This window comes from Puntigrus tetrazona, chromosome 20 (genome assembly GCF_018831695.1).
Source record: "Puntigrus tetrazona isolate hp1 chromosome 20, ASM1883169v1, whole genome shotgun sequence".
Lineage (NCBI taxonomy): Eukaryota > Metazoa > Chordata > Actinopteri > Cypriniformes > Cyprinidae > Puntigrus > Puntigrus tetrazona.
In genome coordinates this window covers 4848584-4992762 of record NC_056718.1, presented here as the reverse complement: position 1 = coordinate 4992762, position 144179 = coordinate 4848584, and the positions used below count along the sequence as shown (strand labels likewise).

General features: G+C 39.0%; 4 protein-coding genes and 1 long non-coding RNA gene across 6 annotated transcripts in view; 4 read left to right on the top strand and 1 right to left on the bottom strand.

Annotated features, from left to right (window-relative positions):
• LOC122324828 (connector enhancer of kinase suppressor of ras 3-like) overlaps positions 1-19715 on the top strand; it is a 37512-nt gene extending 17797 nt beyond the window's left edge. Inside the window, exons 6-24 of the mRNA XM_043219514.1 lie at positions 716-835; positions 925-984; positions 1143-1211; positions 1941-2087; positions 3468-3589; positions 4462-4646; positions 5819-5905; positions 6974-7263; positions 9631-9747; positions 9955-10029; positions 11522-11558; positions 11813-11982; positions 13274-13347; positions 14415-14486; positions 15575-15636; positions 15726-15820; positions 17333-17465; positions 17582-17763; positions 18878-19715. Of these exons, the coding sequence (XP_043075449.1) occupies positions 716-835; positions 925-984; positions 1143-1211; positions 1941-2087; positions 3468-3589; positions 4462-4646; positions 5819-5905; positions 6974-7263; positions 9631-9747; positions 9955-10029; positions 11522-11558; positions 11813-11982; positions 13274-13347; positions 14415-14486; positions 15575-15636; positions 15726-15820; positions 17333-17465; positions 17582-17763; positions 18878-19096 (2316 nt within the window). The 3' untranslated portion in view covers positions 19097-19715. The remainder of the gene's footprint in view (positions 1-715; positions 836-924; positions 985-1142; positions 1212-1940; positions 2088-3467; positions 3590-4461; positions 4647-5818; positions 5906-6973; positions 7264-9630; positions 9748-9954; positions 10030-11521; positions 11559-11812; positions 11983-13273; positions 13348-14414; positions 14487-15574; positions 15637-15725; positions 15821-17332; positions 17466-17581; positions 17764-18877) is intronic.
• A 6266-nt stretch (positions 19716-25981) lies between these two features.
• On the top strand, positions 25982-63901 carry LOC122324969 (rho guanine nucleotide exchange factor TIAM2). Of its 2 annotated transcripts, none has more exons than XM_043219769.1 (26): positions 25982-26117; positions 43615-43816; positions 43967-45091; positions 45706-46141; positions 46255-46427; positions 46518-46742; positions 47110-47295; positions 47448-47597; positions 49926-49985; positions 51521-51691; positions 51933-52037; positions 52241-52319; positions 52711-52800; positions 52898-53128; positions 54123-54208; positions 57860-58048; positions 58138-58206; positions 58297-58422; positions 58985-59093; positions 59192-59371; positions 59498-59616; positions 59706-59814; positions 59921-59976; positions 60158-60248; positions 60533-60620; positions 61588-63901. In XM_043219769.1, exons 3-26 carry the CDS (start codon positions 43973-43975, stop codon positions 62123-62125), a joined length of 4785 nt encoding a protein of 1594 aa, XP_043075704.1. In that variant the 5' UTR covers positions 25982-26117; positions 43615-43816; positions 43967-43972; the 3' UTR covers positions 62126-63901. The 2 variants fall into 2 exon arrangements, with proteins under 2 accessions (XP_043075704.1, XP_043075705.1); XM_043219770.1 differs by having other exon boundaries at positions 51524-51691; positions 61588-63900.
• LOC122324971 lies at positions 57905-80965 on the bottom strand. Its single transcript, XR_006247244.1, has 4 exons — positions 79800-80965; positions 78779-78824; positions 78118-78188; positions 57905-58018 (listed from the first exon to the last, which is right to left on the bottom strand). It is a non-coding gene; the product is annotated as an uncharacterized LOC122324971 (long non-coding RNA).
• Positions 64603-74956, top strand: LOC122324970 (claudin-20). The gene is made up of 3 exons (XM_043219772.1): positions 64603-65146; positions 70736-70785; positions 71292-74956. Exon 3 carries the CDS (start codon positions 71410-71412, stop codon positions 72268-72270), a length of 861 nt encoding a protein of 286 aa, XP_043075707.1. The 5' UTR covers positions 64603-65146; positions 70736-70785; positions 71292-71409; the 3' UTR covers positions 72271-74956.
• A 30170-nt stretch (positions 80966-111135) lies between the features above and the next one.
• bcl11bb (BAF chromatin remodeling complex subunit BCL11B b) lies at positions 111136-143384 on the top strand. The gene is made up of 3 exons (XM_043220022.1): positions 111136-111779; positions 119393-119734; positions 138808-143384. The coding sequence occupies exons 1-3, from the start codon at positions 111716-111718 to the stop codon at positions 140766-140768; spliced, it is 2367 nt and encodes a 788-aa protein (XP_043075957.1). The 5' UTR covers positions 111136-111715; the 3' UTR covers positions 140769-143384.
• Positions 143385-144179: the final 795 nt, after the last annotated feature.

The window sequence follows — 144179 nt, the reverse complement described above, 5'->3', positions numbered from 1 at the left end:
GAAAAAACAAATTCTTGAGAATATCTTTTTCTGCAGAAGAAAGAAGGTCGTATAAGTTTGGAAGAACATAATATAGAGTTTTCCTTTTTTTTTGGTAAACTGTTCCTTGAAGCTTTAACAGAGCGCACATCTTTCCGGAAGCCACTAGAATCTCTAAGTGTGTGCATTAGTTCTCTAGTGCATAATAAACGAATGCAGTTTGACATTTGCGTCTCAAATGGCATTCTAACATGTAGTAAACTTGCTCGATAGCCCACCTGGTAACACACTGCATTTGTTATTAATTATGATAAAAGAGCTAAAATCAGTAAAATCACTCTAAAGTGGCATCATGGTCGTGTTAGTAAATGCAATTTTATATATATATATATATATATATATATATATATATATATATATATATATATATATATATATATATATAATAGTGTAATATCACGAGATACTGTAATAGTGATACATGAAAGTGTCATATTTGGATATAGTTTAAACATTTTTTTACACCACTAATTGGTTGTGACATTGTTTTCCATATTTTGAATTAGAATTATATATGTCTATATACGTATAAATAAAGTTCTCATTTAAAAGTGTTACATAGAAATGTTTTTACAATGCTCCTGGGTTGTCCAGCCACTTATGCAGTCCTGGATAAGTTATCATGGCCAACTGAATCATAAATACCACAACATTATTCTTTCTGTTGATTTCACAGTCCCGTGTTTTGACCGGCATTTGTGATTCCACCATGAGGATGACCTCTGACCCCTTGAAGAGCCAAATGACCTGTCTGGAGGAAATCACCATCACTAATATCAAAGCGGGCGAGGGACTGGTGAGCGTCAGCAACTTATGCACGAAACCCGTTGGCATTGTTTCGCCCGTTGCTTAACAACTACGTATTGTTTGCTTATTTTTTTAAAGGGAATGTATATCAAATCCACTTACGATGGGCTGCACGTCATCACCGGAACCACAGAAAATGTGAGTACACAGAACAACAGATCGCTTTGCCTTGTTTTTCTTTTCACGCTGTTAATGCATCAATGTCCAGCATCATTCAAGCCACAGTCTGTGACTAATGGAGTTCACAAGCATCGCTTCAGCTGATTCATGACGTCCGTCTGTGTTTCCCCCTTCAGTCCCCAGCAGACAGAACTCAGAGGATTCATGCGGGCGATGAGGTGATACAAGTCAACAGACAAACAGTGGTGAGCCCATCCATCTGTCACATGATAGTGAGGAGGATTATGGGTAATTGTTCTGCTATAAAAGAGCGAAAGCAGGCAAGACGGTGACCTTTTGTGTTGGACTGAGTAAACCTGATCCATGGGAGAGAGCGGGAGATATGTCAGCACTGAAAGGCCTTTTGGATAAGCATATTGTTATGAACACCTTTATCATTGTTTTGGATCAGCGCTGTTTTTCATTCAGCTCATATTTACAGAGAAAGCATTGGGTTGGTGCCGACCCATTTGTGTTTGTACAACATAAAGCTATTCAGGCTGCGTTTGCTCAGCTACAGTAGGATCAACTTTCCCCCATTTATGATCGTTTATGTCCAGCTTTCGATTCTATGAAAGTCCATCTTTGTGAAAAAGAAGTGCGCATAATTATATTGATCGGGCACTTGTAGTATTTTTATAAATAAGTGCTTGCACATAAAATAAAGCTTAGGGTACTTTTGTTTAAGATTATTGAGATTACTGGCATGTAATGTGTTGAGTCATAAAATCATATTCATAAGAAATACAGTTTTAATTGTGAAAATACAGTTATTTATTAAAGAAAATAAGGTATGAGCGATCACGAGAAATGACCAGAACTATAATGATTGAGAAATTAAGTAACTACAAGCAGCACAGAAACAATGACATGAAACAGAAAGACACGAAGGCAACAGATAACACATAATCAGGTGCTCAATGCTTTATTCTCAGGTGGGCTGGCACTTGAAGAATCTGGTGGACAAGCTCAGAGAAGATCCTCAGATTGTGACACTGATGTTGAAGAAAAGACCAACCGGAACCTGTGGCTTCACACCAGCACCGCTGAAGAACATGCGCTGGAGGCCCCCTGTCGTCCAGGTACTGCCCGCGTTCTCCTGTAGTTCATCCTCTCAGGAAGCTCCTGTCTGATAAAAAGTGGCACTAAAGACTGGGATAGTGATGCTTAAAATTCAGCTTTCCATCACAGAAATAAATTATATTTTATATACATTAAAATAGAAAATGTATTGTAATAATATTTCACAATATCGCTGCTTTTAATATATTTTGAATGAACGAATGTTAAGCTAAATGCTAAGGTTAGTAAGCATAATAAGAGGAAAACAAACAATCTGATGAACCACAGTCTTTTGTTTGTGGTTAGTGGTATGCAGATGACAGGTTGAATTTCTGTGTTTCACATTTGGACAAACTCCATGAACTTTCATTGTTTCTGCATGAGTGGATGGCTTTGCGTGGGCGTTGCAGAACTAAAACAATGAAACATTTCTTCCTCTCTCCACACACACACACACACACACACACACATTGCCTTTGAAAATGCATGTTGATGCCACACAGCTGACTTATGCTGATTAACGGCGGTTAAGATTGCTGGACCAGCAGCAGGGTTTCACATCAGGATGTGTGTTTGCACCTGATTAAACTCCCGGTCCAAATGTCACACCGCCATTGATTTCAGAAATACTGTAGCTAATATTAGTCCGTATGTACTCTCCCAAATACCTCACTATTCTTTTAAAGGTCAGTAGGCCACAGTTCAAGAAACAAAGCTTCAATGACAAAACACTATTAGTGTAAAAAATCGATAAAGAGGCACTTTGATTTGTGTTATGACATGAATGCTATTACAAAACAGGCTGCTTATTGAGGAGTGGTGTGCTATTTTTAAAAGAAATTGGACTGAATGACAACTATCCATATTGTATAAGCACAATGGCGCCAAGTTTTGCACAAACAAGGACCGCTGACTTTTCAGGAAGTGTAAAAATCTAGTTCGCATAATGTACCTTTCAATGAATGAAAGCCTCGCCTGCCAACAAATGTCCTTTTTAATATCTGTTTATGCAATTCGCATAATCCACACAGGAACTTACGGAGTAAAAAGACGATTAACGGTTCTTTCTTCAAAAGTACAAGAGCACCCTTGATACGATGTGGATTTATGTCCATTCTTGCCCTAGCAAAATCTCTAATTAAAGGTTTAAAGAAAAAAATGGGCATGTCTCACAAAATAAGGCCCATGCGAAGAAAAAAGTGCCTTAATGTAGTGATTTAGTGTTGAGATCAAAGGTCTGTGGATTCAGATTTAGCAAAAATGATAAGCTCTGTGATCCGGCTAATCTCATTTAAATGATTGTACAAGATGTCGTTTAGCAAGGGTTTCTTCACAGCCATCATATGTAAATATACCTTAAACCAAGCAGAACGAGGGACTGACCATTTTGTTTGTTTCAGAGCCCATCGTATGCGCCTGCCGCCCAGTCGTCCAGAGATCCCGCGCAGATCCAGCGTCCGGAGAAACCTGCGATTTTAGATCTCTATATTCCTCCTCCTCCTTCCATGCCATACAGCCCACGGTCAGTATCTGTTCCTCCGATAACGTATCTCCTTCAGATTAAATCAGTTCATTCAATCTGTGGCTCTGTTCCGAAACAGTGATCCGTCGCGCATCACGTTACAAATTTTGCTCAAAATATACTTCTGTTTTGACATGTATGCAACACATGTAGTTTTTGTGTGTCAATTTATGATTGAAACTAGAGACTAGAGGCCATCTCATTTTCTGTAGTTAGTTGTTGTTCCAGGTAGTGTTAGCATCTTGTGGAGAAAAAAATCTATTTGCATGTGCAACTATAGAGTTATTTAGAAATATTGGTTACACTGCTATTCTGGTGACGAAATTTACGCCACATGTAGTGTATGCGCATTAAAGAAATAGTTCACCCATTTTGAAGCTATATTTAAATCGGCATATATCACAAGTACCGCGATGTAAAAGTAATCTATACATCTTCGAGGGGTTTTCACATGCTCTCTGAAGCAGACCGATGGGGTTTTGTAGCATAAATAATGTAAACGTTATAACGTAAATAACTGACTCATGTTATTTTACGCAAGAAATGATTTGTGTACGAGTCAGAAGTCGTTCAGGTTTTAATTTTAAAGCTAGAAATATTTTTGTTACAAAAAAACCCGTCGATCTGCTTCAGAGGACATTTTACGTTTATGTTAGCATTTAGCTAAGCTATCTACACTACTGGTGCGTTCAAGCCATGACAGAAAGATCATATGTTAATGAGTGAGAGACTTTCTCTAAGGATGGATTGTTTCGAGTTGGTGACATTTCAAGCAACAACACTCCTGATGTACATTGTTTATTTATCATTTTGTAGAAGTAGGGTTTCCCCAGCTTGAAATACGAGCTTTCTTTATCTGTGTGCGTGTGTAGGAAGGCAGAGACGAGTGAGTACGCAGGAGTAAAGATGAGGCCGAAAGGTTCAGAGTCCCCCAACTCATCTCTGGATTTAGCCAGTAGACGGCGTTCAAACATCAGCGACTACAACAGCAAACCTAGCGTAAAGCCAGCGGAGGTCGTCCCACAAGCGCGGCTCAGACAGAGGACCCCATCTAGAGGTCAGTACCCGATTGACTTCACTTTGTAACGTCTCCGTATCAGTTACGACTTTCTTCAGACAAATTTGGCGTAATCAAATCCTGTAGTGTGAACAGCAGGAAAGAAAACACAACCCAAAGTAAACCACACATATAATGACAGCTATTTCTGTTAAGCTGACTGCATTCAATACATTTATGATCACTATTCCGCTTCATAAGCAAGTTAGCTTTATGAAAGAGAAGTCAAAATCATAAGATCAATCCCACCACATCAAATAATTACTGAATCAGCATGACTCACTGAACCGCATCTTTAATTCTGTTTTAAAATGAAGCCGAGTTATGAAAATTAAAGTTAGCAAAAGTATGTTCCAAGAACTGAATCTAATGTTCCAGTTAAGTTGTGAAAATGTTAATTAATCACAAAGTATTTTTGTTTAAATAATATATATGTGTGTACTGTGTTTATTTATTATGTATGTATAAATACGCGCACATTTATGTATATATTTAACACAAATGTTTATATTGTTTATATTGCATTTTCATGTATTCATTTTGCAGATGCTTTTATCCAAAGCGACTACAATTGCTGACATTATTTCATTTTCATTAAACCTGCATTTAACTTTCATTTTCATATATATTAAATATATTTATGTATAAATGAAATGATATGAATATAAATACATACATGTAAATACATGTAGATATTATATATATATATATATATATATATATATATAAGTACACAGTACACACAAATATATTATGTAAACAAAAACATTTTTTATGCAATTATTTTTGATGCAATTAATAGCACAAGTAGTAACATTAAAAAACAATATTAAACATTTCAAAATGAAACATTCCTCATATTGTGTAGGCCAGACAACTTTGAATAAACGTTTAAAAGAACAGAAAAAAAGTTATTAAAAGAACATTATCCAAAGTTCTTTGTTAGCTTTACTGACTGATTGTCCATTTGACAACACGTAACGTTTTTTAATAAAGCCCTTTAGTGAAGTATGTTGCATTTGAGTGCATTGTGAACAAAGCTTCAAATCAAAATAAAAGAGCAGGCTTATATGGTTCCATGACGTCTGCTCCCTTTTCACTCTGAGCCTTTAAATGCGCGGCTCAAGCCAAGACTCAATTAGGCTGATTGTTTGATTGTGCGTGTGCTTTAGGGAAGCCGCGTCCCATGTCCATGCCGGTAGACACTTGCCTAGGCGTGTCGGAGTCTCCCTCCAGACCCTGGGCCCTCGGACGGAAAGGTAAGCGCAACACCTGCCTGTGTATAAACTACCGCTGAAGCCACTTAATCTCCAGCTGTCAGCGTAAACATTTCACAAGCCCAATTACATGGGCAGGAGCAGACAAAGGTCAGATAACGCTGTATGCATTGCATTTTTGTCTCTGTTTGTCAGTAGCTCAAGGGTAACCTCTGTATACCCATAATTCATCAGTAAACATGTGCAGTGTTTTCGCAGGCTATAAACAGATGTCGAGTTGCTACTGAAGAATGCCTGTTATCATAGCTGGTCGAAAGCAAGTTATCATGTTGCATCATGTTTGTTTTTAACATCGTTGCACAGTCTGTAGTCATAAAATCCACTTTGTAACTTAAACTTGTCACATTAGCAAACGTTATGTGAAAAATCGCAGGCAAAAAATATTACTTCCTTTTTTGTCTTTTGATATTTAGTTACTATAAAAGTGATATTGCATGAAAATTTCATATAAAATCGTAAAATGTGAAAAAAAAATTATAAGCAAAAGGAATAAGTTTTGATTATTTTATGGAGTTAAATATGCTAATTTATATATATATATATATATATATATATATATATATATATATATATATATATATATATATATATATGCTATAGAATTTTTAAGTGTATTAAAGTTTTGTTTTTTTTTTTTTTTAGAAAAATCAAACAATATTTTTCATAATAAATAATATTTCTTTATTGAGAAAGACAACACTTTGAGAGTAGAGTGGGCTTTAGCTAAAATATAAATGTGTCTTTTTTTAAAAAACGTCCATTTCAATTATAAAAAAGTGTCAATGATGTCCATCATGCAATACATCTTTTCAGATGTTCAGTAAAATGATGGGGAAAAAATGTTAAAATAATAATAAAGAAACTGTTGGGCATTAACTAGAGCAGTATGAAAAGTTTAAAAAATGTCAACATCAAATGCAAACAAAGCAGAATATGCAGCTCTCACAAAAAATGATTTTAGTTCAACGTAAGCCAGCCAATTAGCCGTTTTTGTCAAAGGTCAAGCGGAAGTGTCTCCATCCTTACATGACGTGTCTCGTCTGTCCTCAGGGGGTGAGATCCTGCACAGATATCTGAGTAACGAGCAGATCCCCACCATCTCAGAAGAGTCACCCTGTTACCCTCTGCCCTACCGGCCCACGGGAGAACGCCGGCTCGTCCGAGGGGTGGACCACATCCGCGGCAGCCAGTGCTTCATCAACGCAGACCTGCACACCAGCGCCACCATACCCTACCAGGAGGCCCTGGCTCGGAAACCTGCGGCCAAATCCTCCAAGAGAGCGCCCTCGGAGCCCTCGCTGTTCAGCAGCTGGATCGCCCGACTCAAGCTGCTCACACACTGAGTATTATCACGCCACAGGACCCTCTGGAGTTCGGTCTGGGCCAGTATTAAAGACATCCTCGGTTATTTAACGCTTCTTCAGCATTAAGGACACTACTGAAAACTCTTTCTCTGATAAATCAGGTCTTTAAAAGGATTTTCCGCTGGGACTGCGTTATCAATAAGTTATTTAATTTTGTGCATATATTGTATATTCTATACATACATGTCCGGCGTATTTCTCACTTAATGAATTGCTTTTTTTTTTTTTTTTTTTTTTACGCGCTTTAGGTAAAGTTAAAAATACGTCGTCTCTGAAACGAGAAAAAGGAAAGACGGCATACACGGAAGAGATTGGTCTCTTTGTTTTTTTAATAAGAGCATCTCTTTTGAAATAAACGTGCACAATGACTGTGCTGCGTCTCAAAGGAAAGTTTTCTTCAAGAAATTCAAGATGTGTTCTTCAGGGTCGGGACGATTTCAGATGTCGAATGCATTTGGTCACTCACCACAGGAAGCAGAAATGCATTTGAATTGGAATGACAGGAAGTTGAATGCATCCTAATGAAACTTTTAAGGTCCAAGGAAATTTTGACTATTGATCATGGCTAATAAGTAGGATGTATTTATTCTGATCTTATTTTTTATTCTGATCAAAACAAGACGCTTCAAATAGCTATCAAATATGTGTTTTTTAATTGATTTATTTCAGTACGGATGGGCATAATTGATCAAAAGTGGCATATTTCTAATTCAGTAAATGTTGTTCTTTTAACTTTTTTTTAAAATAATAATAATAATAATAGCTAAGAAAAATAACGTTTCCACAAAAAAAAAATGAATTAACCATTTGAAGCTGTGATAATAATTGTGAATTTTGAGCGCCACGTTTACATACTGGAACGATGTGATGCTGAAGACTGGAGTAATTGCAATATTTCACAAAATTATAATTTTTATTTTTGATCAAATAGATACAGTCTTGTTGAGCGTAATTTATTCCTTTCAATCATAACCTCAAACTTTTAAAAGATACTGTGTAAGCTCTCTCTCTCTTTATATAAATTCTATTTTAATTCTACTTCTTTAGTTTTATATTCAAATTACAATTCTGCATTGCATTTACTACCTCAATTCAAATCCAGGAAATGAAAGTGTAAGACATTTAAATTAAATTCTCCATGACAGTGCATAGCGTGAAAGACTTAACTGTGCTACAGCAGCACAATAATACAGTCTAAAATCTCTTTATTATTATTTACTAACTCGGTTCAACTCAATTCAATTACTGACTGTCTTAGATCATGCATACGGTCTTCTGTTGTGAGTGATGCTCGTGCTTGAATCATTTCAACCCTTTCAGATGCAAACAAACTGTTATAAACAAGTGGGTGGTCTTGAGCAAAACAGGATACTACTTGACACTCGTTTATGTTGTCAAACACTATTAATAAAGAATGCTAAATGGAAAAATCCTCTCATACCATGGATTTTTTGTGCGAGGCAAATGCATTGAGCTATCTGTTGTTTTATGGATTTCCTCCAGAGGGCGCTGAAAAACAATAAAAAGAAATCGGAAATCGGAAACATCTGATTTATTGGAGAGAGTTGCATTTCAAAAAAAGTGTAAATGTTGCAAATGTTCTAGTACTTTCCGAGTTTTATACAAATATCACATTTAAATATAAATTAAAAATAAATAAACACACAATAAAATAAACATAAAAGTGTTTTTAGATAGATTAAAATATGCAAATTTAGTTTAAAGTTAGTCAACTGAAATATTTCATTTAAATGCAGCTAAAATAAATTGAGCGCAACCCTTAAAATATTTTGCAAATGATTTTTTTCGGTGAATTCTACAAGAAAATAAAAGCGTTCGACATTTTTTTTAATTAATTATTTAGTTACGTCAGATTTAACTTTAGAGAGAATAAAAAGTAAAGAAAAGAAAAAAATAAAAATAAAAATTTAAACCGCAATAGCCAGGCTATTTTCCCGCCCATTTTTAGTACCCGTTTTATGCTAATCTTCTTTCTATGGCATTTACTTTATTTTCTACTCGTGTATCATATATTCTTATAATTTAATTATCTAAAGAAAATTAGAAATGCATCCCAAAGCATAGAATTGTGTAGAAAGTTTTTAATATCTTCTTAGCGACGCAACAGTGCCGCGCGGTGCTCAGTAACAGAAGCGCGGGGGGCTTTATCTGACAAACGCGCACAAGCAGCTTTTTCAAGTCCTTCTTTTACTCAAACCGTCAGGTTACACTGAATATAACGCGAGAAAAGGCCTTATTATAATGCCTTGAAGTGAAGCACAAAAGACGTGATGAAGAGAGGCGAGTGATTAAATCAATTATGCTAATGAAAGGCGTTATTAGGGTCTCCCGCGGGTCAGGCTCGGCCTCCAGAGCTCTTCACGAACACGGGCTGAGATGTCTGCGAGGGGGCTTTTCCGAGGAATAAAACACCTCCAGGTCTTCACGTGCTGGCTACAGGTAAGTAAACGAAAAACACCCGTAATGGCGTAAAGAAAGAGTGGGAAAAGTGCGCGCTTTTGGTCATCATTAGCTTGTAACTGACAAAAGTATAAATGTTCGTCAGGCGGAAGAAAGGCCGCTTCAAACGAACAATGCAATGGATTGCTATGTGTTTATTGTTGTTCGTTAGAATATGTGAAGAGTGTCTTGTTTTTGTTTGTTCAGTTGGTAGAGGACATCTTTGTGCTGTTCTCCTATTTGAAGGCGGCAGAAGTGACTCGGATGAGCCGGACACGGTCTGTAAGTGTTCACTTCATTCGTGTTGAGAAAAGCTGCTTATTTTCTAACCATGTAAACAAACGGCATTTCTGTCAGTTAGCTAAAAACAAACAGGCTTACTTAAACTTAGTAGCTCCATTTTAAAAATGAAAAGTATCTTTAAATATATAAGTTGGTCAGCCACTCATCTTGTTTGTGTGCTAACTTTCACAACTTTGTGTTTTAATAGTTTTGCGGATGTTTTCTCTATGTTCAGTGTTTTCCAACCTGACATTATCACTTTTTTTTCTGTTTACTTTTTACATTTCAATCATGAAACACTCCTATTAACTAGAAGCCGAGCTGTTATCATTTTCACTGTTTATCAATGTCTTTGATTGTTTGTCGCCTGCCTGTAGAAATTGTTTACGTTTGACAACCTTTAGAAACCTCCACAAAGTGTAAAGTAGTTACACAAAGCGTATTTATTTTAGGGGTTTTAGTTTAGTTCTATACTATTAGTCGCAGTTTTGAGAACAGAAAAGGGCAAGTATGAATCAGTAAGGGTGTAAGATTTTAAAACTGGCCCTAGGTGGAATAACAACTTCAGAATATCAAAGGTCAGAAACATTATCAGAGGCTGAACTTAAAGCTGGTGAAACTGAAGTATTGATCATGACCCATCTTTTCTTCTAAAGTGATCTCACATGAAAACCTTAAGTTTTTGTTTTGTTTGTTTGGTTTTTTTTTTTTTTTAGAAGATGCCAATTTAGTATGAATTTTTACAGGGTGAATTGTACAAATTTAGAGATAACATAAAGACTCCAATAGGATGAAATGCGTAAAGGAGATTCATGCAAATAAGCAATTAATTTGCCATAAGTAAAATGCTTACTAACTGCAAGTAAATGACATGAAAAATGGATGTGACAAAAAAATGGAAAACGGGGACTTGGTTTCATCATTCAATTGTTAATTGATTTTTTTTTTTTTTTATTGAATTTGATTTATAAAGAGTATAATTTTTAAAACAGAAATTCCACCTTTCGAGAGATGAACTTGTATCGGAGAAAAAAATAGCAAGATTTGAACATGGCGTTTAAGAAATGTTTGTCGGAAAGTGTGTTTTTCAAGCATGGTTACTGATGAGCGTTTAAAGTTTTTCCCCTTTCTGAATATTCCACTTACCCCTCGATGATTATAAACTCGTGAAATTCAAATAATACCTAACCACGGATTAGAAGGAAACAAATGTTTTGGAATATGACGAATGGCGTGTCACAATGCTTTACGCGTCACTTCTTCTGTCCAATTACTGTAGCTTAAAAACAGTCGTCAGCCTGTGGGGAGTCCCTGTTTACAGCACATGGCTATATAGCATTGTATGTGAGGGAGGATATCAGTGCAAGTGTGTGTGTGTGCTTGAATTCTCTTACTGGTGTGTGTGCGTGTGTCGTTTCGGGGGAAGTGAACGCCGATGGCTTTCACTGCATAATTTGCAGCATTTCTATTTTCTCTTTCCTTGCACTTTCAGTACCCTCTTGAAGACTTTGCTGCCGAGACGTCTCAAGGTAAGCCGAAGAAAAGCGTTTCTGGTTTAGCCTAGTGTTAAGACAAGTTACAGTTGTTTCGTATACCCTCTGAAAGAGTAAAATGATCAAGTGCGCGATTTATAAAGAACACATTTCGGGTTTGTTCGTGTAAAATCGACCCTGTCGATTGCATCATGTAGACGTGATGCTATTATCTTTTGCTATTGATGTTTCAAAGTACTGTTGAGAAGCCGGTGAGAACGGGCTCATTCGCATGTGCTTGTTCGTGACAGGAGATGGTGTGATGAGCCGCAGGAGGGTCTCTGTGAAAGACCTGGGCCAGGGCGACTGTCAGGGCTGGTTGTACAAAAGGAAGGATAGCAAAGGGCTCTTGGGCTGGAGGTGGAAGAAGTTTTGGTTTGTGCTCAAGAAATGTTCGCTCTACTGGTACACATCAGACATGGTAAGCTGTGTGGTTTTCCCCCGATAATATGTGGTCTCGGTTTGGAAAATGTGCACATGTGAGTTTGCCTTGAGTTCATTTTGTTATCTAGAAGCCTGTCGCAAACTCTGCATTTCGATAGCGGAGTCGCAGCTGGGCGTTTGGAAAAAGAGCTCAACCAAAATACTGAAGATTAGTCATTTTTGTTCTTACAATGTCGAACCAACGAAGGAAAAATGACAATTCTTCAAATGAATAATAAACAAAACTATAACTGGTTTGGAAAAGTCATCAGTCCCTTGACTTAACACACAGTTGAGCCACCTTTTGCTTTAATTACAGCCAGCAGTCTTTTGGGATATGTCTGTTCCAGCTTCTTTCGTGCCACCCTGCCATACAGGCCAGCTTTGTGTAAAGCTTGGGAGATAGTGGTCACATACACAGACTGACCAGACCCAACCATAAACTCCTGGTAGCTTCTCTTACCAATGTCCTTCTGGCTCTGTCATTTATTTTTGGATGGACGGCTTGATCTTGGCGATGCTGATGAAGATGATCTGATCAGTACTCCTAGGGATAACACAAGAGAGTTTTTGTAGCCTTCTCTTAACTTGTGCCTTTCTACAACTTCATCCCGAAGGTCTTTTTAAAGCACATTCCCAAAAATTGTAAATTCCTTGCGGTACCATGCGCTACTAACAGTAAAATAAAAACAGCAGAATCCAAAGTAATCCGCACCACTACTACTGGTGTCAGATTGGGCAATTCATCTGGTGTTTAACATGGAAGTTGATTGCTTGCTCTGGAATTTAAATTGTATATTATTTTACTTTTAATGATTGTGTGTACATGCAGCTCTTAACTGCACTTAAGACTTAATCTATTTTGTTTTCCAGGGTGTGAGTAAAGATAAAGGTTTTCGTAGGGTGTGATGATTTTCTATAAGCACTGTGTATATATAGATATTTATATATAGATGAAGAATGTGGGTAACCAAACAGTTGATGGGCCCCAGTGATTTCCATAGCATGGAAGAATTACTATGGAAAGCAATAGGGACCAGCTGTTTGACTTCCAACATTTTTCAAAGTATCATCTTGTTCAGCAGAAGAAAACAACTCCTATAGGTTTGGAACTTGAGGGCGAGAAAGATAGAGACCGTACTTGCATACTTGCAATGCTGTCACAACCTTTGTAAGTTGTGTACCATGGCAATGAACACTGCTAAAAACCAATCTACCAGACGTGTATGTATTTGTGTGTGTGTGTGTGTATATTTGTGTGTATTTTATTCTTTTTCCCTTTTTGTTAGGCGGAGAAAGCGGAAGGCTACATCAAACTGAGAGACTTCACCATAGAACAGGCTACCGAATGCAAAAAGAAGTTGTAAGTTCATCTTCCTTATTCAGACAGATTCTTGGCTGCCTGTGGTTTGAGAAAAAAAAGAGACGCGACTGTTTGCAGCGTCTGGCCTTAAACCTTTTATAACTGTACAACTATAACTGTTGCTCATGCTTGGTAACATACAGCAGTTATATGCAACACCTTCACAAATTCATATTAACTCCTTGGGATCCACACAAAATAACACCGTCAACACCCCTGGACATCCTAGCAACATCTTATCAACCACCCAGAATGCACTCCTAGTGGTGTCTTAAAACCATGCCTCAGAAACCAACAAAAATTGTCGTAGATGCATAGAGACCCAGACCACCAGCAGCCATAGAAGTGCACTAAAGCACTCAGAGAACCTTAAGAACTGAACGGCAACCAGCTAAACTACGCTAGAAATAGTGTAGTAAAGCCCTGGAAACTACTCTCAACATCCTAGTGGCAATGAGCTGAATCACACAAAACAAAACAGACATTTTGACACAGAACACACATTTGTAGCATTGTTTTTCAGAGAAACAAATATGTGAAATCTGCAAACAGATTGTATTTTAATAGATTCAAAAAATTACGCATAGCACCTGCAACACGCCACAATAGATGACAATATGCTTATGCAGTACATTTTCTACAGTATATTTTCTGAAGAGAATGTAAAATGGCTATGAATTGGTTTTTTTAACTGATGCATTTTGAAACTCTAGTGCGAGTTGCCAGGCTGTAAATCAGATTTTTTTTTTTTTTCACACTGGATGTGTCATCTATACCCCTCTGAAAGCACGCTCCGAACACAGGAAACTGCTTGCTCTATATGTGTGGTCTGAGCTACTGTGCATCTCACAGACTTCCTTCATAAAACGCATACAGTAATTTTGCTTTACTTTGATAGATTTGGATGTAGATAAGATGGGATACACACCTCGGTGTCAAACACGTTTTCGGTTTTGTGTAATGCTTCCACTACATCACCTAACCACACATCCTCAAAGATATCGTCTCTGAGAACTGCTGGGGTGCTGTGTGTTTTATTCTGCATTCGGTTCATTCTTATTTTCCAGTGCAATGAAAGCGAGCCACCTCCACGTACTGACGCTCTACTTTGCAGCTGAGAACATGAAAGACATGAACAAGTGAGTGTGAAAAGACTTTTTGTGTGTGTGATCCGAGATAGTGTTTGCTGATGCTACTCTTACAAAAAAAAAAAAAAAAAAAAAATTTTTAGTCATGTTGCACTTACGCATACATTTGAAGCTTGTGGGTGTTTTTTTTTTTTTTTTTTTTTTTTTTTTGGCCGTGTGACATGTTTGAAGGTTTCTTTGACACATCACTGCAACTAAAGCTTGTCTGCATACCATGCAGTTGAGCATGTTTGAAGGAAATTGTGCAGACCTCCAGTGCTAAAATACAGTTTGGATTCCTTAGTTTGCTTTGCTGGTAGACATTCTGTGCTCTATTCTATTGCAACTGTTTTATATGAACATCCTATTTATAAGCGTAGTGTACACGCACACACAACTTGTAAATATATATAACATCTTTTTTAAATGTAAAGCAAAAAATTAAGTATGTCACTCTGAACCATAAAGCCAGTGATAAGTAGCACGGGTATATCTGCAGTGCTAGCCAACACCACATTATATAGGCCAAAACTTTTTCTCTTATGCCAAAATCATTAGGATATTACTTAATGATCATGTTCCAATCACATTTCCTTCTGTAAATATATCAATACTTAATTTTTAATTGGTAAGAAGCATTGCGGAGAACTTAATTTGTGTTTTAAGATGATTTTGGGGTTTTTTTTATATTATTGAATTAATTTGAATTTGGCTCTCGTAGAATGCATGAGAACAGAAGTCAACATTTTGAAGTGGATCGAGAAGGTTAATGAAAGTTGTCCTTAGAAAAGAGCATATCGTTTTGGTTTTATAATTCATATGGACCGGTTTTTACAATGCTGAAGTGGTGCTTGACATGTTTACTACTATTTTTTTTTTTTTTTTGGATGTAAAAGAGCCGCCTAAGATTCTCAATATATATCCTTTTCGTTCCGTGGAATCAAAAAGTCAAATGGTTTTGGAACAACAGACTGCAATCTGAAATAAACCTATGAGTGGAAAAAAATGGTGCTATTAAACTGTGGGCAGAGGACACAATGATCCATTACAATTATTCCACGTATCTGATGAGTAGAGTAACTGTTTTTTTTTAAACACAGATGGCTGGCTAAACTCACCCAGGCTTCAAATGAACCTGAGCCCACAGACTCAACCGATGGAGGTAAAGATTCGCACCACACGCACTCAGTTCAAAGTCCCAGCTGACACTTCAATAGCTGCGTTATTGAGACGGTGATTGTGTGATTATAGAGTGCTACAGTGAGGCGAGTGATGATGAGGATGAAGCAGACTCAGCTGAGATGTGTGCAGAGTACATGGATCAGCTGACTCCCGGCTCTCTGCGTGTGAGTAACCAATTTCAGCAAACCCATAATGAATTAAAAAAAAATTCTATTCATTGTGGTTTACGTGTGCTATTAATGCCTGGTCAGATGGGTCAACAGTTAGGCTATTTATGTACAAATGAGAGATATTTTTAAATCAAGCAGTCTTTTAAAGGAACACTCCACTTCATTCTCAATCAATCAATCATTTATTTTTATAGCGCTTTTAACAACACAGGTTGCATCAGTATAATGTAGAAGAGTACAATGGCAGGGATAACGAGAGTGATCAATTTCTTATTAAATGACAGGAATAACGAGAGTGACCAATTTCTTATTAAATGCAGAGACGGTCTCTGTAATCAATTCGACGTTAAATCACTAGAAGTTAAGTGTCCCCAACCAAGTAAGCCAGAGGCGACAGCGGCAAGGAAACAAAACCCCATGCATACAGAATGGAGAAAAAAAAACCTTGGGAGAAACCAGACTCAGTTGGGGTCAGTTCTCCTCTGACCGGACGCCCAGCACTTAACTTCCATATATAAAAAGTGTGTAAAAATAATAAAAAGTGTGTTGGTGTGTTATGTGTAGGCTAAGTTAAAAAGATGTGTCTTTTAATCTAGATTTAAACTGGCAGAGTGTGTCTGCTTCCCGAACAGAGTTAGGGAGATTGTTCCAGAGTTTAGGTGCTAGATAGGAAAAGGATCTGCCGCCCGCAGTTGATTTTGATATTCTAGGTATTATCAAATGGCCAGAGTTTTGAGAATGCAGCGGACGTGCAGGACTATAATGTGATAAGAACTCGCTCAAGTATTGAGGAGCTAAACCATTCAGGGCTTTATAGGTAATTAATAAGATTTTAAAATCTATCCATTGTTTGATAGGCAGCCAGTGCAGTGTTGACAGAACCGGGCTAATATGATCATACTTCCTAGTTCTAGTAAGGACTCTGGCTGCTGCGTTTTGGACTAGCTTCTCCAACTCAATCACTATTTATATAGCGCTTTTAACAACACTGTTTTATACTGTACAGTGCTTTGATACAATCAGTGTAAAATCCAACACTTTTAGCATAGATTTTGTGGAGTCTGTAACAGCAGGTTAAAAAGTGTTTGCGAGCTCAGCGCTGCATTGTGTAGGAAACCAATATTTTTAACTGTTTCAAAAGCGACCCCTATTGGTTAAGATTGAGTTCTTTCACCCAAAAGATAAAAAAGAGCAAGTTGGCAGGGAATGTGCTGTTTCATGAAATGGCTTGGGATTGACTTAAAACTGACTTGTTTCAGTAACTGAGTCGACTCTTTCTTTTCAGAGACAATAACTTTTGTACACGGTGCACTTTCAGATTTCAAACTCAAAAAAAGCAGGATGCTTTTATTCCCTTAGAGCTGTTACGCACGGCACGAAAGCTCATTTTCAGAAATCCATAATGGGGCACTTTAATGGGTATCTCTATGTAATGGTTTCAAGAAGTTATTTGATATTTGGATAGACTGTAAGATTTTTAAATGTATTTGTGCGTGAATGTTTCAGGGCTGTCTCTCGCCTCCCCGCTCCTCTTCCTCTCCGTGTCAGGACTCGTTCCACGCAGACAGTGGGTCGTGGCAGGAGATCAGCTCAGAGGAAGACCCCATCCACAAAATACAGGAATTCAAAGGAAATGACTGTAAGCGACCACTGGAATGAGACTGCACACGTTTAAAGGGTTTCTCCTTCAGAGGGATGGAAATGAATTGCTCAAGAAGCGTGGTAACAGTCTTGTTGTTGTTGTTGTTTGAGCAGGCCCCCCGTCTGATGAGATGGAAATGCTGTATCTTCACCTCAAGCAAGCGAGTCTGTCCCCAATGGGAGCCCTGCATCCGACCACCAAACATGATTTCAGGTCGTCCTTCATCAGACGCTGCAAAGACGAGAGCATTAATGAGAAGCTGCACCTGATTCGAGCTTTAAACAGCACTTTAAAGGTGAGTTTGATATTGAGGAATCAAAAAGGACTCTTCTAAGCTATGAAGGACATCTCAAAGTTACTCTAAATTGTAATTGATCTACAGGGTACATGCCAGAAATGTTAAATATTTTATTTTAATTAAAGGTTTCATTCATTCCTTCTTCATTAGTCCTTGTAACCCTTATCCTTTCATTTACTTAAAAAAAATACGTTGTATTTTGAATTGTGCATAATTTAAAAAGCTAGTAAAGGTACTAGAAGGAAAAAAAATGTCAGTTCAAGTTGGCAAATTGTTTTCTGAATAGTTTAATTTGAACTGCTGAAACTTATTTTGAAATTGAATTGAAATGTAAGTTTTGTAGGAACTAGTGTTTGTTGTAGGGTACCTTTTTATGTTATACTAAAGTTTTGTTGTTTTAAAGAAGCCCCTAAAAAAAAAATGGTAGTATATTGCAGAACATTATGTTGAGAAATAGGAGGACTAATGGATTTGGCCCGATTTGGAGCTGTAAAATCTATCGTGATCATGTAGTTGGATAACATTTTAATTTGTTTTTGTGCATTTTGAAGTTTTGCTCTCTTCTTCCATTTAAGAAAGTTGTGTTAAAGTGGAGTAATGTTCTGTGACATGAAGGGAAACTACACTGACTCATTCAAATGCAGTTTAAGTGAAGGCAGGTGATATTTATAAACCAGAGGTGAGGGGGCTGTCTGTGTTCGAGGAAGTGTTATATGCATATGTGTATATCATTTTTTGTGTGTATAGAATCTCGGGGGATGGATCTCAAGTTGTGTTTTCTTCCAATGCCAATACTTCACCCAAAAATGCCATGTCTAGTCTGAAAAATGCTTACTACCCTAATTTGTGTTACACTATTCTTTTATATTATTTGTGCAAAGGGTGTTTTTTTCCCTATATTTCTGCTCTGTCAACTACCCATATATTTCACTTACAATATAGCATAATTTAATAAAAAACATTTTTAAAATCATAGACAAACGTTCATCAAACTCTGAATAAACCCAGTCTACAGACACTAGGTGGCGGCATTGATCAAACAAAATCACTTGAACAACTGGAGGCCCTATTCATGCATTCATATTATGATCCTGTGTCCATCTTATTTCAGGCAAAGGAGGCCGATCTGCAGGTCATAGAGCAGGTCTTGAGCGAAGCGTCTCTGAGCGCTTGTAAATACAGACAGTGGCGAGATGTTAACGTGCTCCTGCTGCAGGAGATCGGAGAGAAACACAAGAGGCCCGTGGAGCCGCAAGCCCAGGAGGCTCTGCTTCTGGTTCAGCCTCAGACGCTCCCGACAGTCTCCGTGCACACCGAGACCAGCCTGTGAAGACCTCAAACCCAAGGGAAGCTTCTCTGAAACACTTCAAACAGATACTCCCATAGCGGTGTTTTTCCTGAAGATGAGCCTAAATTGGTCATCACTCATTTCTGAAACGCGTGCATTTTGCCTTTCGTAGTTCAGAATATCTGTAACAATATGAGATGTCACGTGTTCACATCGTTCAGTGTTTTGATCAAAAGAGTGGCGGAGGAAAAAGTTCTGTAAACTTTACTCATGAATTTATTACAACACTGTATTGTATAGTTTTTTTTTTTTATGCAGTCTATATGATTTTCTCCAAAACACACTCCTGCACATGTCCTGTTTTTGTTACTAATCACTCCATTTTACACTCACTAGACACACAAATCTAATATGGTCCTCTCTGCTATTCATCATTTAGTTTGTATTGAGTGTTTTTAGAAGGGGTGTCTAGTTTACCAGTTTTTAACATTTGGTGTCTTTTTAGATATTTTAGCATTTTGCTGGAAATTTAATGTCTCTGGTATTGTACATTTTTGTATAAATGTCTGATTTAACTCCGTGTAAATGTTTATTTGGTTATTTTTAAAGTAATTCGTGCTGAAGGTGTTTCGAAGGAAATAAAAATGGCGGTTCAATAGTTTTTCAAAGTTTTGTCTTGAGAAATTGAAACGCTCGGAATGCCCATGTGACTCATTTCTGGCTGAAGGAAAAAAATGTAAAAATAATTTGTAGTAAGATTTTAATTTGAAACACCTGTGAAGATAACCCTTTAACGCGGATTTAAATTTAAATGAATAGGAAATGCAAAAATGTCTTTCCCCTCGTGACACCAGACAGAGATCGTGCCATCTGTGAGGGACGACTGTATGAATGTATACTCGGACGGAAACTTTTTGATAAGACTCCAGCGCACCAGATCACTCTCGGCCATCTGCTGCCAGCTTTTGTACCCCAGCACAAAGAGAGTTAATCCGGCTGCTGTCCTGTTATCCTTCACTGACGCTGATTTCCATCACAATAAAGTTCTGCACGCGTTCATCTGAAGGCCTGTAGGGGGCACCATAGAGTGAGATGCACAGCTTGATATCTGAACGTCTATCCTACCATACTGTACACTGAAACTCGACTGATTGATGGGGGAAAAGTACATGAAACCCACATTTATATCACCTAGAATGCAAACGTAATTACGTACGTGTGTAATTTGCATAAAGTTGTAATTTTCTTAATGGTGGACGTTTCTTTTGGATGTGTAGTATGCTAATACACCAGCATTGTGCTAAAGCGGGTCTTGGTAGCACACAGTCCTTTTGTTGCCTAGCAAGCCCAAATGCTAGGAATGTCCTCAATTGTTTTTGTTTTTACATTTACAAACTGTTACATAGAAAAGCGTCATTTGCTAAATATATCACCATTTTTAGAAAAGTAGAAAAGTCTGTTCACATGGTTAGTGGGTAATCATTGCTCAAATCAAGTATACCGGCGATATTTTTAAACTCTCAAACTTCTTTAATACATGCATAATATACATTTCAGCTTTTTACTTCTTGAACCTTACTTTTGCTCTCTAGAGCACGTACAGATGATCAGTTCCATCCATTAGAAAGTATGAACAGCGCTGTTTATGAAATTCCCAATTTATGCAATGCTAGTTGCTTAAGGCAAACTGACCTTAGGCTAGTGCAAAGACACAGACTGAAAAGGTTATTGTTTCTTGTGAGGTGAAGAGAGGGTAAACTCATGTCTCCTGGGCTCAAAATAACAATGTTACTGTCTATTTACACGACAGACAGCGGTTTAACACGGCAGAGGAGACAGGACACAGAAGAAAGTGTCTGTATTGGACGCAGATTGGAATACTACATCTTTTTATGTGTCCTATGAGGCCATATTTCTTCAGAGCGCTCATGTGGCCAGCTCAATGAAACTTAATGACAGGTTTATAATGGTGTATGTGTGTGTATTCTCCTGCAATAGCCTCCGCAAAACAGGACCTTCCTAACTTTATAAATCATTAATTCAGAATATATATATATATATATATATATATATATATATATATATATATATATATATATATATATATATATATATATATATAATTGTTAAATTCAAGTACTTGAGAATGAAGTTTAAAGTTGTACTTTTTTACATTTACTCAAGTATGTTTTTGGCCAGATACTAACTGAATTTTTACTGAGTATCTTTACTTTCACTTGAGTAAAAGTTGAGTAGAGCCAGTGGTGGTTTTGTAGGCAAACAATAATGCCTTGACTTTTGTATGCGAGCAGCTATTGGTAGCCAGAGCAAATAGACAAATAGAAGTGAGACATGCACTCTTTTCAGCTTGTTATAGACCAATCTTGCAGCCACATTGTGGATTAATTGTAGAAGTTTGAACAAATTGTCTGGAAAACCTGCAAACAATGCAATGCAATAGTATAGTTTGAACAGAACGAGCTTGAACAAGGAGTTGTTCCTGATCCTGAACATGTTCCTGATCTTCCTATGATGTATAAAGCAACTCTGCAGGATCCCAGGTTTTAGCAATGTGGTTTGTAACATTTAGCTGATCATCAATCACAACTCCAAGGTTCCAGCATGGGATGCCAGCATGCCCTTGAAGGAGTTATGGTTAATGCATCTAGCTAGATGGTGAATTTGTGATGAAGTCATGGGTTTGCTGAAACCGCAAGCATTTCTGTCTTAGCAAGGTTGAGTTGAATATGATGGTCCATCATGCACCAAGAAGCATACATTACACAAGCTGTTGTCGGATCATCAGGATGGAATGAAAGGTAGAGTTGAGTGTCATCAGCATATCAGTGATATGAAAAGCCATGTTTCTGAATGACAGAGCCGGGTGATGTCCTGTAGACAGAGAAGATAAGTGGTCCAAGAACTTAGCCCTGAGGCACCCCAGTAGTTAAATGCCCTTTGCCAGTAGGGTCTTGTGGTTAATCGTGTCAAAAACATCATGCAGCAGCACTTAATTTGCAAATTTAACACTTAAATTTAGGCAAAGACACCTCAGTGTATTGCAGTCCATTATAAAACAGTATGAAGTCTGATTCTCACAAGTGCATCACATCAGTTATAGACCTATAAATGCCTGTTAGACATAAAAGAGATTGGAAGAAGGAGAATTTGAGCACATATCTATATCTGCTATTCTTACCCTACTGCTCCTGTTACCAGACAGGTTTATTATGTCTGGCTCAATCAAACATAGACGGAATTACTAAGCAGTCTATGATAACAAGGCAGGCTATTTACACTTAAAAGAGTAAAAAGACAATCTGTATACCGTCTACACAGCTTTTCACACTATGTAATTGAATAGAAATATTATTAAGTATTCATGAAAGTAAATCTAATTCTGATCATGTCTTCTGTAATATTTTGCAGTTCCATGTCCCAGCAGACACTCAAGCATTTAAAAACAAGCCCAGCTCCACAAAATAAACCAGAGCTTCATGAATGCACTACTGTATATTTTCTTCCCCCTTCATTATGTGGATGTGACATTAGCTCCTGGATTGCTAAAGGTCGAAAACTTCATTTTTAAGAGATGCTGAGGTTCCTGTGCATTCCTCAGTGGTTTTGAGCTCTGACTCATTGTAAACCACAGCGCAGCAAACTCACCACTCATTCTTCTGGGTTAACTCATAATAGCATATAAGAGAATTCATTGCTCGTTCTAACTCAAATATAAAAGTCTTTGAGGGGTTTGTTCATTTTACAGGGAATTGTTGTTGAAGATCTGAAATTATATGGGAAGAGTTCCGTGGTTAAGGGTGAGACTCCATATAGCATACTTATAATATTCCAAATTTCCCATGAACATTTGTCTCTAGCTGTGTGTGTTCCACAATACACTTTTCAGTTGTTTACAATTCACTCTAGGCACAGAATTGAACACCTCTGGTTCCTGTTTACATATCATTAAGGAGCCCATTCTCTGTTCTGAATGTGTATCATTAACTATAGATCACATGAACAACATGTTAATTATGGGTCATTGTTTGTGTGCTACACACTGCACTTTACTATAAATTCTTCAACAGTGTATATAAGGTAGTGCTGTATCAAAGTTCTGTGCCATCTTAAATAGAAGAAGAACATCTTTAGTACAGTCACCATTTTTAAGTTTCTGCTGATGACAGAGAAGAGAAGTGGTCCAAGAATTGAGCCCTGAGGCACATCAGCAGCTAGATATTGTGACTTGGACACTTCACCTCTCCAAGATACTTTGAAGAACCTATCCGAACAACTGAAAAGTAAAGGAAATGATTTCAAACATGTCTTGATGTCTTGCCGCTAGCTTTAGCACACTTAGCCCTCCCCTTCCTGTACATGGGGAACACTGAAAAAATGACAACATCTAATTTATTCAAGTCAGAAATATCATTTAACATCACAGAATCTGAATTCTTTAATATGTACCATCAGTACTGTTTTATTTGTTAAATCCTGAAAATAGTTGATAAAGTCTACTTTAAGGTTTTATTTAGCATTCCATACCGTTTCATTCCAATCTACTCTTATAGGACTTAAGTAGGTCTACATGAATTTTAAACAACTTTAAGCCCAACCCCCCCCAGGTGAAATTTTTTAGCAGTTTAGGACTCATCTATGCCTATTTTATTTGTCCACAGTATATATACATTAAGGAACTAGTATACACAGAACATAGAACTTTACATGAATGCCAGAAAACCAGTTCCTGATTCCCCACCCTTCTGGGACCTAAAACTTGTCCTTTAATCTGTCTTCAAATCCCACTGTGCAAACTTCAATCTTCCTTTATCCCCTGTGTCAATAAGACTCGTGATGAGTTTCTTTCTGCCTCAGTGGAGGGAAATGAATAATAATGCCGGTTGGTTATATCTACTGCGGGCGGTTCGAATCCCATGAGGTTTCTGATGTTGTTTCCATTGCATGATATGATTATATGTCTCTCCGCTCTTCAGATCTCTGACTCTCAGGCCCCTCGGCTATGATTTGGTGGTGAGAGCGATCGCTGTTGTCATTAACAAGGAGCTGCGAGATGTGAAATGTTACTCTCAGATTGCAGTGTGGGCAAACCAGCGGGGTGGCAGGGTAATAATGGTGTGCGTAATGGTGTTTGTGTGATCGGCACCCACTGCTGGAGCTGCAGGCTACGACAAAACACGCGCGTGTCTGTGTGAACGAGGACGACCCTCTAAACAGACGTGACCTCGATGGGAAAAGAAATGCAAAGGAGGGGGTGACAATGAACTGTTTTCCTCAAAAGAGTTACCCAGCCAAGCATGGACAGCATGCTGCTGGATGACTGGGTTTGAATCTCCGAGACAAGAGGTCAAAGAGCTGGTAGAGAATGTGGAAACTAAACGAGGAAGGTAGATGTTTCAAGATATAACATTTTGGAGTAGATACGTCACTGCTTAATGTCCCATAATCTTGTTTTGCGTGTGTTTTGAAGATTGGTTGAAATGAAAACTTGATTATTTGAATATGATAAATTAGCATTGTAGTCATCGGGTATTTGCTTGGCTGAGCTTTGATGTCGACCATTAGACATGTCTGCAACGCAGTTTCATTAACACTTTAAAAGGGTTTATTTGTTTTTTTGGACAAAATAGTGTGGAAGTTGTCAGAGAAAGCTCAGAGCGTCTTGTAGAAATTAAAATCAGGCTTTTCTTGTTAACACATTAGACAACTTAACATGTGTTTACGAAGACATGCGGAATGTCCCATCTCTAACACGAGACATTAAAGCAATAGGTAATAAAATTACACTGAACAACTGCCTGCACTGAATACAAATGGAGAAATTCGTTTTTTTCAAACATGCAAGAGTTAATTGGGTTTTCGATTCTTTTAGGTGTTAAAATTACACTACTATAATGTTTATTTTAGGTCTTACACTATTAGGTCCAATAGTCTTCTGTAAATGATCAGCGAAGTTTCATTTTTAAGTAAAATGCCGGTTTGATTTTAAAAATGCTCTTGGTTTGGTCAAGCTCATGTTGGTTATACTGGCTTTGTGACAGGCGTCATGAGAAGGCAGACGGATTTCCGTAAAAAGTTCATAAAAGCAGATACCCAAAAACAGCTTCTGCTTTCAAAATGATGTACTTTTTCAGTATGTACTGTTTTAGTGTAATAGTAAAGTTGGATGTGTGTCATTCAAAACTGATAGGTCATCTGAGTAGTTTTATAGCCTACCGTTTTATGAACATACAGTACCAAATAATAAGTTTAGCTACCGGTTGACCAAAATGTACAAATGACCATGAAATTGTGTAATCATGACATTAAATTTCTGATAAAGCCTGACGTACATCTCTGTTGTCACCTTTCAAAATGTTTTAATAAGTGTCACATAGCGTAAAAAGTGGTGACTTGTAGATATAGAGATATTTATAACTGATCATAACATAGTTTTAAGGTATAATTGAATGCTGATCCAGCAATATTAAAACACTTAAGTGTAAATGCAGTTAATTTAGATGTTGTTACCGTTTTTTTAGGCTATATTCTTTGTTTCAGCGCAGTCTGTAAACTTGCAGTTCAATCTCTTGCCTTTAAACTTTTCACTCACGAACATATCGTTTGCAATTAAAGCCATTTTCAGTCATTCCCCCAGGACTAGCTCATCCGTGACCTCTCACGAGAGAAAGTGTGATTTTGTGAACCGGTTAATTAGATTCGTTGAAAAGATACGATTTTTTTTTTTTTTTTTTTTTAAAGGCGAACATTCGCGCAATAGACGTAAACAGTGTGTAGTGGCATTATTCACGTGAACTGCTCTAAATCTGGATAATAATGAATAGTAGCATCAGGAATGTGAATAACAACTCGGTGGGCTGCTTTAGAGAGTTTGGAGAGGGTTGGAGGTGTGGTTTCAGCGCGCTTCGCCTCCTGATGGTCATTTGCTTTCTGCGCTCGAGGAGAAAACGTACTTGTCCTGGAAGATAATGCCATATTGAAGGACTTTGTTGATCATTTTGACAATTATTAATAGTCCAATACAGGCGTCTTCGTTTCAGCTGCGGTGAGTGGACGTAACCTTTCTTAATATTCCCGCCATGCGTTTAATATCTGGTTCAATGCAAAGGCTGTGACATTTTAGATATGTATCAAAGTTGCACGTAGCAGACTTTTATATCACGCGATATAAATTATATATCGCATATTTACACGTTGTATATTGTCGAGAAAAAACACACCAGCATCAACAGTTAGATGCGTCGCAATATCGCATCTCACAATATTATGAACGCGCATAATATCTCTGTTTTTCTTCCTGTATTAAGATACAAAAAAAAAACCCTGAGCTCTTATTGTTTTTATCAGTTGCTGCTTTTTTCGCTGGCACATCACTGACAGAGTGGCCCCAAAATATTTGGTCACTCAGTTAAAAATGTATGTTTTTTTAATTAAAACAGGTGTCATTTATCTTAAAGAAAGGCAACGTAAACACACCTACAGCAAAAGATGCTTGGCAAGATGAAATGCATTTGTATGAGTTTGTTTCTTCTGTTGAACACAGAAGGAATTTGAAAGAACGTTGATTACTAAACAGATGACGGAAGCCAGTATTATGGAAAAAAATACTAAGAAAGTCAATGGCAACCCTCAACCGTTTAGTATTCAACAATCTACAAAATATATTGCTTTACGGCAAAAAATAACCTTATACAGTTTTGTCTGTGTAAATGATGACAGAAATGCCATTTTTGGATGAACTGTCTATCTACCTAAGGTGTGGTGTGTGTCTTTTCTGGATTTTAAATTCTTTGTTTCTTTGAGCATCCTAATCCACACATCATAGAAACACTGGCTCGGCCAATGATGCGAGGTGGATAGGCGGGACTATCTGTTTGCCCAGCCAATGGCCAAGGGAGTGTATGGGAAACTTGTTTGGAAACGTATCAAATTTTGTTATACTGAATCAGATGAAGAACCTTTTTTTTTTATACTGCTGACAGTGTAAACCTACATGCAGAAATCGCATTGAGAGCTCCGATTAAAATGTCATAGGTCCTTTCCCACTTGCCTCGGTATTAAATCAAATTATAAAATGAATCAAATTTGCGTCCTTTTGTTGTAATGACAGCTAGTAATCGAATTAGCGACGCTTAGCGGCATGATCTCTACCCATATGTTCTTTAATAGCAGTGTCCTGAAGTTAATAGGACAGACTGTTAATGATTTACACTGTGCGAAATTCACTGCATGTTGCTCGTGGAGAGTCTTTATTATGTCTTCAGTACTCTTAACCACCCCCATCTGTAGTCTGTATGTGTGTGTGTGTGTGTGTGTGTGCGTGTGTGTGCGTGCACACTTCTTTGTTGTTGCCACCTCATAGCGTTTGTTATGGATTTCAAAGAGCATCCAAAGACCAGCTGGATTCCCAGAGTGTGCTGAGGTGAATGGGGATCAGAGCATCAGCTGCAGATGCTTCTATCACGAATAAAGCCGGGGATTTTGCAGAGGAAGCTCATCTCAGAACAGCATACAAGTGTCTTCAGCAGCAACGGCAGAAGGTTTATACCAAAGTGGCTCTGTCATGGAAACACTACCCTATAATCACCAGCACACACTACTCCGGCATTCAACCGAACCGGCTTTTTGATCAGAGCGGCCACATCATAATGGAATGTGCACGCTGATATATTTTAAGCTGTAATTGGAGTTTTGCCTATGACAGTATGCAACAGAAATACTATATTTGGCATAGCGTTCTAAAAATTCATTTAAAGGGACAGTTCATCAGAAAATGAATGTCATCATTTGCTTACCATCGAGATCTTCTTCATCTGAACAGAAATAAGAAGAGTTTTTGAAGAATGTTGGTCACCAAACAGTCGAAAAATATTATTGGAGTCACCAGAAACCAGCACACTGTTTGGTTTTCAAACTTTTTTATATCTACTTTCGTGTTCAACAGAAGAAGGACATTCATAGAGGTTTGGGACAATGTGAGTGAATGGATGGCAACATTCTGGGTGAATTATTTGCTAAGTAATATTTTTGGACCTATAATTTAAAAGTAAAAGCAAACACTTTTTTTGCTTGGTAAAGGTGCACTTTGGATATTTAAGGGTATAGTTTGCCCAAAAATGTAAATCTGCCATCATCTATGCACACTTATATAGTTATACACACACATGCATCTTTGGAAAAAGGCTGTTCAAGAGCTTATGTAGATGGGGTCCAGGGACATTCAAGTTCATAAACATATCATAAATGAATTCATACAACTCGTGCGTGTTATTCCAAGTGTTCAGATGTCACAGGACCAGGAACAGGAACAGATTGACCAAAAAAATGTCGGTCAATGCTTAATCAATCATTTCAGAATAAATATGTTGCATTGAACATTAATGGAGCAACAGATTTTGTGTGATTACCAAAAAATGAATACTTGTTCAAAACAATCACTTTTGAAAAGTACAGTTTGTACTATTTTCATCTTATTTTGAAAAATAAAATAATGAATTTTTGTTTAATAAATATATTGTCATTAAAATGGGTTAATTAAAAAAAATTTAAATGCAGAAACAAAATAATTTTAATAAGATTCTGAAAGCATTCAGAGAGATTCAATAATAATTGAATATATATATATATATATATATATATATATATATATATATATATATATATATATATATATATATATATTTACAGTAGTAACAAAAAATTATATTTATTGTATGATATTATTAATATCATGTTTTTAAAAATTTCATTTCATTACAAACATGGTGATTATTTCTAATATGGACAACCAATGACAACCTATGATTATGAGTATGTTATATCTATTAATTATCGTGTTAATTACTGTGCGCCTTTGACCCTTTTGTGCTATATAGTGGTTTAAATGTAAATAATATCAAAGGTGCCTTTTATGCTGGGACAACTTTAGCACCGTTGCACCATATATAATAAAGAAAAACTGATTGTATTCCAGTACAAAAGTTGGAAAGCTGTGATGAACACATCCAGTATTAGCAATAAAACATATAATAGCAGTATTACATCCGCAAGTTGTATAGTACTACTAAGTGCTAATAAACAAATTATATTACTAATATTTCACTTCTGTTGATGCACTGAGCAGCTATTTTGGATTCAGAAGTCAGGGTTATAGTTTCCGAGTTAGAACCCTGACTTGAGTCCAGTCAAAAGTCCCTACTTTGAACTCCAACACGATCATGTTCACTCTTGTTTAAATCGCATGAATCCAAGTATGACATCAGTGAACGTCACTGGTTCTCATAACTGATCTCATAACATTTTGGCTCAGAAGCCTCATGCCTACTGCAGTCACACTAAATTTACAGCTGACGAGCGGTTTGATTCCATCTCTTGATTGTGGCAGATTTGATCTGTTTGATTTAAATTGAGCGCAAGAGCCAGGTAACTGCACCTGAACATCTGACAGCGTCGCGTCTGCGTGCCAAGTTTATTCAGTGACGCTAATGCAGCTGATAATTGTTGGTAAATTGTAAGCACATGGAGCTGCAGCGTCGAGACGTAACGCTGAGGTTAGTCTAATGTTCCTGAGGTTGATTTCTTTCCAGGCGTCATTTGGGCTTGTAATGTCTTTGTGCATCTGATCTGCGTCCAGAGTTTCTAGACAGTGTCTTTCACCGAGCGAGCGACAACTAAGCAAGCGGCACGCATGGAAACGATTATAACGGTTTGAAAAATGATATTGCTAGTTATGCTCTGTCTGCTAATTCATTAGTTACGGTTTTGCTTTTGGGCCGAGATTTTAAAGTGGACATAACCACCCAAAGCTGTACCAAAACTATTCATATAAAGCGTCAAAAGTTAACGTAAAGTCTATTTTTTTTTACAAATTTTATTTTTCGATTTATTTCGCTATTGTTGGCATGATAAATGCGTCATAAAATTTTGCATTGGGTGCATTTGGTGGATTTCTAAAAAAGATTAGCCCAAATAGCAAGGTAAAATGTGATTATGTTGGTGCCTCTTGTTTGTTTGTAATAACGTGGCATTCTCTGATGACCTTTTGAGCTGCAGAGCTGATGCCGCCTTTCCGCTGGAATGCTAATGAAAGCATTGTGAGCTCTCAGCTGCAAAGGTCACATCCCAGTGATTGCAAGGGCAGCGGGTTTGTCATTGTCTTTATTGATTGAACAGCAACTTATTAGTATACGTTTGGGCAAGTTTTAATTTTTTTTCTTGTGAAAAATAAGTACATTTTAGCAAACCTTTAAAAAGAATACTTTAAAAGAATGTTTTCTAGATATGGGGTATAACACCTTTTTTCTCATTTAAATAGACTCTTTGTGATTATTGAACATTGTGATTCCAGCCAAGGCTGTTGTTGTGTGTTTATTAATAAATAAAAGGTGTCTGAGTCTGTCTCTAGATAATATAAAAAATATATGAGTTTCATTTAAATATAAACATTACAATACATCACATTATCAAAACAAAATGAACAAAAAACTGTTCAGCAGAGGGACAGATCGCGGCTCTAAATAATTAATGATAAGTAAAAGCAAAACAGTTTAGAGTTTGGCAAGATGCACACGTGCGCTATGAATTCTATCAGGTTTAATAACTGTTAGGACAAGTTATTTTGGGAAATGGAAATACTAGACTTTGAGTTCGTTACATTTACATGCACTTTTTCCACCAAAACTCTCTTTGCGTTCCCGTGTTGAATATAGGGAAGGTATAATTTATAGATTATTCTTGTCAGGCAACATTTATTTTGTTGACGTGAAGGATAATCGACTTACTGGTCGCCCTGAATTGCCAAATGTCCATCAAACCAACATTTGGCTTATTGTTCGAAATTGTTTGCTGACTAGGTTAGCCAGCTGTTTGTGTTTGTTTTGCTTTGCAAAAGGTAATTATTGCCATGCCATGTTTAGCCTTTATCGAGAGGAACAGAGAGAGAACAGAGACTGGACTTGGCATGCTTCACGTGTCTCTCCTGTTTTCATTTTTCCACTGCTAGTCATTGCGGGCTCTCAGCCCTAATCCACCCTCTAAAGTGCCTTGATGCCTTTGTGCTGCGGGCTGGAAGAAGGACCCTCTGTTCCCAGCTGTCTGAACCGCTGCCGTACAGAATTTTCGCTGGATTTTCTCCCTAATTAACCCCCATTTTCATGTGCAGAGACCCAGCTTCTTTGTGATGGAGGAATGCGATAGGCATTGGTGCTCCTTAAGTTCTGTTGTTTTTTGCTAAGCCTGGCTCAAACTCAACATTGGGCCGCTTGTTGAGGCCCAGCAGAAGCATGTAATTGCACAAAGGCCATGGAGACGGTACAACACTGGAGAAGGCGTGATAACATCTTCACAGCTTATTTTAGCCCAGCTCAACTCAATTAGTGTCACCACATGCCCTCAGACCAGCGCTGCCAAAACTGATAAAGGACGCTTACTAGAACACACTTGCTTTTTGAACTTGTGACTAAAAAGATGTGTAATTGAGTTGAATGCATCGTGATAATTGGATGTTTGCACATAACATTTAATATATATGAAACTAGGTTTGTGTTTCCTGAAGGAATAGGTTTCCTGCAGGTTCTTAAAATGTAATGAAATATCTAAAATGCACTTTTCAAAGACACACTTTTTTTTGGAAACGGGCTCCCCCACGGTTAGTAAGTTGAGTTTTACCATTTTAAAGCGTTTAGCATAGCTTAGCATAGATAATTGAATTCAGTTAGATCAGTAGCATCAGGAAGCATCATAAGGAACTATATTCATAATCTAGCGTAATAATCAAGGAAGTTTGCTGCCGTACCATGGCTGTAGCAGGTGCAGTGATATTACGCAGCACCTGTGAAAAAACTACCTTGATTATTATTTCAGAATGGGAGTGTAGTTGCTAATCATATCTGCCTAGAAAACCACAACTTTTCATTTCATTAGTACATAATATAACTATAGAAGAGTCTAATTTTAAATATGAAAAATATCACAACTCTTTGGTCCATTTTGAACACAGTGCTACTGGTCTAATTGGATTCAATGATCTACGCTAAGCTATGCTAAAAGTAATATTGCCAGACACGGAGTTCACAAGCGGTAAAACTCAGCTAACTCTGGGGCAGTTAGAGAACGAACCTATTTCCAAAAAAGCGTTCCTTTAAGGCTAACAAGAGTCTGAAATATTGTCATATAACATTTCTCAAAGCAGCCTTGCAGTATTAGACAGGAAAGTAACTTAATCAATGATGCAAGCGTCATCAAATATGAAGCAAGCCCAAAACTGAAGCCAAAGCAAATTTGTATTTAGTAGAAAGTCTGACATCTTATCCCTTCTTGTCGTTCAACGCCGGTATGAAACCGTATCCAGCTCAAGCACGTGCCCTGAACACCCACAGCTCTGGAAGCCAAAGAGCCATTGAGCATCCAGCAGGGATCTTATGTGGAAAGTCAACACATGGTGAAAGGGAATTCACATTAGTCCAAATCAAACAGGGCCGACATTGTCCTTGGCAAACCTGAGCCTCTTTTTTAATTTGTTGGCATGTGCGGATTAAGGCGAATTTGCTGATTCTGGAGTCTGGACCAAACCCAGTCTAACCACTTAAGTGAAAAGGTGCAAATGTGACAGAATGCAAGAAGAGTTTGCGTTTAAGTCGATATCCTTGCTTCTGTTTAACTTCGGAGTTATGCAATTTCATGCATTCTTCTTTTTTAAGGTGACAAAGTTTCCCTGAGCATAATTAAATCCGCAAAAACAAACGAAACCACACAACTAGCGTAGTCTCTTGTGAGCCAATTCTTTAACAGTCTAAAACACTGCACAACCAATATGGCTTTATTCTGAATGCAACTGACTCCTTTCAGTTGTTTTTAAGAAATAAATCATTACCCAATGTTTCACAAATTTACTTTATGATTTTGATTGTGTCTGAACAGAGTGCTTCGTTAAGGACGTATTTTTGTAGGCCATCCTTTACGTTAATGTGAAAATATATTGAGGTTGGCATAACCACAGACCTTATTTCATGCATTTAATCAATAACCTATTAAAAAAATCCAAGATAATATAACAGGAAGTGCCCACAGAAACACCTCATCCCTGACTCACTTTCTTGAACAGCTGGGGTTTTTTCTCATACATCCTTGGTAAAATAGCCTGCATTCGGCAAACTTCAGCAAAATTTAATGCTTTAAGGATAGAAGTGTCTTTTTATTGTGTTTATTTTGACTTGAAAACCGTAACTAAAGCATAATTTCTTGTTGCACCGTATGCTGTACTGCCTCTCTGCTTCTAGATCTTTGTGATAGAAATAATTTTTATTGGTTGCAATAATGCTGGCATCTCACCTTATTTCATAAAAAAATTAATTAATCACTAAAGTACGATCCTCACCTTAAATATTTCCTTTCCTTAACTATATACATAATATTCTAAATATACATTAAGGGTTAGATTTACTCACAAAAAATAGCTACCGTCTGGATTTAATTAAAACACACAGTAATATTTGCGATGAAAAGCATAGACAGTTACTTTTGTGGCCGAATTTATTGTGTTTGTAGAAGCTTTCCCTTTCAGATGCAAAATTCATATGAGGAGAGTATTTAAAGGTTCGCAGGAGTCAATTTACTGGTTTTAACCTGAAAGCATTAACCCATTCGGCGCCAATGTTCTTAGTAGATTAAAACCCCAATCCAGCGATATGCCATAAAGGTAAATACAAAGTTCTCATCTGATACACGAATGCCTTTACATCAGCCTGTGCAGTTATGGTTTAACATGCTATTAGGGTTCTTGTCTCATGCGGACACATGAATTTCCAAGAGATGGTGAGTTTTAGTCATGTAGCACATAGTAATGAGGAGTGCTGTGTGCCCATAGCTGTAATTTTGGGAGCCGAAGGTCGGTTAGTCTAGGCGTCCGTTTGGGTGAGGGGGGCACTGAGCGGTTCGGGGGCTTACTGCGGTCACACCACACTGGAAACTCAAGGACCTCGAATCAGCCGCTCTGCTATTTAACTGTAAAATATGATCTTATCAGCATCCCGCTTCTGTTTTAATAACGGACCTTGGGAAAGCCGTGCGCCAGCGTGTCGTCTTCGTGCCCCTCATTATCAAATGATTTGCTGCAAACTCCGCGACGTCTATGACTACTAAGAGAAATGTTTCTGTTTCCAGTCAGAGAATAGAAACAGGCCGTCGCTATTTTAACAGTTTGTCTCTAATGAGCATTACCACATACTAAGAGATGGTTTTATTCTCAGCGCGCTCCAGCCCTCTGGTGATAAACAGAAATGTTTTCCCATCTCACTGAGCTGCTGAGTAAAACACAGAATGCTATAAGCGTTTTAAGATGGGCTCCTCATGACATCATCCACTTTTCCCAGGCAAACCCCACCTAAGTATAATGATCAGCCTTCAGCCACAGCTGCTTTTAATTACACATGCAGTGTTTCACTTCAGTTTCCAGGACAGACGACTCCTATTCTCTCCCGCATCCAGACAACTGTTTATCAGGGCTTCGGCCAGCCTGCGGAAATATGCTGGAAGTGCAGGGTGTGAATAAAGGGGGTTTGCAACAGCATTTTCAAACAAACCTCAAACGTTCAGTTGCAAGCTAGACTGCGTGTTTTAACTCTGCTAAAAAGAGTCTAGTTTGACTATCGCAGCAATCACAGCCAACTATGGCTTGAAGTAGAATTGATTTTAAACAGTGAATATTGCAGTTTCTCAGACAAATGTGATTTAAAGGCTAGCCCAGCTAAGCCATAGAATCTTGGGTAGTGAACTGATAATCTCACAGGATTTCAGAGCTCCCAGTTTAAGGATTTAATGTGCATTAAACAGAGCCATTTTCCCCATGAAGACTTTCTGAGAACCTCTGAGACCCACAACGCGTGATTAAACTATAAAATAGAGTGATGTTTGATCATATAGAAGTTGCTAGGGTGTTGTAGGTGGTTGCCAGGGTGTTACTAATTAGTTGTGAGGGTGTTCTGGGTGTTTGGCCCAAGTCAAAAGAGCCCAGCCCCTTCTCATAGTGTACAGCTCTTTTTGCCCATTTTATTACCTTTCATCAGAAAGAAGCTTGGAATAAAATATTACGTTCCTCAGTTTCAAGCCAAACAATCTGATACATCATTGATATTTGATATATCATCTATTATTGTCTATATAACACAAAGTTTTGGAAAGGTTCTTAAGAGCTGGGAAGGTGATTTGGTTCAAAGATTTTTGTTATGCTGGTCGAAGACCTCTTCATTTGTATATATGTATTTACCTGTGGAAGGTGTAGGACCATAAAATGTTCATCCAATCAGAATGTTTGGCCCCAACATTATGAAGTTAGATATCTGGTAATTTGACAGCATTGCATTTAATCTTCCACCAATGCTTTTTTTGAGGCATAGCTTTGCAAAATGATTATCCAGGGAAGGTGGGGATCTTGCTTTCAAAGCTAGCTTGCTATCGCTAGCCTTTCTGAAATTGCCTACAGACTTTAAGTTGATGCATAATGTGCATGTGTACATGTAGACACTCAATCAATAAGAGCTCATAAATAGCCGTATTTATAATAAGCTTGACAATTAGCATTGAAGTGAGGAAATGGAGTGTAAGTCAAAGTATGTCACAATTGTAAATATGTTGTGTGATTGCGACTTTATTTTGTGTCTTTTTATTTCACAAAGTGAGTATATCTTCGAACTTTATTTATTGTAATTACTTTTTCTCATCACTGAGACTATATCTCATTACACTGATTTTATTTCATAAAATTGCAACTGTATTTCTCGTCATTATGACTTGTCAAGTGACTCATAATTGACCAGTGAATTAATTAGAAACATTGCTATGAAATGTATATTTATTGAATATGTATCACACAGTTATAACTTTATTTCAGGTATGTAGTTGTGGCTTTATTACTCATTATGACTTTTTGTCATAGGTGGCTATATTTCAGAATTATAGGTTTATTTCCTGTAATTGGTAATTTTTTCATCATTGTGGCTAGATCTTACAATAAGAATTTATTGTTAGACATGTCTCAAAAATATATCACGCAAACTCCCATGTGCAGCTGCGACGCTCGCTTTAGCAAACAAATCTAGTATTGCATTCAGATGTGTACCGGGTAGTTGAAATCTGTTCTGATTCAACGTGTTCTCTTCTGAATATGCCTATAAGTGTTTCTTCAACAATATTTTCCATTCTGTCCAGCGCTCGCGCTGTGTTGTGTAAGAGGCACGCCTCTTAAATTCCCGGTGGTGAGATCAGATTTTTGGTGTAGACAGGAACCACAATCTGCAGCCCTGTTATGTAAGAACGAAGGGTCCTTTTGGGTTTGTTTACATGTTCCTTTCAGCCCAGAGGAGGTTCTTTTGCAGAAGAGGATGACTGAATGTGAAAACAACAAATGTTAGAAACTAAGCATTTAATGAGCACCAGCCGTCAAGGGTGACTGACTGACTCCACAAACGTCCATGTGACCAACAGAGGTGTCTTTTGGCTCAGAAGATGAGTTTCTTTTAGCCCGAAGTGTACTTTCCTTCTCTGAGAGCCAGTGTGATGCCATTTTCATCATCAGATTGATTTTTGTATTTGCAAGAATAAAAAATATGATTGGAGTGCTCAAAAACATAAGTATTGTGCATACGCCAAATGGGTCCATCTGCTTTTAAAGTCAATATGATGAGGGTATTTAAAAAAAAAAAGATTTGCATGCTAAGCTGTGTGCTAGATGGAGCAGGTGAATGAAGTTTACTGAAACAGTATAAAGTGAATGTTTTTGGATGGGAGTAGAAGAACTGATATTCCAAGTTAATTCTTAAGATTCAGAGCTGATGGAGTTGTAAGGAATAGTACACCAAGCTTGATCCCATGCATGTTTGACCCAGATTACCTATCCGGAACTGAGATGGATGGGTGGACTGATTTCTCTGTGACATTGAAAAAGAAAAGGCCTTTTTTGATTGGTCAGTAGCTCACTGACAGGAAAAGGCTCCCAAACAGCGTAATGTCAAAGGAAATGACTCTTTTCTTTGTCAGTAAGAGAGAGAAATACCTGGAAGTCTGGTCTATTATCAATGTAGACAACTGGCATTTAAGTTCTGTATATTGGTGAAAACTGTCTTTGGTGTAATTTACTCAGAAAAGCACATTTTAGTTTTTTTTTTTTTTTTTACAACCAATGTCGCATTAAACACTTGTATATCCAGAATACTAGTCCTCATAAGCAGTGTTGCCAACAAGCAATTCTGTCACTAAATATAGCAAGTTTTCAGACTTCCCTAGCAACACGTTTAGCAATTTGTAAAACTTATTTGGCGACTTTTAGAAGTTTTTGATAAGTGACTCATTTCAGTTTAATTCATTCAAAAGGCAAACAAAAGAACATCACGTGCATTGAGTTAGCTACTATCTGCAATTGTTCCGTTTATTAATATTAATGATAAGTAATTGAATAATTGTTCACTTATGATACATTTTATTAGTAGCTTCTAGCTTGTGTTGATCAGTTAGCACACTGTAAGAAAAATGGAAAAGATACTAGTAATTTTCCAGGACATTATCCGTTATCTATTGTAACCATGTAGTATACGAACTACTAATACACTACTTAAATGCACAATTGTTGAAAATGTGTAGTATTACCAGCTATTCTAAAAACTAAAGTAATTCAGTGTATTTAAAAGTACAGTTATTTATATTTTAATATTACATCATGCATATTGTTTCAAAAACAAATCTAAAACTACATAAAACATACGTTTTGCTGAGATTTTATATTTTTGAGTAGTGTAGCTGGAAAAGAGTCAAGCACACCTTTATTTTTATTTATTTATTTAGATGTTTGGCCTAAATGTGCATCAAAAACCTCACATTAATTATGTATGTACTACTGAAAACAGATCTTTTTGAAATGTGATCACAAGGAGACACTGAGACCCGTGTTACTACCAGGTGTAAACAGCAAAATGTTTTGCTTGATCAATCGTGATCGGATTACCTGAGAGGGATGTACATACCAGCTGTAAACTGGGCTTTAGGCTAGTACACTGCAACAACCAGCGAAAACAAATCATTGTTGTTGCTGGTTGTCAATTGACATTGCTAATCCAAGCAATGAAGTCTAAGCAAATAATAAAAGAAAGATGCATTGGTAGCTTGTTGATTTTGCGTGCGGTGTGTTTAAGGTGTAGGATCGCTGTGTTTACTCGGGTTTAGCTGTAACCACAGCATCCTGGCCATTAGTGGGCAGCAACTGTTTGTTTCTGTGGTTAGCCGGTTGGAGTCAGGTGCTAAAACATAGCAGTGAGCAAATGTGAATACAGTCTTGCAGTGTTAAACTGCAAAACATTAAAACTCTACAAAAACTGTGGAATGAACTGGTCATCTTATTGAGACTACTTACATTGCCATTTTAAGTATAAATCATCTGAGCATCGGAAAACCGAATGCTGTGTGGTGGGAAGTCAGAGAAGAAGTGCTTGTAACTGAAATGAATGTGCTCGTGGATTGTAACTTAGTCATAAAAGTATATTCATAAGAAACTGTAGTACTTTAGGTGTCGTGTTTTACTAATCTTTGTCAAGCTTTAAAGTACGCTAATTGTTTGTTGACTAGCATACTAAAGCACATTTATTATTTTAAAATACATTCAAAGCTAATATATTTTTATAGATACTTTTAAGTATCAGAGGACATGTAATAACCCCACGAAGGCGTAAAAGTTAGTTTTACGTCGCAGTACTTGCGAATATATCAGATTTTTGGAGCTTTAAAATAATGTCCGCTATCCACCAGCATTACCAAGCTTGGAAGAGCCAGGATAAAGTTTAAAAAAACTCTGTGCTCGTCTGAAAGAAGAAAGTCATATATACCTAAAATGGCTTCGGAGTGATTAAAATATGGGGTAATTTTCATTTTTGGGTTTCATTTTTATTCCTTTAAGAAGCAGAAGAACTGCGGAAGCAGCTGGAAGAACACACCCTTCCCAGTGCATACTTAATACAGAGCTCTGCCTTTCTGCTACAGGCAGGCTATAAGAGTCTCTGTCTCAGGAAGTGGGAGGAAACAGGTCGAGCCTGGCTTCCTGTGTCCTAGTGCTGCTCCCTCCAGACTTGTCTTATCCAAGAATCCCTGCATTTTCCCATGAGAAATAGCCCAGCGCACACAGACGCGGTCCCCTACCCATATCTACCCTTTTGGCATGGTTTTCCTGTGAACTCTCTCAGAGTCGCCTGCAGTGCTTTCCTTCCTCTATGGATTGTGACGCACACATCTGCTTTCCTGTCAGGAAAAGGCATGCAACACTCCTTCTAGCATATATTGCTTTTTTTTCTTTCATTTCCATCGTTTCACATGTATATGCGTTTTTTAAAATAATGAATCGTTTAAAGAAATTGCGTGACTTTTAGTCCTACTCTGTTAGATATGCTGAAGTTGACAGGAATAACTTTTTATTCTTTCAAACAGTCTCTTCCTTTATCTTTCAGGAAATAAGAACAAAAATAGCAATGACACTCTCGCACTTATGAGAATCGCATGATTTCTAGAATTAGAAAGTCCCTATCGCTAATACCATCTGCAGCGACTAGCGATAGAAAGTAGCGCTAACAGTTCAGGGCTGCGACGTGAACAAAAGGATTTTGGTGCAATGAGTGCTTTGATATGTCCACTTAAACATTTAAGTAGAAATAATTTGCTATATTTGCTAAGCGCTAGCTTTCAAAAAGCCTAATTATAAGTATTAAACTCATAGCTACAGACTTGAAAAGTACCTCAAATTGCATGGCTCTTTGACATTAGCAACCACCGATAAATGTAAAGGAGGCATGGCCATGCGCCGTTCACATATTGTTGCCTTAACATTCGAGTTACTTAGTGAACCTTTAACTTCAAAGCTAAACAAATTCTTAACTAGCCTGACATCAGCAAAATCTCTCACGGAAACTGTCATCTTCACTTTTTGCGCAGTATTCTTACAAATTACTTTTGACTGGGCTGCTGTCGAGCGCCAACAAAAACAGTTTACTGGAAATTGGCAGTAGTTTGATGCAGTTACAGTATATTCAGTTATTATTGATGGTGGTGCTGTTTTGGGTAATCGCTACGTCTGATAACACACAGACCTTGGCCCATCACATCTCTTTGTCAGTTATTGTTGAAGTTATTGACGTAACAGCAGCCAAAGCAAATGGAAGAGCTATTTCCTCTGTTGCCTAGTGTTGTATTATGCTATGATTTCCCCTGTGAAAAAGCTTTTGCATACTTTTTAAGAAGAGTACTTTTTACAGAAATAAATAATAATATATAAGTGAATCCAATGTTTTTGGACACTTAAATGGATGTTATTTACATTTAAATGAAAATGTATTATAGTTTACGTTTAAATGAAATTAGTTGAACTTAAGAGTACGTTTTTGGTCATTTAAGTCAAAGTCTATAGAATACTCAAGATGTGTCACTCAATAGTTTTGAATGGGGAAAAATGCAACGCTTAAAATGGCAGTTCAATCACAAGAAGTCTAAAAATGAAAGAAACAAAAATGATTGCACAGTTGTTGTCAGATTTCATTAGTGATTTTTAAATATGAAACTGAATCGTAAGCTTAGTGAACAGTTTGAGAGAATTTGATGTTTACCAATACAAAGATATAGAAGCTGCACTTGGATGCACCCGAGAGGCCGCTGAGTGACATGATTTGTCTTGAAGAGATTGTAGAGAAGTACAACTTTACATATAACTGCATAATTCATAGTGTACTGCTGGATGTGCTGGCAAAGATATACTTGCAGTTTCTATACTCTCTAAACGTGCCATTATACTATTTATCTGCATGGCTATATATGGTAAAATTTTATTTTAAGGTGTCTTTTTAAGACAATATAATATTAAGGAATTATGCATAATTGCATGCAAGTAATATACAGTCAGTATAATACTACATATTGCTATAATATTACTTTGGTACACTGTAACATTGTGACATCTTAAATTTAAGGGTAACCCTGTATACTTTTAAGTACATTACAATTGCACATTGAGTACAAAAGCACAGTTTTTCACCCTGCTATGAGCTGTAAAATACCCCTATGTTTCAGAGAAATTATCTTTGAAGCAAAGAAAATGTGTGTGGGTCTATGTGCGTGTGTGTTCTATGTGTACAGGAGCAATGCCACACTTCCTGTCTGTTACTTTGATCCAACCTATTACTTTTATCAAGCAATCGCACCCTAACACCTGAAACCAACAATGGTTTCTCTCTCTCCCGTCTCCTGTGTGCTGTGTGTTGTCTTTGGTGTGGTAGTTTGTCTTAAACGTGGTGTGCTGGTAGTTATGGCATGCTGGGTCAAACAAGAGGCCCAGTCATGATGGTCTTCCAGGCGGCCAGCTGCCTCCACCACCCAAAACCACCCCTCCCAAAACCGCTCGAGTTGTTCTTTATAAAAATACATACTTTTATAATGCCCTCATTCTTCGAGCCATGAAGACATAATCACTGTTTGCTGGGAGTAATGTGTTTGTAAATGTGCACGTGTTTTTTTATCAGGCTGCAGTTATATCAACTATGATCTCTCATTGGTTTGGAGCAGCAAGACTGCATTCACTGTGTGTCTTAGGCTGTTAAAGTACGCTTATGAGAATGTGCACCTGGTAGCCTTTAAACTGAAAACAATAAATCAATAAAACTGTCCTGCTTTAACTGGTAACTCTACTTTTATAGTTTCTAAATTAAATGTGAATGGAACTTGCCTGTGTAAAATTCTAGGGGTTTGCTGCCAAAGTCAAAGACCCCACCTTGTGTCTATAATATTCTTTGACTTGCGATTATATGTTGGATCTAAAACACAACTGCTGTCATTTTTTTTTCTGTCATCTTTGCAGTTCAAAAATTGCACAAAAATTACATTGTGTCAAACGCTTTCAAATGACTCTCTTTTCACCATCCACACTACAATACGGAAATGGCACTTTAAAATGTTATCCACTTTGGAGAGAGTTTTTATAAAGTTTTGTTTTTGACAAGAAATAAGCACAATGTACTTATTGTGGTCATATTGTACTGCAAAACACTTTTCTGCTACTAAGGTGGGATACAGATAAAGATAGGGTCAGGTTTAGTGGTATGAGTAGGTTTAAGGGTGGATGGGTCAAGAGTATCATTAAAAATGTAATTACAGATGTAATTAGATACAGGTATTTAAAAAATATATGTGTACAATGTAAAAACATGTACACAATAAGTGCATTGTACCAAATGATTCATTTTAATGTAAGGCCAAATAATATGTAATGATGCATTTTCAAACAAAAACATATTAATGTGGACAAGGCCTTAATGTCTGTAGAATACTTTCTTACAATAATCAAAAAGCAGCCTACATGACTGGTGGAAAATATTCTGAATTAATGGTACACATATGCCACAATTTAGGTTCCTGAAAGGTCTGTGAAGCTCAGTGTCAAGAGCAGATGGAAAATACCTATACATAACAAAACACACACATGCATCCTTCAACAAGTGCCTTTGACTTATCACACCGCAGATCTTGGCTCAGACTATTGAATTCTAGAAAAGTTTGGCACTGCACAGACTTGTGCTTCTTTTGGGATGAGTGAATTGCGCGGGTCGAGGGTGACTGATCTCACTCCTTGGGGCAGCAGATGGCCAGTGAGACACACAAAGAAGCTCACAATGTGAGCGACTGCCAATTCAGATCATCTTTTCTGAATGGGACAGGACACACATCCCACAATGCCCTGGTTCAACCCTCTACGGCCCGCCGTCTGGAACCGACAAAGCTCATTGGCTGCTCCTGTGTTCCGTCTCTTACAAAGCCGCAGTGTTGGAAGCATAGCATCACACCGCCTGCTGGTACTTTTCATAATGAAGCAGCCATCCGCCATCCTTCATTGAAGCTTGGCCGTGTGAAAGAAGATGGTGTTGGCGGCATTCACTGCTCACTCCAGGGTTAGAGGTCATGGTTAGGGTGGTGTGTTTTTAGCCCTCCCCCAACCCCCGCTTATCCATATTCTCTTGAGCTGCTCTGGCAGGATGATTATTCTACCTCTGAACCCCAAAGTCCCTTCTCACCCCTAAATCTCAGTAAAATTCACAGGATATGAGAATTCCCAAGCAGCCAGGAGCATGTCATCCCACTGCTAATAAAATTCTCATTATAGATCTTTTCCTAATCCTCTTCTGGCTTTAAGACAAAACAATGCTACCCCAGACATATTCAGACAATTTTGTGTATCGTCCAAACACTTTGCTTGGAGAGATTAAGTTACTTAACCATTATGGTTCAGACAAAAAATAAAGAAAATTGTGAGGAATTTCCTAGCCTGAAAATAAACAGTGAGGTTGCATGAAGCCTGTCCTTGTAAGAGCTTGCAGCGCTACGTCATGGAATGTGGCAGCAGGACAGAAGCGTGAGGTCTGTTTAGATTTGGGGTTGGGGGTTGGAGTGGGGCTTCCCACTGCAGACTGCACACACAAGAACCGACTGTGTGTTACTGACACATGCCCCTCCCTTCCTGTGTTTCTCCACAGATGAGCGATGGAGAGAGAGAGAGAGGAACAGCTGTGGTAGCGAGACAGTGAAGGGAGGAGGATCTCAGTAAGAGTCAGATGCTGCACCAGGCAGGAGCAGACAGAACCGTAGACAACGTTGGAAAAAGAGGATGATCATTGTGAAGGAATGCGAAATATGAAGGAATATATTTTTGTGCTCTTACAACTGGCTTAATAACAGGTAAAATACACTCTATTACTATGTAATACTAAAATGTGTGTAGACGCATAGATGAGTGGTTAAGTGGATAGTTGAATGGATGGATAGAAAGTTAGATGGATATCTACATAGATGCATGGATTGACCTTGTTGTTCATATTTTCCTCACAGATCAGAATGGGAAATACAGATAGTCAGTACATCATCCCTGGTAAGGGAAAGTCTAGCTCCCTAAAGCTGCACACTTCTAAAGATGAGGCACTCTCTCCACACTCTTGGTGGAGGAGCTCCCAGAGCACCTCTGGATACAAGGCCAAAAATGGTTTTTCACCACACAAGAACAGCCAACCTTACATTTCCCGCCATTATGACTGCATTAAGGGGGAATCCAGTGACAAAGTACATTCAGAGAGCCACAGAGACTATGACAACATTTTATTCCAGGGAAATGGATTCTTTGTAGGCTACAGACAACAGACCGGAGGCCTCCAGGCCCCAGTGAGGAGCACCGGTTCTGAACTTAAAGATAATAAGAGCAGTCCCAAAGTTCTTTTTCGCGAGGATGGAAGTCTGAGGGTTGAGTTTACCAATGCACGGAGGGAGCCGGATGTTGAGCTGTCACTGGGCAGCTGTCTCAGTGGACCTGTTGATGCTATCCAAAGGGCCAGTAATGGGAGCTCTCTTAGCTCTGAGGGTTCATGGTATGACTCACCATGGGGGAATGGGACAGAAGATCTGTGTGATAACGTCTTCACCACCGGCCAACCTTCGGATAACAGTAGTGGATATACCACACTCTCATCTACACGTACTGTGGACTTTGGATGTTTTAATGGTTACAATACAGAGCAATCAGAGAACCGTATGGGTAACCTGACCTGCCAACCCACAGTTCACTGCAGTCAGTATGTAACCAATGATTGCAATAGTAATGGGTACAGTGCTAACCGCTCTGAGGAGGACAGTGGCATTGGAGACTCTGTGCTAATTCATTTAGAACATAATGGACTATCTGACCTTTACACAAACCCCAACATGACTGTGCCATTCCCTACCGTGGGCATCCTTGCAGCGGATCAACTCGAGGATGCTCCTCACCTTCAAGCCTCAATGACCTCTTCCCTGGATGTGAACTCCCAGAATGAGAGTCAGAAAACCCAGAATTACATCTCACAAACCCTGCCATGCAGAAAAGCAGTTCCTGATGGGAATACAAGGAAGGACTCGCTTAAGAGTCGCATCCGCCGCCTCAGCGATTGGACGGGAAGTCTGAGCAGGAAAAAGCGTAGGCTGCAGGTGAAATCTTTATTTTTTTTTTGGTGTATTGGGCATTGATGTGAATCTGTCAGTATAGCAGGCCTTCCTGTTTGACTCCAAAATTATCATGCAGGTGCTATCAGTATTAAAATTCCATTTCCTGTTCAGTGTTCTGGGTGTTAAACCTAGAATTTTAGTTGAATTTTACATTTTTCCGTGTAGAAAAAAAATAAACAGCATATGCTGCTTAAGTATGTTTCGAAGCATGTTATAAACATGGTTATAAGCTCACCCTGAGTAGGAGGTAGCTGCTCAGGACCAGCACATGACCATCTTAAACCAACTCATAACCAGCTTTTAACCAGTTTAAACAAGCTTAAACCAGCTGTCATGCTTGTAACATACCCAACCAGCATATGTTATTTTTTTCTACAGGGTTCTACAGGGATAAGAATTCTTAAATTATATTCTTTTCTAAAACAGATTACAGATGTTTTATACTTGTTGGCTTTACCATAATTTGCAGAGTTGTTAGAAGGAGTAAAGACCGATCAAAGCGTGTGAAAAGCTTCACAACATTGTGCCAACCTTGTAAAACACATGCATGCTAACATTTGCCATATACCTCTCACTTCATGTCCACCTAACCCCAGGAACCTAGTACTCTGGACTTTACAGAGGTTGTCAGCTGTGGAGCTGGGGTCACACTAGAGGAATCCAGACCGTTTTGGAATCCAGTGTCCTCCCAGACACTGTTAGACTGCTCTAGTTCCTCAACAGGCCCATTTAGGCAGCAAAACCCGAGTGCGGCTTTGAGGCAGAACATCTATGAGAACTTTATGCAGGGCCTAGAGACTGGAAGCAGCAGTGGAACTGCTGAAGGACTCCAGGTCTGGGAATGTGAAGGAGAAAGCAGCAGTGGCTCAATGGGCTCCTTGGAGCAAATGGATTTCCTGTTTGAGAAGGATCAAGGTGTTGTGCGGAGGGCTGGTTGGTTGGCTTTTAAGCCCCTCATTACCCTCCACAAAGACCGCAAACTGGAACTGGTAGCAAGACGCAAATGGAGGCAGTATTGGGTCACGCTCAAAGGTAAGTTGATAAAACATCCACCCCCAAATCCAATTTTCAAAATTTAGCTGTAATAGGTAATGTTTCTCCTTCATTACTAGAATACCTGCCTCTGTTATTCCTGTCTCCTGTAGGCTGTACACTTTTGTTGAGTGAATCAAATGGAAAGACCTCAGCTGAGCAAGAATGCACACCTCGTTACGCATTGCTTGCTGAAGACAGTATTGTTCAGGCAGTTCCTGAGCATCCCAAGAAAGAGCACGTCTTCTGCCTCAGCAATGCCTATGGAGATGTCTATCTCTTTCAGGCATGTGGCCTTTATCATAATATATAATATGCAATACATTATTTCAGCACTCTTAGTACAAGTTGTCTCTTTTTCTAACCTAACTTGCAGGCTGCAAACCAAACAGACCTTGAGAACTGGGTGACGGCCATCCATTCTGCCAGCGCTTCCCATTTAGCTAAGCGTCAGGGGAAGGAGGACACTCTGCGTTTGCTTAAGAGCCAAAGCAGAGCTCTCCTGCAAAAGATCGACATGGATGGCAAAATGAAGAAGATGGCAGAGTTGCAGCTGTCCGTCATCAGCGACCAGAAGAACAGGAAGGCTATTGAGAGCCAGGTGAGGAACAAAACGGATGTGTGTGTGTATGTTTATGCATATGTGTGCGGTTTGTTTTGAAAGATTAAAGGCCAGGTAGTTCAGATGAGTGGTTTGCTAAATTGGGCAATTATACTATTTATGTTGGTGTTTGAACAGAAACCACACCACATTCAGAGCATCCAATTATATAGTACAGACATGACCCCCCATATCCTTCAGATTCACCTTATCTACATTTATCAACATTTTTAGTTTTTTTAAAGAAAATTCAATGAATGTGGGTGCTTCCTCGTGCCAGTGTCACTGCCAATGTTTTGGGTTGTTGTAACTATATTATCTATTTCTAATAATGTATTTTTAGCTTTTCTTCAACTCTAACCTACAGATCCTGCAATGGGAACAGAACCTGGAGAAGTTTAACCTAGAGCTGTTCCGCATGCGCTGTTACCTGGCTAGCCTGCAGGGCACAGAGCTGCCCAATCCAAAAAGCCTGCTGGCCACTGCTGGACGCCCATCTAAAATGGCGCTAGGTCGTCTGGGAATTTTTTCTGTCTCATCCTTTCATGCACTGGTGAGAATCTGTCACATGCTTTGAGGGAATTTTGTAAGATACAACAAAAGGACCTCATTAAAACAATCTGCCTTTTAGACGCAGCAAAAATTCAATTAAGATGATGCAGCATTAAGATGAAAAATAATTGAAATGAGCTTGTGTTTGTGCAGATATGCACTCGCGATGAAGCTACCCTGAAGAGACGATCTCGCTCTCATCCTCGAGGTATGCGGAACAAACGAGGACTACTCTTTTCTTCACAGAAAGGATTAGACAGTCTGACCAAACGCAACCGGGAGAAGAGACAGTCCCTGTCCCAGGTAAGAGTTAGACTGATGTGATGTGCTCTTATGCCTCAACTACAAAGACATAAACTACTTTGTAAACTGTAAAGATCTAATCTAAAAGGCAGTATCACAAGTGCTGTAATGTGATTCCTTATATATATACTTATATATATATAACTTATATATTACAGAATCTTAAAATGTTATGGAAAATCATGGAAATTTCTATGTCCAATATAAATCTCTGCCAGAGCAACTTAAATAAAATTCTAAATTAATTATTATTTATTTATCCATTAATCAGTAACATTTGACAATTCTTTGGCTAGATAGTTATATATTCATTGACAATATAAACTTTAAAATAAAAATAAAATAAAAGGAGCAGTTTGTACATGCTAAAATCTGTGTTTGTGGATTAAGAGTCTTATTCCGAGGTTCACTGGCCAGTGTTTATGACTGCAGTCACTGACTGAATAGTCATTTAAGACACAGGCCTGTTTTACTCATTTAGTCTCACGGTAGTGTGTTAATGCTGTCCACAGGTGTCAGGGTGGGAAACACCATCACACTCACCGGATAAAACAAACAACCACTGACTCACTCATCAAAGCTTTCTCTGGAGGTCAAATGGCAGGAAAACACACAGCAGTCCTGTTCCTTTCTCTCGTCAAAGCGTTCAGGGGCTGTTTTTGGAATACTGTTTCTGGATCAGTTCTCGTAATTAAGCTCAGATCAGCATTCCTTCTCTGAGGGGCTTTTGTGTTAACACAAGAGCTTGAGCTCTAAATCCACATGTATGATTATGTAGACGACCTCACGTGAGTTTGGAGCCAATCGCTCAGCGGTTCCAGCCTCATAATCATCCGTCCTTAAATGGACCAAATCTGGTCACAACAGCCCCTAATAGTGCATGATTCCAAAGACGGGAATTACCACGAGCTGCATGCGGTTAATTGCTGCAAGCTGGAAGCAGTCTCAGAGGAGCGACAGCTTCTACTGCACAGATGTAAAGTCTGATGCTGTGTGATTCAGTAGGCCTACGGGGGCAGTGTGATTGTTTCCAGAGAGCTTAGATACCTTAGTCAGAGTCAAGTCGGAGTTGCCATCACAGTTTTGGTGTTGCTACTGTTCTGTTGATGTCTACTCCTGTACTTCTTTAAAACCTCAGCTCTTTTCCTAAATAGTAGTCAGTGTTGGGGAGAAATTAGTTACATGTAACGAAATGGTGTAATTTAATTACTAAATAAATGGGATTTTATCAATGTGTAATCAATTTAGAGTTACTTAGGACAATTTTAATGATTACAAAATGTGTTACATCTATATTTTGACATACAAATTTCAATGGCTGCTCTAAAATACGAGACAGCAATGTTTCAGGAGTTTAAGGAACAGAGTATGGCACATTTATATAATAACTGTTTAATTTCCTAATTATGTATATTTTAAGATGAACTGTTAGATGCCTGTATTTTCTGTCATAGCGATGCAAAAATTTAATTTCAAAAACAATATCTTAGCTATTAAACTATTTTGTGTTATGGTGTTAAATCTGTACATAACCTTCTCGAGGTAAAAAAGTGTTCGGTTTTGTGGAGGCCGGGCTTTAAAAATTATTATTATAATTTAAATTCAAATGACGAAGGATTCTAAAAGTCTGACGGTAATCAGCGTTGAGTATATTTTTTGAAAATGATTATCAGAAATGAAAAAAAGTGATTAAATGTAATCAGTTAGATTGCTTTAATTGAAACCAGCCAAAAACTAGCTACTTTTCTTTCAACAGGATTTGTTGTGTTGTTAGCTTAGCAACATGATAGCATCATATTCTATTGTAACTGCATTATTGCTCATAAATATTGTTTCAGATCCGTTAGTTGTGAGGTTTAATTTATTGTAAGATAGGATGCTGCTTTAACTAGCTGCCTGTCTACAGTAGAGTGTTTATGTCAGCTATTTTGGGTTTTGCCTTTTCGGTTAATTGTAGAGGACACGCCATACCCTTGTCTGTTTGTACAGACTACATCCATATAAATATGTGTTCATGTGTTAGCAGGAGGACGTTGAGCGCACGGGTGTCTTGTGTGAGGGGAGGCCGGGTCTGATTAGGGTTGATACATCTGTCTGCTTTTATAGACCTATAATTTTAGCATCTTCCAGACCTCTCATTATTTCCCAGCAAACCTCGGGGCTATTTCTGCTGTGATCTACAATCAGAATAGTATCAAAGCTGGCGCCTCAGAGCGATAGTTTCTAATTAAAGCGCATAGATAGAAACATGTTGCTTTTTTGAGCCTGGATGCTGCTCTGCATTTTTTAGGATGTGCGTTTAATGTTGTGTGTGTGTTTGTGATGCAGATATTTGAAGGATACTCCTCTGGATCATTTGGTCATTCATCCACGCAGAACAGCTCAGAGGTAATTACACATATCATCAGGTGGTGACATATCAAGTAATGCTTTCAAAATGATTAGTTGCGAATAATCTCTTTTTTTCCGTTCTTAAAATGTATTTAATCAGAAACAAATGGCAGTAATTAATTGCATGATTGCATACTTCTTAAATTAGCTGCTTTTTAAATAACTGCTCTTTAAAAGAATAGCTTGACCATCATAATTTATCAGTAGATTGTCCATAGCTAGCTACCGTTTTAAAAATAGCTTCCTAAAGTCTGTTAAGGCATCTTGTATTGTTTAAGTCCCCATATTGAGGATGCAGCTGAAGGACAATAGAATTGCACTGAAAGAGCCTCCCCCATTTTGGCCATTTCTCCACCCCCTGATCTGTTTGCGCTGCATAATGTTAACAGATCAGCAGGTTGTTGTGACAGCTGTGTGAGTTGAGTCAGTGAAAAGGGACGTGACTCCCCCTTCTCCCTCTCAAAGAACAAGGAGCGCGCTAAAGATCCACGTTGGTGTTGCTGGCACCTGGCTTTGACCCAGCATGCAGGCTCAGAACAAGAGCAGAGGAAAGACCGAGTGGCTTTCTCCTCACGTTTGGTTTGCTAAAAAGGCAGCTGAATTTAAATTTTTTGGTTTTAGAGCATGTTAGTCAACACATCAAAATCATTGCATGTGACAAAAGAACGTTTTAAATGTACCACAAAACGGTTTTATTACAAAGTGCGCATTTTAAAAGTGTTTCTCGTGAAAGTAATCTCTTAAGTACACTTAATTCATGAATATTATATTATTTTCAAGTACAGTTTCAAAAACGCGCTCATAAAACGCATGGTTCTGGTCCTCGATTCTGACTGAATGAGCCATGTTCGAAGCCAATGTAAAACACTCTTCAAACATACGCCTTTGTTTATGTGTGTTGCTTGGCAACCACAAGCGTTTCTAAGGAACTACGTTGTTTGGTGGAAGAACAGTGTTTTTATTAATATCATTACACGTTATTTGTTCCGTTTTATTTTATGAAACCTTACTACGCATATGGAATAGCTGTTTTAAAAAGTCAATTAAGCACATGCTTTATTTTAACAGGTGAAATCATAATAGTGCACATTAAAAGAAGATATACCGTAGTGAAATCATATTTGTTATTGGATAAATGCTATTTTGATGCTGTCAAATTGTTAGCATTCCCAAAACTGTATGTACAGTTAGTGTCTTAATTGCATTGCATGTAGATGTAGAAACTGAATAGAGTTAAAAATTAAAATTGACAGCAGTTTTTTTTTTTTTTTTTTTTTTAACATTCTTTTGCAACACACTGAAATTTAAATGCATCATTTCATATACTTGCTGGTATATCTATGCTAGCAGCTAAAATAAGCGTTTAGAAATACCATTTTATACCAGTGTTTAGCTTAAGTTATACAAAGCAATCAGTGTTATATAAAGGAAATGATCAATGTGATGTTTCATACCGAGTAGGATACCGAACTTGAATTAAGTCTAAACCAGTTTTTGGTCTTTTCTTCGTTTCTGTTCTTGCGTGTTGTTAGCAGAAGCTGGACGGCTTCACCAAATTGCATGTAACAGCGCCACCCGAAGGAAACCAGTGGGACTGCAGTCTGGAGAGCAGGGTGTTCGTGCTCATGCCAGACACTCAGGTCCTCAGTGTGCCAATCAAACAGGACTGTCTGGTTTCTGATGTTCTCTCCCTGACCTGCAAGGTACTTCAACAGTCACCTCTCACAGACCTACTGACCTTAACTGGCAACAACCAGAAATGTCAACAACTAAAGTTCACGCATTTGCATTTTCCTTCGTTTGTTGTCTCTTGTGGCTGGTTCAAACCTCAAGAAACGACAGAAAGAGTGCACGGATGCATCTGCTTTAAGATTATTCAGTAACTCGTTGCACACTGTATTGATGTCCATATGAATGTGATAGTGGATATCGCTGTTTTTGTAGATAAAGCAGCTCGACCCAGCTCTGCACTGCCTGCACATGAGGAGACATCTGGGACAAGATGTGGAGAGAAGCACTCCAGCGCCCACAGACCTTGTAAAGACCCTGGTGAGACGGAGAAACAAACACCTGTTTGTTCTTAACTAGTGTTCTCTGTTAACCTACTAGCATTGCTCATTTTGAACTAGTTGGATTGTAATTTAAGCATGTCAAAAACACACTAAGCTGTTTTTTTCTGTCATAAAAAACTTATTTCACAAAACCTTGCTTTATCATACAGCAATAATGATGCTCTTGCTCTTGTTTAACAGGTCTATGATGAACTGGAAGTTTGGCCTATCAATGTGTTGACCATAAACATGTCACGACCGGACACAACCGTAGATTTTGGTAAGTCAATATTTCTTCACTCTCCTCACTTGAACAAAATATTTAGGCTGCTCTATGTCATAATGTATATATATATATATATATATATACACACACACACACACACATATATATATATAAAACTTTCCAATTACTTTTTTAATATTTATCAATTCTAATAAAAAAAAGACCTTCAAGTGTACGAAAAGCTACCAAAATAATTTTTGTGTGCAAAGAAAAATTAAAACTAAGACTTGAGTTGTAAGTGCTAAAATGACTCATTCAGTTTTATTGTATAGAAAAGTGCAGCTTGGGCATCCCACTGAATATCTGCTTTTGGCTTCCACAGAAAAAATTAAAAATTGCCAAAATGTTGAATTACGGCAGTGATTGACCTCACAGCTTTCTGCAGGTTTTGCGGTCACAGGTCATGTAGATGGTGCCAGGAGAAGTCATGTGTTTGTGAGCGAGGTGAATCCTGAAGGCCTGGCGTTTATCCGAGGTACGTTTTCAGTATTTCTTATGCTTCGATCTGAAATGTTGTTATGATTGATTGAATGCGTTGTGATTCATTTATATAATGTGTGTTGTTTTTGTAGGTCTGAAAGCTGGTGATGAGATCTTGACTCTCAATGGCGTGAGTGTGGCCTCTCTAGACCTGGGCCTCATGCAGAGCTTATTCAGCCAGCATGAACTCCATCTTGTCCTCAGACGCGAGGACTACAGTACAGATGATCTGAGCCCCGTCTGGCCAGACTGTGACCCCAGTGAACCCGATCAACCCCAACCTCCTCGGGCCAACATCATTCACCCGGAGCAGTGGACCACAGGTAGAAAAACATAACGCACTGCTCAACTATAAACACCAACATTCAAAAGTTTGGGGTCAGCAACAGGATTTAATTTTTTGTAAATTGAAGATGAATGGCAAAAAATTGGATAAAAACTGCTGTAAAACAGTATTATTGTGAAATAGTATTACAATTCAAAATAGATGATTTTAACACGAAATATGTACCAGTGATGTACATATTTCACACATTCACAGTTTCACACATTCCTTTTGGAAATCATTCTAATAAGCTGATTTGGTTCTCAGGAAGCATTTCAAACCTCTGAACAGAATTATATTTTGCCTGTGTGTTGTCTTAAAATTGCATTTGCTCTGCTTTTTCTGCAATAACCCTACATGACCTGCAGAGGGCAACAAACTTTGTTATTGATTCTTCCTGGTGATCTTATATTTCTGCATACAATTGCCAGAGGCGTCATGTGTCTATTTTTTGAGGGTGGTCTTGGTATATGTGATGCTCTTATTATGACAAAAAACTAACAAACATAAAAATTAAAAATGGTATTTAGTAAAAAGCATTTAAAATGTGTGGACAGCAGTGAAGGAACTGCCTGCAGGGTTATGGAGGGCCATGGCTCTTTAGACATACTGCAAACAATGAAACAACTCCCGCTGTTTTATGACGAGAACCAAACGACGGACAGCTTGTTTCACAGCATGACGCTGTCAAAATGCCCAGACGTGAACTATTATACCACAGGGCCCTTTGCGGACCCCTAGAGGGGTTTGTAACATTATTTCAAACCGTAATCCTAGTACAGGCTTTCCCATTTGACGCAATGCCAAGCTTTGCAGAATCGGAGACGGGAGGCCTGCTGAAGTAGAGATCAGATCAATGGCGGTTAATAAAGGTCAAACGCTACGGCCAGAGCTAATGAGCCTCGAGTGCGTTTATATCACTCTCTATGTCTCACTTCGGCAATCAGCCCACTCTTTCAATAACATCTGTTCCACCTCTTTCTCTCCCTCAGCTCCGGCTCAGGAGCAGGAATTTCCCGAGGTCTCCGTGGCGCCTGCTTTGGAGGAGCTGGACGATAAGGCCGAGCGGGGCGGGAAGGTAAGCCGAGATTGAGGAGGTGTGAGAGATGGCCGGCGTGATCAGGATTACGCCTGTCTTCCAGTCTTACTGTACGCTTGGCAGCTGCAAACAATAATATTTGACTTGATTTGCTTTGGCAGGTTTAAAATGCAAAATGGCTGGCATGTAGGGCAAAGTTTACACAATTTTTTTTTTTTGGGGGAGGGTGCATTACATTTAACATAAGTGACAGTAAAACTTTCATATGGTTACAAAATTTGATTAAAAATAACAGAAAAGGCTTCATTATTCATCAAAGAATACTGAATCACGATATCTCAAAACCACAAATGTTTCCATCATTGAAATTAATAGGCTAAAGGTTTCTTAATAATCAATAAATCGGCATATTAGAATGATTTCTGAAGGATCATGTGACAATTCTGAAAATTCTTTTAGGAATAACTTACATTTCACAAAATATTAAAAGAATAATATTTAGTTATTTTAAGTGGTTGAATAGTTTTTTTAAATGACAGTTATTGCTGTAATTTGGATCAAATAAATCAGATTTTTTAAAAGAAACATACAGAACATCCCCATCCCCAAAATTCGAACTCGTTACAGCGGTCGTTACATTATTCATTACATAAAAAGCTTTTATCTGTTTTGTTTTGCTCTATTGTTATATTACTGTGCAGTGTTCTTTCGAGGCATACAGATATTTAAACACTATGGAGGCATGTCTTGCATTAAGTATTTTCTAGTTTGGTTGTTTGGTCAAAATGATATTGACGATTGAAGCAAACACCATTCTGGGGAATTTTAGGTGCAAATACATTTAAGTCAAGTATATTAGTTAAGTATCGAAAATGTTTTACATTTTAATGCTTACAAAGCGTATTCAGTCTCAAGATATTTATATAGATCACGCAGCTCTGGTAATGGAATGTGAGGTTTTTCTCTTTGGATGTTTGCCGTTTGTTCAGGTTTTCTCAGTGAACAGATTGTGTGATTGGCTTTCGCTGCTGCTTTATGAGAGGTTAGTAACAGTTCAGCATGTGTTCATTTAGACTTAATCCAGGTTTACAGACACCAGAGAGAGAGAGAGAGAGAGAGAGAGAGAGAGAGAGAGAGATTAGCAGTAGACAGGGTGTTTCAGTGTTTTCGGTGTCTGTAGTTCAAGCATAGAGGAGAGGTCAGAGGTCATGTGTCGGGTGGTGGGACACAATACAGGAGAAGATGAAGATGAGTTCTGTGTGCTCTTCCCGCTCTCTTCACTCCGTCAGAGCCTCAAAGAGATGTTGGTGGGACTGCTGGATGACGTGAGCTCTGTGTGCGTCTCACTGGTACTGACACCATTTCTCAGGCTTTGTGTTTTGTGGTTATATAGAGATTTTATACATATATGTTATTATAGCTTTTATTAATATTATACATTATGTAAAATAACTCTAAAGCACGAGTCAGTATAAGTAAGCCAACAATGCATTTGGACAGGTCTATCCGCTTTACTGACCAGTGTGCAGGTCTTGTTCAAATTTGATTTATGTAGTATTTTAAATATATTTCATCAGCTGTATTTTACTAGCAATATCATCAAATATAATCATAATGATTTAAATGGTATGCATTATATTAAGGTAAATATAAGACTTGTTTTATAGTAGTTATTTGTTTAGTAAACTGTTTTAGTTTGTAAACTTGTTTAGTTTGTACATTGAGAAAAACAAATATATACATTTTTATAAAATCGTATATTATTATTATGTTATGAATTATGTACTATTTTTTATATTATTTATACTTTCTGGCAGAAGTAGAGTTAATTGAAATTGACAAAACAAAAACATTTAACTTCATATTTAAAACTTTGTAAATGTTTTTATAATGTATAATCTGCGGTGCAATACATTTTGTGTATGAATAATTAAACAGTAAAGACATATATTTTGTACACAATAGTGTCATCCTTAACAATTATATTTTTAACAAGAAATAAAGTAATCCCACATCCACTTATCTCATTATTTATTTTTTTTCGGACCCTGAAACATTGTTCTTGAAACGAACTCCAAGAATGCCAAGTAGTGATTATAAGTTATAATAAAGTGTTAGTTCTATTGTTATATAACTACTGGATGTATGCGGCGTCTCTGGCCCGCTTTTCTCATGCTGTTGTGTTCTAGCGGTCTATAATTACTGTGGACAATGAAATGATCCTACTTGATTGTGCATTGTGTGTCAAAATACGAGTTTTGTTCAGAAAGGCATACTTATCTATGACCTTCAAACGCTCAGTTGAACTTCATTATGATTGTACACACTATGATTGTGTAGTAGGTATTTTTTCCATCCTCTATGTGTTGAGAGCAGCTCTCCAGAGCCGCCCAGAGGGATTTATCAGTTTGTCAGCACTTTATTACCCTCTGACAGCACAGATTACGATGACAAATGACTTAAATTTTCACCGGTGATGCTGCTTTTTTTATGCAGCCCGGTGAAAGAGCACCACATGCGCTCTGGAGATAAAGCCTATAGGAGAGCGTTTGCATTTTTGAGTCAAGCTTTGAATCAACATTTCTTGCCCTCGGGCCCCGCCGGAGCCTGTATCTAATGGTTTGGTAGTTTTGTATTGATTAAGAAGCAGGTCATTGATACAGCAATCAGTGAGTGGATGTTAGAGCAGGATTCATAAGGCGTTGAAATCTTTATGATTCCATATATATATATATATATATATATATATATATATATATATATATATATATATATATATATATATAAAATGAGGCTGTAGAGTTACATTCAAGCGATTTTAAGATATAAAGAAATGTTAATATTTAACAGTTAATTTTAAGTGACACAATTGGTGACTGTAAAGGTACTTAACATTAAGCAGAATTCTTTTTGATTTTTTAATATAATGAAACTATATATAGACTGTATATATAGCTGTAAAAATGCCATTAAAACACAGTAACAGGTATTCTATAAGGCTATTATATATTACAGGTTTATGAGAGGAATAGACTGAAAGTGTAATTGATAATCTCCCCTTTTGTCACAGCTCTCAAACCTGAATCTTACTAGTTTATTCAAACATGATTTGTTGCTTGTCGTTTTAATGTCATAAAATCGTACTATTTTTAGAATGAGATTTGTAAGGCGCGATTAAATGATTTTGAGTGAAAAATTACACATGCAAATATTAAAGAGAATAGCAATTTTAATTGTAAATATATAGTTTTAAGTTTAATAATTCAGTGAAACAATGAAATAAATTTTTAGGTTAAGGAATTTTTCAGTTCGAAGCAAAATATTACTGACTGTCACTAATAAATTAGTTTCTTGGCTGTTTTTTTTTTTCCACCTCTTCAGTAGCAGCCTTCTTCAAAACTGACTGAAATTATATTTTTTGTGAAAAACCTTAAGTCATGCAACTATGTCATAGTTTGTTTATATGTGTTAATGTTGCGTTCATTTGAAAAGATTATCTTGATAAACAGATGTTTAAGGATCATAAGCTTTTATTGGTCACTGAGCTTATTTTCTGCAGTAATCCTAAAGGCTTAGTCCAATCCTATTAGCTTTTTGTCGCAGGAACCTGTTGCGCTATTAAAAGTGTGTCATCCCTGCAGCCCTCCTGAAAAACAGAACGTTGATCTTCTGCGTTCATTTACCTTGTAGAACCCAGAGACGGCGTGTAATCTCTACCAGACATTTCCTGAAGGCTCTGTCCCCGTGCCGGAGGGCCACAGGAACCCTTACTCCACTGAAAGTACCCTTGCCAGATCCTCTCCTCGTCACATGTCTGTCACAGAGCGTCTGCGCATGGTCATTCAAGAGCTGGTGGAAACGGAGAAATCTTACGTCAAGGTACTTAAAAACCACAGCTGTGGTATTTAAAACATGTGTTCATTGTTTGCATGGAGACATTATTTCACACTGTGTGTCCTATTGTTTAGGACCTTGAATCCTTGTTTGAGATCTATCTGAAGCCATTACAAAGAGAAACCTTCCTCAGTCATGATGAGGTAAGTTTTGCGATTTTAAATGATGTCTAACGTTTATATGGTCTAGCTAACCCAAACTAACCCATAATTGTGTTTTTCCTTTTCTTGTAGATGGAGTCTCTGTTTGGCAGCCTGCCAGAGATGCTGGACTTTCAGAGGGTTTTCCTACAAACCCTAGAGGAGAGGACAACTTCCTCACCAGAGTACCATGCACTAGAGACTCCAGAAAAACTCAAGGTAAAATACAGTGAAATTATAGATTTCTGTGATTAACCCTCTGATGCATTAAATATTTTAAAAGGTGCTGTATGTAGAACTGAGTAGGTATTGCAGTCCAAATTAAAAATATTGGAGAGGGGTTTTTTATCAGCCGGCCCCTCCTCCTCAGATTTGATGCCCTTGCAGGTTGCCAGATTGATAACACCAACAGAAACAAGGAAATATGTTGCCAGCTGGCAACCTTGGGTGGTGACACACAATAGGGTAAACTGGCAGTAGGCCGGTTTCACAAAGCAAAACAAAGACCGACATTCTAGAGCGCACATTTTCAAAGGAGAATGTTGTGGTATTTTTATGCTCTAGTAGAGTCAAAAACCTTTAAGATGAATCGCTAATTAGTTTAAAATTTGAATAAATAAAAACAAACTGTATATAAAAACTACTTAACACTAAGGCAAATGTTTTTACTCATGGTTTCTTGGATATAAAGTCACAACATCATGCAAATTTTTTTTACGTTTTATAAATGATGTGATTTTTTTCAAATTCTGAGTCTTTCTTTTTTCAATCTCTCATCCAGAAGCTCCTCTTCTCCCTTGGTGGATCCTTCTTATACTATGCAGATCACTTTAAGCTTTACAGCGGCTTCTGTGCCAATCACATTAAGGTGCAGAAAGTTCTGGAAAGAGGTAAAAAAAAAAAAAAGCATAAGCCTCATCCGACATGCCCCAAGGCATATTTCAACTGGTTTAATACTGGTTTAATTTTTTGGTTTGTCTGATGGCAGCAAAAACAGACCGGGCCTTCAAAGAGTTCCTGGAGGCGAGGAACCCCACCAAACAACACTCGTCCACCCTGGAGTCGTACCTCATTAAACCCGTGCAGAGAGTTCTGAAGTACCCGCTGCTGCTGAGGGAGCTGGTGTCTCTCACTGACCCTGAGAGCGACGAGCACAGCCACCTCACAGGTGAGGGACCACCTCAAACCTGAATTTGAAACCTTTCTTTCAAATTCAGTCAGCCTTTAATACATTAGTGATTCGATACTAACTGAGTAGGTCAGTCAACATAAATGGTCTCCTTTTCTGGTGCAGAGGCATTAAAGGCTATGGAGAAGGTGGCCAGTCACATAAATGAGATGCAGAAGATCTACGAGGACTACGGCACGGTGTTTGACCAATTAGTGGCAGAGCAGAGCGGCCCTGAGAAGGAGGTGCATACAATTCTACAATGTCTTTTAAACGCATACACCCTATTTCCCTTTATAAACTGAATATAAAGCCTATGTGTTATGTGTCTCAGGTTACTGAGATCTCCATGGGAGAGTTCATCATTCACAGTTCAGCACTCTGGCAAAACCCTCTGCCTTCTTTGGGTCGCATGAGAAAAGACCCTGAACTCACCCTCTTCCGTAAGTCTGATCTGATTTACTGTAACTTTAAAAACCTTGCGGTTTATGTTGTGCAGTATATGTATAATATTAAAGAGTCTAAGTGTACGTGTTTTTATTGCTCTAGTCTTCAAGAGAGCACTCATTTTGGTGTATCGGGAAAGCAAGTTAAAGAAAAGAATGGTGAGTAGCTGAACGTGCATGGTGCATTTATCAGGACTGTTAGTTGATGATATTATATATAAAAGGTTGGAGATTGTGATTAATATTGTTTTTAAGTCACATTAAATTAGCAACCATTTTGGTAGCTGTTCATGAGTTTTATATTAACAGTTAACAGACATTTCTATGTTTTTCCAACTAGACTTCTTCACGGCCTGGAGATCTGGATCCTTTTAAATTCCGCTGGCTCATTCCTGTTTCATCCCTCCAGGTCCGACCTGGAAATTCAGCAGGTGTGTGTAACAACCTTCATGAGTAAACTAAGAGATGAACACAGATTTGATGTGGATTAAACAAAAACTCTGTTTCTGTCAGAGTGGAGACAGACCAAGAGAAATATGGTATTCAAACGGAGGATTTTAAGAACCACTTCTTCAACATGAGAGCTTAAACATTACTGCTCATAAAAAAAAAAAAAAAGTATATACATTATAGAAATGCACTTTTAAAAGGCCCATTGCCCAAATTCAAAACCAGCCCACAACTTGCTTAAACTCTCTACTCTTGCCTCTTTTAGGGTCAGAAAACCCTTGTGTTTGGGAAGTTGTTCACACCAAGTCTGAAGTGGAGGGACGACCAGAAATGTCCTTTCAGCTCTGCAGCAGGTAATACATTACTAACCATTCAACATTACAGTATAATTGAGAGCTATCAATTTTAAATTTATTAGATGTCAAATTTAAAATTTAAAACAACCTTCACATAAAGCCATTATAAGTATCAATTTACCTTTGCCCTTCAATGAGTAGGAAATATAGAGAAATTGAAAAAAGTTGATCAAACTCTAAATTCAAACTTATATTTGACTGGTATTACTTTAACAGCCATTGCTGCTGAACGTGATACGCATACTCATATTTTCATTCGTGCTTTAATATGAAACGTGCTACAGCTCACACTACAGTATTTATGTGTGCAACTCAAGAGCATGTGCTACAAGCACAATATAACGGCTTACAGGACTGTAAAATTGATTTTTTACTGACATAGGACCTGACAACATCTCTGCTGTCTGCAGTTTAATGATGTTAAACTAAACCTCAAAAGTCAAAAGTACTCTTTCTGTGCTCAATGGCATCTGGCATTGAGGTGATGTTGGAGCATCTGAAAAGTCTCCCATTCAGTCTGGTCGTAAAGACATTTTGCATCTTAAGTGCAACTCATGTCAAGAAACCTCAGCTCCACCTCTGCGCTAACCGTGTTAAATATTTGTACGTTGTATAAAGTCTGCAACACATACGTGACAATCTTTTGGTTACATAAGTAGCTGTGTAACAGAACCTTCCTATTACATCTAAATAATTACAAACTGTTCCATAACTTAGTTACTTGGTAAGTACATTTTGTTTTATGTAACTATAACAACTACTACCTAGTATGTACTAGATATTTATTATGAGCACATAAAAATAAAGTTAGAAAATTGCATCAAAAAGTGCACTTATTAAAAGTAAGTCTTTAAAAATGTTTTTTTTTATTTTTCTATGTAATATCTGTAAGTACCATTATTTGCATGTTTTTAAGCTTGTAAATGCAATTTTTCAATGTTCTTGCACCTTGTTTTGTGCGCAGTAACCTGGAGAACAAGGCTAATGCAGTGAGGGCAATCCGTACTCTTCTGAGAGAGAACGCCAAGCGGACAGCTCCAGTCGAGCGGCCATTTAAAGATCTAAATTCTAACTCCACCTTCCCCAGGAGAAGTCACCCAGGAGCTCTTAGAGCAAACTCCTGGCAGCGGCTCCCCCCACAGTCTGACTCAGATGAGGGCAGACTGCTCGACGGATATGCTCACTCCGAACCTCCCCTCAGGCCCTCCAGAGGCCAGAGCTCTTCTCTGAGCAAGAGATCCACATTGTGCTCCCTGACCAGCACCTTGGAAGCTCAACTCCAGAGACTGAACTTCGTAGAGGAGCCACAAGGAACGAGCCAAAGCAGTTCCAGCAGCCTTCAGGGCAGTCAGGTGACTCTGCTGGAGGACACTCCAGGCCTGGACCTCAACACCCTGCTGGCCAGGGACTACACCGTGCAAAGTTTCGGTTCGGTAGTTAATGAGGATTGTTTTTACGACACGGTCATGGGCATCCAAAAAGCTGCCATCCCCACCCTGTAGAGGAAGCTGGTGCTATAAAGATTAAATGCACTAAAACATGACTATTGTGCCTTGATATGAAGAGTTTTTACACAGCCAGTTTTATATCAACTCTGTCAAAAAAAAACAACAACTAGTGAGCTGCCTGCCTGGATTCCATTTTAAAGCATGAAAAGCATTATAATCATGCTGCCTTCTTTGCTCATGTTGTAAAGCAGTGTCACATGTATTCCTATCAGAAATCATCCATAATGGCAGATGACCATAAATATACTTATTCAATAGTGAGAAGTTTAAAATAATTAAGATTTTTATTTTTATTTTCAAATGTTATTTGATCAAAAAAAAAAACCCATTTAAATAAACATTAGTCATTTATTTGTAAAGAACCGCTTAATATATTTTGAAATGTTATTTATTCCTGTGATGGCAAAGCTAAATTTTTGGCAGCTATTTTCTTTGGAAATCATTCCATTATGCTGATTTGGTGCTCAAAAAACATTTCTTATTAGGCCTTTTTTTATCCTAATTATTCCAAACTTTTGTAATGGTATATAATAAAGATTTAATTTAACCAGGGTTATTGAAACTTGGATGTATGAGGAAATATAAAATAATGAATATTTAAAATATAAAGTATACAAAAATATATGTACAAATGGAAACCTATTGTGGACAATTTGGCCCTCGGGAGTAAAATGAGAGTTTCATCTGGGCAGTCAGCTCACTAGGTTTGGGACAGAGCCTCTATGTGGATGAACAAATGGATGATCCTGCCTTAAATTCAAAGCACAGTTTACTTTTCCAGAGCATTCCGTATGAGCTGACACATGTATTATTAATACACGAGCAAAGACTGTTTCACTGTAAGTGAATACTGTAGCTTTACATTTGTGTTTGCTTGTTTGACAAAGGCTGAAGACTGAAACAGCTTGATTTCAGCAAGCTGGGCGACTTTTGATAAACCTGAAGTCTGAATATAAAATATTTTGTCTAAATTATGCTTGTATATGTTTCTTACAGAATTGTTGTGTGCATTTGTAATGTGTTTTTTTTAAATAATTATTATTCAAAAGGCATGTTTTACAGTCCTTAAGTTAAAACGCCTAAGGTTTCTCTGTAGTTTAAGCTTGAAAATACTGTTATTTCCGTTAAGATATGAATGTTGATATGCTCTGTTTTCAGTTTTAGTCCCTGTAATTTATTTGTAAAAACATACTGTATGACTTAACTAAACATACTTTGGGAAAATGATTTTGTTTTTTCTATTTAATAAAGCCTGTGTTCTATAATATGTATATCATTAAAATCTTGCAAATATTTATCTTCTGCATCATTGCCATATTGAACCAGTCAAACAGAAACAAGATTTCAGTACTTGACAAGATTTCTGTTCATAAATGAAAACAAAGATAATTGCAGCCAATCAAAACGCTGATTTTTTTTTTTTTATGATTATGTACATATACGTTTTATGTAAACTGCAATGTCTTTGGAAAAAGTTTAGAGATTAGAGATATTTCTTTTTCGATACACCAACTTTATTTTAAATGTACTAGGTAGACAGAGAGACATGGAATAGAAAAAAAATACGCTCAACTGAGTGATAATTATGAGCCTTTTTCTCTAGCTTTCTTTGTTGAGGATTTTTGTGGGCGATGTTCATTGTGTATGTGGCCTTTGATAGTACATTTCTTTGTCCGTTAGATTGAAAAGAGATGGGGGGGGTGTTGTTCTGTACTACAAAAAAGAGCTTGATTTACATTCTGAGAAGCTGTACCAGTGCTTGCCAGGCAGCCGAGGAATAGTGGTAAAGTTTTAGGCAAGCTTAGATTTTAATTTTCAATTCTGCACAGATGAAATGCAGCTGTTTTGATGCAAAGCCTGTTGCCCGTGTATGAGCGTCAAACAAGAAACGCAACCCGTTTGTAAAATTATATGGAATTAAATAGTAATTTGCACAAACAGCAACTGGAAGTCATTAATTTCCAATGCAAATTGCCTATTTTCAGAGACATGAATGATGTAAGTTTGAGCATTGGGTCTGCGGTGGCCACCGACGGGAGTAAACTCAGCAGAGCTCATGTGATCCATCTCCTGGGGGATAATGTAGTTTTAAAAAAAGAACACTCACTTTATTTAAAAATAGGCTCATTTTATCATAGTCGAGTTTCTGTTTTTGAATCCATTCAGTGGAACACTTTTAGCTGATGGGATTTGTTTACCAACCAACAGAAAGGGGATGGAAATCTCTCAAGTGGTTAAAAACAGAAAATTGTGAGAACACTGAAACAACCTTTCTGTGATACGTTTGTAATGCATTTTAAAATCTAACAAATCATGAATACATGTTAGGAGAGAAGAAAGATAACGAATGTTGGAGAAATGGCAAAGCAGCCCCAGCTCCTGTTGCCACAGTAACACCTGTGTGGAGGACCATAAAGACGGCCCACCTCTCCGGCACATAAACTGTGAATGAGACTCCATCCTTATCAACAGAAGCAGCCAGAGGAAGGCAGCAAACACTACTCTGGGGACGGATCTTTACAAGCGTGGGAAGTGGAGAGAGCTCTATCTCGCAGTATCCCAGGCTTTCCCTGCCCTCTGTCTGCTCTGAAATCAACTGACAGAGTGTTGAAGTAATCAGAGCAGACCCGGCGCTGCCTAGAGCCTGTTTTCTTCTATCAAAACCAGAGCAGCCCCGTCGTTCTCAGAATCGGCTGCTTTGGATCTCTTTCGCAGTTTTTGGACCTTCTGGAGTCAAGGAGCAAAGACATGACACAGGTTGCGTCCAGAACCGGAGATATCTGAGGAAAGTGTTAGTCCAGACCAGTGTGAGGAGTTGGGAAGAGTCAGGCTGAGCACTATGACGGTTCGTGTGAAGCTGCTGGAATGTGCTGTGCTCAGCCTGACGTCCATCCACCCTGTGTCACGCTTAGGGCGCCCCTCTCGCCTACTACCTGGACGTCACGCACTTTGTGCATGTTCTTGCTGACTACACATGTGTTGGTATATTCTGGCTTTAGCAGTCAAGAGAAACAGGTTAGTGAGATATTGAATTTTATGCTTATTTCTTCATTATACAGCCATTTATTGGACATGTTTCTGTATATTAGTTGAAGTAAATTCTGTAAATGCTCAACAAATTTGATTATAAACCTAAATGTAAAAACTACAACAACACAACTCTTAAGTCTCATTTGCTCATCAAAGCTCCATTTTCTTAAATTAAAAGTACAACAAAAACAGTAACACTGTGAATATATGATAAAAAACTATTAAAATACATTTTAAAATGTAATGTATTCCTGTAATGTCAGAGGTGATTTTGTTTAGCAGATAACTATTTTTTTCAGTTTCACAGGATCCTTCAGAAATCATTCTAATATGATGATGTGGTGCTTAATTATTATTAGTTTTTAATTATTAAAAATAATTAGTATCAATGTTGAAGCCAGTTTTCCTGCGTAACATGCTAAATAATATTATTTTATATTTATTTTTGAAGATCCTATGATGAATAAACAGTTCAAAAGAACAGCACTTATTTAAAATGTAAACATTTCACTTTAGTTTAATAAATATATATTTTTTTAAGTTAGTTAAAATCTTACCCCCGACTTTTGAAATGCAGTCTAACAGTTTCTACAAAATCATTAAGCAATAAAACCTGTCAACATTTATAATAATAAGAAATGTTTCTTGAGTAGCAAATGACCGTATTAGAATGATTTCTAAATGATCACATGAAACTGAAGACTGAAATAATTGTTGCTAGGCGAGTTTGAAAGTGATCTCGGAGTAAAAAGGGATTCATGAATCGCCAGCAATGGACCTGATTTGCACATTTGGCAAAATTTTGCTAATGTGACTGCACCTTTATTTGCAATACTAGGAATGTAAATTAATTACATTTCATTAAACACATAGTGACGTGATAAACTGTTCAAAACATACTAACATCCTCTGCACTAAAAACCAAGCAATCCAAAACTAATCCAAACACCTTTTCAACAGCACAGTCGAGAAGTTAGGTCCATATATATTTGCACACTGACACGGTTATTTATCATTTTGGCTCTGTATACCACCAGAACAGAATTACAAATGCAACAATTAAGTTGAAATGAAAGTGCAGACTTTAAGCTTTAATTCAAGGAGCTCAGCAAAAATATAACGTAAAATGCATAGCATAGCAAATCAAATTACAAGCATTTAATATACAGTCTTCCCATTTTTAGGGGCTATATAATTGGACAAATAAATACAATAATGAATAAAATGTTCACTTTTAATATTTAATCTTTTGCCGGCAATGATTGCCTTAAGTCAGAAACTCATGCTCCTTTGTGGTGCTTTGCCAGGCAGATGACTTTAATTTTTGTTTATTTGTCATTCCTCTGTCTTTAGTTTTGTTTTAAGTGAAAGTGAAATGCGTGCTCAACTGTATTGAAAACAGGAGATTGATTTTGCCAATGCAAAATATTCAATTGTCCACTTTTACTATAAAGTGCCATCTAATCTTTGCTCCATTTAGCTGAATCTGGGCAGACAGTATTTCCCTGTCCACTGCGTCTGCTTCTGTCCTTGGTCATGTCTTCACTAAACACCAGTAACCCAGTGTCACTGGAAGCCATGCTCATGTCATCACACCAGGCTTCACAGATGATGCTGTATGCTTACGATCATGAGCTCTTTATCATTCAAGGCCTCTCCGTCATTTTTTCTTCCCAGAATTTTTGGCATGTCTATCTTAATTTCAGCCATACAGTAAAGGCTTTCCTTAGATTTTTTGGGAAAGTCTATTCTGGCCTTGTTTGAACCATCTGTATTTTCTCTGGTGAAGTCTTCTCTTGATTCTAAGGCTTTTACAGAGACATGTCTACCTCCTGTTTTTTTTTTTCTAAAAGTGTACCAAATTGTTGATTTGTCATGCCTGTCCAGCCATCTCATTGACAGGTTTTCATGCCAAAGCCTGTCCATGAAACAACTTTTGAGTCAATTATTCAATTACTTAAAGGGTTACTACTTTTACAGTGATTTTGGGGTGGAGTAACCCTTTAAAGGGGAGTGAGGTATACATTAAGAGCTGTAATTCCTTAACCTCCAATTCAGAAGAATACCCTCCAATCAAAGCTCAGAGTGTGCACTTTAAGTCAAAATTCATTAAATTCATACTTGAATATGCAACATATAAGCAGCTAAAATAAACATTGTGCCTGTGTCCAAATATATATATTGAGCTAACTGCAGTAAACACACTGTCACTTGTTAAACCCCCCCTAGAACACCATTCACACCCCTGTGTGTTACAACTGCACAGTGGCGTGCTAAAAAGAACACCATGTTGTGTTAAAAACCACTCAGACCGCTTTTGAAACCACATAGCAACGCGTTAAATAATCCAACACCTTTAGCAACCACATAATATGCTAAAATTCACTTTTGCACGGGCAAGCGACACTCGTATTTTCTTTAAAAAGCATTCTTTTTCATGCACTACAGTGACTTTAAGTTAGTCAGTGAAGTCATATTATTTGTGCAACAGCTTTATAGAAAATCATGATGTTTGTCAATAATAAAAAAAAATTGTATAGTTGAATTTAGCAGTGTAGTTTATATTTTGTTTCGGTGCAAGTATTTGAGTTGAGATTTTCTCTACATAATAAAGACAGCTTTACAGTGGGGGTGTACTGTATGAATCTGTTTTACAGTTTCGTAATCTATTTAGTCAATCTCTGGGTCTGGCGAAAACACTTTTAGCATAGCTTAGTAAAGATCATTGAATCCAATTAGACGAGTAGCAATGTGTTCAAAAAATGACCAAACACTTTTGATATTATTCCTATTTAAAACTTGACTCTTCTGTAGTTATATTGTGTGCTAAGACCGGCCGGAAAAGGAAAAGTTTTGTTTTTTTAAGCAGATATGATTGGGTACTATACTCCCATTCCGACATAATAATAAGAGAAGTTTGCTTTTTGAACACAGTGCTGCTGGTCTAATTGGATTCAATGATATATGCTAGGCCAAGCTCTAAAAAAAAATTTCCTTACAATCTCGAAGACTTTTGTAGGTATATCACATTTTAGACATTTAAAGATCAGAACAAACTGTATGGTAGGTGACAGCTTCACAGACAGCGATAAATGCAGGGTTTTTTTTACTAAAATGCGTCTGTGACTGGAGAAGCAGTGATGGTGCAGGGCTGTGCCTCCACCACCGGCTGGAACAAGCAGCCCTCATTGTTTAATGACAGATATACAGTCTTTGCCTGTGCCACTGCTCTGTGGACCGCTATTGTGAGATGCTCTTTCATTACTGACCCTGTTCACCTTGGATTTATACAGGGATTCTGACAAATGTAAAGATCTTTGCACACTAAGAAAGAGTTTCTGTATGCATATTTTTTTTATTTTTGTATTCATCATTCTTTCATGTGTAAATTATCTGATTTTTTTTTTATGACGAGCCAATGTTTTACAGGCATACAGGGATGTTGCATTTATTTTTTAAAGCATGGACATTTTAAATGCAAGGATTTCAAAAAATGTTTAATTACTGTATATTCTTTCTATGCCAGTACGAAAAGAAAACATACAACACACACCATTCAAACAAACACATTCTGGACAATCAAAGCACTTGAATAAAGAATAATGAAAAAATCAATAGGTAGCCTATAGAGACAAAAATAAAAACGTATGCCACCCCTGCTAAAAAGACTGAAAGGCTGAACTGAAAAATGTATCAGAATTTTGACCTAAAATTTTAGCTTTAGCTTGTTTTATTAATAAAATATTAACAAACTAATTTAATTTGAATATTATGATTTTATTTTTCCATTGTGTTTTGTTAGACAGTGTACATATAAATAAGTAAATAAATAAAATATTGTGACGTAGTTTAACTTATTTAACAGTTATGAAAGGAATATTTCATGAAAAACATGATAAAAAAAAAAATGTATGCATGCTAGATTAACAAATCTGTCACTGAGGCGTGCAAATCATAACACTGAAGATAAAGGCTCAGATTATTTCTCCAATTAAACATGAAACGCAATATTAAAACTTCCAGCTGACTGGTGAGTATTTGTTTTACTTACTCGCCGAAAGTAACGGGTCTTTATGACCTTATTTCTTTAGTTCAAAAAACTTACGTTTAAAATATAAGTGTGATGAAAATACAGATTATATAATGACCATAAAAAAGAAGCAATTATGAGCAGTAACAAGTCAGTTGTGGTGAGTGAAAAAAAATCCCCATGAGAAAAGTACATTTCCATTTTCTCTTCCCACGCCCTGCAAACAGCCAGAGGCTAAACATGCTGCTAGTACACACGCTCAGTCCTGTGACTCAAAAGAGACTCGGACACTGCGTGTGCTTACAGACGTTTTTCTGAATTAACTATCAATAAAAGAAGCATGACAAAGACCTCAAAATTCAATTGTAAATGATTTTTGCGGTGTCACATTTAGCACAGGTTTGTTTGTTGAATGCCATAAATCTAAATGCCCCACTGTTTCTCTTTTTAAACATTTGTTTGCCAGCAAAATTAAAATGAATTGCATGACATTATACAATTTTGTTGCTCTGCTCTTAGTACAGAATGCGCTGTGTTCAGATATGAAGAATGAGACAATTGACATCAATTGTATGGTTTCGGAGGGTTCACATAGAGCATATAAAGTATAATCATAGAGACCACTTTATCGTTTATTTCCTATGAGAAAGAGTATATGATTCATCGACGTGACTTTTCTCTACAGACAAAAAAAGATAGAAAGGCTCCGGAAAATTCCTTGTTAGTCCATGCATTAGTAATTATTCATCTTGTTCATGATATGATGCATCATGCAATGCTGCAGTTCACCCACAAAGTGCATTATGTCAGTGTTTGTATAAAATGGACACATTATTAAATGCGTACGATATCTTCTTGTTTTTAAAGGCAATTCATCTTATTTGTTATCAGAGCTTTTATCGTCAGTTGTGCAGCCCACCAATAGCAACAGAGAACCCAGCGGTAAGATCACCTACCAGTAAACAGCAATGCAGTGACCTCCAGTGATAAAATTGCTGCTGGTGTGAATATCGCTTTGTATAGGATTTAACATAAATGTTCATTGTAGGTTATCCTTGAAAAAACTGTCTTTGTCTATTTAGCAGCTTTCTCTTACAGTGGCAGAAAGATTGAAAGAAAACATGTTCTTTGTAGCAGTCCCATATGCAATTTCCTCCTTTCCTACTTATCAAAAATGAATCACACCAGTGCAGCCATAGATAATTGCCTGCCACATGTAATAAGAATTGATTTCCAGCTGCATATGGTGTTTTTTAGTATTTATTATCTTTATCGCCTCTCCTTGCATGACATTCCCTTTACTCCGTGTTCTCTGACTGAATGACCTTCAGTCAGGAGTGAGGAGTCCAGCGGTACAGTGATTACTGATCACATGGTGAAACATCCAGTCACTCACAACGGGAAGGTGTGGGGGTTCTTTTATAGGACACTGAAAAGCTTTCAGACTTGTGCTGGGTTGCCAAGGAGATGTTATTTGAAAAAAGAAAGAGGCAGTTTTACAGTACTTTTTGCTTGTTTTTACAGCAATTTTCTCTTTTCTTCAGAAGCTAGAGGAAATCTCTTCTGAACATTACCATAGCGCACCAGTGTAAGGGTAAGTAAAGGTTTTTATTTGTTCTGAGATAAATGAAACAGAATGCACTTTCACAATGCACTTGTCTTAAACAATTCATCGTCGTTTGAAGGACAACAAAAGATAGGAGGAATTTTCATTCCCTTTCTAATTTCCAAGCTGTCAAATGGTTTGCACTGATAAGGAAAAAAAATCAATTAAGTCAGACAAAAACGGACAATATAATTGGCTTAATTTCTACCTTGCAGCGGTTGTGTGCCATTTTTATGCGTTCTTGTAACAGCATCAACCCACGCCAAAGGGTGTCTCTGCAGCAGCGAAGTCAAAAAACAATTAGCCATTCGAAAGTCACTTCCCCCCAAAATGCTGACTGGTTCAGGGTGTACTAAAACATAAACGTCCCAAATAAGGATAGGGTGGGAAAAAAATTGCGGTTTTCCCTTTCAGTCATCAGACCCCGTGCCTCATCTGTCAGACTGTCACGCTTGTTCGCTCAGTTCAATTCTCATTCCGTTTTTTTATCGCAGCCTTGCGGAGCCAGTGCGGAGGAATTATCTGCTGTCAGGTCCTGCGCCGGGCTGATAGGGAAAGCAGCGCACTAAGGGCCACGGTGAGGGGGACGGCCGCAGGGGGAAGGGACCGACGATGCCGTCTTCCACCATGCAAATGTTTGCCTTTATTCTGGCGGTGCTGGGAGTCGTGAGTGCCACGGTGGCCACGCTGCTGCCCAACTGGAAAGTGAGCGCAGATGTGGGCTCCAACATCATGACTGCCATCTCGCAGATGCAGGGACTGTGGATGGACTGCACCTGGTACAGCACCGGAGTCTTCAGCTGCTCGCTTAAGTACTCCGTGTTGGCGTTGCCGGCTTATCTCCAGACTGCACGCACCACTATGGTGCTTTCCTGCATGATGGCGACAATGGGACTCTGTCTGGCCGCCCTAGGGCTGAAATGTACTCGCTGGGGTGGCAGTTATCGCTCGAAGGGACATACTGCGATTTCTGCAGGGGCTTGCTTCGTCATAGCAGGGGTGCTGTGTCTGGTGCCCGCATCCTGGTTCACCAATGAGGTCATCACGACGTTTATGGACTCCAAAGTGCCCAAAAGCAGCAAGTACGAGCCAGGGGCAGCGGTGTACGTGGCTTTCGTGTCGGCAGGATTCCTTTTAGCCGCAGGCGTAATCTTTTGCTTATCATGTCCTGGAAGAAGAGGCGGTCCATTGGATTCTGGCTCGTCCCACCCCGACAAGCCAAAACCGCAGAAGCCGAGCCAGGAGCAGCCGAACCGCGACCAACCCAAACAGCAGCACTGCGAACAGCAGAGTCAGACTGAACCTCCGGAACGAGAGGAATCGCATCGAGAGAAACTACACCAGGACAAGCTGCAAGCGGACAACCGGCAGCAAGAGAAGTCGAACCTAGAGAAGGACAAGCAGTACCTCTCTCCATCTCGAACCCGAAATCCAGACGCCAAGGCCGTCTACAGTCTGCACGACTATGTGTAAACATCTATCGAGTGTTCTTGGTTATCAGACTGCCTTTCTTTGTAAGCGGCAAAAAGAGGAGGGGAAAAGCAGGAGCAGCGGGAGGAATAATGACTTTGATGCTGTTATCAACCCTTCTCATCTGTGCTTTTGCTCACAGCAAGCGAAGCAGTGGAGGTATTTCCAAAGCCCCGGAACAGACAAAGTAAGGATTGTGAATCCTCGGGTACATGGTACAAAGGGGGCCGAGGGGTGACGTATCATAAAAAAGGAAATTTCTTAAGCCGTCAAAGTAAGGAAAGTTCTGAAGATGCAATGGTTTGAAAAAAATCTGCATTTTATAGTTGCACCATCATATCATTACTGAAACGCAAACTCTAAGAGAACCAAAATTAAAAAGCTTGATACACACTGCTTATCTAGCCTAGATTTTTTTTTGTCTTTTTACAGCCAAAATATCTAGAAATTCTTCATTCAATCTCGTTTTCACAAAAAACAATTCAAAATTAAGTGTTTTTACGTGATATAAACTAAATAATCTGCCAATGGGATAAGCAAAATAATCTTGTTTTTATGTTTGAATTATTTCGCTTACCCTATTGGCAGATTATATGCTTGCTATAAGCAAAAAGCCACTTAATTCTTTTTCTGAAAACAAAAGCTATTTATACTTGTCTAGAAAATCCTTCTTGATTTAAGAATCTAGGCTAGAAAGCATTTTTTGCAGTGCATTAGGCAGTATGTGCATGCTGTTTGTAGATAATGCTGTTAATAATAGCTTGCAGTTGTGAAAGGGGGATAATCAAGCTTGCACCTGAGGATGCTTCACCCCATCAGCTGTCCATTAAATGGTGCATGTCCTTCACAAAAAGGGATTTTGACATGTCCAGTCCATATTTTTCAAAGAATGGTGATGGGGGGAGGCAGAGATCGTCTGAGGTAATGATGCTCTTTGCTTTTCCATTAGGTTCGCTACGGATGGGTGCACAGTGCTCATTTATTGCGCGCAGGCAGATACACCAACACACACACACAAGCTTTTCTTCCCTCCCTCGTACTCCTGCTAGAAGGGTAATGGGGGCTTGCACCCAATCATCATGATGCTGTGCGTCAGTGTGTCGTGCCTGCAGGAAGTGCAGTCGGTCCTGTTCTAGGGCAAACAGGACGCAGTAACACGCTGTTCACACTTTTGTCGAAAAGTAGAACCAAGGAGACAGAAACCTCAGCGGTGGCTTCGGAGTCCCCCGCTGGGCAACAATTACACCTTTGGTCTGCGTCTCAAATCGGTCAAACCATCCGCAGTATTTTCTGATTGCTAAGCTGTTTTGGGTTACAGTCAAGCCATTGACCATTTTTTCAGAGTCAGGGGAAATAGGAAATGTTTGATATAATGTACCGCATTTGACTTGAGCTAATACTAAGTGTCATTGTCTGTGCTGTTTCCGTCGTAACGATGGTCAAGGGCTCCTATTGTCTCCAGAGAGACGCCACAGCAAGACATTTTCTGCCTTTCACTTCTGTCTCACATATAAGCACACATACTGCTGTTTGTGTTTGACATGCGTTTGCAGAATGCTTTAGAAATTGACAATGAAAGAGAGCAACAAGGCCTTTTTTTTTAACAAAGTGCCAATGGACCATGTTTTGCTTTATTGTTCATATACTGTCAAATCACCTTTATTTATATAGTACTTTTTTCTTTAAATTTGCTATAGTTATTTGGGTCCAAAAATCTGAGAACACTGGTGAAAATTATGCTATTTTACCTTTAATTTGTTTTTATAAAATTCAATTATCAAATTATATCAACAAATTATTATTACATTACAAAATTATTTCAGTATAATTCAAGTGCAATTTATATATTGTACTGAATAAATATTCTGAATACTCTGATGCTTCTTTATTTTAAATTATTTTTATTTTTCATGAAAAAAAAAGAATTCAGATTTTCATTATGGTCTAAGACGTTTGGGCAGCACTGTAAACAGTTGGATATGCCGATTGTGGCCTGAATCTTATTATTATTATCATATATGGGTTTTGTATAACCATCACATCAATACAGACATTTTGAACATTTTGAAAATAGCATTTTATTTTAGTATTTATATGTTTTCCCATGCTATTTTGTTGTAAACACTTTTTTTTATTTTTAATCAAAAATTTATCTTTTAAGTTATTTTATTGACCTTTGCAGTGAATAATAAAACAATTCATTTCATTACACGGTGATATACAGCAGAGTGCAAAAATATTTTTGGAATATATTTTGATGATAACAGAAATCCCTGTCCTATTAAAGCAAAATATATTCATTTATATTTTAAAATGTTTTAATGTTATAACGGACATGCCTATTCAGTCCAGGTCACGTGCAAAAAAAAAAAGTCACATGAACAACTGCACGGATATTCAGAATTGGGTTTGGTTTGTTGTTTGAATGTATCTCCAGGAGTGTGTTTATATCAGCACATGTACATTATTTTTAAGAAACAGTGATCTGAAAATCTTCGATCATCATGACACGGTGAATGTTGACTACATTGAATGTTGCTTTGTGTTAAATTAGTCATTTTGAATGTTCTGTTTTGGCTTGACGAAATAAGGGCTTCATTTAGTGAATTTACAAACTGTGTGGCCAGTAACGATGTGAAACCATCAAATCCAATAAAGCACATACTTAAGCCTGTACAGTACAACAGAACACGTATGTTTGTTTGACTCTGGAAAACACAAGTCTAACGCTCTGCTCTTTCATTTCTGCCCATTCTGAGATAATGCTGGCATCACACAACTGGCTCCTCTATTTCACATCATTCCCTCTTTTGTTGCGACCGTTAGTTCGTGATCTGACTGCAAACGCCTCTTCATAATGGGGGTGTGTGGTACAAGGTGTCTTGGTTGGCTGCGTCGGCCAGGAGTCGGGCCTGACCAAATGGGAATCTGCATACTCCTCCGTGAGTGTATCGAAGCATCAAATAAGCTCCATTTACACAGCTGACTGCCCATCGCGCGCTGCAGCCACTTTTTCACTCAGCATTCATGATTAAGCCAGGCACACTTCACACACCCCCTCTTACTGATCAGACTAAGGTTAAATCAGCCGTCATATTCATCTGCTACTTTACATGTGCTTTGTTTACACAGATGGAGACATTGTTTATTCTCGATCGCGACACTGAAAATGATTCTACAATTCAAATGCTCGGAGTAAGAGACTCATCAAAAGAACAGAAGCTGTGCCGCATTGTGTTCATGAGCTCTTGGGATCAACAACAGTGACATATTTATGTTCCTAATACATGTCTTTATTCTTATTACATTCTCCTTGCTTTCCATGAATGTAAGTCCGTACAAGATCTTTCATAATTCAAAAAGAAAGAAAAATGATTACAAGAAATCAGCATTTAACTCTATAAACCCACATATCTCATTTTTGATTTGTGATTTTCTAGGGTCATGATCAATAACATAATCAGCATTTTCTCTATGTACAGTATAAAACTTTTTAGTTACTACGACCTACTATAAAAAAAAGGAAAAAAAATACACTTTTTAATACAGTTTCCAGTGTACACCTACATTAAGTTATTATTATTATTATTATTATTTTTTGCTTAGATCATTAAAAAATATTTAGCTGGTTCAAGCAACCCATGCTTGCTTACTATTTCATACATTATTAAAAGAAAACAAGCGTTTTGGTTTTTTGTTTTTTTTACGTGTATTCAGTACAACATACCACTTATTTTTGAGTCATTATTTTACTTTATTTGTGCCATTATGCTTATAAGTGATCATCAAATTATTAAAGATTATTATTGTAGTTATAATTTTTAAAAAAAGTTTTTTCTTACAGAATGTGTGTCTATATATTATGTATATTTAAATACACGTTCATACAGTATAAATTTAGAAAACAATGCATGTATATATACCATTAAAGTAAAATGTTTCTTTATGAAAAATGCATTAAATATTAAAAATTTAATAAATAGAAATATATTTTAAAAAGAAAAAATTAAGATCAGTAAATTTCCCTGATGTATCAAATATGTAAAAAAAAAAGTCTATCGTTATGTCTAAATGCCTGATTGAGAAATCAATAGATCAAACAGATCGTCTCTGCATTTAATTAAAAAATTAAGTGTTTAATCTCGTCATTATACATTACTATCACTCTCCGAATTGATACTGCTCAGTGCTTTCACACGATCTGTATTGTTAAAAGTGCTATATAAATAAAAGCGATTGATTGATTGAAAGCTAGTTTAACTAACAAACCAGCCAGCCAGCATTAACTTATAACGCGTTAAAATAAGTTATTTGTAAGATATGAAAATCATTTAATTAGTGACCTCTGCTGTGAACAGTTGAGTTCACCTCCTGAAGCGCAGTTATTTCAGACGGGCTGCATATGAGAAGTGCTCCTGCGAGGCTGAACACAAAGGCTTCTCCATCTGTCTCCCATAATGAGCTAAATGATCTAACACATTTAAAAGGGGTCACTTTGCAGGTGTGCCGTGTTGAAGTGGTGTATTTTTAGTGCTCAGCTTGACATTATGACAAATGGAGTTTGACTTCCCTGCAGGCAATAACAGAATCAATTCCTGCGTGTATTCTGCCACCATGTGACAGTTTTCCCTTCTTTTTTCATCTATTGCTTTATTGCTATGGGCGATAACTAACGGCAAAAACTAAACAATTACAATTGTGACTAATATGTTGTGTAAAATATAACTGCCCGCACACAGTACTCACATGTGGATGTGTGCCACGCATGTATTTCTGCAGGAAACTAGGTTGTTCCTGCCAGTAACGTATTTATTTTTTTCTCTCAAAGATTAAGACATGCAGGTGCAAGTGCTTACAAGCAGTACACTGAAAGCTGTATGGTACATTATTAAATCTGTAAAGAAATATAGACCATGAAGCATCAATACCTTCAAGAGGATCAATCCTCAATTTAAAAATCAATACTAGGTTTTAACTAGTTATAAGACATCAAAATGATTGCATGAAAAGCTTGAAGTGCACCAATTTATTGCAGAATTCTAATAATCAGCATTTAATGTTAAACCTATAAAACTTATGTAAAAAGTACACATACATACAAAATTTTATGTTAGCTGTAATTACTCATTTTATTCCCGAAAGCTGAAAACAAAACAAAAGTCCAGCTAAAGATATACTGAAGTATATGTGATTGTGCTAAAGTGGAATGATTCAAAAGATCATAAAATAGTCATCAATAGTCATATTAAAACACATTTTAGGCTTAATATTAAGAAATGTGCATCGCACACAAGAAGTACTTCAAGTTGAGTTTACTTATATTTTAGTTCAGAAAGTCTCGAGCTGTTTTTCAGTAAAAATTAAATGTAAATTGATCCACCTTTTTCTTATAAGTGATGCTGTGATGTATTTTAACTTGTTTGGGATCAAAATGATAGACAGAATTTAGTTGTTTTTTTTTTTTCCATTAAACTAAATATGAAAATGTGCACAGGGTTAAGCCGCGCTGTTGCTGACTGTCACAGCATATTAATAAGCTTACTATAATTATTAATACTGTGCATGAAACAATTATGTGATAAAAATACGGCACCATGTGTTTTTAATAACATTTTCATAGGTTAAAATTATATTTTCGGTTCCGAACGTGTTATTTGACTAGAAACACCAGAGAATGGAAATTTAAAGCACTGTTCCAGTTGAACAAGACTTCAACATTCTGAAAGAAGTTCTGTTTTTTGATGCATTCTTTTTTATGCTACTACATTTTACCCCATCTTAAAGTGTCTTTCATGACAAATGTGCCCTTGCAAGTACAAGTGAAGTGCTTTCAGCCTCATGTAGACCTACCTTGTTTCTCTATCAGTCTCGCTTCAAATGGTGGAGATGGAGCTGTCAGATGGATCCACTAGAGGGCGTGACTGTAAGAATCAAGACCAATAACCACAAATATCAGAACATGTATGCTTTCATTGTGTTTTATTGTGTTAGCTATTTGTATTTTTTTAACCAAAAAAACCCCAAACAAAACCCAAATGCAGTTTGATTGGAATGCAAACATGATTTTTGTTTCTGCTCTTCATATATTGTTTAAAATCACAATCAAGAAAGTTAAAATATTTGGTTTTTTTTATCAGAATATTAAACATCACATTTTAAATGGGTTTATATGAAAAAAATGTAAAGCTAACATAAAATGTGACATTAAGTATTTAATAAAACTATTGCGTTAATGGTATAGTTTTTTTATCTTTTTTTTATAACTGAATGTACAATATGCAGAAACGTCACTTATTCTCTCTTCAAACCTGTCTGTTATTTTTAACAATAATGTTGCTGTGGCATTTCCTACTATATGACCTATAATAACCTAAGATGCACTGATGCAAGCTTAAATCTGCTGAGACGTTGTTTAATTTTATTTGAAGATTTCAAAGAACACTAAACAACATCTTAAACATCAGAAAAGAGAAAAAAGGATATCAGATAATTTATATGCATAATTACATACCTGGTCCGTACTTCAGTCCTCGATACAGTCAGAACCACTTGATTTTCTCCTCAGGGGGAAAAAAAAAAAGAACAAATAGATTTGGTTAAAAGTATAACTCTTAAACCTTGATCGGATAAATCCAGAATATTTCAGATTTTGATCACATTTATAATGCAGGTTTAGTTTTAATGGTTTTAAAAACGGACAGTAATCTTTGAATGGGAAAGTATACTGCATTTGTGAAAATGGTTGGTATTAATTTGTAAAACGCACCAGATGCAATTTCAGCAGATGCTTCAAGAGAGTGAATCGTTTGGAAACATTCGGTTCAGTTAATAATGCAGAGCTTTGCACCTTTTTCAGCTTTTATAGAGCACAAATGTTGTTTTTATTGTGTTACTAAAATAGTACAATGAATATAAGGGTGTAAATTTGACCTTTGCTGGGTTAAATTTGTATATGGTTCCTGATATTTCTTTTAATAAAAATCATAATAATATATGCATTAAAATATGTCTATATGTGTTGTGTTATTTGGATAATTTCTCATTTTTCTATCTGTTCTATCTCTTTTTTTTTTTATTCACAGATGTGACTCTGGCTGGACCACAAAAGCAGTCATCCTTCAGATTGGTTTAAAAAGGCAGTTAATTCAGTTCAATATGACTTTCTTGTATGTAATACTATTTGTAACCCTTCCTGAACAACCATCCAAGGTAGCACAAAACACCTGGGCCAAATGTGGCCGATAGCTGTCACGTTTAGAGCAGGTATGGCATGGCTAAGCACATACGGGCCAAACTTTCACCATATGTTTTGCACTGAGTTTAAAATTGGAGGGAATTTTCTTCTGGGTGAGTTTTTTTTTTTTTTTTTTTTTAGGTATATGCTCCACGTGCCACGTGTGGCTTAGCTATGGCACACCAAGGAACACGAGAAGTTAACATTTGGCCTTTATTTGGAAAAACACACATAGTCGCGTGTGGCAGGTTAGTGGCAGTCCACATCTTAGCCCGTTCAAAAATGCTTTGCGTCTTACCTTATTCCTATCCGTCATTTTTCACTCGGCTTCCTTTTTCGACCGCCGTTAAGAAGATGGTGAAAAAGCTCCTTATTTAAAACAGTCTTTGCCCAGACATGTCAGGTAAGTGCGGTGTTGGTGTTTTAAATATTATCTAAGGGTGTATGATACACTTATTCGTGCCGAAAACTGCAATTTTCAAATGTGTAATTTTAACCACCGCACGTGCGGAACAATCCGTTTCACTAGTCTTCACTATTATTATCGCATCCTGTAATCGCAGTGCTTATCTTTGTCCTCTTCGATAAGAAACAAACTCTCATCTTTCAAATGACATCTATTTATGCGGAAATTGAATTCATTAATGCAGTTATGACGCTCTTTGGGGCGCGCGACAAGCGGAAGCGAAGAGCGGCAGTCGGCAAATTTGCTTTGGCACAGTATCAACAGCTAAAGTAAGGCCTAGATTAATAGGTCTTCGCCGGCCCAAAACTGGTCCACATACTTTTAGACAGAAGAGGACCAAAACAGTCTCATAACACAGCGTCCCTTCCCTTTAAATATTTTCTACTAGATACCGGTTATAACGCGAAATGACCACAGTCGCGTCACGTGATCTTAACCAGTTTGTTAGCATCTTGTTGCTAGAATATTGCGTATCCGGTTGATATGTTTGCATACTATTTGAGTGTTATTTATTGTATCTGCTAATAAATAGAAATTGAATGTAATAGATTGGACTCTGTTGTTAATTGCGGCTTTTTAATATTGTAGTAATGTGCTTTAATAGGGCATTATTAATGCTAATACAGCACTGTATAGCATTACCGGAGATAGATTTTTTTTATGCTTAAAGTAATTAGAACTGAGTTTATTTGAAGGCAAAGTCATACATTGTTCAGAAAACGCTGTTTATATAAAATAAAAAATAAAACAATTGTTAGTTTTCTCTCCCTACTGTACCAAACATGTATGAAACTGACGTGTGTTTTATTATTATTATTAAGTACTAAACAGGAGCACTCATTTCTTGAGGAATGAAAAAAGACAATGCGTGTTGTGCTGATTTTTTTAATATATGTATATATAACTGAAACGCCTGGTTTTAGACCACAATAATACATTAGTATGGTGCATGGCCTTCTTTTGCGGCCAATACAGCATTACTTCATTTATATATAAAGTACTGATAATGATATACTAATGTGTTTTTTGGTTTTTTTTCAGACTGTGAGTGAGAAAACTGGTGAAATATTTTGTCCAGATCAGATAGCAACGAAGAGAGGATGTCTGCAGCCCTGATCGTCAGAGGAGACCAGGACAACTATGTGCTCCAGAGACAGATTACACACACTCTCTCTGTCTCGCACACACAATAAAATCTGTTACAAAATCTGACATAGCTGTGTTTACAAGTGATCCAGAAATTAAGTGCTGGTTTTGTCTGGTGAGAAGACAACTGGCCCCCAACTGAAACTGGTTTCTACCATCACAGATGGGGGTTTGGTTCTTTGCTGCTGTCGCCTCTGGCTTGCTTAGTTGGGGGACACTTAATATCCAGCTATAATTGTTGATTTGATTACAAAGATCATGTTGACACTGAGCTGATCTAGACAATAACGTCTCTGCATTCAGTAATGAAATGCCTTTAGCTAAAAAAAAGAGTGTTTAATCATGGACATTACATTACTGACACTCTATTATCCAATATTTTATGCTGTTCTGTACTGTTACACAGTATGTATTGTTAAAAGTGCTATATAAATAAAGTGGACTGATTGATTGATTTATTATTCACTTGTCTGACATTTACAGAATAGCACACTTCTATTATGCTCTGTATTTTTTTAATTTTGTTATTCTGCTATAAACTTAAAAAAGGGAGTGTGAATCCATTTCTGTGTTTAAGATTTACTGTGTATTGGGTATTTAAAATAATACTTATAAAAATGTTGAGTAAATATGGTAAAATAATGACTTGTAGTTTATCATACCTAAAAATCTGCCTGACAACCAAAAATACTTGGTAAATATGAAAATCAAAGAATCTGCACAATCACTCCTTTTAATCTTTAATTTGAAAAGAATCAAAAAAATATGCATATAATTTTTTGAGGCTTATGGATAATAAGTATTTCTAGTAAATATAATTATGAAATAAATATTTTTTAGTCGCGTCTTATAAACGAATATGCTGGAATTTTTTTCTTGAAACTGTCCCAGACAACATGTGGTGATGTATTTGTGGTTTATCATTCCCATAGATCTGCCTGACAGCCAAAACCGTGAACGATAATCACCAGCAGCGCCGTTTATGGCATTAACATGAAAACTTTACGCGCTGCGCTCTGCAGACATAAAAGCGCCTATATATTTATTTTGTGCAATAAATTGACGCATTTTGGATATTATTTTATTCATATAATTGTTTCTAATAATTGTCACATTTCCTTGTGTATTTTTAAGATCATTTTCAGCCAATTAGAACAGTGAGCGGCCAGCTATTGCGTCGTCATGATGATCGCGCATTCCAACAGAACGTTCGGCGAGTAGTCTATAAATATGAGTGCAGATGCATCATTCAAATTGTAGCGAGTTTTGGCGAGTGATTGTGAGTATGCTCTTTACATCTGAATTAGTTTTTTATGCTTAAAATGTTCATAACTCGGAGAAAAAATTAACTTTGTGCTTTGAGATACACAGGCGTGCAGTAGAGCTCCGTGTGGACATTTTGATGGAGGTTGATATGTAAATAATGATGAAGGCAATGACTGATTTCAGCAATTAGTTGATGTTTTATAACATAGAGTTGTTAATAATTCTGCTTCTATACATAGATTAAATTTTCTTATAATTCTTGATTTTCAACCAAGCATTATCTGTCTATGATCAAAACATGGTGCAGTAAATTGTTAGTTGGTAAAACAAAATTAATAAAAATCACCAACTTTCAGCCTCTGAAATGTTTAAGTGTTTAACTGTTTAAATTTTCTCTTGCCTTTCTCTTTCTGCCAGAGTGTTTTACAAATAAACGGCAGTATTGTTCATTTATCGTTCATCATCGATTCAGCAATCAACATGACTATGTCAGCTATCCCCATTCCTGAGAGTGCAGTGCAGTCACCATCTTCTGAGCTCTCAGATGAGCTCAGCACTGCCCTCGCTGCAGGGCGGTGGTGGGCCATAACGGAGGTCTCCCTTCCTATAGATGAGGAGCCTGAATATGGGAACTTCACCTCACCTGACTGGTGGGGAACGATAGAGGAAGGGAAAACTTCATGCCCCACATCCCTGGCCTTCAGTGATGAATTTGAGAAGGCTGAGTCCCCGCTCTCAGGCTTCTCAGATGCAACACTGACTACCAAGGAACCGTGGAGGCAGAAGAAGACACAGGGTGCACGCATGCTTTCCGGGTCCCAAAGGACGCACCCGTGCCTGCCTGTGCTAAAAAAGAGGGACCACACCTCATCCCTGGTCTTCAACAATGCATCAGAGAAGGCTGGGTCTCTGCGCTCAGGGTTCTCAGATGCAACGCTGAAGACCACGGACCAATGGACCAGGTGGAGGCAGAAGAAGCCTCAGGGACCATCTGTGCTTGGTGGATCTAAGAAGGCTGAGTGTGGGAACTCGCTGAAGACCACTAAGCAGCCGAGGAAGAAGGAGCCTCAGGTAGCCCCTATCCCTGCCAGGTCCCCTCAGGGACCACCTGTGGCTGGTGACACCCCGCGAGGTCATCCTGTGCCCACTTGTTCCCGGCAACGTGGCAAACTAAGGATCCCTGAGCATCTGAGGCAGCATTTGCTAAAGGCCGCTGATGACCTGGAAGCTCGTGTGCCTGCCTCACGGCCGCAAAATTTAAAGGTCCCTGAGCCACCGAGGCAGGAGATGGAGCAGCAGAAGCCCCAAGCCTCTTCAGAGAAGGCAGCACCAGTGGCCCAAAAGACCCAAGGGAAGCAGAGGCTCAAGATACCGGAGCGGCTGAGAGAGGAGCTGTTGCAGGTGTCCCGCAGGGCCTCTCCTGAGAAGGCAGAACCCGTGGCCCAAAAGAGCCCGGAAGGGCTTAAAATACCTGAGCGGCTGAGGAAGGAACTGCTCCAGCAGAAGCCTCCAGCCTCTCCTTCCATGTGCCCGAAGGTTGCTCCTTTACCTGGCAGGGGCTCTGTATATAGCGGGACCTCACAGGAAGCAGGAGTGATTGCCAGCTCTCCACTGCCTACTGGGAAGGAAGCGTCAGTGCCCACCAGAACCATGAAGGCAGAAAAACGGAGGCTTGCTGAGCAGCTGGGCGTGCCTCTCTCTTCCACCCAGGAAGTACTTGCGCCCTCCAGGTCTGCAAAAGTGGTGCCTGTGTATTCTGGGACTTTACAGGGAAGCTCTCGCCGACACGGAGCAAACCCTAGAATCACAGAGCAGCAGAAGCAGAAGCGGAGGGAGCAGTGGAAACAGCAGCAGAGGCAGCGGAGGCAGCAGAAGGCATCAGTAAGTTCTTATCATTGTCTTCACCTAAGCTACAATGTTATCTAGGTTCGTTATTTAAAATATCATGACTTTATATTTCCACATGATAGAAAGATGTATATTTGGATTTAAGAAGCACTCTTTAAAAGTGCCCAGTGTTAAGTAGTTATGTCTGTTATTTCAGCAGGACAGTATGGATGTGTGTGAGCCATCTCCACAAAAAGTAGTGTGCGTGGAAATCAGCAAGGTGCCACGGAAGCCTAAAGTGAGGAGGCAAAAACACGAAGACCGCAGCCCGTGTCCCAGCTCGACATGAAGTTTTACTTGGACTTACTTAAAAGGTATCATATCCTTTTCATATCATAAACCACCCTCATGCTGAAATGGTAAAAGCATTGCATATTTTGTTTTAATCTGCTTAGTGTTGCATCATTCTGTCTGTTCCTTTAACAGGACAATGCAGGTGTGAGCTGGTCACCTCCAGAAAAAAGGGAGATCAAAATCCGAGACCAGCAACTGGGACCAGATGGCTTAAAGCATTTGTGTCATATATTCATATGTTTAATGGAATATTTGTAAGCATTTAAGGTTTATGTGTATTGTGTTTGAATTTATGTAATGTGATTGTAAGCATAATAAAAATGTAAAAAAAAAATGCATAAATCTTTGCTATTTTTCATTTATCTATCTATCTATCTATCTATCTATCTATCTATCTATCTATCTATCTATCTATCTATCTATCTATCCATCCATCTATCTATCTATCTATCTATCTATCTATCTATCTATCTATCTATCCAGTCATCGACGAAATATCAGAATACTTGGTAAATATGAAAATCAAAGAAGGCTGTAGAAATGAATCTGCACAATTACTCCTTTTAATTTTTAATTTTACAAGAATCACGAAAATATTTATATAATTTTTTGAGGCTTATGGATAATAAGAATTTCTAGTAAATATAATTATGAAATAAATATTTTTAGTCGTGTCTTATAATCGAATATGCTGGAATTTTTTTCTTGAAACTGTCCCAGACAACATGTGGTGATGTATTTGTGGTTTATCATTCCGATAGATCTGCCTGACAGCCAAAACCGTGAACGATAATCACCAGCAGCGCCGTTTATGGCATTAACATGAAAACTTTACGCGCGCTGCGCTCTGCAGACATAAAAGCGCCTATATATTTATTTTGTGCAATAAATTGACGCATTTTGGATATTATTTTATTCATATAATTGTTTGTAATAATTGTCACATTTCCTTGTGTATTTTTAAGATCATTTTCAGCCAATTAGAACAGTGAGCGGCCAGCTATTGCGTCGTCATGATCGCCGCATTCCAACAGAACGTTCGGCGAGTAGTCTATAAATATGAGTGCAGATGCATCATTCAAATTGTAGCGAGTTTTGGCGAGTGATTGTGAGTATGCTCTTTACATCTGAATTAGTTTTTTATGCTTAAAATGTTCATAACTCGGAGAAAAAATTAACTTTGTGCTTTGAGATACACAGGCGTGCAGTAGAGCTCCGTGTGGACATTTTGATGGAGGTTGATATGTAAATAATGATGAAGGCAATGACTGATTTCAGCAATTAGTTGATGTTTTATAACATAGAGTTGTTAATAATTCTGCTTCTATACATAGATTAAATTTTCTTATAATTCTTGATTTTTAACCAAGCATTATCTGTCTATGAACAAAACATGGTGCAGTAAATTGTTAGTTGGTAAAACAAAATTAATAAAAATCACCAACTTTCAGCCTCTTAAATGTTTAAGTGTTTAACTGTTTAAATTTTCTCTTGCCTTTCTCTTTCTGCCAGAGTGTTTTACAAATAAGCGGCAGTATTGTTCATTTATCGTTCATCATCGATTCAGCAATCAACATGACTATGTCAGCTATCCCCATTCCTGAGAGTGCAGTGCAGTCACCATCTTCTGAGCTCTCAGATGAGCTCAGCACTGCCCTCGCTGCAGGGCGGTGGTGGGCCATAACGGAGGTCTCCTTCCTATAGATGAGGAGCCTGAATATGGGAACTTCACCTCACCTGACTGGTGGGGAACGATAGAGGAAGGAAAACTTCATGCCCCACATCCCTGGCCTTCAGTGATGAATTTGAGAAGGCTGAGTCCCCGCGCTCAGGCTTCTCAGATGCAACACTGACTACCAAGGAACCGTGGAGGCAGAAGAAGACACAGGGTGCACGCATGCTTTCCGGGTCCCAAAGGACGCACCCGTGCCTGCCTGTGCTAAAAAGAGGGACCACACCTCATCCCTGGTCTTCAACAATGCATCAGAGAAGGCTGGGTCTCTGCGCTCAGGGTTCTCAGATGCAACGCTGAAGACCACGGACCAATGGACCAGGTGGAGGCAGAAGAAGCCTCAGGGACCATCTGTGCTTGGTGGATCTAAGAAGGCTGAGTGTGGGAACTCGCTGAAGACCACTAAGCAGCCGAGGAAGAAGGAGCCTCAGGTAGCCCCTATCCCTGCCAGGTCCCCTCAGGGACCACCTGTGGCTGCTGACACCCCGCGAGGTCATCCTGTGCCCACTTGTTCCCGGCAACGTGGCAAACTAAGGATCCCTGAGCATCTGAGGCAGCATTTGCTAAAGGCCGCTGATGACCTGGAAGCTCGTGTGGTGCCTGCCTCACGGCCGCAAAATTTAAAGGTCCCTGAGCCACCGAGGCAGGAGATGGAGCAGCAGAAGCCCCAAGCCTCTTCAGAGAAGGCAGCACCAGTGGCCCAAAAGACCCAGGGGAAGCAGAGGCTCAAGATACCGGAGCGGCTGAGAGAGGAGCTGTTGCAGGTGTCCCGCAGGGCCTCTCCTGAGAAGGCAGAACCCTTGGCCCAAAAGAGCCCGGGAGGGCTTAAAATACCTGAGCGGCTGAGGAAGGAACTGCTCCAGCAGAAGCCTCCAGCCTCTCCTTCCATGTGCCCGAAGGTTGCTCCTTTACCTGGCAGGGGCTCTGTATATAGCGGGACCTCACAGGAAGCAGGAGTGATTGCCAGCTCTCCACTGCCTACTGGGAAGGAAGCGTCAGTGCCCACCAGAACCATGAAGGCAGAAAAACGGAGGCTTGCTGAGCAGCTGGGCGTGCCTCTCTCTTCCACCCAGGAAGTACTTGCGCCCTCCAGGTCTGCAAAAGTGGTGCCTGTGTATTCTGGGACTTTACAGGGAAGCTCTCGCCGACACGGAGCAAACCCTAGAATCACAGAGCAGCAGAAGCAGAAGCGGAGGGAGCAGTGGAAACAGCAGCAGAGGCAGCGGAGGCAGCAGAAGGCATCAGTAAGTTCTTATCATTGTCTTCACCTAAGCTACAATGTTATCTAGGTTCGTTATTTAAAATATCATGACTTTATATTTCCACATGATAGAAAGATGTATATTTGGATTTAAGAAGCACTCTTTAAAAGTGCCCAGTGTTAAGTAGTTATGTCTGTTATTTCAGCAGGACAGTATGGATGTGTGTGAGCCATCTCCACAAAAAGTAGTGTGCGTGGAAATCAGCAAGGTGCCACGGAAGCCTAAAGTGAGGAGCAAAAACACGAAGACCCGCAGCCCGTGTCCCAGCTCGACATGAAGTTTTACTTGGACTTACTAAAAGCGGTATCTTATCCTTTTCATATCATAAACCACCCTCATGCTGAAATGGTAAAAGCATTGCATATTTTGTTTTAATCTGCTTAGTGTTGCATCATTCTGTCTGTTCCTTTAACAGGACAATGCAGGTGTGAGCTGGTCACCTCCAGAGAAAAGGGAGATCAAAATCCGAGACCAGCAACTGGGACCAGATGGCTTAAAGCATTTGTGTCATATATTCATATGTTTAATGGAATATTTGTAAGCATTTAAGGTTTATGTGTATTGTGTTTGAATTTATGTAATGTGATTGTAAGCATAATAAAAATGTAAAAAAATGCATAAATCTTTGCTATTTTTCATTTATCTATCTATCTATCTATCTATCTATCTATCTATCTATCTATCTATCTATCTATCTATCTATCTATCCATCCATCTATCTATCTATCTATCTATCCAGTCATCGACGAAATATCAGAATACTTGGTAAATATGAAAATCAAAGAAGGCTGTAGAAATGAATCTGCACAATTACTCCTTTTAATTTTTAATTTTACAAGAATCACGAAAATATTTATATAATTTTTGAGGCTTATGGATAATAAGAATTTCTAGTAAATATAATTATGAAATAAATATTTTTAGTCGTGTCTTATAATCGAATATGCTGGAATTTTTTCTTGAAACTGTCCCAGACAACATGTGGTGATGTATTTGTGGTTTATCATTCCGATAGATCTGCCTGACAGCCAAAACCGTGAACGATAATCACCAGCAGCGCCGTTTATGGCATTAACATGAAAACTTTACGCGCTGCGCTCTGCAGACATAAAAGCGCCTATATATTTATTTTGTGCAATAAATTGACGCATTTTGGATATTATTTTATTCATATAATTGTTTGTAATAATTGTCACATTTCCTTGTGTATTTTTAAGATCATTTTCAGCCAATTAGAACAGTGAGCGGCCAGCTATTGCGTCGTCATGATCGCCGCATTCCAACAGAACGTTCGGCGAGTAGTCTATAAATATGAGTGCAGATGCATCATTCAAATTGTAGCGAGTTTTGGCGAGTGATTGTGAGTATGCTCTTTACATCTGAATTAGTTTTTTATGCTTAAAATGTTCATAACTCGGAGAAAAATTAACTTTGTGCTTTGAGATACACAGGCGTGCAGTAGAGCTCCGTGTGGACATTTTGATGGAGGTTGATATGTAAATAATGATGAAGGCAATGACTGATTTCAGCAATTAGTTGATGTTTTATAACATAGAGTTGTTAATAATTCTGCTTCTATACATAGATTAAATTTTCTTATAATTCTTGATTTTTAACCAAGCATTATCTGTCTATGAACAAAACATGGTGCAGTAAATTGTTAGTTGGTAAAACAAAATTAATAAAAATCACCAACTTTCAGCCTCTTAAATGTTTAAGTGTTTAACTGTTTAAATTTTCTCTTGCCTTTCTCTTTCTGCCAGAGTGTTTTACAAATAAACGGCAGTATTGTTCATTTATCGTTCATCATCGATTCAGCAATCAACATGACTATGTCAGCTATCCCCATTCCTGAGAGTGCAGTGCAGTCACCATCTTCTGAGCTCTCAGATGAGCTCAGCACTGCCCTCGCTGCAGGGCGGTGGTGGGCCATAACGGAGGTCTCCTTCCTATAGATGAGGAGCCTGAATATGGGAACTTCACCTCACCTGACTGGTGGGGAACGATAGAGGAAGGAAAACTTCATGCCCCACATCCCTGGCCTTCAGTGATGAATTTGAGAAGGCTGAGTCCCGCGCTCAGGCTTCTCAGATGCAACACTGACTACCAAGGAACCGTGGAGGCAGAAGAAGACACAGGGTGCACGCGCATGCTTTCCGGGTCCCAAAAAGGACGCACCGTGCCTGCCTGTGCTAAAAAGAGGACCACACCTCATCCCTGGTCTTCAACAATGCATCAGAGAAGGCTGGGTCTCTGCGCTCAGGGTTCTCAGATGCAACGCTGAAGACCACGGACCAATGGACCAGGTGGAGGCAGAAGAAGCCTCAGGGACCATCTGTGCTTGGTGGATCTAAGAAGGCTGAGTGTGGGAACTCGCTGAAGACCACTAAGCAGCCGAGGAAGAAGGAGCCTCAGGTAGCCCCTATCCCTGCCAGGTCCCCTCAGGGACCACCTGTGGCTGGTGACACCCCGCGAGGTCATCCTGTGCCCACTTGTTCCCGGCAACATGGCAAACTAAGGATCCCTGAGCATCTGAGGCAGCATTTGCTAAAGGCCGCTGATGACCTGGAAGCTCGTGTGCCTGCCTCACGGCCATAAAATTTAAAGGTCCCTGAGCCACCGAGGCAGGAGATGGAGCAGCAGAAGCCCCAAGCCTCTTCAGAGAAGGCAGCACCAGTGGCCCAAAAGACCCAGGGGAAGCAGAGGCTCAAGATACCGGAGCGGCTGAGAGAGGAGCTGTTGCAGGTGTCCCGCAGGGCCTCTCCTGAGAAGGCAGAACCCTTGGCCCAAAAGAGCCCGGGAGGGCTTAAAATACCTGAGCGGCTGAGGAAGGAACTGCTCCAGCAGAAGCCTCCAGCCTCTCCTTCCATGTGCCCGAAGGTTGCTCCTTTACCTGGCAGGGCTCTGTATATAGCGGGACCTCACAGGAAGCAGGAGTGATTGCCAGCTCTCCACTGCCTACTGGGAAGGAAGCGTCAGTGCCCACCAGAACCATGAAGGCAGAAAAACGGAGGCTTGCTGAGCAGCTGGGCGTGCTCTCTCTTCCACCCAGGAAGTACTTGCGCCCTCCAGGTCTGCAAAAAGTGGTGCCTGTGTATTCTGGGACTTTACAGGGAGCTCTCGCCGACACGGAGCAAACCCTAGAATCACAGAGCAGCAGAAGCAGAAGCGGAGGAGCAGTGGAAACAGCAGCAGAGGCAGCGGAGGCAGCAGAAGGCATCAGTAAGTTCTTATCATTGTCTTCACCTAAGCTACAATGTTATCTAGGTTCGTTATTTAAAATATCATGACTTTATATTTCCACATGATAGAAAGATGTATATTTGGATTTAAGAAGCACTCTTTAAAAGTGCCCAGTGTTAAGTAGTTATGTCTGTTATTTCAGCAGGACAGTATGGATGTGTGTGAGCCATCTCCACAAAAAGTAGTGTGCGTGGAAATCAGCAAGGTGCCACGGAAGCCTAAAGTGAGGAGGCAAAAACACGAAGACCCGCAGCCCGTGTCCCAGCTCGACATGAAGTTTTACTTGGACTTACTTAAAAAGGTATCATATCCTTTTCATATCATAAACCACCTTCATGCTGAAATGGTAAAAGCATTGCATATTTTGTTTTAATCTGCTTAGTGTTGCATCATTCTGTCTGTTCCTTTAACAGGACAATGCAGGTGTGAGCTGGTCACCTCCAGAGAAAAGGGAGATCAAAATCCGAGACCAGCAACTGGGACCAGATGGCTTAAAGCATTTGTGTCATATATTCATATGTTTAATGGAATATTTGTAAGCATTTAAGGTTTATGTGTATTGTGTTTGAATTTATGTAATGTGATTGTAAGCATAATAAAAATGTAAAAAAAAAATGCATAAATCTTTGCTATTTTTCATTTATCTATCTATCTATCTATCTATCTATCTATCTATCTATCTATCTATCTATCCATCCATCTATCTATCTATCTATCTATCTATCTATCCAGTCATCGACGAAATATCAGAATACTAGGTAAATATGAAAATCAAAGAAGGCTGTAGAAATGAATCTGCACAATTACTCCTTTTAATTTTTTAATTTTACAAGAATCACGAAAATATTTATATAATTTTTTGAGGCTTATGGATAATAAGAATTTCTAGTAAATATAATTATGAAATAAATATTTTTTAGTCGCGTCTTATAATCGAATATGCTGGAATTTTTTTCTTGAAACTGTCCCAGACAACATGTGGTGATGTATTTGTGGTTTATCATTCCCATAGATCTGCCTGACAGCCAAAACCGTGAACGATAATCACCAGCAGCGCCGTTTATGGCATTAACATGAAAACTTTACACGCTGCGCTCTGCGAGACATAAAAGCGCCTATATATTTATTTTGTGCAATAAATTGACGCATTTTGGATATTATTTTATTCATATAATTGTTTCTAATAATTGTCACATTTCCTTGTGTATTTTTAAGATCATTTTCAGCCAATTAGAACAGTGAGCGGCCAGCTATTGCGTCGTCATGATCGCCGCATTCCAACAGAACGTTCGGCGAGTAGTCTATAAATATGAGTGCAGATGCATCATTCAAATTGTAGCGAGTTTTGGCGAGTGATTGTGAGTATGCTCTTTACATCTGAATTAGTTTTTTATGCTTAAAATGTTCATAACTCGGAGAAAAAATTAACTTTGTGCTTTGAGATACACAGGCGTGCAGTAGAGCTCCGTGTGGACATTTTGATGGAGGTTGATATGTAAATAATGATGAAGGCAATGACTGATTTCAGCAATTAGTTGATGTTTTATAACATAGAGTTGTTAATAATTCTGCTTCTATACATAGATTAAATTTTCTTATAATTCTTGATTTTTAACCAAGCATTATCTGTCTATGAACAAAACATGGTGCAGTAAATTGTTAGTTGGTAAAACAAAATTAATAAAAATCACCAACTTTCAGCCTCTTAAATGTTTAAGTGTTTAACTGTTTAAATTTTCTCTTGCCTTTCTCTTTCTGCCAGAGTGTTTTACAAATAAACGGCAGTATTGTTCATTTATCGTTCATCATCGATTCAGCAATCAACATGACTATGTCAGCTATCCCCATTCCTGAGAGTGCAGTGCAGTCACCATCTTCTGAGCTCTCAGATGAGCTCAGCACTGCCCTCGCTGCAGGGCGGTGGTGGGCCATAACGGAGGTCTCCCTTCCTATAGATGAGGAGCCTGAATATGGGAACTTCACCTCACCTGACTGGTGGGGAACGATAGAGGAAGGGAAAACTTCATGCCCCACATCCCTGGCCTTCAGTGATGAATTTGAGAAGGCTGAGTCCCCGCGCTCAGGCTTCTCAGATGCAACACTGACTACCAAGGAACCGTGGAGGCAGAAGAAGACACAGGGTGCACGCATGCTTTCCGGGTCCCAAAAGGACGCACCCGTGCCTGCCTGTGCTAAAAAGAGGGACCACACCTCATCCCTGGTCTTCAACAATGCATCAGAGAAGGCTGGGTCTCTGCGCTCAGGGTTCTCAGATGCAACGCTGAAGACCACGGACCAATGGACCAGGTGGAGGCAGAAGAAGCCTCAGGGACCATCTGTGCTTGGTGGATCTAAGAAGGCTGAGTGTGGGAACTCGCTGAAGACCACTAAGCAGCCGAGGAAGAAGGAGCCTCAGGTAGCCCCTATCCCTGCCAGGTCCCCTCAGGGACCACCTGTGGCTGGTGACACCCCGCGAGGTCATCCTGTGCCCACTTGTTCCCGGCAACGTGGCAAACTAAGGATCCCTGAGCATCTGAGGCAGCATTTGCTAAAGGCCGCTGATGACCTGGAAGCTCGTGTGCCTGCCTCACGCCGCAAAATTTAAAGGTCCCTGAGCCACCGAGGCAGGAGATGGAGCAGCAGAAGCCCCAAGCCTCTTCAGAGAAGGCAGCACCAGTGGCCCAAAAGACCCAGGGGAAGCAGAGGCTCAAGATACCGGAGCGGCTGAGAGAGGAGCTGTTGCAGGTGTCCCGCAGGGCCTCTCCTGAGAAGGCAGAACCCTTGGCCCAAAAGAGCCCGGGAGGGCTTAAAATACCTGAGCGGCTGAGGAAGGAACTGCTCCAGCAGAAGCCTCCAGCCTCTCCTTCCATGTGCCCGAAGGTTGCTCCTTTACCTGGCAGGGCTCTGTATATAGCGGGACCTCACAGGAAGCAGGAGTGATTGCCAGCTCTCCACTGCCTACTGGGAAGGAAGCGTCAGTGCCCACCAGAACCATGAAGGCAGAAAAACGGAGGCTTGCTGAGCAGCTGGGCGTGCCTCTCTTCCACCCAGGAAGTACTTGCGCCCTCCAGGTCTGCAAAAGTGGTGCCTGTGTATTCTGGGACTTTACAGGGAAGCTCTCGCCGACACGGAGCAAACCCTAGAATCACAGAGCAGCAGAAGCAGAAGCGAGGGAGCAGTGGAAACAGCAGCAGAGGCAGCGGAGGCAGCAGAAGGCATCAGTAAGTTCTTATCATTGTCTTCACCTAAGCTACAATGTTATCTAGGTTCGTTATTTAAAATATCATGACTTTATATTTCCACATGATAGAAAGATGTATATTTGGATTTAAGAAGCACTCTTTAAAAGTGCCCAGTGTTAAGTAGTTATGTCTGTTATTTCAGCAGGACAGTATGGATGTGTGTGAGCCATCTCCACAAAAAGTAGTGTGCGTGGAAATCAGCAAGGTGCCACGGAAGCCTAAAGTGAGGAGGCAAAAACACGAAGACCCGCAGCCCGTGTCCCAGCTCGACATGAAGTTTTACTTGGACTTACTTAAAAGGTATCATATCCTTTTCATATCATAAACCACCTTCATGCTGAAATGGTAAAAGCATTGCATATTTTGTTTTAATCTGCTTAGTGTTGCATCATTCTGTCTGTTCCTTTAACAGGACAATGCAGGTGTGAGCTGGTCACCTCCAGAGAAAAGGAGATCAAAATCCCGAGACCAGCAACTGGGACCAGATGGCTTAAAGCATTTGTGTCATATATTCATATGTTTAATGGAATATTTGTAAGCATTTAAGGTTTATGTGTATTGTGTTTGAATTTATGTAATGTGATTGTAAGCATAATAAAATGTAAAAAAAAATGCATAAATCTTTGCTATTTTTCATTTATCTATCTATCTATCTATCTATCTATCTATCTATCTATCTATCTATCTATCTATCTATCCATCCATCTATCTATCTATCTATCTATCTATCTATCTATCTATCTATCTATCTATCTATCTATCTATCTATCTATCCAGTCATCTGAATTGAAATATCAGAATACTAGGTAAATATGAAAATCAAAGAAGGCTGTAGAAATGAATCTGCACAATTACTCCTTTTAATTTTTAATTTTACAAGAATCACGAAAATATTTATATAATTTTTTGAGGCTTATGGATAATAAGAATTTCTAGTAAATATAATTATGAAATAAATATTTTTAGTCGCGTCTTATAATCGAATATGCTGGAATTTTTTCTTGAAACTGTCCCAGACAACATGTGGTGATGTATTTGTGGTTTATCATTCCCATAGATCTGCCTGACAGCCAAAACCGTGAACGATAATCACCAGCAGCGCCGTTTATGGCATTAACATGAAAACTTACGCGCGCTGCGCTCTGCAGACATAAAAGCGCCTATATATTTATTTTGTGCAATAAATTGACGCATTTTGGATATTATTTTATTCATATAATTGTTTGTAATAATTGTCACATTTCCTTGTGTATTTTTAAGATCATTTTCAGCCAATTAGAACAGTGAGCGGCCAGCTATTGCGTCGTCATGATCGCCGCATTCCAACAGAACGTTCGGCGAGTAGTCTATAAATATGAGTGCAGATGCATCATTCAAATTGTAGCGAGTTTTGGCGAGTGATTGTGAGTATGCTCTTTACATCTGAATTAGTTTTTTATGCTTAAAATGTTCATAACTCGGAGAAAAATTAACTTTGTGCTTTGAGATACACAGGCGTGCAGTAGAGCTCCGTGTGGACATTTTGATGGAGGTTGATATGTAAATAATGATGAAGGCAATGACTGATTTCAGCAATTAGTTGATGTTTTATAACATAGAGTTGTTAATAATTCTGCTTCTATACATAGATTAAATTTTCTTATAATTCTTGATTTTTAACCAAGCATTATCTGTCTATGAACAAAACATGGTGCAGTAAATTGTTAGTTGGTAAAACAAAATTAATAAAAATCACCAACTTTCAGCCTCTTAAATGTTTAAGTGTTTAACTGTTTAAATTTTCTCTTGCCTTTCTCTTTCTGCCAGAGTGTTTTACAAATAAACGGCAGTATTGTTCATTTATCGTTCATCATCGATTCAGCAATCAACATGACTATGTCAGCTATCCCCATTCCTGAGAGTGCAGTGCAGTCACCATCTTCTGAGCTCTCAGATGAGCTCAGCACTGCCCTCGCTGCAGGGCGGTGGTGGGCCATAACGGAGGTCTCCCTTCCTATAGATGAGGAGCCTGAATATGGGAACTTCACCTCACCTGACTGGTGGGGAACGATAGAGGAAGGGAAAACTTCATGCCCCACATCCCTGGCCTTCAGTGATGAATTTGAGAAGGCTGAGTCCCCGCGCTCAGGCTTCTCAGATGCAACACTGACTACCAAGGAACCGTGGAGGCAGAAGAAGACACAGGGTGCACGCATGCTTTCCGGGTCCCAAAAGGCGCACCCGTGCCTGCCTGTGCTAAAAGAGGGACCACACCTCATCCCTGGTCTTCAACAATGCATCAGAGAAGGCTGGGTCTCTGCGCTCAGGGTTCTCAGATGCAACGCTGAAGACCACGGACCAATGGACCAGGTGGAGGCAGAAGAAGCCTCAGGGACCATCTGTGCTTGGTGGATCTAAGAAGGCTGAGTGTGGGAACTCGCTGAAGACCACTAAGCAGCCGAGGAAGAAGGAGCCTCAGGTAGCCCCTATCCCTGCCAGGTCCCCTCAGGGACCACCTGTGGCTGCTGACACCCCGCGAGGTCATCCTGTGCCCACTTGTTCCCGGCAACGTGGCAAACTAAGGATCCCTGAGCATCTGAGGCAGCATTTGCTAAAGGCCGCTGATGACCTGGAAGCTCGTGTGCCTGCCTCACGGCCGCAAAATTTAAAGGTCCCTGAGCCACCGAGGCAGGAGATGGAGCAGCAGAAGCCCCAAGCCTCTTCAGAGAAGGCAGCACCAGTGGCCCAAAAGACCCAGGGGAAGCAGAGGCTCAAGATACCGGAGCGGCTGAGAGAGGAGCTGTTGCAGGTGTCCCGCAGGGCCTCTCCTGAGAAGGCAGAACCCTTGGCCCAAAAGAGCCCGGGAGGGCTTAAAATACCTGAGCGGCTGAGGAAGGAACTGCTCCAGCAGAAGCCTCCAGCCTCTCCTTCCATGTGCCCGAAGGTTGCTCCTTTACCTGGCAGGGGCTCTGTATATAGCGGGACCTCACAGGAAGCAGGAGTGATTGCCAGCTCTCCACTGCCTACTGGGAAGGAAGCGTCAGTGCCCACCAGAACCATGAAGGCAGAAAAACGGAGGCTTGCTGAGCAGCTGGGCGTGCCTCTCTCTTCCACCCAGGAAGTACTTGCGCCCTCCAGGTCTGCAAAAGTGGTGCCTGTGTATTCTGGGACTTTACAGGGAAGCTCTCGCGACACGGAGCAAACCCTAGAATCACAGAGCAGCAGAAGCAGAAGCGGAGGAGCAGTGGAAACAGCAGCAGAGGCAGCGGAGGCAGCAGAAGGCATCAGTAAGTTCTTATCATTGTCTTCACCTAAGCTACAATGTTATCTAGGTTCGTTATTTAAAATATCATGACTTTATATTTCCACATGATAGAAAGATGTATATTTGGATTTAAGAAGCACTCTTTAAAAGTGCCCAGTGTTAAGTAGTTATGTCTGTTATTTCAGCAGGACAGTATGGATGTGTGTGAGCCATCTCCACAAAAAGTAGTGTGCGTGGAAATCAGCAAGGTGCCACGGAAGCCTAAAGTGAGGAGGCAAAACACGAAGACCGCAGCCCGTGTCCCAGCTCGACATGAAGTTTTACTTGGACTTACTAAAAGCGGTATCTTATCCTTTTCATATCATAAACCACCCTCATGCTGAAATGGTAAAAGCATTGCATATTTTGTTTTAATCTGCTTAGTGTTGCATCATTCTGTCTGTTCCTTTAACAGGACAATGCAGGTGTGAGCTGGTCACCTCCAGAAAAAAGGGAGATCAAAATCCGAGACCAGCAACTGGGACCAGATGGCTTAAAGCATTTGTGTCATATATTCATATGTTTAATGGAATATTTGTAAGCATTTAAGGTTTATGTGTATTGTGTTTGAATTTATGTAATGTGATTGTAAGCATAATAATAAAAATGTAAAAAAAAATGCATAAATCTTTGCTATTTTTCATTTATCTATCTATCTCTATCTATCTATCTATCTATCTATCTATCTATCTATCTATCTATCTATCTATCTATCTATCCATCCATCTATCTATCTATCTATCTATCTATCCAGTCATCGACGAAATATCAGAATACTTGGTAAATATGAAAATCAAAGAAGGCTGTAGAAATGAATCTGCACAATTACTCCTTTTAATTTTTAATTTTACAAGAATCACGAAAATATTTATATAATTTTTGAGGCTTATGGATAATAAGAATTTCTAGTAAATATAATTATGAAATAAATATTTTTTAGTCGCGTCTTATAATCGAATATGCTGGAATTTTTTTTCTTGAAACTGTCCCAGACAACATGTGGTGATGTATTTGTGGTTTATCATTCCGATAGATCTGCCTGACAGCCAAAACCGTGAACGATAATCACCAGCAGCGCCGTTTATGGCATTAACATGAAAACTTACGCGCTGCGCTCTGCAGACATAAAAGCGCCTATATATTTATTTTGTGCAATAAATTGACGCATTTTGGATATTATTTTATTCATATAATTGTTTGTAATAATTGTCACATTTCCTTGTGTATTTTTAAGATCATTTTCAGCCAATTAGAACAGTGAGCGGCCAGCTATTGCGTCGTCATGATCGCCGCATTCCAACAGAACGTTCGGCGAGTAGTCTATAAATATGAGTGCAGATGCATCATTCAAATTGTAGCGAGTTTTGGCGAGTGATTGTGAGTATGCTCTTTACATCTGAATTAGTTTTTATGCTTAAAATGTTCATAACTCGAGAGAAAAATTAACTTTGTGCTTTGAGATACACAGGCGTGCAGTAGAGCTCCGTGTGGACATTTTGATGGAGGTTGATATGTAAATAATGATGAAGGCAATGACTGATTTCAGCAATTAGTTGATGTTTTATAACATAGAGTTGTTAATAATTCTGCTTCTATACATAGATTAAATTTTCTTATAATTCTTGATTTTTAACCAAGCATTATCTGTCTATGAACAAAACATGGTGCAGTAAATTGTTAGTTGGTAAAACAAAATTAATAAAATCACCAACTTTCAGCCTCTTAAATGTTTAAGTGTTTAACTGTTTAAATTTTCTCTTGCCTTTCTCTTTCTGCCAGAGTGTTTTACAAATAAACGGCAGTATTGTTCATTTATCGTTCATCATCGATTCAGCAATCAACATGACTATGTCAGCTATCCCCATTCCTGAGAGTGCAGTGCAGTCACCATCTTCTGAGCTCTCAGATGAGCTCAGCACTGCCCTCGCTGCAGGGCGGTGGTGGGCCATAACGGAGGTCTCCTTCCTATAGATGAGGAGCCTGAATATGGGAACTTCACCTCACCTGACTGGTGGGGAACGATAGAGGAAGGGAAAACTTCATGCCCCACATCCCTGGCCTTCAGTGATGAATTTGAGAAGGCTGAGTCCCCGCGCTCAGGCTTCTCAGATGCAACACTGACTACCAAGGAACCGTGGAGGCAGAAGAAGACACAGGGTGCACGCGCATGCTTTCCGGGTCCCAAAAGGACGCACCCGTGCCTGCCTGTGCTAAAAAGAGGGACCACACCTCATCCCTGGTCTTCAACAATGCATCAGAGAAGGCTGGGTCTCTGCGCTCAGGGTTCTCAGATGCAACGCTGAAGACCACGGACCAATGGACCAGGTGGAGGCAGAAGAAGCCTCAGGGACCATCTGTGCTTGGTGGATCTAAGAAGGCTGAGTGTGGGAACTCGCTGAAGACCACTAAGCAGCCGAGGAAGAAGGAGCCTCAGGTAGCCCCTATCCCTGCCAGGTCCCCTCAGGGACCACCTGTGGCTGCTGACACCCCGCGAGGTCATCCTGTGCCCACTTGTTCCCGGCAACGTGGCAAACTAAGGATCCCTGAGCATCTGAGGCAGCATTTGCTAAAGGCCGCTGATGACCTGGAAGCTCGTGTGCCTGCCTCACGGCCGCAAAATTTAAAGGTCCCTGAGCCACCGAGGCAGGAGATGGAGCAGCAGAAGCCCCAAGCCTCTTCAGAGAAGGCAGCACCAGTGGCCCAAAAGACCCAGGGGAAGCAGAGGCTCAAGATACCGGAGCGGCTGAGAGAGGAGCTGTTGCAGGTGTCCCGCAGGGCCTCTCCTGAGAAGGCAGAACCCTTGGCCCAAAAGAGCCCGGGAGGGCTTAAAATACCTGAGCGGCTGAGGAAGGAACTGCTCCAGCAGAAGCCTCCAGCCTCTCCTTCCATGTGCCCGAAGGTTGCTCCTTTACCTGGCAGGGGCTCTGTATATAGCGGGACCTCACCGGAAGCAGGAGTGATTGCCAGCTCTCCACTGCCTACTGGGAAGGAAGCGTCAGTGCCCACCAGAACCATGAAGGCAGAAAAACGGAGGCTTGCTGAGCAGCTGGGCGTGCCTCTCTCTTCCACCCAGGAAGTACTTGCGCCCTCCAGGTCTGCAAAAGTGGTGCCTGTGTATTCTGGGACTTTACAGGGAAGCTCTCGCCGACACGGAGCAAACCCTAGAATCACAGAGCAGCAGAAGCAGAAGCGGAGGGAGCAGTGGAAACAGCAGCAGAGGCAGCGGAGGCAGCAGAAGGCATCAGTAAGTTCTTATCATTGTCTTCACCTAAGCTACAATGTTATCTAGGTTCGTTATTTAAAATATCATGACTTTATATTTCCACATGATAGAAAGATGTATATTTGGATTTAAGACGCACTCTTTAAAAGTGCCCAGTGTTAAGTAGTTATGTCTGTTATTTCAGCAGGACAGTATGGATGTGTGTGAGCCATCTCCACAAAAAGTAGTGTGCGTGGAAATCAGCAAGGTGCCACGGAAGCCTAAAGTGAGGAGGCAAAAACACGAAGACCCGCAGCCCGTGTCCCAGCTCGACATGAAGTTTTACTTGGACTTACTTAAAAAGGTATCATATCCTTTTCATATCATAAACCACCTTCATGCTGAAATGGTAAAAGCATTGCATATTTTGTTTTAATCTGCTTAGTGTTGCATCATTCTGTCTGTTCCTTTAACAGGACAATGCAGGTGTGAGCTGGTCACCTCCAGAGAAAAGGGAGATCAAAATCCGAGACCAGCAACTGGGACCAGATGGCTTAAAGCATTTGTGTCATATATTCATATGTTTAATGGAATATTTGTAAGCATTTAAGGTTTATGTGTATTGTGTTTGAATTTATGTAATGTGATTGTAAGCATAATAAAAATGTAAAAAAAAAATGCATAAATCTTTGCTATTTTTCATTTATCTATCTATCTATCTATCTATCTATCATTCTATCTATCTATCTATCTATCTATCTATCTATCTATCTATCTATCTATCTATCTATCCATCTATCTATCTATCTATCTATCTATCTATCTATCTATCTATCTATCTATCTATCTATCTATCCAGTCATCGACGAAATATCAGAATACTAGGTAAATATGAAAATCAAAGAAGGCTGTAGAAATGAATCTGCACAATTACTCCTTTTAATTTTTTAATTTTACAAGAATCACGAAAATATTTATATAATTTTTTGAGGCTTATGGATAATAAGAATTTCTAGTAAATATAATTATGAAATAAATATTTTTTAGTCGCGTCTTATAATCGAATATGCTGGAATTTTTTTTCTTGAAACTGTCCCAGACAACATGTGGTGATGTATTTGTGGTTTATCATTCCCATAGATCTGCCTGACAGCCAAAACCGTGAACGATAATCACCAGCAGCGCCGTTTATGGCATTAACATGAAAACTTTACGCGCTGCGCTCTGCAGACATAAAAGCGCCTATATATTTATTTTGTGCAATAAATTGACGCATTTTGGATATTATTTTATTCATATAATTGTTTGTAATAATTGTCACATTTCCTTGTGTATTTTTAAGATCATTTTCAGCCAATTAGAACAGTGAGCGGCCAGCTATTGCGTCGTCATGATCGCCGCATTCCAACAGAACGTTCGGCGAGTAGTCTATAAATATGAGTGCAGATGCATCATTCAAATTGTAGCGAGTTTTGGCGAGTGATTGTGAGTATGCTCTTTACATCTGAATTAGTTTTTTATGCTTAAAATGTTCATAACTCGGAGAAAAAATTAACTTTGTGCTTTGAGATACACAGGCGTGCAGTAGAGCTCCGTGTGGACATTTTGATGGAGGTTGATATGTAAATAATGATGAAGGCAATGACTGATTTCAGCAATTAGTTGATGTTTTATAACATAGAGTTGTTAATAATTCTGCTTCTATACATAGATTAAATTTTCTTATAATTCTTGATTTTTAACCAAGCATTATCTGTCTATGAACAAAACATGGTGCAGTAAATTGTTAGTTGGTAAAACAAAATTAATAAAAATCACCAACTTTCAGCCTCTTAAATGTTTAAGTGTTTAACTGTTTAAATTTTCTCTTGCCTTTCTCTTTCTGCCAGAGTGTTTTACAAATAAACGGCAGTATTGTTCATTTATCGTTCATCATCGATTCAGCAATCAACATGACTATGTCAGCTATCCCCATTCCTGAGAGTGCAGTGCAGTCACCATCTTCTGAGCTCTCAGATGAGCTCAGCACTGCCCTCGCTGCAGGGCGGTGGTGGGCCATAACGGAGGTCTCCCTTCCTATAGATGAGGAGCCTGAATATGGGAACTTCACCTCACCTGACTGGTGGGGAACGATAGAGGAAGGGAAAACTTCATGCCCCACATCCCTGGCCTTCAGTGATGAATTTGAGAAGGCTGAGTCCCCGCGCTCAGGCTTCTCAGATGCAACACTGACTACCAAGGAACCGTGGAGGCAGAAGAAGAACACAGGGTGCACGCATGCTTTCCGGGTCCCAAAAGGACGCACCGTGCCTGCCTGTGCTAAAAAGAGGGACCACACCTCATCCCTGGTCTTCAACAATGCATCAGAGAAGGCTGGGTCTCTGCGCTCAGGGTTCTCAGATGCAACGCTGAAGACCACGGACCAATGGACCAGGTGGAGGCAGAAGAAGCCTCAGGGACCATCTGTGCTTGGTGGATCTAAGAAGGCTGAGTGTGGGAACTCGCTGAAGACCACTAAGCAGCCGAGGAAGAAGGAGCCTCAGGTAGCCCCTATCCCTGCCAGGTCCCCTCAGGGACCACCTGTGGCTGCTGACACCCCGCGAGGTCATCCTGTGCCCACTTGTTCCCGGCAACGTGGCAAACTAAGGATCCCTGAGCATCTGAGGCAGCATTTGCTAAAGGCCGCTGATGACCTGGAAGCTCGTGTGCCTGCCTCACGGCCGCAAAATTTAAAGGTCCCTGAGCCACCGAGGCAGGAGATGGAGCAGCAGAAGCCCCAAGCCTCTTCAGAGAAGGCAGCACCAGTGGCCCAAAAGACCCAGGGAAGCAGAGGCTCAAGATACCGGAGCGGCTGAGAGGAGCTGTTGCAGGTGTCCCCCGCAGGGCCTCTCCTGAGAAGGCAGAACCCTTGGCCCAAAAAGAGCCCGGGAGGGCTTAAAATACCTGAGCGGCTGAGGAAGGAACTGCTCCAGCAGAAGCCTCCAGCCTCTCCTTCCATGTGCCCGAAGGTTGCTCCTTTACCTGGCAGGGGCTCTGTATATAGCGGGACCTCACCGGAAGCAGGAGTGATTGCCAGCTCTCCACTGCCTACTGGGAAGGAAGCGCCAGTGCCCACCAGAACCATGAAGGCAGAAAAACGGAGGCTTGCTGAGCAGCTGGGCGTGCCTCTCTCTTCCACCCAGGAAGTACTTGCGCCCTCCAGGTCTGCAAAAGTGGTGCCTGTGTATTCTGGGACTTTACAGGGAAGCTCTCGCCGACACGGAGCAAACCCTAGAATCACAGAGCAGCAGAAGCAGAAGCGGAGGGAGCAGTGGAAACAGCAGCAGAGGCAGCGGAGGCAGCAGAAGGCATCAGTAAGTTCTTATCATTGTCTTCACCTAAGCTACAATGTTATCTAGGTTCGTTATTTAAAATATCATGACTTTATATTTCCACATGATAGAAAGATGTATATTTGGATTTAAGAAGCACTCTTTAAAAGTGCCCAGTGTTAAGTAGTTATGTCTGTTATTTCAGCAGGACAGTATGGATGTGTGTGAGCCATCTCCACAAAAAGTAGTGTGCGTGGAAATCAGCAAGGTGCCACGGAAGCCTAAAGTGAGGAGGCAAAAACACGAAGACCCGCAGCCCGTGTCCCAGCTCGACATGAAGTTTTACTTGGACTTACTAAAAACGGTATCTTATCCTTTTCATATCATAAACCACCCTCATGCTGAAATGGTAAAAGCATTGCATATTTTGTTTTAATCTGCTTAGTGTTGCATCATTCTGTCTGTTCCTTTAACAGGACAATGCAGGTGTGAGCTGGTCACCTCCAGAAAAAAGGGAGATCAAAATCCGAGACCAGCAACTGGGACCAGATGGCTTAAAGCATTTGTGTCATATATTCATATGTTTAATGGAATATTTGTAAGCATTTAAGGTTTATGTGTATTGTGTTTGAATTTATGTAATGTGATTGTAAGCATAATAAAAATGTAAAAAAAAATGCATAAATCTTTGCTATTTTTCATTTATCTATCTATCTATCTATCTATCTATCTATCTATCTATCTATCTATCTATCCATCCATCTATCTATCTATCTATCTATCTATCTATCTATCTATCTATCTATCTATCTATCTATCATCCATCTATCTATCTATCTATCTATCTATCTATCTATCTATCTATCTATCTATCTATCTATCTATCCAGTCATCGACGAAATATCAGAATACTAGGTAAATATGAAAATCAAAGAAGGCTGTAGAAATGAATCTGCACAATTACTCCTTTTAATTTTTAATTTTACAAGAATCACGAAAATATTTATATAATTTTTTGAGGCTTATGGATAATAAGAATTTCTAGTAAATATAATTATGAAATAAATATTTTTTAGTCGCGTCTTATAATCGAATATGCTGGAATTTTTTTTCTTGAAACTGTCCCAGACAACATGTGGTGATGTATTTGTGGTTTATCATTCCCATAGATCTGCCTGACAGCCAAAACCGTGAACGATAATCACCAGCAGCGCCGTTTATGGCATTAACATGAAAACTTTACGCGCTGCGCTCTGCAGACATAAAAGCGCCTATATATTTATTTTGTGCAATAAATTGACGCATTTTGGATATTATTTTATTCATATAATTGTTTGTAATAATTGTCACATTTCCTTGTGTATTTTTAAGATCATTTTCAGCCAATTAGAACAGTGAGCGGCCAGCTATTGCGTCGTCATGATCGCCGCATTCCAACAGAACGTTCGGCGAGTAGTCTATAAATATGAGTGCAGATGCATCATTCAAATTGTAGCGAGTTTTGGCGAGTGATTGTGAGTATGCTCTTTACATCTGAATTAGTTTTTTATGCTTAAAATGTTCATAACTCGGAGAAAAAATTAACTTTGTGCTTTGAGATACACAGGCGTGCAGTAGAGCTCCGTGTGGACATTTTGATGGAGGTTGATATGTAAATAATGATGAAGGCAATGACTGATTTCAGCAATTAGTTGATGTTTTATAACATAGAGTTGTTAATAATTCTGCTTCTATACATAGATTAAATTTTCTTATAATTCTTGATTTTTAACCAAGCATTATCTGTCTATGAACAAAACATGGTGCAGTAAATTGTTAGTTGGTAAAACAAAATTAATAAAAATCACCAACTTTCAGCCTCTTAAATGTTTAAGTGTTTAACTGTTTAAATTTTCTCTTGCCTTTCTCTTTCTGCCAGAGTGTTTTACAAATAAACGGCAGTATTGTTCATTTATCGTTCATCATCGATTCAGCAATCAACATGACTATGTCAGCTATCCCCATTCCTGAGAGTGCAGTGCAGTCACCATCTTCTGAGCTCTCAGATGAGCTCAGCACTGCCCTCGCTGCAGGGCGGTGGTGGGCCATAACGGAGGTCTCCTTCCTATAGATGAGGAGCCTGAATATGGGAACTTCACCTCACCTGACTGGTGGGGAACGATAGAGGAAGGAAAACTTCATGCCCCACATCCCTGGCCTTCAGTGATGAATTTGAGAAGGCTGAGTCCCCGCGCTCAGGCTTCTCAGATGCAACACTGACTACCAAGGAACCGTGGAGGCAGAAGAAGACACAGGGTGCACGCATGCTTTCCGGGTCCCAAAAGGACGCACCCGTGCCTGCCTGTGCTAAAAAGAGGGACCACACCTCATCCCTGGTCTTCAACAATGCATCAGAGAAGGCTGGGTCTCTGCGCTCAGGGTTCTCAGATGCAACGCTGAAGACCACGGACCAATGGACCAGGTGGAGGCAGAAGAAGCCTCAGGGACCATCTGTGCTTGGTGGATCTAAGAAGGCTGAGTGTGGGAACTCGCTGAAGACCACTAAGCAGCCGAGGAAGAAGGAGCCTCAGGTAGCCCCTATCCCTGCCAGGTCCCCTCAGGGACCACCTGTGGCTGGTGACACCCCGCGAGGTCATCCTGTGCCCACTTGTTCCCGGCAACGTGGCAAACTAAGGATCCCTGAGCATCTGAGGCAGCATTTGCTAAAGGCCGCTGATGACCTGGAAGCTCGTGTGCCTGCCTCACGGCCGCAAAATTTAAAGGTCCCTGAGCCACCGAGGCAGGAGATGGAGCAGCAGAAGCCCCAAGCCTCTTCAGAGAAGGCAGCACCAGTGGCCCAAAAGACCCAGGGAAGCAGAGGCTCAAGATACCGGAGCGGCTGAGAGGAGCTGTTGCAGGTGTCCCGCAGGGCCTCTCCTGAGAAGGCAGAACCCTTGGCCCAAAAGAGCCCGGGAGGGCTTAAAATACCTGAGCGGCTGAGGAAGGAACTGCTCCAGCAGAAGCCTCCAGCCTCTCCTTCCATGTGCCCGAAGGTTGCTCCTTTACCTGGCAGGGGCTCTGTATATAGCGGGACCTCACAGGAAGCAGGAGTGATTGCCAGCTCTCCACTGCCTACTGGGAAGGAAGCGTCAGTGCCCACCAGAACCATGAAGGCAGAAAAACGGAGGCTTGCTGAGCAGCTGGGCGTGCCTCTCTCTTCCACCCAGGAAGTACTTGCGCCTCCAGGTCTGCAAAAGTGGTGCCTGTGTATTCTGGGACTTTACAGGGAAGCTCTCGCCGACACGGAGCAAACCCTAGAATCACAGAGCAGCAGAAGCAGAAGCGGAGGGAGCAGTGGAAACAGCAGCAGCGGCAGCGGAGGCAGCAGAAGGCATCAGTAAGTTCTTATCATTGTCTTCACCTAAGCTACAATGTTATCTAGGTTCGTTATTTAAAATATCATGACTTTATATTTCCACATGATAGAAAGATGTATATTTGGATTTAAGAAGCACTCTTTAAAAGTGCCCAGTGTTAAGTAGTTATGTCTGTTATTTCAGCAGGACAGTATGGATGTGTGTGAGCCATCTCCACAAAAAGTAGTGTGCGTGGAAATCAGCAAGGTGCCAATGGAAGCCTAAAGTGAGGAGGCAAAAACACGAAGACCCGCAGCCCGTGTCCCAGCTCGACATGAAGTTTTACTTGGACTTACTTAAAAAGGTATCATATCCTTTTCATATCATAAACCACCCTCATGCTGAAATGGTAAAAGCATTGCATATTTTGTTTTAATCTGCTTAGTGTTGCATCATTCTGTCTGTTCCTTTAACAGGACAATGCAGGTGTGAGCTGGTCACCTCCAGAAAAAAGGGAGATCAAAATCCGAGACCAGCAACTGGGACCAGATGGCTTAAAGCATTTGTGTCATATATTTATATGTTTAATGGAATATTTGTAAGCATTTAAGGTTTATGTGTATTGTGTTTGAATTTATGTAATGTGATTGTAAGCATAATAAAAATGTAAAAAAAAAAAATGCATAAATCTTTGCTATTTTTCATCTATCTATCTATCTATCTATCTATCTATCTATCTATCTATCTATCTATCTATCTATCTATCTATCTATCTATCTATCTATCTATCCATGGCCAAAAATATTAGAACACTTGGTAAATATGAAAATGTGTCAGCATTGGTTCTTGGAGATTATTTGGCCTCTCAAATTGTCCTTGCCACTGTGCATTAGATTGATATAAACACACATTTTCTTACAGTTTCCAAACATTTTATGCTGATTGGAAACGAATAACTATTGCCCAAATGGTGGAAATTAGAATTTTATTTTTTCTACCTCTTTTTTTAAAGCCACCCCACTAATTTGTGCAGCTCCCTTATTTTTTGCTGCACATCAGAAATATATTCTTCTATCTATTCTTCTCATTGTGATGGATGGTTATGTTTCTAAATATGTTTATTCTAAATAAATTGTATTTATTAAGTAAATATTTGTGAAATACATAACAAAATTGCTACTGGTGTTACCTAGCCACCCTTCAGGAACTACTATTTATTTTGAACGTTAAAGTAAAATAAAAAATTAAAAAAGATATTGATCACTAGTAGCTGAAACAGAACACTTGGGTAATTAAGCGATGCATTTTATAACCACAGTCCCAGTAAAACAGAAGACTGCTCATGTCATTTAATAATTAATTGGTAGTTCTTCATCATTTGTCATTGCTGTTCACTGATGTTTGCTAATTGTTCTAAATGAGGTTCTGCGTTTGTTTATACAGTACTGAATTTAGCTTTGATAAATTAAAAGACAATTTAATGCATGTTCATCCACTTTAAACGGTATAATTGACCGGGCCCGATCATTTTTTTGAGAAAAAAAAAAAGAGTGAATTGTGAAGATTGAGTTGTGTAAATAAGTCCACTAGAGGGCGTAATTGACCACAATTTTAGGAGTCTGATCTATGTTTTAATGAAGTACCTTTTATTAAACAGTTTATAGTTTCTTTGTCAAGTTCATTTAAATATAATTACATAGGCCTTTTATGAGCAAATATTACATCATTGCATATATATATATATATATATATATATATATATATATATATATATATACACACATATATATATAACAATGAATGATTATATTTGTATTAAAATGGTTTTATTAGTGATATTATTTAATACTTTTCCATCTGTTGAGTGTAAAAAGTTTAGAAAAATGAGATTATTATTATTACGAAAAAAAATTAAAAATAAAATAGCCTTTTAAATATTGTTTATTTCACATATAGTTATGTTTACATTTATATAGGCTTTTTGTTTATTTGTTTTTGGCACAAAGGGTTTATTAGATGCTTATAAGTCATTGTAAAGCGTGCAGTGGGTTCAACCTAAAAGATCATATACAGAAATATCCACAACATCCAAAGCTTCCGTGCCCCAAAAAGTCCTGCACGGCGTGTTCCATTCTTCATCCCCATCCACACGTTTCAGAGTTAAGAGAAAGCTAGTTTCAAAACCTAGCGTGTATTTTTACACCATGTAAGCGTTCCAGGTCACTGAGCCGTGTGAGCGTGTGAGAACGTGTCTGTGATGCCCAAAAAAATGCAGTCTACCTGAATGTAGGCAAGTCACTATTGAGACACGACCGAACTAACAGCATAAACTTTATTTGTGTGTTGCCATTGTATAATGGTGTTCCTCCCCCAGAGGCAACAACGGTAACCCTTAATGGAAAAAATCATGTTTTATTGATGAATCTGACTTTGCTCTGGGGCTTGACTACACTGACTGTATACACTGTATGCATGTTATTGCCTCGGTGTGAAGTGATAGGCCATTTATCATAGTTCATCTGCTGTGATGGAAAGCAGGCAAGACGGCTTTTAGTGAGAATTTTAAAACGTGCTTCACAAATTGGTTGCATCTGCTAATGTAACGTTAAGACAATATTAAAATTGTATATGCTATAGGATTCTGCAGTCGCTATTTATTAGGGTGCTTTCGATTTATTTTGAAGATAGACTGTTTTAAACTTCTCTAAGAAGCGTAGACAGCGTACCTAAAATTGTAAAATTCTTATGATTTGCAAAGCGTAATGTTTTACGTGTTTGAGACCAACAAAACAAACTGCAATAAAAACCTATTTAGGCCTATGCAATGGCCTAACCTTCAGTATGAGATGGAATAATACAGCCCTTGTGACAACTAACCTAGTGCTCCTTTTTCCTTTCTGTGTGTTGATCTGGAGCAGATGTGGTTGAACCTCAGTGAACGCGCTTTAGGGTTATTGAAGACCATCAGGTGGCGCTATTGGCTTTAATAGAAACAGTGCAGGGGGTGTAACACACAATTATGTACCTTGAATCTCAGCATTGGCGATCTACAATGTGTAGCACATATTGGTTTATCAATTATTATCTTTATTATTGTAAATTAAATGCACAAAAAACAAAACAGTGGTGTGTTAGTAAGCACAATGGTTTTATTAAAATACAACAACACAGTTTTTGCTTTAATTTCGCTAAAATGCCTAGTTCTTATGTTATATCCACAAGACAGTGTAATAAGACGATTTTTTTTTGTAAATTAAAAATACAAATAATTTTTTATTTGACTGGACAATTTATTTTAGCTTTGGCATTAAAAGTAATTTAAAAAGCATATATATATAAGTTTTTTTGATAAAAAATATCACATATTAAAATATTAAAACAGATATTTAATCTTATTTTATCTCACAATTTGCAGTGAAAACCTGTAAATGACGTCCCAAAAAGTGACGCACAACTTTTAACAGTAGGTTATTTTATTTATCATCAGTTTTATTCCTCGCAGAGTTTTAGGTCGATTACTCTTTTGTTACGCAACGTGCAATGCATTATTTTACTACGCGTCACGTCAACGCTGATGGGGTTTTGTGTTTGTGCAGCACTTTTAATTCGTGCGCTCTTCTGTTTTGAACAAGTCGTATTTGAGGTGCAAAATGAAATGTAACTTGTTGAAGTATGTTGGTCAAGGCTGCATCCTTTTATTCCATTGAACGAAATGCACGATTTTGACCTGCGAAGAGAACCAGCACACAAATGCCATCCGGCGCAAGTCTCAAAAACGCCGTTAACGTTTTGTCACTGAATTTTTGTGCCCCCGTTTTCCGCACCCGTACACTTCGCAAGGTCTTTTTTTAGCAGTGTGCGGTGACTGGAGCGTTGCCGGTGGGCACGGAGACCCTCTGTCCCCAGACTGCCGCCGCTAGTCGCCCCCAGCGCCACGCGTCACATCACGTCCGTACTTGAACTTGAATCCCATTCCATTCTTCAGAGGCAACCCCACACACACACACACACACACACACACACACACACACACGCACACACACAGGCGCTGGGTCCTCCCTGAGAGCAGCGTGAACGCGAGACGTAATTGCTCGGGTCCCGATTGATCTGGAGAGGAGGTGTTGTCTTCAGAGGTTGAGCCATTCCGCGCTCTGATGCCAAGCGCACATGGAGGACAGTGCCAAAGACTTCTCTCACCTGGCGAGCACGCCGTCCGCGGATCTTGGATTTCCATTATAGCAGGACAGCGACCGCTTTTAGGGCTTTTTAAAGAATTTTAAGACAAGTGTTTTGGAATCGAGGCTGTCGCTGCTGCGGGGGTCGGAGCGGCGTTCGCGCGTCGCTATCTCAGGTTAAGTGGCACTTAGTTGATGCCACACGACAGCCGAACGCCGTTTAGTCTGTTCGCAGAGTACAAGTGTTAGTTCGTGCCGCGATAACGACTAGAACTAGCGCGGTGGAACGGTACCGGGGCCGAGGAGGAAAGTTTCTGGAGCGCGCGCATTAGTCCGAGCGTCCGTGAGATGCTGCTGTAAATGCGGGGCGATGTCCCGACGGAAGCAAGGCAACCCACAGCATCTGTCCCTCACACAGAGGGAGAACCTACCGAGTGAGTACAAGACCTCTGTCACCTTCTTCACGCCGACCGCACTGCCATTCCCTCATTACCATCAAGCACAGGGGCACAGAAAACTTTCTTTCTCGTTTGCTCGCTTTGTTTGTTTCTCGCTTGATATCTGCAACTAAAACGTGAGCTCGCAAAACCACCGCCGAGTCTGGTGGAGGTAGGCTATAAAACGCTAACTAAACTTATTTAGAACCACAAAAAGCGAGCCGATCGCAGGCTTACTCATTGCGTTTAAGCTATTTTTTTTTAATCGATAACCTCTTACCGACAATTGAGGCCTGTTAGTTTCCATCGTGTTTATTTTCATTTTAAACATTATCGGTGCGTTCTAGCGTGGTGATACTTTCTCCTCATTTATTGTGAATTACCGTTTTGAACAAACCGAAAGCGCTCCACATAAAACCATAAATCATAACATACAGTTTTGTGAGACCCACGCGTTCATCTGCTCTGTCCCACTCCACACGCACACACACACACACACACACACACACACACACACACACACACACACACACACACACACACACACTCACACACTCCTCACCTATTTTCTATTATCGTCACACATAGGCTATACACAGGCATACAAGGCTTACCAAGTTTACTTTATGTAGTTTATTTAAAATGTTCCGTCTTTGCTGGATACTCTGGTCTTTATTTACTTTTAAAAACGAATGTGCTGATGCATTTTTAATCAGTTTTTAATATAAATGGTGTCCTCGATGTTGATCTTTCGAAACAACACACTCCTTTTGTTCATCTTTAATTTATCCTTTCATCTAAGATGCTTTACACACTCTTTCCAGCAGTAAAACTTCACGTAAAACCGTTTAAACCCTTTCTTTTAGCCTGCTTTTTTTTTTTCTTCTTCCCTTAAAAGCCTTTCTTGCACAATAAAAACAAATTAGCTGCAATGTAAACTATTGAGAGTAACATCATGGAAAGTGCTTACATAAAAAAAAAAATATAAAGACCTATTCTGTATAATTTATCATATAATCTTCACGTAATGTTCGCAAACGATTATAACAGGGATTGCAGCCATAAACAATAAAAGACCAGGAAAGTTTATCCACAGTTTTAGACATTACACAGGCCTATCACTAACGTGATTTAATCCGTACGCACACGCTATTTATTTCAAAAAAATTAATTTATCTGTTTAAGCTTAAGATGTGTTTGTATTGATCGAGCAATTAAAAGATTTCTGATTAACTTGTTATTCATTTTGGCATTTCTGGTTTCGCCGAGAATGTGGGTGCAATGCGAAGGCGTGCCTTCCTGAAATATCTGATTCAGTAGTGAGTAGATGGTCTTTACACGTCAAAATTTGCCTTGTTACTGATTCCGATGTTGTCCTTTTAGAAAACGTGAAGACGTGAGATGAGAAAAAAATGTGTTAAAGGAGTGGGTGGGCTTACAGAGAGCCGGTGGCCTTTAAATTCAAACCGCTGCCAGTCTTGCCAGGTTACTTCACCTATTAAGCAGAGGTTTTTATATTTTTCTCAGGATGCATTTTTTGGGTGCCTTTTCAGTTGTCGTGACTGATAAATACCGAAACGTCTCGTACATTATTTCCTGCTTAAATATGTATGTTTGCACAGCAAAAGCCATCCCGTGTAAGTGTGCTGAGCGGAATAATTATACTGTGTCTCAAATACGTGTTTAGTTCAAACATAATTAGTCTGCCGGTGTGTGTGTGTGTGTGTCAGTTGGCTAACGCGCAGTTTACATTGTGCGCTCTATACACTCTATCGCATGTGTACAGAGTGTAAACCGACACTTTTTAAGTGGACTCCGTTCAGGTTTGCACGCCAACCTCCATTCCAGTCTTCGCGGGCTCTTTCTGGGGGTGTCTGTCTGTCTGCAGGGGAAAACCAAAGTGCCCTCATTTGGCTATGTCAATGCTTTTGGCACAAAACATGTCAGTTAGCTGGAGGTTGCACAATAGAGAGATTCTGCCCCGGAGCGACAAGACCTATAGATCACGCTCAAAGAGAAAAGCAAGGAACAGGAATATCAGCATACTTGACGTCTCGAAATAAACGCGGGGTGCACTCTCCGCCCGCATGTAAACGTACAGGTGCGCGCGCTAAAGAAAACGTCTCAAGCCACGACCTAAAATGGCAGGGCTCTCGCAGGCGCAAATACGGGCTCTTGAGGAAGTCTAAGAGACGAAAACGCTCATATAGAGATTTCCGCAAACCGCCTCAGCTCAGAAGAAACTCGTTAGTTTAGCCTTTTTTCTTCGTAAGACGCATGTTGACGGCGCGAACATGTATGATTCATTGCATGAGTAGCTCGGCTTGCGCGGAACGCTAAAATGTGGGTGGGGGCCGTCCATTAGGGCCCTTACTGGCTCTTAAAATGTAAAACGACTCTTTAATGGCCGTGAATGTCAGCTCTTTGAATGCTCACATGATGTTTTCCGTGATCTTTTAGCGGCCGCTGGTCATCACGCTAATAAAACGCAAGGCATGAACCGCAGCCGGACCACAGCGCCTTTGATTTCCGAGAGCGGAAAGGGTCACATCGGCCTTTTACAAGTGGCTCTCGTCTTTAGGAGCGACTTTATGGTGATGTCCACCCTTTTCGTGTGTGTGTGTGTGTGTGTGTGTGTGTTAGCGCTGCCTTCGAGAGAACTTATTTCACAGACCGTGTTAGCCGAGAGCTGTTTGATGGACGTGCGGTTACCCGCTGATCGGACTCGTCTGACCTGACTTGGCAAATATTATAGGCGAGTCTCTGTTCCACTGCACAATATTTGGGTTTATTTTATGAGTGTCGTGTTTGCTGGTTTGCAAAGCTTCAGTGGAGTGTAAATGTGCACTGTTGAAGCTGATAGGGGGTGCTCTAAGTCCTTTACGAGAGGGAAAGTGATAGAGAGTGTGTGTGTGTGTGTGTGTGTTTTCTTTGAGAATCTGATTACTGCCTTCAGGAAACGTGATAACTGTATTTATAATGGTTAATACCCCGAATTGCTATCTCTTCTCCCAAGTGTATCATTCCCACAACAGGCTCAGTATAAATCTCTTATCTTACGCTAAAGGTAATTAATTCAATTTATTGGAGTATAGATTTCACCCCGGGGAGCAGTAATATAGACGCTTGCGCCCACTGTGCTCATTGCTCCTAAACATTTCGTGTCCTTGCCTCCAATCAAGTTTTTTTTTTGAAACAATATTTGCAGTTCGGATTCGCAGCACGCAGCTTTCTGTGATATTTTGGGGTTCGGAGGAGTCGTTAGCGCGCACACGTGCATTTCGGAATTGTGCGCATTTGTTTGGCGTGCATCCAGAAGCAGTTGACGGTGTATAGGCCTTAAATGAAGATAAGAAACAGACGTTATCAAGCACAGGGATTATTATAATTTTTTTTTTTGCAAAATGCACCTGGTGAGCTCAGAAATCACATTAGACAGAATCTTTTAACACATGCTGGAGACGTTAACAGTTGCGCAAATATATATCACTCGTAATCTTTGTTCTGAATGCGCTAGATGATCTGTTGTTTGCTGTTTTTTTTTTTTTATTTATATATATATATATATATATATATATATATATATATTTATTTATTTATTTATTTTTTTATTCAGAGCCATGACCACAATATACTTGACTTGAAAATGAATTTTTAATAAAAATGAATAATAATCAAAGTAGTGGATCAGTATTTCAGATTTATTTTATTACAAATTACTGTTGTATTATTAAAATTTTTAATAGAACTACACACACACACACACACACACACACACACACACACACATATATCTATATATATAGAGAGAGATTTTCCACTGTTTTTGTTTTCAGATTGTTTTGTTGCACACATTTATTTCTTTCTACTGATTTCCTCGCCACGTAATTCTTTACTCTTGCTTTTCACATTAAACGAGGTTCAAAAACCACAAATAATTATTTAAAAAAACATTACTTTCATCAAATCTGTTTGCTTTAATAGCACCAGAATCCGAGCTGCATTTGTTTGTTTACAAAAAAACCCTTTACGTTGCGGAGCATGATTTGAGAATTCGAAGATCATCTCTTATATTTCAGCGCAAGACCATTTATTTAAAGCTCACATGATCAGTGTAACACATTTTATACTGAAACAGGAATAGCGAAGTATCTTACACAATACACGACACAATGTTTCTTGGTTTTAAAATGCCCTGTTCATGTCCTAGTCTGAATTTGCTCGCAGATCCGAGATTTTAAATTTAAGCCCGCTGTGTAGTGAGCAATTATCTGTAAATTCACAGAATTGTTGTTAATAGAAAACCTGACAAGTTGATGGTTTACGTAATTTCTTGCGTCTTTTCTATAAAGATTTAAGTTTCATCTTCTGATGGAAATATCGCAGCACACACATCATGTGCTGTACACCTGTGGCTCTCACGTACGGCCTCTTCTATTGTGTCCACGGCTCGTGTCTGGCCCGTTCGGGACGGTGTGGATGCCTCCCAGCACACCCCCTGCGCCCAATTCCTTGGCATTGGGTCCAAGCCAAGCCCACGATGTTTGTGTTCTCCTTGGCATTGCTCCACTGCTCTGGGGGTCTCCTGTCAGCCGGTGAGAGAGAGAGAGAGAGAGAGAGAGAGAGAGAGAGAGAGAGTGAGCGAGCTGCAGACAGCCGAGTGTGTGCTCTCGCAGGCGTCCTTCAGATCATTCATGCGCTGCTCTGTTTAGATATCACATGCTGCTCAAACTGACTTCGGTCAGCTCTGTGATAGCGGAGGTTCTAAATTTAAAACAGATCAAGAATATTCTTTTAATCTAAATATCATGCTGAGTCAAAAATTCTACATGTTGCTCTTCCCATGACTCCTACACTCGTAATCATAACACATTTTTTGCTACTATGCCACAGAAGAATCAGGAACCTTTCATTGTACTTTTATATATATATATATATATATATATATATATATATATATATATATATATATATATATATATATATATAACATTTGTGACCCTGCAGCACAAAAGTCTCTGGGGTATATTTATAGCAATACTCAAAAATACATTGTATGTGTCAAAATGATTGAATTTTCTTTTAAGCCAAAACTCATTACAACATTAAATAAAGATCATGTTCCATGAAAATGTTTTGTACATTTTCTACTGTAAATACATCAAAACTTAGTAGCAATATGCATTGCTGAGAACTCCGTTCGGACAACTTGAAAGGTATTTTGATTTCAAACCGTACATCCATGGAAATCTTATTTACTCAGCTTTAAGATTTTGTATTAAAAATGAACCCTCATGACTGGGTTTGTTGTCCAGGGTCACATTTTAAAAACTGAAGAATCTTTTGTGCATTGAAAAGGTTACACGGATGTCAGATGGGCAAAACAGAACCTTTATTTTTAAGAGTGTTCAGCCAACCAGTATGTGTTTGTCCCTCAGGCAGGGACTGGAGTTGATTTGCTATCGGATCTCATACTGCTGCTGTTTTTTCCTGTATTTACGCCGTCTGTAAATCTGTTTTGTATCTCGTTGTGGTTTTGTGTTGAGTCAGATGCATTTCACAGCAAACAGTGTGCTGTTTCGTCATCGCTAATAATGCGGGAAAACGGCGTCGAGATGCCAAACAGGGAATTTCGACGAGGACACGAGGTGATAAAGATGTAACTGATTTTCACATACGAAAACGGCTGTTTGTCAAGCTCCTTAACCGCTGCTCCCAACTTGCACCTGCGATGCACTGACACACGAGGCGACCCGAGCCTGAAAGCGTGTTTTGCGGCTTCTGCGAGCGCTAGATTGCCTGCTGAGACGTACCTGTACGGTGCATGTGCACCTCTCCAACATCCGTCCAGCGTGCAGAGAAGTAGACCGGAAACACAGATACCACTGCAAGACTGCGACTGTACTACCTGCTACACACACACGCACGCACACACACACACTCCGCCGATCGTACTGTGCAGCTCGCAGGTGTTAAGTCTGCGTGTGAACTGCGAATTTTGCTTTACGAGGACAGAATCAGACCATTCTGACTCTTGCAACTCGTGCTAATACTAGAGATATTTCATTTTCGTTTAACAGACTCCATCCAGCTCTTTTTGGACGCGCTCCGCTCGCAGCGATTTGTGGGGATAGCCGCAAATGCGTGGAAAATTTCGGTCCATGAAGTCATTTAAAAGAACTCATTTGTCGTCTAGAGTCTACAGTACATGCAATACACCAACAAGCAAGTTAATCATGTCTGGACCAGTTTGATAGCCAGACCGAAAAACAGATTTGCAGCTCACAATAACCGAAGAACAAAAATCACAGACACACCAGTAGCAATTTGTCATTTAGAAACTTGACAGGTACTTTAATTAGTTAAACCAACTATTTTAAATTCGAACTAGTCAAGGCAAGGCGTGTGTATTTATGTCGTTGCACATTTTATAGACCAAAATGTTCGTTTAAAATGCTTTATGTAATGGAAATAGCTGTAGAGAGAGATGTAGAAGGTATATAAAAAGCATTGAAATTTTTAAATTGTCATTATTAAAAAGTGAAGTTTTGAGAAATCTTCATGCAGGTATTTTCCATACAAATCCAGTTCATTCTGACAATGTCAGTCAATCTCCATAACATGTTTAAATAAGCAATGTAAAACTAATCAAACTGACTAAATTATTCTTTATTTTTACTGTATTTATATAGCACTGTATTAATACAACAAATGGTCCCTCAGTGTTTTACAGAATAAACATATAAAATAACACATGGCAATAATAAAAATCATTAAAACTAATATAAGCCTACCTCCTGAATTTCTGTAATAGCTTTTGACAACAATTGAAGTCAAAATTCAGTTTGTCATTTACATTACCAATGTAAATAATCTATGATATGATTATCGTATAGTGCTTGATATGCACATAGTACTTCACACACACACACACACACACACACACATATATATACATGAACAAAATGATCAATGTATCTGCTGTGTTTACGATTGTTAAAAATACGAATGACAGGCATAAATAAATAATCATAGATTATTCTTTTAAAAACACTAGATAAAAACAGAAAGACTAACAAAGAACAATCAAAAGCCAATTCAAGCTGAAATAAAATAATACATCAGTAAAAACATTTTTGCACAGCGGTTAAATTGAGAACGCAAGCAGATGTTTTCAGTCTGGACTTGAATGTGGTTACCATTGGGGAACATATGACATCTTCTGGAAATCCAGTAATGTAGTAATGTTCACCTGTACTTGGCAAGAAATGTTGCTCACACAGTTGTACTTAGAAGCTAATTTTGCAAATCACACATAATAAACATGATAAAATATATATATATATATATATATATATATATATATATATATATATATATATATATATATATATGTTTCATCAAGGATAAATACAATGGATTAGAAAATATATTAAGAAATAACCAATGAAAACAATATTGAAATTTATACGAAACACATAGCAGGTTTTAATCGCAACTATCTGTGGCAAATTGATCTGTTACAGTTCAACATTGATTATTGTAAGCCATCTCTGAAGCATAATGAGTTTATAATAGAGTGATGATTTCCCTCTTCTTTCACCGCTCAGCTGCAGCAGATCATGACCCGTCGGAGGGCTCCATGGTCAGCCCTGTGGGCGGAGCCGGAGAGAGCGACCTGCTGACCTGCGGTCAATGTCAAACCAACTTCCCCCTGGGAGATATTCTAGTGTTTATCGAGCACAAAAGGAGACTGTGTCCCGGACCCGGCGCCTGTTTCGACAAACCGACGGACTGTGGCGGCTCCCCGGCCCCCAGACCCCCCCGGCCGGAAATCTGCCGGAGGTCTGGACCGGTGGAGGTCGGGATCCAGGTCACGCCCGCAGAGGAGGAGGAGAAACGACTGACGCCCGCCAGAGGAATCTGCCCCAAGCAGGAGGGCGTCCCAACAGGTAGGTGTTTTACACTAAGGGCTGGAGGAGGGGAAGGTTTATTAGTCTCTGAAGCTTGGCAGGAAAGAGAAAGCTGTGAAGTAACAAATACCAACTTTACTTGCACTTGAAATCAGTGTACTCTTCAAGAACCAACAAAGTAGTGTTTTCTTGTCGAGAATCTTATTGCTGTTCTTCGGGCTGTGTATGTTTTGTTGAAGGTTTTACAGTAGACAGTAAGTACAAAAATAAAACTTGAGCAACTTTTTTAGATGGTTACTACATTACGTGTTTGGTGTAGTTAAGATTAAAAAAAAATCTTTTAATACTTCATTTACTCAATAAAAATAGTATAAACATTTATGTTGGGCAATTAATAATCATGATTAATAATATCCAATATAGTTTTTTTTTAATATAATATTTTATATTATTGTTTAGATAATATGTGTGTGTAATGTGTATATTTATTATGCATATATAAAGAAACACACATACTGTATATATTTTGAAAATATTGACATGCTTTTTACATGTATAGATTGTATTAATTATATATTATATTAATATATGGTATTAATAATATAAGTAAATATATTTAAAATATAAATGTAACATATTTTTATTAAATATATACATGCCTGGGTGTGTATTTATATACATAATAAATATACACATTACACACACATATACTATTTATATATATATATTATTTTATAATTAATAATTAATCTTTACCCAGCACTAATAATAAATTAAAATAGCTGTTGGTAATATTTTAATGTAATAATATAAGATAATATATTCTTAATATATTTTTGCAATATTGAACTTTCTTTCTTTCTTTCTTTCTTTCTTTCTTTCAAATCTTACTTAACCCAAACTTATATAGAAACTTTTGTCCCCTCGCCCCACACAAATCAGCATATTAGCATGACTTTTGAAGGATCATGTGACACCGAAGACTTAATGATGCTGAAAATTCAGCTTTACGTCCCATGAATACATTACTTTTAAATTAGAAAGGTGTTATTTTTAAAGGAATGTTTTAGCCCAAAATGAGTATTTTGTTTTCTAATCATGTCGCTTAAACCCCTCATATTATTTGTTTTCTTCTGCGGCACTAAAAGAGATTCATTGCACAGAAGGGCTAAACTTCTGTTTTACCCTGATGGCATTTAGCATCAGTGATATCAAAGCCGTCTCTTTTGAATTGAAGACAATTAATCATATTTGTGAGTTTCAGTAAATACCAATGCCATTAAGATGCCATTAAGATGTTGATTTTTGGGCCTTAGCAAGTATAAATCACCAGCCAATGCATAAATTCAGGCCACACTTTATTTTAGGCCACCTTAACTACTATGTACTTACATTGAAAAATAATTACACTGTACTTATTGTGGCCATATTTTATTGCAAAACACTTTTGCTGCTATTGAGGTGCCATGCGGGTAAGGTTAAAGACAGGTTTGGTGCTATAGGTAGGTTTAGGGGTGGGTTAACAGAGTAATTATAAATGTAAGTAAAAAAATTAATTACAGATGTAATTACGTATAAGTATTTTTGTCAAAATGGAGTTATTCACATATTCTTATTTACATTACCCGATGTTTCTTTTGTAAGCTGTGTGCATTTTTGTCTTTTTTTTTTTTTTCTATCTACACAAGTTTATGGAATGCAAAAACTTTGAAGCTCAATATCTGAAAACTGCTCAGAATACAGATAGATCCTTATAATTCTAAGGCGACGAAATATAAGCACCATCTAAAAACACGCATGTACGCAAAAGGTGCATTGTAGCAAATGATTCATTTAATAACGAAAATAATAATAACAAAATGTGGCCGGGATGATGTGACGGTACATAGATGATGCAAAAAAATTAATTTTGGGGGGAACTGTTTAGTGTAGTTTTATGTGCACAGTTTCTCTTCATTACAACACAAACACACACGTACTGTTCAGCAGTTCTGACCGGATCACTTCTCTCAAAAGGTCTTCTACTTCTGACTCGGGCCTTCAAGAGGGATTAACACCCCTTGCGTGATTTTATTAGAGCAAAGACGCAGCATCTCTCTCTCTCTCTCTCTCTCTCTTTCTCTCATCTCTAAGTGAAACATAACAGCCCTGAGTGCGCCAGCAGCTGAAACCAATTCTCCAAGAGGAAAAAAAAACCTCCAGAAATCCGCACCCGACGTGTTTGGGGGAAATATCATCGTATTAAGAAAAAAAAAAAAAAAAAAAAAAAGGCTAAGAAAGCCCATTAAAATTCAAGTGCTAAGAGACATAGTGTGGGGATTAATGAAGAAGATTCCTCATTCAGAGGGTTAAAGACTCAGTTTAGCGCGCGGGGCCTGGAGGGGCCACATGTTATCTTCCAGCGCAGTGCCGCCCACCCTCCTCTCAACACACACAGCCTGGACAAGGAAATGCTTCACTTGCTAGTCAGGATATGACAAATAGAGACAAATCAAACGCACGCACACATTTGCTGCCCCACGCTAGTCAGCAGGCTTCAGCCTTGTCAATACTTTTTAAAAACCTAAATTGTACAAGGTTATTAGTTTTCTGTATTTGTTTGAATGTGACTTCTCAAAGCTCTTAATCTTGAGGGTTTTTTTTGTATTATCTGAACTCTTTACCGAACAACTTTGGCTTTAGTTTTGCTTCGTTGACAGAAGTGGAGAAGCCGTCAAGGTTATCCACAGAAATGCAGGGCAGGAAGGTGCTTTAGGCTTGAATTAAATATTTCCAGAGCATGAAAGCTTTACCCCAACACGTTAGATTGCCACTTAACTGTCTTAAGTTTCAGCCAAATTAGATTATATTTAATGGGGCTAATTAAATACAATATGGAGCTATGGCTGCCTAGAGGCAAAAGCCATGCATGCTGTGGGCCAAAACGCCAAGCCTAATGGGTGTGCGCTAAACCCTTCACATCTCAATGGAAATGTTTTAATCCACGCTAGAATGGCTTCTCTGTTCAAAAGTAACTTTAAGATAGCGTATGTTTATTTAGATGTGGTTAAGAAATAGTTGACACCGCAAAAGGACATGTTGGAAAGGTTGTTCTCGTTTACTTTAATATTTCTTTGCAAATGGTGGAGCGGAGCGGTCACATGTTAAAAAATCTCTAATTGAAAATTTTGATTCTGGGAATAATGACAACTTCGAATATCACATTTATTTTTGCAGTATAACACTTTAGTATAGGGACCAGTTCTTACTATTAACTAAATAGTTATTTAGTTTCATATCACATTGGCTGTTTATCAGTGCTTATAAAGACCATATTCTGCATGGCCATATTCTACATCCCTAAACCTAACTAAAATAAAAGTAAATGAAAATAAAGTTTGACCTAAATTGATTCTAAATAAATAAAAAACTACTTTCATTTGAAAATTTGTATATAAAATTGTATATTAATAATTATTAAGATTTTAGCTTCGAAATGTTCACATATAATTAATGATTTGAAAAGATAAGTTCAGTAAATTTCAGTAAATTTCAATTTCTGACTGATCTTCACACCACATTTTTGTTTTTTAAAGACTTAGCCTTCACCTTCATTTCACCTAGCAGACTTTATTTTTTTCATTTTTGGAGCGAAAACCTAAATTCACTTTCATTACATGGAAAAGAGCAGCATGAACATTCTGCTAAACATCTCCTTTTGTGTTCTATGGAAGAAAGATAACAGAGCAAATCACCAAAATAGGGTTACATTTACTTACAATAGGGTTAAGGTATAGTTGCTTGTAGTTATACATAGTTTACTGTTTTTACCATAGTAAGAACATGCATGTAACTACATCACATTAAATTAAAGCGTTACTTCTTTTGTTGTTGTTGTTTACTATTCCTAAATGCCATTACTTAATATTCACATATTTATGCCTATGCCAAAAATCTGTCTTTAAGGTCTGCTTCTCTTTGTTCCCTTTGAAGTGTTTAAAACTAACTACTTCTCATACTAAACCTATTTTTGATTAGATAATAGTACTTCTCTGAAAAAGATTTTTTTATATGTTTACTGTGTTTAAAAATAACAGCACACTCATTTTTACCGTACTGAAGTTCCCATTACATGCAGTTTACCTCCAGAAAATCCCTTAAAGTGAATACCAGCATCATCCTTGCCGTTTTTTTTAAATCTTATCCCTCATATGCGAAACTGCCCTTAGTTTCTAATCAATCTCTGAACTGTCTAGCTAATCATACTCCATGAACGCGGGAGAAAGTGTGCCGCATCATGCGCTTGTCCTTTCCAACGCTCTTCTAATCACCTAGCATGCGCTCATTTAAATATTAGAGTAGGCTTTAATCATGGAAAGTAATCAGTGTCATGAATATTCATACCGTGCCGGTCTAACAGTCTCATTGTCTCACTCCTGTGCCAAATCGTGTCTTCCTGCCTCTCAGCTGTCTGCTCTGATGGCCCCAGTCTGGTATCAATGGAAAGAAGTTTAAAATAAATACACTATTCATACATGATCCTAAGAGAACAGTGTGTGTGTGTGTGTGTGCGCGTGCGTGTGTGTTGTGAGAGAGTTTCTAAAGATTGGGAGACTGATCCCTGTTCCAAGAGATGAATATTTGCACAGCGGCTCAAGAAGACGCCATTTGCATAATGACTTTGTAGTTTTGCATTAATTAAATTTGCATATGAAACTGCGTTAATTACCTCTGATCATCTGTTTTCAACGTTGCAGCATTTGATGTCCAGCCTTCGGGGTTGTGATTAGGGGTTACAGTGGCTGTTTCAGACTGTGTGTGCGTGTGTGTGTGTGTGTGTGTGTGTCAGGGACTGAAAAAGAATAGAAAGTGAATTTGATGAGTCAGTTTCACAGTCCTTTTTCCTCTTTTTTGTGTCCAAACTCTTGCTAATATCCTGGCATATGAAACAGCTCTTCTGAGTCCTGCAGTTAAAAGAGAAGAAATGTTTTTGAAGTTCAGAGAATATTTTTTTTGAATACACGGTGCCTTTAGAAAGTTCAAGGATCAGCCTTTGAATTTTCGTGAAGGTACTGTCTTAAGCACTCTTTTTGTAAATGCACAGACATTTTGGAATGAAAAAATGATCAGGAGCTCGTTGTCTCCGAACATTTTTATGCAAAATCAAGCACAGATCCAGCAGTGCAGAGAAACACAGTTTTCACGCGTTCACACCATTAAGGAAATTACTGTTATCCTTGACCATAAGAGCTTCACATAAATCTGAAAAACTTTAGTATTAAAATTAGTTTTACATCAAATGGCTTCAGAACCAATTATATGTTGAACACGATTGTTTATTAGACAAATGACTAAAATAAACACTTTAATAAACCTTAAAATCAAACATTTAGAGACAACAGTACGAAAGACCTCAAGTTATTAAAATGACGTAGACTGAATAGGAAAACTGACAGCTTTATAAAGGCATAAGAAAACCGCAAAATAGTGATTTACAGTCGTTATAGTTTGGGCGTTTGTTTTATAAATGTAAATTGAATTTTGATGGTTTCATGCTCTCGAGAGCCAATAATTCACTGCTAAAAACACACTGTGGTCACACACACCATATTTATCCTCTTTACGAACGAACGAGAGTATTTAATGTCGTCTGTGTCATACTTTTTTTTGCATGGTTTTTGTTCATGGTTTTCAAGAGTAAGAGCGAGAATGTCACAAAGCAATTTTTGCCTGTGCATATTTGTTTGGAGACACTTTTTGTCGTCTTTGTCATTTCACCTAAAAGTCGTCACGTCAGTTATTCTGCATTGTTTTTGGCAATACACAGCATACAATACACCGACTATCAGAAACTTTGCAAATATGTGTCAACTTATTATACTAACTAAGCTAAAGTGGACTATCAAAATAAAGGGTAACCTTTCTTTTATGCAGCTATGCATTGATAAGTAGCTGCATGTAGCATTTTTACCCTGCTGTCTGCAACCATATCCGAATAGATCTGCGACCCGTTTTTACCACACATCAGAAGAAAACACTGTTATAGATTAAGATCAGTTCATTTGCAATTCGGCAAATTCAACAGCAATAAATCTTCAACTCAAATTTAAATTAAAACCATCTTATTTTACAGACAATATTAAGGAAAGATCATTTAATTCTACAGACAAATAACGACATAGTATCACTTGATGTCTTTTGAAGCGCTATGTAAATATAAATTAGTAATCAGTCAGTACCGTGGTATGTATAAAGTACAGTACTTTTTGTAAATGTTGACTTAAAGTCCCAATTAAAATCTTATCAAACTAGATCTCTGTGTAGCGTTTGATGGACAGTTTTCTGTACACATCTCTCTAACCTCTAGCAGTAAAATGCAAATCCATGATGCCCGGCTCTTCACTAAAACCATACCCATGATCCCTTGCAACACCCAAGCTATGCCAGCATCTCTTTTGCAGGGTGCCTGTGGTTAAGGCCTCTGGGATTTCAGGCCTGCTTATTTTTGGGATCTGTCCAAACGAGACCACCCCATCGCCGTCTGATTGGTGCTGTCTGCCGGCAGGGGTCAACCTGGTCCATGTTGGACGCATTATAGAGCAGGACAGCGCTGCATGTGCGCTCCACGCCGAGCCCTGGTGGAAAGAGTTAAAGTCTCCCACATGAAGGCATCAAACGCTCCACATACCACTTTATTGTAGTCATATGGCAGCAGATTTGATATTTTTCCTTCCACAGCGGGGAATAAAACTCGCCACTAATTTGGACTGTGAGCGTCGCCACTAAATTTCAGCATGTGCTGATGGTGTTGACCAGATGTGTAACGCTTTTTTTCCCTCTTCCTCTCTGTCTCACTATCGCTCTTTTGTCAAATTAGCCATGACTGAATTCAAGTAAAATATATAAGAAGAAATAGCAAGGGTGGTGAGATGACATTACAGTTTTTCACCAACGTTGGGTGCAATCCGCACTGCTACCGATGGAGCACTGCAGCTCTGTGTTGAAGCCTACCATTCTGAAAAAGACATCTTTAACAAGTCTAAGCTGGTTTTGCTGGCCTTTGTGGTTTAAGCTGGTCTCTAGGGCTGCACGATATATCATGATAAAATCAATAATGCGATATGACTTAGTGTGGTTATTAAATCATCTCATGATCCAGTGTGCAGCTCACAGCCTCTTTCAGATGAAGAAATATATAATCATATAATATAAGTTGTATGTGTAAATGAACACAGTGCCATGCTTCACTCTGAAACCCATAATGCATAAACAAAATCAAGACATAAACAGTGATATTGCAATGCTGTTCTACTACACAATTATTTTATTAAATACTTTTATAATTTTTTATTTTATACTACCATAGTATTGTTACTATATGTTTCCTATTTTCTTAAAAAAATTAATTATAAGCATAATAAAACAAAACAATATTATGATACAAAAATTATAATAATCTGATTATTACTGAAATAAGATAAAGATTGATCGATCCTAAAATAATGTTTTTTTAACAAAAAGTATGAGAAATTGTGGTAAGACTTTATTTTAGGGTCTATTAATTATATGCATGCATATTACTAGAATATTAGCCATTTATTAGTAGTAATTAAACATATATTAATGCCTTGACATGACCTTATTTTACATCCCTAATCCTACCCAATACTAAAATTAACAACTACTTTACTAACTAATAAGCAGCAAATTAGGACTTTATTGAGGGACACATTGTAGTTAATAGTGAATAAGTGTTCCCTACAATGCATAAATATAAAAAAATATAGGAAATTGTTATCCTCTTGACATCATGATGGCTTTACCAATTAGACATTACGATAGGCTTGGCACCGCCGGGTGAGAAAGTGTTTGCGTGGAGAGTTATTTGCCAAACACTGACTATGGTGTCACAATCAGACAGCCAAGCCACACACATGCTGATGCCCAAAGGAGAAGCCTCTTCTGGCAGACAGTAAAGGATTTCTGGGTTTCGACACTCTCAAACCTGCAACATGCGCAGTCTATTTGACTCGAATGTCATCTTCCACGTGGCACATGGTTTACCGACAACAAACATTTAACGTGAAAAAGCTCAGGGTCTGTGAACATTTGAAAGGATGTTAATAAAAACAGTGTCATTATCAAGACGGGATCTTGCAGACTGCCTTGAATTATACTGCAGTAAACAGCCACCATTGCTGTGGTTTAGTGTCAGAGTTTGGTGGCGAATTTGTGTCATTGTGTGTGGAGTCCTGCTGGGTGGCACCATAAAAGTAAAGTAGTTCTAATACAACTTTTTTCTCAGTCAGTCTGTATTTTTAAAGCGTAGTGATGGCGGGAAGACTCGGGGGCCACTTTTTATTAGCACACGCTGTCTGTGTTTTTTCAGCACTTAATACACTAACGGAATAATGCAAATCAAGTAATGCTCGAAAATTGTTTTTTTTTCCAATTCAGTTCTTGCAGGTTAGTTTGCAGCAGACTACAGATATTTGGCATACTTCACTGCCACTATACAAAGTCACAGTGTTGAATTCGCCCTCGGGTCTCTGATGTGTCCTGATGAGTTTGAACTTGTGTGCTTTCCATTAAAGTTCCCAGTATTGTTGTTCGATTGTCTTTCTGATTATTATTGCACCATAAAAACAAAGACTGCAAGTTTTGCAGCAGACTACTATATAGAGCTGAATACATTCAAACGAACTATTTGTTTTTACCTTGGTGTGCGTTCGCCATCTTTTTAGGTTTGTTCCCATCTCAAAAATCAGCAGTGAGTACTTGAACATGAGTGTTGTGCTTCAAAATAAGGGGAGGGGGCTGCTCTGTCATGTTAATGGCGGTTGATGACATTACAGGCTGAAGATTTGTAGGGTGAGAACCGCCATGATAATTCAGCATTAAAGCCTCTTTGGCAGCCCACTGAATGAATAAACCCTCGATCTTATCAGTTTTTATTCATGCCAGTGAGGGCTTGTTCTTGCATGTAGTGTGCGGCAGATGTGGCCCTCCCGGTATGTTTGCTAAAGGCATTGGCTAGATGAAAGACTGTTCTTAACCATAAGCTATGCGGGGAGCTGTGCCAAAAGCTGAAAACGCATCATTGTGAAAACAGCCCTGGGAGAAGCTGATCTCCCCCAGCAGAGGATGAAGAGGGCTTCAGCGGAGGGCTGAGGGCGAGATGACACACGATGCAGAAATCGTCTCTCTCTCTCTCTCTTTTAACTTAGACTTTTGTTCTCACAAATATGACCTGCATGGAGCAGTTAACCGTCATCGTCGCCAATCAGTTTCTAGATATGAAACTTTTCTTTTTAATCTGCATACAACAAGTACATTGACAGTGCATTGTTTTCAGTATGCAGTAAAAAATATATATATATTACATAATGCATTTTATTAGAAATCCAAACGCTGTAATCAATATTTTAAAAGGTACATTTTTTTGTCAGAACATTAGAATGCACAGTATGAGGAGATGTTAAAGAACAAAGGTCCACTATTTGAATGAAAAAAAATATGTATTTGTTATAATAATAGAGGATGGATGCTGGTTAGCTGGTTGAAAAAGTCCAAGAGCAGAGCTCAGGATTTTAATGATAAGTTGGGTATTAGACAAGTTGGGTGTGTGGTCTGAAACAGAGTTGGATAAACATGCGGTTTTAAGTATAAATAACAATTACAGTTCACAACTTTGAACATTTGCCCTGAAAAAAAAAACAGAGAAAGTTTGTCATTTTTTGTGTGAAAATTAGAATTCTGCATTATAAATGCATTCTGTTTATAAAGTATACAGTTTAACATCTTCCCTTTATGCCTCTTTGTGATAAATCGCTTGTTGTATTCCTCGTTTCTAAATTGCTTTGTTAAAAGCATCTGCTAAATGAATAAATGTAAATCTATTAGAATGTTATTTAGCGGAGATGTATGTTAAGTGCAAAAAATAAAATGAGACGAAGGAACAAATTAACACCGTATTTAAAGAGACAGTTCTGTTTAAGAAATAGTTCTTCTAAATAGGTTAATCTTAGGATAATCTAGTGCTATTCATAAGTTGCTGCTAAATTATTAAATTACTAGCAGTTGGCAGTATTTGATAATCTATCCCACAATGCAATGAACTTGACCAGTATGGCAAATGATCCAGAAGACACGCCAAATCGTACGGCCAAATGTAGCACTAAAATGGTAGACATCTTTTTTTGTTCCAAGAGAACAAGTAGACACTAAAATGCAATGACTAAGTATTGTGCTTGTAATGTAGCATACAAATATTTGATGATTTTATGTAATGCAGATACAGGAGTCCACAATTAAATATCCAATATAAACTAAATATCAAAAAATGGCTTACACTAATTAATTCAATAGTATTATGACAAACTATAACTATAACATCCAAGCACGTTTTTGGCATCAGACTTTGATTTGACACATGCTAATTCTAATCTTGTATACTATTTACAGTAGAATGCATAGCATGCAGCCTAAGCTTTAATCTTGTACTACATGCTTTTGATTTGACATCTGAGTTTGCGGTTACTTGTATGTGTGCCAAGGATTATGGGTACTCCATGATCGTCGCACCAGTCAGACGCTGCAGCTTTGGTCCTGCTGAGCACAACAGAAGTGGAACCCATTCACATGACTGGCATGTGTCGCAGATCCAGCACTCATAAGGCATCTAAAGAGCTGTTTTACAGGGTCCTGATTGTTTTGGAAGGCGCGCTGAAGGCCTGGGGATTTTTACAGTGAGCTTTAAATGGGTATAGAAGCCTGGGCCCAGCTGGGGACCATTATAGTACACGTTATCCAAAAAATACCAGGGCAATTATTTCGCATACGGGATAGTTCTACGTTCTTTTTTGCTTTCCTTGCTCACACACATGCAAGAAGCGAGGCCTAACAGGGTTCAGTCAGCCTCCACTGATGGTAGATAGCGCAGCTATATCATTCATCATCTTTATCCATTGATAGCCAATCAGAATTAGCCATGCATTCTGATTAAATGTAATGGCAGTGGCCAATCAACAAAGTCGGAACCAATACAGCCACACCTTAGTTAGTTAGTTTAGTTAGAGGTCCAAATTCTACACTACTTTTGTCTAAACTCATTACTGCTTACAGTGAGAATTTGTCATTAAACTAAATGTTTTACCTCCAGTAAAAATATCTAACATTTAAAAAAATTACTTTTACTTTTCTATCAAGATTATTTTTGTTTTCTGAAATATTGTTTGAAATTGATTTAATTGATTTCAAGAAAAAGAAGAAAAAATCTGCCTGGGGTAATAAAAATAAACGGTAACACTTTATTTTAGGGTCTCTTAACTAGTTGCTTATTAGTCATTTATTAAATCACACATTAATTCTACATGACCTTATTCTAGATCCAAAATCCTACCATATACCTAAACATAACAACTACTTTACTGACTATTAATAAGCAGCAAATTAGTAGGAAATAAGTGTTAACTATTCTATAGTGTTACCAAATAAATGTGTTTTAAAGGGAAAACATTTATTTTCTCTTTTTAATCACACTTTGAAGCATTTTTCAGAAAACAAGCCTTTGTCGTTTTTATCTGGATTTAAAAATGTTAACATATTTGTACCGCGAAATAAGACAAAAATGATGAGGCAGAAAATCATTTTTGCAGTGTAGTCAGATTTACTGCTTAGGCAATTGACGTTTGCGCCTAGAACTAAACGGCCAAGAGCAAAGATGGCACAATACAAATTGTGCACTGGGACATCCTGCACCAGCCAAACTGAGATTAATGAGTATGTTAACGGTTACTTTTTTCTCAATTCTCGTGTCTTGAACGTGTAAAACCGAAAGGAGTAAAATGGATCTAAAGAAAAACGTTTTCAAAGTAACAACACAAGACTATTTTAATTCCGTCTCCTGTCAAGCTATTAGTGTTAACCGCTGGATATACGGCTGGGAGATTTGATTGTGATCCAGGGTATGATTGCGATGACATGGAGCAGTGTTTGCTTTGAACTGGTCCCTCGCTGTCCCCTTATTTGCTTTTTTCTCTCCACCCCGCTGGCTTTTCCGCGTCTCCCTTCAGCCGCAAGCACCAGTGTCATCCATCAAGTTCCTGCAGCTCTTCTTGAACGCCTTTTCGCGCCAGCCAGATCTTAACGCGGTGACGCACTCTCCAAGCTATGATTCAGACTTGTTGCAATGCCACAAAACGCTGTGCTAATGCACTTCTCTCTGTTCTCACCGAGCCAAGAGTCATAGCTCTTTCTGACAGAGAAGTCTTTCCAGTTGTTTTTCACTGTCCTTTCCCATCTGCACCGTAGGACGTCTTCGCTCTGGCAGTATCGGATGATGACAGGGCACTCTAGGGTGGCATGTGTTTTCAGTTAGACGGTTATGCTACCCTTGGCTGGCCTGTTTCTTCATGAGACTGGCAGCGAGTGTGCAGGAGGAAGTGGAAGGCTGAGGTGGGCGTGTCAGTATGTATAGGACGGTATGGCGGTAAAAATGCTGCCAAAAATTATTTTAAGCATTTTTGTCTCTTGTTTCGTAGTAAATATATCTTCAAAGCCAGATAAATACACTTTTTCACTTGTTTTTTTGTTCTGTGAAATTTTGCAGGTGAACAAAGCATGAACGTATATAAGAAAAACTATTCAATCATATAGGAATAATTCCAATGAAATAAGCATCCAAAGATTCCCTAAACGAACTCTAAGTTCTCTCCGAACATGGATAATTTAAGAATACTGAAGTGCAAAAATGTGTAGACACATCAGAATAAGAGCTTTCAGGTTTGCTTTGATGCAAATTTACAAAGCTCCGCCCCCACAAAGAGGTAACTCAGGCTTGCTATTGGTCGGTGCCACCAATTTGTCTCAAAGGGCAACTTATACCTATACAGGAGATTCGTATAGAAAGCCAGGTAAAATTATTTATCATGCTGAGTTACAGAAATGACTGGATTTTTTGCCAAGTCTCATCAGGGCTGCCATTTTTTGGCTTGCTGAATACTTACTTCATCTGTTTTACAATGGCATTTGCTTTATATTTCCACTGTGAGATCAATAGCTTGCATCCACACCACTAGGTGTCAGTATAAGTCCCAGATGACTGCCATATCAGCCAAGGCGACATTCAAAAGTGTAAGTGGATCCTTAAAACATTAATTAATGCAAATTTGCTTCAAAAATATGTTTATGTGTTTTTCCTAGAGACTATAATAGTGATTAGGAAAATATTTTTTTTTCTTCTGTGCAGTGCAGGCCCAGAGAATTCAAGGAAATGATGAGTGGACTTTGTGTGTCAGTGGATTTGGATGAATTAATACCGGGGTCTCCTTGTTTTCTCTGTTTATTTGTGGCGGTGGCTGAGAAAATATGAGTTTATTTGTTTATAGTGGGTGTGACTGTGTAGGTGTCTTTTGTGTTTATGTGCATCGCTATGCTTGTGTGTGCGTGCTTTGAGAGCGCAGTTGCTTCTCTTCCAGAGGCAGTTTGCGATGTCCCTCCTCTGTGTTCCTGCAGATGGAGACAGATTGGAACGGTTACTGCAACAGGCCTGCTTTCACTTAGACAGGAGACAGCCGTGTGTATGTATGTGTGTGTGCCTGCCATAACCACTATCCCTGCCACTATCCTCTGTGGCTTCTTTACACACACAGTTTTTCCACTGTAGAATGGGAGTCTTTTCATATAAGGTTGTCTGCCCTTATTATAGGCAGGAATCACAGATAACTGTCATCCACCACAGCTGTGAACCTCAAGAGAATTATGGGTAAAAAAAAAGAACTGTAGAAAAATTGATAAAGGTAATTATTAGTTTAGTTTATGGTATTGCTTCTGTAGAGCACCTGGTTCAGGGTTTTATATATATATATATATATATATATATATATATATATATATATATATATATATATATATATATAAATATAAAGTTTGGTTTATAGGGACAGATTTGCAGAGCAAAAATCATTTGATCAATTAGTGTTTTGTTTGTTTTATAAAGTGTACTTTTTAAAATTAGATCAATTTAATTTAGAATCAAAATTCTGTAAGTTAATATCCTGTGTTCATGAAATATATTTTCGCAACATTTTGAATTTAAACACCCTTGTTTTATTATTTGATTTTTATTTGATTTATTTTTAATTGTTTTATTTCTCTATAATATTTATGTTGATTTTAGAACTATTATATAGTCTTTCCTGAAAACAACAAAACTATAGGATACAATTTATTTCAATATTTTTCATATTAAATTTTTTTAAAACTACATTTTAGGGGTTTATTTTTCACAAGAAGAGCATATAGAAGACGATGCACACACACACACACACACACACACACATGTTGGTATTTGTGGTTTATGAGGACTCTCCATAGGCATAAATGTTTTTATACTGTAAAAACTGTGTTTGCTATTGTCTTACACTCACCCCACATCTAAACCTACCCCTTACAGGAAAATGTATGCATTTTTAGATTTTCAAAAAAAACAACATTTAATGTGTTTTAAGCCTTTTGAATTATGGGGACATTGGCAGTGTCCTCATAAACCACGTTCAAATTGTAATACCTCTGTCATACCTATGTCATTAAACACTTTTCTGTCCCCATAAACCACAAAAACCAGCACACATACACACTTCACCGCAAATTCTGGGATTTAAAATGAAAAGATCAGACTCTCCTCGTGGAAACTATGGTGGTTTTGGCCCCAGCATGTGGTCTGTCTTTTCACTCATCATCCTCCTGCCAAAATCATTTATTTCATTGTCATAATCATTTATCAAAGACAATACGAGGCTCACAGCTCAATCGATGTACAGTCACATCTATCATGAGGACAGAGAAATCCAGACAGAAAGAAAGAAACAGTAAAGGAAAGATATTCAATCAACCTTTTTAAAATTTAAAGCTGAATGATGTAATTTTTAACTGTTCAGATACTTAAATCTGAATGTAAACCAGTTTTATGTTGAGATATGGAAAGAGTTGTAAACTGTAGCTTTATCAAAACGTGTGTTTTGACCATCCTGACAATGGGATGGTCCCAACAATGATACAACCAATGGCAAGAGTTTGGGGCAGTTCAATGTCAGAAAACTAAATCTATTTATTGCATTTCCGTTACAGTTATTTGTGCATTTCTATTTGGTGCCATTCTGACATAGAAATAGCAATTAACATAAACTGACTTCAAAGAAACAGCAATAGTTTTTTTCTTTTTTCAGAAAGTTAAAAAATTGTTTCAAAAGTTTGTTAAAAATAACAATTTTCTATGGTACTCTTCCCATAGCAGTGCATAGATATTGTTTAGCTCCCTCGCACACACGCAAACAAACGCTCACATCCAAATCGCATCGACGATCCCCTAGAGTGTGTTGGTGGCACAGACAGCCGAGTTGCACTACACAGAATGCTGCACCTCTGTGTTTCTCATTAGCATAGTGGTCTGGCCCCCTGATTAGCCACGATCATCACAAACAAGACATCAGTGATGCGAGGTGAGGCCCCACGAGCCCCTGGGAGCCCCAGATCACAGACATGCTAATGAGGGCCCGCGTTACTGCGGTGTGAGGTGTCAGCCTGGCTTGTGACAGGTGCACAGAGGGGACGTTCGGGGGGGGGGGTGGTCGGAGGAGTGAAGGCGTGTCGTAGTCCCCATGGCATCACCTCATCCTTTGTTCTTTATGCAAATCCTTTGCTGTGGCTTTCGACAGCTAGGAATGTAGCGGGTTCGAGGGGCAGAGCCGAATTGTACACACACACACACACATGCATATGCATATGTTGTCGCACTGCTATTTTAGAATTGTGACATCACAAAAAGTGTGCGCACTGTGCATCGTCACACCAGTTTTATGTGTATAAATACACTCACATATCACAGTGTTTACATATATGTTCCATATATGCACTTTGCTATATAATTACCAACCGCTTAGTGCACAAATAGACGATTTTTGCATAGTTTTACACATTCGCACAACCTTGTATGTCTAGTGTTGTCAGACAAACTGCACTGGTGCACCTTTTTTTTGGCAATATGACAAGTAAAACTCATGACAATGCAAATGCATGCAGCCCGGCACGTTGTACACATCTACACGCACATAGATGCTGTTGTGTTTTCACATGAGTTTTAAGCATTCGCACACCCTCGTATGTCATTGCGTCGTGACATCATTAAACAAACTGCACGCACATGCATTTGTCTTTGCGATATGATTATGAAACAGGTTTCACGCATTTGTACACTCTCGTCTTGCTTTTGCACTTGTATGTATTATGTTTATCAAACGTGTTGCAGACATTTGCAGACACATACGTCATACAAGTTTTTACACATTTGCTTGTTCATATGGGTTCATGCGTTGTTCACAAGTTGCGCTGTGATTACCGAACTTGTTGCAAAGATGCCTTTTCATTGTCACAAGTTTTATGCATTTGCACAAAATTATCTTTGCATTGTGACATTAAAATACGTTGAACACATTCATACATTGCAATGTATGTCGTTGCAATGCCACCATCAAAAGAGTTGCCCGCATTTGCACGCACATATTTTTGCATTGTAACATCATAAAAGGAGTTTCAAACATTTGCACACATGCATATATTTGCATCGTGGCATCATCAAACCACATGCTCATATGTCCTTGTGTTGTACCAAACGAGCTGCACATTATCGCACACGCATATGTCTTTGCATTGTGACAACGTCAAACGGGTTTCATGCATTCGCACATCATCACATGACTATTCCATTAGTCCAGCCTCAGTAAGTGATTGGTTCATGCTCGGGTAATGCTGGAGACAGCAGTAGCTAACACTAATGTTGTTTCCCTTGTGAAACAGCAGTGCTCGCAAGTCTGCCAGATTTGTTCGCAGATAATTAAAAAACACCCTCCAGCCCCTCCTCCTCACTCCTCTGTCACTGCATTCATGCTCTTAAAAGGAAATTAATTGCCACAAAATGTTGAAATCAACATATCTAAACCCAGGTTGGAGGTCCCCGAGGATGGACTAATTGGCCGTGAGGTTTTTGTAATACTAAACCCAGGAGAGTGGATAAGTTTAGTGTAAGACCCCCTCTGCGTGCACACGCTTGTGTGTCATTAATCACATATCCAATACACACACACACACACTTGCAAAGACATGCACGTAGACATCCCAGCGCTGTTTAACACAACTAGGATGCTGCTGCAGAGTTGTTAGCACCATGCACACCAACAGCCAGCTCTGTAATATAACAGCCACAACTCAATTTAGCTGTTTAACCTGTAATCCCTGCAATATTTATTGAAGTGCAAGAGGGAAGAAAATTAGGCTATTAGGCTCTTGCAACAGAATACATTGAGAGGAGAAAAGACACTCTGTTAACTGGCAGTTGACCTCTGCGGCCCGCAGCAAACGGTTTCATGGACGCGGGCCGCGGTAATTACTGCAAATTGAATCACAGAGCGAACAGCGATGATTCTGTAATGAGCACTTTTATTGGCTGGAGCTCTTTGCTGTGACATGGTCCTCCCAGGCCTCTGTAGTGCGGCGCACACACACAGTAGGACCCAATGGACCATGATCAGACGGAGATTTGTGTTCCTGAGGTGCCTGATGGGTAATTTCACACCATCGTGCCACACAAGCTGCTGTCACAAGACATGGATCTCTGATGGGTCATTAGCATATCCTAACTTATTCACTATGGGTTTCTCTCCCTCGTTCTGGCTTGTTTGGAAAGTTGATGAAATTTGTCTTTGGTCGTCATTAAGTCTGCCTGTCTGTTAGCTGACACGGTCCCTTAGTAACATATGGTGTTTTTTGTATGATGTGATAGGATGCAAATTGCAGTAGCTCAAGCACACAGTTATGTCGGGTTAAGAGCGCAAGCGCACATACCAAATGCATATATTTGTGCATGCACGAATGCTCTATTGCACACTTTTTGTCCATCCCACATTATGTTGAGTCCTGTAAAGCCATCAGAGGAATATGGGATGTTAATGAGGCTTTTTTGGAACTGGAGTTGGGTGCAGAATATGTCCGTTATTGATTTTATCCAGACTTGGGCTGCTGTCCAGGGCATGAAAATGAAAATGAACAGCCTGTGTGTATTTTAGTATCTAATCTCCGCCTCCTCTTTTTTCATGTCCCCTCAGTTTCTCTCTATGTTACTCTCTTAGCGTCCAAACTTGCTCCCGCCAGGTGTCCATTTAAAGGCCAGCCAAACCAAATACAGGCTGTGGACCTCTCATACACAGCCGCTTCCACTTTCAGTGTCCTCCACTTCTCTCTTTACTGCATCAGTCAGGTGTTTATTAGGCAACTATATTATACAAAAAAAGTAAAAGTATTTTTTTCATCAATTTGAAGTCATGTATTTGCAAAGCGCATTTCACTGAAAATATCACATCACACAAATATAACTTTGTCAGTAGCTAACTGTGCACCTGACTATGTTAGTGTATGGACCTGTCAATACGATTCCCTTTCATTTTCTTTCTTTCTTAATCCCCTCTTTCTCTTTCTTTTGCCACAGAATTATCTCCATATGGAAATAGTGAAGGGAGGGGGTGTCGGGGTGTTGAATGGGGAGTTCTATATTAACGCCTGGCTGACATTAGCATTAGCACAATGCATTGTGGCCTGTGGGCGATACCTGCCATCTGCATTAGGCTCCAGCCCTCAGGGAGCTTCCCTGCTCTCACTAACCCCCTAGTGTGACTCAGATTCTGGGTGAGTCACATACAGGCAGATCCTCTTTGACACAGCTTTAGAGAGCAGCCGGCCCTGCCGCACAGTAGATAACCCGCTAGGCTATCAGAGAGCTCTTGTCTCCCCTCTTAGGGTGATGTAATTTTCATTCAATCTTATAAAATGGCTGTCGCCGCACCGCAATGAGATGTCTTTCACATGTTGCCTGTTAAATTTTTAAACAGAAATGATCCATGAACCTCACCATTGAGGACTCTTAGCTTTGATTACATTCAAAGCCATCACTGAGAACAAACAGATGCGCAAATGACATGTAAAGCTATTAAAATGTGCTATCTCAACCTCCCCTCGCACCAAATCAGAGAGTTAATAGCTAATATGTATATATTAATTCCATTCACTTGTTTTGTGTCTTCCAGGAAAAGATGAGCCCTCCAGTTACATCTGCACCACTTGTAAGCAGCCCTTTACCAGTGCATGGTTTTTGCTGCAGCATGCACAGAACACCCACGGGATACGCATCTACCTGGACACCCACCCTACTAGCTGTTCGCTTACCCCTCGCATGGCCCTTCCTCCACCACTGGGGGCTGACGCCTTGCCCCGTTCCCCTCTAGCCAGCTTTCTGGGTGATGGTAGCAACCCTTTTCAGCTGCTGCGTATGGGTGCCCCATTGCTACGAGATCCTCCGCCACCCGGATACTTAGAAACCCGATTGCCATCTACCCCGCCCTTTGTAAGCCCTCCACCGCCCCGCCATCCTCTGGAACGCCTTGGCCCTGAGGAGATGGGTCTCCTGTCCCAGCATCCAAGTGCTTTTGAGCGGGTCATGCGGCTGACACCCATGGGCATTGAACCATCCATGGGCTTCTCTCAGCGTCTTCGTGAATTGGCGGGCAACAACAACAATGGCGGTCCCACTCCCCCTCTTTCACCCAACCGCGTGCCCCCCATGCATCGGCTTCTCAGCCCTACTCTGTTCCAGCCTGGCTCCAAACCCCTACCTTTTCTAACCACACCCCCACAGCCACCATCAGTTCCATCCAGAGGCAATTGCTCACCACCGCTAAATCAGGTGGGCAAAGCCAAGTCCTGTGAGTTCTGCGGCAAGACTTTCAAGTTCCAGAGCAACTTGATCGTGCACAGACGTAGCCACACTGGCGAAAGACCCTATAAGTGTCATCTCTGCGACCATGCATGTTCACAGGCCAGCAAGCTAAAACGCCACATGAAGACGCACATGCACAAGTCAGGCTCCATGGGGAGTTCACCTGAGCAGGGAGGGCAAGATTCGGCTGGAGAGGGGCTTAAGAACAGTGAGGAAAATGGCACGAGGGAAGGATTGGATAATGAGGAGGAGGAAGAAGAAGAGGAGGAGGAAGAAGAAGAGGAGGAGGAAGAAGAAGAACAACATCAAAATGGAAGCAGGCCTGAATCCAACCTGAGCATGGACTCAGAGTTGAGCAGAAATAGAGAGAATGGCCCAAGACCCTCCCTAGAGGAGAAACGTCTGTCCACTGAAAGAGTGACAGAAAACCAATACAACAACCTCGACAATCACTTGAGACTGCCACCGGGCAGCAGGCCATGCGAGGAGATGGACACCGATTCGGCATCCAGAGAGGCTGACAGAGACAGGGGGCCAATGGTGAATGGCAGAGGCTGTGGCCCGGAGGATCCCATCTCAGCGTTGTTCCACCGGAAGCCAATGCCTATTTCCAGCTCCAGCCTCACTGGGTCTTCCGCCAAGAGGATCAAGATAGAGAAGGATGCGGAGCTGCCACAGGTGCCCGTCATATCCCCTGAAAATGTGTATTCTCAGTTGCTTGCCGGTTATGCTGCATCCCGCCACTTCATAAGGGAGCCCTTCCTGGGTTTTAACGACTCCAGGCAGTCACCTTTCGGCACTTCTTCCGAGCACTCTTCATCGGAGACAGGCAGTCTGCGATTCTCCACCCCTCCAGGGGAAATTCTGGAAGGCGGTGGGATGTCGGGGAGAAGTGGCAGTAGTACACCTCACCTTCAGCTGCGGGGTCCTGGGCCTGGGAGACCACCCAGCTCCAAGGAGAGTCGACGGAGTGACACCTGTGAGTACTGTGGCAAGGTGTTCAAGAACTGCAGTAATCTGACCGTGCATCGGCGCAGCCACACAGGTGAGAGGCCTTACAAGTGTGACCTGTGCAGCTACGCTTGTGCCCAGAGCAGCAAGCTTACCCGGCACATGAAGACCCACGGGCAGTTTGGCAAAGAGGTGTATCGCTGCGATATTTGCCACATGCCCTTCAGCGTGTACAGCACCCTGGAAAAACACATGAAGAAGTGGCATGGAGAGCATTTGCTGACCAATGAGGTCAAACTTGAGCAGGCTGACAGAGCTTGAGATCACTTACCAATGCACTGCATTTTGGGTTTTAGCTGGATAGTCTTTTTCTTGACTATATATATATTTTTTGGAGTGATTTGATTTTTTTTTTTTTTAGTGAAAACAAACTGCCACCTGAGAAACAAGAACACAGGGAAATGTTAGTCTGCGGTTCTAAAACCCTTCTTGCATATCCCAGCAACTAACAGAGGAGTAGTCCATTAGGAATTCATGGAGCCTTTCTACTGTGCAATAATTTCTGTATTTATTGGATTATTTGTAATGATACATGGCATGTGCAGGTACATTATCGATGGGTTTCTGCATTCAGTTCCTGAAATTATATTTCTACACCCCATCTTATGATATGACAAATACTGAGATTTTGGCATTCAGCCAGTTTTGTGTTATAAACTAGTTTCCTCAAAGGAAACAAATGGGTAATTTCTAAAAAGAAGAGGTCAGCTTCTAAAAATCGGAGAAAGTTTTCATGCTATTGTTGCTGTCATTGGCCCCACTCATCATGGGTTATATTCAGTAGATAGACGTAAAGCACTGAATGTCACTTTGACAATAAAATATTCAAGGGGCCAAAAACCCAGGGATGTTTAAAGGCAGCTGATAGGCAGTTTGACTGCATCTGAATGATTTTCTGTTGACAACCTTTGAAATGAATGAGATAAAATTAAATGCAAGTTCATCAACCATGACATTTAGGAGAATGACACCATGCAAAAGAAAACAAAAAAGATATGTTTCCTCTACATAATAATGGTTCCCGTATATAAACAGTCTTGAGGCTAAGAGTGTTGCATTACTGACATATGTTTTACAAACTAACATGATTTAATGCCCAGGTTTTACTTTTAAAGATCAAAATGTTTACATTTACTTAAATTAAAACCCATGCCATTTCTGCCAAATTCATCTATCACTTAATTATAACTGATTGCTTTCCAAACCTTGTACAAGGTCAAATCCTTTCATATGGTGTTATAATATGTAAATTGTGTTTGACTAATTCAGCCTGGTTACATATCAAATTTTTATTATAGGCTCACATGGAGGATTTTTCAAAAATGTTGCATTCCTGTTAAATTATTGTTCATACACAACTCAATCTATCATTGAATCAAAAATGAATTAGCAGCTATTTGGGCACCAAGCACAGGTGCTCACCTGTAGAAATCATTTGAGTAAATAGACACATATGCATACACACACACACACACACACACACACACACACACACACACACACACACACACACACACACACACACGCAAAGCCATTAAGCTGTAGCAGCATTATATGCACCATCCTGTGCGTTGTTGAAACCGCAATCACTGAATTGTGTTGGGGCTCTCTAGAAGCCCTGGGTGACTGCCTGTCCTCTAAAGGATCCTAGGATTAAATGATTTCCTCATTACGATCTCTGTTCCTCCACACTGAATCGCCTCCACCTGTCTCCTTTCATACATCATCAGCTCAAATTTACACCACAGTCTTCGCCTCCACCCCGCATGCACCACTGTTCTCTATCTGCGCATTCACTATTTACAACATCCTGCCATTTATATTCATGGCTTTCTACAGTTTACATTTTATTTTTGACTTGAATAGAAAGTTGAATTTAAGCTACGGCTGCACATGTTGCCCGCTCGAAATCAGTCAGCGGGGTACATCGTAAAGAAATGTACAGCACAATAATATGAACCATTTTTTAAATACGGATGTGTAGTTTATCACCTACTTGTCAGATACTTAGCAAACCTCTCTTTGCGTAAATGACAGGAAGTGGCCATAACTTGAAAGAATATCAGGAGGAAATGTGTTGTAGTCAAGAAAGCATGTCGAATTTAAGTGCTACCAATGGCTTTCGGAGACAGGCGTAAGCAGACAACACGGACGTGCCTCAAATTAATATTCAGCCTTTATCTTCTGATGTAGTTCAAACTCCTGCTATACAGCGGACAAAAACAATCCATGAACAAATTATCATAACCAGTATCATTTAAAGTCATTAAGGGGAATCAAAACAAAGTCGTAAAAGATGACTGTTGTAAAGTGTGCTTCATTTTTGAGGGAAAGTTTTAACGCACAGGTTTGAGAAATTACGAAGCCATTTCTTTACTGATTTATTTAGATGGACTAGAAAATTATTGGCAGTGGAAGTAAAACAAATAATTGGAATAAAAAAAAAACTATGACACTGTCTTTAAATAATGTTTACAGTGTTGAAGTATAAGGATACTGAGCTCTTCTGTATATGTGTTTTAAATGAGACAAATGTTTTGTCCTCTGTTTTTTTTACAATATTGAATATCATAGCAGGGTTTTCTCCTCTTTCCCTTTGTTTTTTTCCCTCCCCTCCTTTTTTGGTGCAGGTATTTCCGTAAATTTCTATGGATATATGCGCGTGTATGTTTTGTTCATTGTTAAATTCTCAATGTATTTGTAATTTCAGTGGCATTTTATGAAATGATGCAAAAAATCTTTATATTTTGCAGTCCATTATGAAATTGTGAGTCTATTCAAATGTTTTGTCACTATATCTGTTCATAATTTTGGTAATTCCATCCACAGGAGGATGTAAAAAAATGGAAATAAAAATGAAAACAAACAAGAAGATAATCTTTTGTGAATTATTTATTTGTGTAATTACATCCGGGTCAGTCCCTTGTTTGTGTTTTATGGTTGCACTTAGAATAACAGTCATAAACGTCATGTTAGTACTACATTAACGTTAGATAACCTTTTTGCAATCAGCAAACACGTTTTTTATTCCGTTTTTTAATCCACTTAAACTTGCAAGTTTAGCCCAGCAGAACTGATTTGCAATTGACCTTTGACCCGAGCACTTCACTAATTTGTACAACCTCCGTCTTCACTGCACCTGCCCTTCCTCCTCTTAGTTTAAGTGCGGAGCACATGAAATCTTGTCTGACCTCTTTTGACCTCTCCCATCTCGCCTCATCCCGTCTTGTCTTTTGTTAGGCAGGTGGGTCTTTTGTAGCTCCAACAATGTTTCATGTTGGGGAAGGGAAGCACTTAAAAAACCTCTTCATAGAGCATTTACACATGGCCAGTCACAGCATAGACGTTTTCTTGAATAAGTGGAGACCTGTAGGCTGAAAGCAGTCTGACCTAGAGATATTGTAAACAAACAATTGCTCCGTAGTTCATTCATCCTGCGCCGTTTTGTTCGTCCTTCATGTTTAAGAAACATGTAGTGAATGTCCCTTTAAAGAAGGAGGGTTGAATATGGTTACAATGGAGCCGGACATCTGGGAGACATCTTCTGCCCGCAAACGTCCCGGTCCCAGCATGTCCCCGGTGGCTTAAGAAGTCAGATTCCCAGAGCCTCATTCATGGCACCAGTTTCCCCTCGAGGTCTTGCTTTTTTCACACTCTAATTATGACCAGCCA

Bases quoted from the DNA above. Each gene is read 5' to 3' on its own strand.
- LOC122324970 (XM_043219772.1), top strand. From the start codon at position 71,410: ATGCCGTCTTCCACCATGCAAATGTTTGCCTTTATTCTGGCGGTGCTG.
- bcl11bb (XM_043220022.1), top strand. From the start codon at position 111,716: ATGTCCCGACGGAAGCAAGGCAACCCACAGCATCTGTCCCTCACACAG. The intron at 111,780-119,392 runs GTGAGTACAAGA...TTCACCGCTCAG, and splicing joins ACAGAGGGAGAACCTACCGA to CTGCAGCAGATCATGACCCG. The intron at 119,735-138,807 runs GTAGGTGTTTTA...TGTGTCTTCCAG, and splicing joins GCAGGAGGGCGTCCCAACAG to GAAAAGATGAGCCCTCCAGT.
- LOC122324969 (XM_043219769.1), top strand. From the start codon at position 43,973: ATGGGAAATACAGATAGTCAGTACATCATCCCTGGTAAGGGAAAGTCT. The intron at 46,142-46,254 runs GTAAGTTGATAA...TGTCTCCTGTAG, and splicing joins GTATTGGGTCACGCTCAAAG to GCTGTACACTTTTGTTGAGT. The intron at 49,986-51,520 runs GTAATTACACAT...GCGTGTTGTTAG, and splicing joins CCACGCAGAACAGCTCAGAG to CAGAAGCTGGACGGCTTCAC.